This window comes from Leptosomus discolor, chromosome 3 (assembly GCF_034619465.1).
Source record: "Leptosomus discolor isolate bLepDis1 chromosome 3, bLepDis1.hap2, whole genome shotgun sequence".
Lineage (NCBI taxonomy): Eukaryota > Metazoa > Chordata > Aves > Leptosomiformes > Leptosomidae > Leptosomus > Leptosomus discolor.
Window position 1 is genome coordinate 80,085,059 of NC_141393.1, and position 110,924 is coordinate 80,195,982.

At 39.4% G+C, this 110,924-nt stretch overlaps 5 protein-coding genes across 6 annotated transcripts; 1 reads left to right on the plus strand and 4 right to left on the minus strand.

The window, feature by feature from the left end:
- Nucleotides 1-2,462: 2,462 nt before the first annotated feature.
- Nucleotides 2,463-12,697, minus strand: DR1 (down-regulator of transcription 1). The gene is made up of 3 exons (XM_009949185.2): nt 12,455-12,697; nt 6,779-6,942; nt 2,463-3,817 (listed from the first exon to the last, which is right to left on the minus strand). Exons 1-3 carry the CDS (start codon nt 12,672-12,674, stop codon nt 3,671-3,673), a joined length of 531 nt encoding a protein of 176 aa, XP_009947487.1. The 5' UTR covers nt 12,675-12,697; the 3' UTR covers nt 2,463-3,670.
- Nucleotides 12,698-15,877: 3,180 nt separating this feature from the next.
- LOC104354035 (retinol dehydrogenase 8) lies at nt 15,878-22,862 on the minus strand. Its single transcript, XM_009960819.2, has 6 exons — nt 22,766-22,862; nt 21,455-21,616; nt 20,027-20,206; nt 18,840-18,933; nt 17,009-17,192; nt 15,878-16,111 (listed from the first exon to the last, which is right to left on the minus strand). The coding sequence occupies exons 1-6, from the start codon at nt 22,860-22,862 to the stop codon at nt 15,878-15,880; spliced, it is 951 nt and encodes a 316-aa protein (XP_009959121.1).
- Nucleotides 22,863-25,714: 2,852 nt separating this feature from the next.
- Nucleotides 25,715-49,753, minus strand: CCDC18 (coiled-coil domain containing 18). Its single transcript, XM_086462755.1, has 24 exons — nt 49,623-49,753; nt 49,292-49,448; nt 48,878-49,045; nt 47,358-47,467; nt 46,232-46,360; nt 44,181-44,277; nt 43,299-43,420; nt 41,443-41,752; nt 39,987-40,078; nt 39,717-39,877; nt 39,261-39,481; nt 38,348-38,458; nt 37,414-37,545; nt 36,520-36,654; nt 35,857-35,934; nt 34,247-34,363; nt 32,726-32,893; nt 32,146-32,288; nt 31,514-31,677; nt 30,463-30,676; nt 29,505-29,604; nt 28,316-28,432; nt 27,741-27,884; nt 25,715-25,846 (listed from the first exon to the last, which is right to left on the minus strand). Exons 1-24 carry the CDS (start codon nt 49,751-49,753, stop codon nt 25,832-25,834), a joined length of 3,336 nt encoding a protein of 1,111 aa, XP_086318881.1. The 3' UTR covers nt 25,715-25,831.
- Nucleotides 49,754-51,079: 1,326 nt separating this feature from the next.
- On the plus strand, nt 51,080-58,497 carry TMED5 (transmembrane p24 trafficking protein 5). Its single transcript, XM_086462756.1, has 4 exons — nt 51,080-51,271; nt 53,452-53,549; nt 54,207-54,390; nt 56,864-58,497. The coding sequence occupies exons 1-4, from the start codon at nt 51,080-51,082 to the stop codon at nt 57,080-57,082; spliced, it is 693 nt and encodes a 230-aa protein (XP_086318882.1). The 3' UTR covers nt 57,083-58,497.
- Nucleotides 58,498-67,774: 9,277 nt separating this feature from the next.
- On the minus strand, nt 67,775-80,070 carry MTF2 (metal response element binding transcription factor 2). 2 transcript variants are annotated; one of them, XM_009958450.2, is made up of 12 exons: nt 79,975-80,070; nt 79,497-79,597; nt 79,014-79,162; nt 77,687-77,782; nt 76,508-76,576; nt 75,530-75,653; nt 72,279-72,346; nt 71,718-71,888; nt 70,934-71,042; nt 70,689-70,747; nt 70,434-70,538; nt 67,775-68,317 (listed from the first exon to the last, which is right to left on the minus strand). In XM_009958450.2, exons 1-12 carry the CDS (start codon nt 80,048-80,050, stop codon nt 67,963-67,965), a joined length of 1,482 nt encoding a protein of 493 aa, XP_009956752.1. In that variant the 5' UTR covers nt 80,051-80,070; the 3' UTR covers nt 67,775-67,962. The 2 variants fall into 2 exon arrangements, with proteins under 2 accessions (XP_009956752.1, XP_009956753.1); XM_009958451.2 differs by lacking the exon at nt 71,718-71,888.
- Between the last annotated feature and the right edge of the window lie 30,854 nt (nt 80,071-110,924).

Consider the following 110,924-nt stretch of genomic DNA (forward strand, 5'->3'; position numbering starts at 1 on the left):
ACTCATTTCTGTAGCTATGTTTGCATGGAACCAAAACCACTCATTTCAATCAGGAAAAAAAAATAAATATTCAAACTAAGCACACCCACCTTGTGAAAAGGAACCTATCATTCCTGATCGCCAGCAAACCTTAACTGGCCTACACTAAGCCTCACTGACACTCCTTTTCACCACCCGGCATACTCTAGTCACAGATGGCACTTTCATTGAGTAGACTTTTAGCAAATCCAAGGGATCCAAGAGCTAGGCTCTCTAATCGATCCGCAAGCCAAATCCATCTTAACACTGGCCAGTATCCCACTGGTGTGCTCCCACTGTGTAAGCCGCAAAGTAAAACTTCTCCACCTTAGACAGATTAAGAGAGCGTAATACCAAAAGTAAATTTGACCACAGCATTCTGAACCTTTCACATGACACTTCTCCTTCCACATCGTTTTGTGCACGGTTTACACAAAATCGCAACCCAACCCTGCGAGATTAAACTGAGGTGTGCGTTTCAGAGAAAGGGTTTTGCTGTTCCACAATGAACAACACTAAGTCACCTCATGCCCTTGACTTGGCACTGTTTCAAAATTATGAAAAGAACAACACAGGCATTATGACACAGAGTCCTCCTTAATGGAGGTACTTTTACGAAATCTGAAGAGCACCATTTATAAGCGTGGCTTTTGGAGAGTTTTTCGATTAGAAATTCCTTTCCAATGTTTCAATACCAAACTCAACTAGCCACATTTAAGTAGCGAAATTCAAATACCATTTTAAGTATCTGATGGTTAGAATCCTTAAGACACTTCATTTAAAAGTACCTCAGTGTAGTAAGCTATATTAATTATCCACAATGTCATGCAGACGTATGCTTTATTAAAGTAACAGAAAAGATAGATTTTGCAAGAAAGTCACTTAGTGAAAGCACTTTGAAACAGACTGTCGGAATAATTACGGAAAACCCAGAGACCATCTCATCAACTCAATATTTAAGAAACAGACACATCCTTACACGTTTCTTCTGAGACAAGGTAACAATACAGTTCACTACCCAAACTTCACACTCTACATATCTGGCGTACCAAAAAAAATCAGCGGTACCACAAATTGAGAAATCTCTTCACTGAGCAGCTAGTACATGGAAGCACAATAGGGAAGTCATACAAAATTCTTAGTTTGCTGAAATATTAGTGAAGATTGTCCCGCTGCAACTGCCAGAGTTTACTTTTCATACTCGAGGTGGAATGGCTGAATAAGTAGTCTCTAAACAAGCCTATCTACATGAAATTAATTCAACAGGAGACTAACACATTCTTATTTCCCCAGCCTCTGCCTGTGATCTTTCCCTTCGTTAAACTGAAAGTATTTCAGCAGGTTACACCTGATCTATGGGGGGTTCGTCCAACTTTTCAAGTTAAGAACGTCAGGTTATAAAAATGCATATACACAAAATGCAACTCCCAAGAGGAAAGAGAGCAGGTCAAGCCCAGAAATATTGTTTGCAAGCATTAACCACCCCAGTGAACAGCAATGCCATCCAACAGCATTCAGGTTGTAAAGACTTTGGTCACAAGAAGCGTTCAGTGAGTCAAAATAACAGCAGAGTTTCAGTAGTCTTAAGTTATTTTCTTTATAAATGCAATGAAGAAGACAGACTATTCATTAAATATAAAAGCAATTTTATAAAAACACATCAGAATTTTATTGCTTGAAGAATACAGCATATGAAAAAGCACAAGAATGTCCGAAAGAAAGGTCACAAGGATCCAAACATATTACACCATACATACCAGATGCAGTAAAATGTTAACCTGAATTCTGCATCAGAAAAGAAAGGTGTGAAAATATACCTAATATTATTTAAAAGGAAAAAGACTCATTTAAAATAGAAAGTGTGAAGGTGTTACAGTACAAATTAGAAAAGCCAACACTGCACATTAACATTGTATCACTAGACTAGATTTTTCTACCTTTGGTACTTAAACCTTTACAGAAAACCACTTCCTCGGTCAAACCTTGTCTAACGTATTTCACAGAGTATCCACTAAAGGCTTTTTTGTTTTGTTTTAAACTTAAACATTCAAACAAATACTTTTCTGAGTTTTCACCGCATCAATGCATTTAAGGAAGTGTTCACATTTATTCAACATGCAACTTAATGTCTCTCAATTTTAAATCAAAAGTCACTAGGTGACCAAGATCTGGGTATCTGCCAATTGTACCTTGTTCAGATCTTCACGTAAAAACGGGCACACCGTTTTCTGTTTGCATCCTCATGTAAACAGACTGCTGCAGCCCTCCTCAAGAATTGTAACTAGAGCAACTTGCTGAGGACATAAGTTAATAAAACAATCCACGTTGTTAGAGAGCTACGGGATCATCTACAGCAGCATGCAAGTGGCTTTTCTAGTCTGCTCAGATTAGTGTACCAGAAGATATGCCAGTATTACTTCAAGTAACACGTTAAAACTCAGCAATGGACACTACTGTGCTTTATTTCAACACAAAGAACAGCTGCTCATCCATTAATCAACAGAATTTTCAAATCAACTATCAAAAGGACTACTACATCAGTTCTGTTCCATGTATTGCTGATCACTCTTGGGGAGTAGTTTATCGAAAACCTGGACTTACCTACGAACCAATCCGAATGAAGAAAATGTTATCTTTCAACAAGGTATCTCAGTAATCCAGTGGCAATCTAGTCTGGAGAATGTTAGCATTATGCTGATGACAATGACTAATCAAGGTTAAATAAATTCCCTCTTGTACGGTAAGCATGCTTTTAGCTTCAGCTTTTGCCTTCTTAGGCGTGAATACTTAATCATTCCCAGTTACGTCAGTGGAACTAGAACAATTTTGTTTCATCAAGTTCCAGCTGAATAGTTCAACAATATGAATAGGTCTGGACTACGAAATACCAGCAACAACAGCTAACACCGAACTGGAGTGAAATAACAGAAGAGTTAGTTCTTCAAACCAGGCAGGCTTGGAAGTGAAATATTCAGTTAGGACTGTCAAAAGATGTAATAATAAAACCATGGGTTTATTTTTTTCACCCCTATACAAAAAAAAGGACTGAATTTGTACAACTCCTATTAAACATACCTTTTCCTAGCTTGGTGAAAATGTATCATTTTCAAATTTTAACATGTGTGGTATTTGAGCATATATAGTATTTATTGCCATATACGTCCTCATTTTAAAAAGAGCTAAGAATTCAGACTTTACTATGCTGAACTCTGCGCCTTTTTTTTTCCCATTAACAGATGTCTACTGTACCACTCCCCCCAAAAACAATTAAAAATTCTAAGTAAGATTTTATAGTTTAGTTAAAAGGGAAGAAATGCAAATGTGGATTTAGAGCTTTTTGTATAAATCTCACTATATTTTATAAACTCGTTGTTTATTGTAACACTGTTTATTGATCAAATAAATGACGCACTGCTATCTAAAATTTCCATATACACCATTAAAAATCCAAAGTTGATATGATACTGAACCTTAAATCTTCAAGAATTCAAAAAAAGACAGTTTATACATGTACAGCACACAACAGCAGACACCCCTAGAATACCAATTGCCAGTCCATTATGCATACAAACTTACAGGTAAGCATTCATTTCACTGTTTTCATTGTGCAGGAAAAATATTTCTTAGCAAAGACAAACTCAGCTGGTGAATTTCAGATATCATCTTCGTCGTCTTCATCCTGAGAGGATCCTGCCTGATTGGATGCACTGGCTGAGGCAGCAGCAAGCTGTGCCTGTTGAGCTGCTTGTTGCATCTGTAGCCACTCCTGCTGCGCCAGTTCTGCTTGCTGTTGTCTAGCCTAAAGACATGAATTTAATTGTTAAGGCCACTCACAGCTTGTGAAGAATCTCTAGAGCACCTTATCTTTAAAAGCAGTTTTATCTGCACCTGCAGATTCCTTTTATATAACTTTTATTAATTGTACATATAAAAACACATCTAGAAGTACCTTAATTACTCGTACCAAGATGTTTAGCTACATTCTCTCTTCCTCTGAAGAGGCCACCATTTGGAGGATTTACGGTTACAAAAAACAAGAGGCAGGAGCTAGTGTACGTAAGTTCCATCGTAAGGCTTGTGCTGAACCACTTCCTAATGTAAAAATTAAGTGAGGCAAAGCAATGGAAATTTTAGGCTTCAATTTCAAGGGACTTTACCATTTAAACACACTTCAGAGAGGAGAACAGCCCTACTTTGTTGATTATAAATACTAAAACTTGCAATTATTAAATCACCCAATTGTACCACAAAGGCACGCATTATTACAAGAACATGAAGCCCTTATCTTACTTTGCTAAGCAATCTTTGGAAAACAGAGCAATGCAATTCAGGTATGCAGATTGGGGATGGCTTTGCTACAGAAAGGTAGTCCTTTGCTGAAAGGTACAGGACATTCTAACAAAACATTTCAAATAGAAAAATGAGAGGTCACCAGTTGAACTATCCAGGGTTGTCACTTTCCCTGATTGTAAGAAGTGTCACACTTCCTCAGTCTGTTCTAGCATTAAAAGAAAATACTTCCACAGAGGTAGAAATCTCTTCTCAATGATGACTCTTCAGTACTTCAAGTGGTACTGAAGTTACAAGGGTTCGAAAACAACTGAAGACACTGTCAAGTTTTAAACAAAGGAAGACAGCAGCATCTGTACACGTAGGGGAGGTACAAACATTTATCACACACAAGATAGCAATGGGGCTCCCTACTGACCCTGCTACCCTTAAGTTTACCATACACTCAACGAGGCGATACGGGTGCAAGCACGAGGAATCAGAGGCTCAGCACTTCACACTGCATGGTTCATTTTGTCAGTGCCTACCCTCACTGCCATATTTATAACACTATCACTTAGCCATTTAAAAAACTGGGGGGGCAGGGGGGGGCACGAAATGCCATCGAGTTGCATTGACTAAGAAGCCTCAAAAAAAATCCCAATCTCTTAAGGCCCTCATCTTGCACAGGAACTTGGAGACATGCGGGAACATCGGGATAAGCCATTCCCCCAGCTTCAAATATTTACAATCATCCAAGCTATAGGTATCAAACGTTCCTAACATTAGCAGACAAGTATTTTAAAACCAGCGGAAGAAGTCAGCATTAGTGTCAATGCTCTAGAGTACTAACCAGATTAGCACAAATAAACAACAGGCACTTGTGTTAACTATTTTTAAGAATAATTGCAGTACCTCCAACAGCGTATCGCAACTAGCATTTTTGAAAAATGAGACTGCCACCTTTGAATCTAAGCAAAGATTTTCCATATTACCAAAGACTATATTTTAAAATAAAGTCATTCATAGAATCCTGTCAAACTTCCATGCATTGCCCTCATTTTGACATTGAGGCACAGTATTACAGAATTTAAAAAGAACATACCTCAAGGGGTCATTCCTTAGAGGAAGTGTGGCTTCCGTGCGGTGGCCACGGTTTCAGCACTTTTTTGGTTTTTAAAATGTTACTCAGGAGCTAGTACTCCCTTAACACACCTTATTTTTGCTGCTTTTTTATTTTGTATACCATGCTAAGTTATTTGAACAAAACAGTAAGTAAAAAACAGGTATTGAACCGACTATTATTTGTAAATCTTACCCTTAACCTAGAAGCAGCCATATTGGTCTGCCTAATGTTGCAGTCACACACAGTCAAACAAAAGTTAGGCACGCATGAATTTATCGTAACTAGTTCACAGCGTGCTGACAACAGCTTTGTGGTATGCTGAAATTTTAAATGCCTTAAAATTCGTCATGCAATTAAGATTGAAATAGTTGGTATGTTGTAATACGAAAAACAACAGTTATTCATTGTTTTGGCAAGACACAAGTATAGAAAAGGGGAGAGAAGGTCACAGTAATCAGACATGATAACACATAACTGAATGAGCATTTTCACCAGAAGAAATTGAAGTAAGCAAATTGAGAAAGTAAGACTCATGCCTTGGGCAAGACAAAAGAGAAATACAAGATAATTTTTGTACCAGTGTAGAGAATAGTCGTCTTGTCAAACTAAGAGAACAGTAGAGAAACTAAGAGAACAGTAGAGAGAAAGATGGGGCAGAAAGACAGATAAATAAAATGGGCTTTTAGCCATTTAAACTTTGAGATGCTCACAAACTATCTGGGAAAGCTGGCAGGGGATAAAGCTGGGATGAAGGAGAATACGTGCGCATGTGTGTGTGCGTGCGCATGCACAGAATTTGCGGGCAAATGCTTTTCCTATGCCCAAATTGCCTCTTTAAAAATTTATGCATGAATTCACTCAATTAGAGTCTTGCCAAGAGTAAAGGAAGATGAGACAGGACAAATTAGAAATCTTGAACAATTAAATGTTTCTTTCAAAGCCTAAAAAATAACATTTGTGCACTGATGGCCAGAAACAGAGAAGATATTTTCATTTTTTAATGCATCAAAACTCATAATTTCCTAGAACACCAGCTGCCATTCTTTTATTTCTGCAGCCAAGTAATTCTTAATGTATTCTCTGCAGTAGAATGGAAATACCTAAGCATCAGCAGAAAACCCACGCTTTTTAAATCTAGAGTATAAAATTTGTTTGTATACAAAGTCCTATATGTCAAATCACTGCAGTAACAAGTAGCAGCACCTTATTTGTCGAATTTTCCCCGATTCAAACAGGCCAAGGTCAATGGCATCTTAGATGACACAGCAATTCACAAGGAAGGGGATACTTCTTGATATTTTTGTGGCGCTAGATCCGCAGCATTAATTATTCCAACCTCAGCGGTACCAGTACTGTTTCACTTACTTTTGCAAATAATTCCTGTTGCTGCCTTAGAAGCTCTTCTTCTGGAATGCCAAGGTTCTCCAAGCGTGAACTGGCCTTTCTTCTCTTTAGTGCTACTGTTTTGCATTCTTGTAAGACTTCTTTTACTTCACTGATATAGGAGCCAAAGCCCAAACTTTCTAGTGCTAGAAAGAAAGAAAACACATTGCTTATATTTTCCAAAGCTTTTGGTAAGAGATATCAATTTGTTTATTTAAAATATTAGAAACAAAAGTAAAAAGTTAGATCTCTTTTCATCTAGTGATGAAAATCTGCGTTTGTCAGAAGATCTGACATATTTTCCCTGTCTCTTCTCCTATGCCATTTAAGAATGCATGTTTTCAGGCTAGAAAAAGTAAGGTTATTCAAGTACAACCGAAGAAGTCTGCACTTGCAGAGGATTCAGGGTTTTCAGATACATTTTGCTAAAATAGGCTTTATTCTCCAAAAGACATCTTTCTCCCATCTCCTACATATCAGAATCAAGCAGAATTTATACAACTAGAAAGTCCTTCCTATCTGAATTGTTAACCCTTAATTTCTCAGGGATTCTTATCTTTCTGGTTTTGTTGTAAGTCTTCAGTAGAAGGCAAGTTAGCAGCCTCTAACAGAGCAAAAGCAATGCATGTAAAATGATCACAGATTCTTCATTAAGGAAGTGATTAACACCTCAGACCTACAAATTTAAACTTTTGTCTTTTAATATTGAAATTCATATTTCAAGTGCCAAGAAGCTAAAAATGCATAGTTCACACATACAAAGTTACATAAAATTATGTATGACCTCTTTATTGTCTTATTTCTGAACAGAAACCCTTTATCTCCACATGAAAACATATCCAGAAACCAAAGCCTTGCACTTTTATCTGCCCAAAGAAATCCAAAACGCTGCTACACCCTGCAACGACAGATTTTTTTAAAGAATGCAAAAGTAACAGGAAGGGTTATACAAACCCAGATAAAACATGTGACAAGAAGCACACTAGAGGTTTCCCAATTCACCACTTACTACGATACACTTCCACACCACACACCACCCCACCCCCCAAAGTGGAACCTATTACAGAATATGCTAGAAATCCTACATAAACACCAGTTATACTAGAAACAAGTCTCAGTTTAATAAAACACCTGGTTCATTTCCAGTATTTACACAAATCAAGAGTTTTCTTTACAGAAGGATAGTTGTTCCAACCTTTATCTCACTTTATTTCAACCTTATGCCACAAGCTATTCAAGAAATAGCACTAAAGTAAACAGCACAACAGCAATCAACAACTTGTTCTAAACAAGCTCCTAGTTATACTAACTCAGACCCTATTCTAACATTAATTTTGTAAGCAACATCTCCTGCCCATAATTACAGCAGCACGCCATTGTGTCATGCACCTGAACAACCACCCACAGGCATTCTGTAAGGTTTCAGCTTCCAACCTGTACTCAAGGAGACAATTGATTCTGGTCTTCAACAGGGCAGCACAGTGCAGCTGTCGAGTCACGCAGGACTACCATTCCTTTAACAGATAACATTTGGCAAGTGAATTCACAAAATACCTACTTCTTAAGAAAAATAAAGTTCAAAGACAAACTGATTTAGAGATAATCAAATTACTTCAGAGAAAGTATGCCAGTTCAGCCTCAGCCCACACGCAGACACTGGAAACGCTTTTTCCAGTTAGCCCGCAGTTTCTACCAAATAACTAAAAAACCTTGAGAAACTTGTTTAATCAAACCCTAGCAGACAGGAGGCAAATCCACATCTCATGGTCCAGAACTGGTTATCTAAGCAGACTATAAATATTTAAGAACTCATTCAATTTTAAAATGTAAACAATATATACCGTAAACTATCTAAAGTCATAATTTTTTTTAACCAAGGTATAAAATTTTAAGAACTCTATAAGTCTAACATCACTAAGACAAACCATCATAGCAAAAACATAGGTGAAAGAACTTTCACTGTGATCAGGGTTGGCAATCGGCTGCATCAGAATATGAAGAACTGCCCGATCAGAAGCCAACAGCAAGATGTGTTTTTACAGAAATTTTAAATGGCCCTTAAAAGAAAATAAATTACTGGAAAGAACTTACAGTTATGCATTGGACATAGCACACACACACACAAAATCAAAAAGAAAACATGTGATACCCCAAGGCAGATTTGTACAATTGCTCAACATCATAAAGCCACGAAGAATGATATATGCACCATAAGTCTAGTGCATCAAAACTCTGCTGGCTGTGAAACGACTTAAGAATGTCACCATCTTCTGAAACACATCAGGGCTTTACAGAACACATGCATGGACAGAATACGAATCCCTTTATACCAGCAAGTGATTAACACTTTAGCAGAGCTACTGTTCCACCAAAGCTCAGTCTTTTTGTTTTTGAGTCTGACAGCTACATGTCTACCCAGATCGTTGAAAGCCGAGTATCTTACCAATGTTAGAATGACCACATCAAACAAACAACTGAATCCCAAAACACAGGTTTTTTTGAGGTGGGGGGAACTTCTCATTTACAAACACCAAATTACCACTATCCTTTCCTCAGTTTCCTCCCACTCTTAAAGACTGCATGAAGGTGCAGATCTCTGATAAATCAGTTAAACATCATTGGTTCTACATTTGGGTTTTATACAAACAGGTCATTCATAGCCAAGATCTAACTTTTAATGCTCCTTTCAAAGAAAAGTAACTTCCAAAGTAAAATCCCAAACATTAACAGTTGTTTGAGTTTTTTTAACATTAAATGCTAAGGTAAACACTACCAGAATCCTAACGGCCCATGAAAAGAAGCTACTGGATTTGCCATCAACCCACAGCCTACCTTACTGCACAACAGCTCTGTGTAGATCAAGTAATCAACTTCATAAAAATGGTTATTTAACATCTCACCGTTTTCAGAAGTCAATGAAAGTTTAATTTCTCAAAGAGCCTGCTTCGTCACAACTCACGTAACTGTCAAATGAGGTTATTTTCTGCTCCAGGATGGAAGGATATTCATTTGCTTATGAGAGTCTCACACTCACAGCTGGGTTCCTGATGGTGGGATTCAACAATGAACATGGAGACTCTCTCCACTTACAGCTATTACATGGCCTCAATGCCTTTGGGTACTCTCCAGGGAAGCCACTTCGTGTTTTATCACTAGCAGTGAGTACCTGGCACAGTCAGAGTTCATCTATCGGATCAGATCTCTCTGAAAGATCTATCTGAAAGCACGAAGCCTCCACTTTCCATTCCCTATGCTGTTGTGAGCACCGTGCCAGTCAAGTGTGTGTGTGCGGTGAAACACAGCAAGGTCTTCCTCTATCCAAAGGATAACCCAGTGGTAGGGGGAAAGAGCTCTAGCTCCGCATGTGGCCACACAATCATTTTCATAGCAAAGGACCAAGAGGCTTAAGCACCCCTGCTGCCAAACCCGCAAGCACAGTGTCGAAGTGCAGTTTCACATTACCTCTAACACGGCCCAACGGCAGGGTGTCACCAGCCGCAGGGTGTCTCTTCCCCTTCCTTGGGAAATACCCTTCCTGCTCCTTGCTTCCAACCTAGTAACTTCTTGTTTACAGGAACAGGCAGATCAGCAAACTCACCTGACAGAAAACCGTGCTCCCCTCTGGATTCTCAAAAAGCCAGAGTCAGCTGTACCAGCAATTGCTAGATCCGGCTCTAGGCAGGGTACAGAAAGACTCCTCTTGCCCTCTGTTTAGACTGGACCAGGTAGGATGCGATGGCCAGCAGCCTCACTTCACTTCTAAATGAACTAGTTTAAGCATTCAAAAGGAACAAGATACACAGATGACCACAACAAACATATTTCAATTACTTAATTCGTTAACGTCATTGTCGTGGAGCTACATTAAGAGGCAGTCAAAACAGCAAGTATCTAGAATGCATGAAGACAGATGACAAAGCTGAAATACTATGCCTACATACACAATCACCATTTTCAAAATTAACGATCTAAACCCTCACACCTCACAGAGGGATCATCTGCCAACTGACCAGCATCTAGAAGAAAACAGTAGCACCTACACCTCCCTAAAGATAAAACCAGCAGAAAATCCAAGAACGACTCCTCCATGTCCAAAGCATTACAAAAATGGATACATCTCCAAAGTTCTCCTTCGCAATATTTGACTAAAAAGTACAGATCTAGTTTGAAAATTGTTTTTCCTCACTCTGAAATCTGGTAACACAAAGACATAGAACCCAGAGAAATATTTGCTTCGGGACCACCTGCTGATGATATGCGCATGCACGTGTGTGTACACACACACACACACACACGCTGTCATTGCAATTTGTTGTCCAAAAAACCCAGACTGACCCTAGGGCAGCAACAGGGGAAGTCTTTTCTTAGGCCCACCACTACAGGTCAAAAAATACTTTCATACGTGAATTCGTTGTTGTCCACAGCCTTAAAGATCATGTCTATTTCTGTGTTAAGAACTGAGCTCAAACGTTTTCGTGGTCACTGGAAGAAACTTTTGATGTATTAAGACGCATCGTACCCAAAGCATGTTCCCACGTGCAAGCACAAGTTTTACCCTTTACATCCTGAGCTTCTGTGATGGAGCTGCTTTGCTAACCTTCCAGGTTTACATGTATTTTATCTAATATTAAAGCTCATACATGCTATGTATTTTCTTCTGCTGTTCATAATCCAGTCAAGTACTTGAAACTCTTCTGGTGAGCAAGCTGATACAATCCAAAGGAATCAGTTTTGTTTCAAACAGAGAATCATTACCAAAAAACCACAACTTTTTTTTTTTTTTTAACTAGCTTGATACCATCACAGTCCTGAAAATAGCTCTACTGCAAATGCTACTGCTAATATCTCTAGCAGGCAGAAAAGTAAAGTACTCTTTCACTATCACTGCTATAAATTTGTTTGCAGCAGACACTGGCATCTACAACCTTTGCTTAAGCAGCAAAGTGAACCATTCCTGACAAAAGATGCCTGTTGCAGACTTCATGACGAGGCAAGGAAACTCCCTGTCTGCGGCAGAATTTAAAGAAATGTGAATGAGACACAGACAGAGAACTCTCTTTTTATTCGAGCAAGTGCAAGTCAACAGCAGAAAAAGACGCAAGGGCACAGGTCATGTTGAAACGCTTTCTACAGCAGATACAAATACTTGAACAGTCAGACTCCAACGATAACCCTAAAGGAATATTTTACTCTTTATGGGATCCAGACAAGATGGCTCTGGATTAAAGCCTGGGCCTCACATACTCAATCATACATCTTTTGTCAGTCTGCCATTAGAAAGACATTTAATAAATTCAGGATCTGGCAACGTGCTGTAAAAAGAAACCTGCACAACCACTCAAAAAGCAGACCTTGTTTCACAGGCACGAAGACGACGAATGGATTTGGTGACTTCACTCAAAGCATCACAGACTCCTCTGAACCACAAGATGAGAGCTGGTCCTCAGCACGCTCACCAGTCGCTCTGACCACACAAAGACAACCTTCCCTCGCAAGGCGGCTCAGCCCAGACAACACATACTCTTCCTCCAGACCCCCAAGAGCCCCCAGCCTTTTGGCTTTTCTACAGCTACGAGACACCACAGAGGAAGAAGCCGCAAGCGGACAGGAGCAGCTCAAAGCCTGACCGGGCAGGGGCACGGCGCCTCCGGAGCCTACCTTGTATGACATGCTCCGGAGAGATGGTTTTCTTCTCCGATTTGTTGCAGATCTCGTTGGCCTCGGAGGAGATGAGGTGGATGAATTCAGTGCAGCAGTTTACCACCAGCTCCCGGGCATCGTTCGCCACGCGGACGTTGGGGAGCGTTTCTTTGATCATCTTGTTGATGGCAGCCCTGGGGATGGTGAGGTCGTCGTCGTTGCCCGACGACGAGGCCATCCTGGCTGCCGCTCGCTCCCCGAGAAGCGCTCAGCTCCCGCGCTCACGGGCTCCAGCGCGCGCGGGGAGCCGGCGAGGGGCGGGCGGTGCCGCGGGAGGCGACGCTGTGGAGGGGCGGCGACGACGCCGCCGCCGGACGAGCGGAGCGGGCCGGAGCGGGGGTGGGGGGGTAGGGGTGGGGGCCGCTGCCGGGCCGCCGGTGCGCGGGGCCGGGAAGAGCTGCGCGGGCTTCAGGGCTCCCTCGGCCGCGGCGCCTGCCACTGCCGCCTCCGCCACATCCTCCGGGCGCTGGCGCCGCCGCCTTATCAACAGCCTGAGGGAAGGCGAGCCGCCAAAGTGTCCCCCCCACACACACACACCCCGCGAGCAGCGCGGCCCGGCTCCGCGCCCCCCTTCCCCGGCAGCGGCGGCGTCTGGCCCGACGGTGAGTGCGGCCGCGAGGCGGAAACACTGACTACGGGCTCGACCTGCGAGGGACGTTGCTTCCGCCGGAAGCCGGGACACGTTTCCGCCGCCTGGCCCCTCCCTCCCGGAAGCGGAGCGCCGGAAGGGCGGGAAGGCGGCGCCACGTGCGGCCGGCGGCGGTAGCGGTAGCGGCGAGGGCTCCGCTGAGCTCCCGCCGCTGGGCCCGGCGCCTCCTTCGAGAGCCGCTCGCCCTTCCCCTGGGCCTCTGGCGGAGCGGAGGCTCTGCGCCCTCGGTGCGCTCCTTCCCGAAGCAGGGCGGGCGGGTGGTGCTCGGCTCTTCATCCGCCGTTTATCCACAGCTTGGGTCGGTGCTGGGTTTGCCCGGGATCCATCTGCGAAGCTGTGTTTTCTGCTTTCGCCAGCTCCCTGAGCAGAGGCGGGAGGGCTATGCAGAGCACTGCAAGGGCGGGTAGAACCTGCAGTCCCGGTGGCTCCGTGCTGCAAAGGGAAAACACGGGGTCAGGCAGCCCAGCCCTGAGCTGCAGTCCAGGGACAAGCCCACCTAGGCGATACGGAGGTGCTGCGGCTGCAGCCTTCACTGCTGACAGGCCCCTTGGGGTGTCCGTGGGGTGTCCGTGTCCAAGCCTCAGCCCTGCGCTGGACCCTGACCCTCAGCGGAGGGCAGCGGGGTCTGTCCGAGCACACCTCGGGGCACGGAGGGGCGAGCGGCCATGCTCCCTTCAGCCCTGGCAGGGCTCTACTGCTGTTTAATTCCTGCCTTCCCATTTGCAGCCTAGCTGCTATTCCCACTGAATCGGAGAAAACTCGGTAACAACTCAGTGTTATTAAGCAGGTATTCTTTATTGCAGCGCCGGGCAGCACGGGGGATAGCTCCTTCCCTACGTGCACGCGCAAGCGTTAGGGTTCTTACTTTATATTTACAGCTTTTATACATATTTACTATATTTCTAAGAAAAGGTTGGGTTATTCTAATAATTTCCAGGAGTTCATTAACATAATTTCCTCCCATAGTCCCACCTCAGTCCGCCCAAGTTACACCTCCGTTGGTGGTCATTGGGGATGAAGATCTGAGTCTTCCTCATGGCTAAACTCTTGAACTTGTCCTGTGGCACATGCCCTGTGGCACATGCCCTGTACCATTCTGGGTCTTTTCCAAGCTGCAGGACCAGCTCTTGCTAGCTTCCCTCCTTATCTTTCCTGCTCAGTCCTGCTCAATCCTTTGGAGGACTCCACCTGGTGTCCTTCCTTGGGCTAACTTGGCTTCCTTCTTATCTCTAAAGACTAGTTAGTCAGCCAGCCATGGATACATACATACACATCCTTCATTACAAACCGGCCTTATTCTTTGTTACACCACCTCCGCCGCATCCATGCACTGAGGTTGGGGTGCAGGCACCAGCCTGGTGTTTCGGAGGAGGTGATGTCAGTTCAGAGTGGAACATCAGGGAGGTCTCCAGCTGTGCACAGGGGCTGCTGCCCGCACCATCTTCCAGTCACTCCCCTGCCTTCAGTCCTAGGGAGGCACCTGTGCACCCCTACAGCTTGGGTTCCCCAAAGGGCCATGACTACAAAGCAAGCCAAGCGTGACCCAGAGTGCTTTGGTGTCTGGAGGAGCTGCTGCTTGGCTCCTCTGAGCTAGCCCTTGGGGAGAGGCAGGGCAGGGCCAGGCCACTGCAAGTCCCAGCAGGGAGTCGGATTTAGGCTTAGTGAGAAAGTACTGAGGGAAAGTCAGTTCCCGTACCCCGAGTGAGCTCCAGCCGGGCTCTCCAAGTAAAACGAGGACTGCTGCTGGAGCGTGGTGAGAAACTGCAGCCTGGAGGCCTGAGGCACTGGGCCTTCGTCTCAGCCCAGGGCAGCGCAGAGGCAAGGCTGGAGGTCAGAGAACAAGAACACCATGCAGGAACAGTGCCTAAACCCAAGCCTCCAGCTTAGCCTCAGCTGACTTGTAGGACTAGGGTGAGAGAAACAGAAGGAAAAGACCTTCTCCTCATGCCAGAATTTTGGTTTAATAAGTACTTACTAAGATGGCTTGGAAAAGCCACTCAAAGCACTGAAGGCATTTAATGGATTTAAATTACTTCTTACTGATAGTATTTTTTTAATTTTTGCAAAAAGTAGTACCCAGACAGTAAGAAGATATTTTATTTCAAGATGCTCTTAAAAAAAACATTTTATCGTCCACTTCGTGTACAACACCAGTAACCATTGCATATAAAGAAACCATTCAGAATATTAGAACATATATATGAATAAAATATTCTAGTTGTGACATTCTAAGATTGATGATTCTCTCTCTTATGTTACTGGTAAATAGACCTGCTTTCTGATAATGAGAATGCTATGGTGATTGAGGGATTACTATCTATTCTACTCTGTTCTAATAAGTAAAAAGATAAAATATTTTTATGATATTAAGAATCTAAATCATTTACATACATTACACATCCCAGCACATACTATATTCTAATAAGTGAAAGGGATCAGGTTAATACTGAATACACAAGTATCAGTCAATGTTCATGTTCCCACGAAAACAGATCTCTCTAAAAAGCAGACACTAAACAGAATAAACCTATAGGTAGAGGATTTTAATTTCAAGGTTCTGCAAACTGTAAACCTCAAGATAAACACAGAGAGCTGAATATCATAGCTAAGCTCAAATAAACATCTCGAATGCCTTTTCACAACTACAGAGCAAAGGCATTTGAATAACAACATACTGCGTTATCAGTAGCTACAACGAGTAATTCCAATCTGCACTATATATGATCTCATACTTATTGCGAGGGTTTTCCCAGGTCAAAGCTCTTTCTGCTTCTCCACCTCAGCAATTTGATAAAGTTAAGGCTTGCACTGAAGATTTTGTCGTGATGAAAAACCATTTTGTAGAATATATCAATGGGTAGATCTCCATTTGGATCTGCATATTTCAGAGTTGTCATCGGAGTATACAAGGTGTTGGTCTGATGGCGAAAAGGTGGATTTTCTGCAAGAATTATCTTTACTGTATGCTGCCAAGAATGAGACATAGAATCGTTAAAGAACCTTTAGCAAAATAATAAAGTAAGCCCCCAGTTTTCAGTTAAGCAGAAGAAAAGTGGAAGCATAAAGTGCTAGCATTATGTAAAATCCTATATGTAGTTTTATTATAATTTCATTAGAAAATTTACTTAAAATATTTTTATGGCCATAAGAAGTACTTCTTACGTACTCTTAATTCTATTTCTGTTTATCTATACAACAGTGATAGCACCTTACACGTAAGTATCCTGAACAGTCCTCCAAAGTTATGCCTATAACAGGTAGATCCTTTGTTTTACAGTTCCCTGGGAAAGGATCGGAACAGTGCACTTTGCAGCAAGATCTGGGAACCTTTAGTTGTCACCACAGCTATTCCTTAGCAGCAGGCACCCAAAATCATTGTCCCTTTCCACAGTTTGCCTAAACTTGGCTTCCTGCAGGAAGCCCCAAGCACCAGAAACTACATCTGTGTATCTTCTGTTGTGTCTTGGTGGTCTGGGGTAGCTGAGTGAACGTCACATTAGTGAAATGGAGAGGAGAGCAGCTTTAACCAACGGTGGGAACCCTGTGTGGATGTATGAGAACACTGCAGAATGTCTAGACTTCACCAGATGATGTATAAGGGCATCTAATACCTCAGTGGTATTTAAATTACAACTAAGAGTTGTCTTCAATACTTCAAAATGAACATTTTTTTTTAATATTCTAAAGGGTTTTGTTTCAAAATCTCAAGAGTCTCTTGAGGTTTTTCTAAGTAATTTTGAATTGTGTGAATTACATTTAATTAAATCTAATGCTTCTACCAAAAAAGCCCACCCAGCCACCAGTTGCAAAGAAAAAAAAAAAAATTTGAGAAGAAAGAAGATGGAGAATTGTTGAGGAGTTACCTCTGCAACATCTTCAGCACTTTGTCCCAGGCTCTGGAAAATTTGTTTGTAGTTTTTAAGGTAAATATTAGTAAACATTTCAGCTGTTTCCTCATCTGCAGCTGAAAGATCCATTTTCATTCCATCTTCAAACACTTTTCTTTCAAACTCTGTAACTACTGGGCCCGGTTCAATCAGACTTAACCTGTTCAAAAAGCAAAGATACACTGGTTATGGACTGTCCTCCAGGGGAAGTCCACCTCTGTCCTTCTCAAAGAATAATGAAGAGTTGCCCTGTGAGTACCCGTTAGCAAGCAACATTAAACGGCACACTCTGTAAAGGCAATCCCTACCCCATTACTGCTCTCCTGCTCCCCCCCACCCACATGTAGCAGCCACAATCTGCATAGCTTACGTGTCAGGGAAGTGCTGTGACTTAATTCGAGGCAGAAGTGAGTGCAGTTGTCGCCTGCTGTGTGGAATTTAAGGATGATTTATCCCCCAGAACGTATCAAATATTAAGAAAAATAATTGAAGGATGACAACAAAACTCATTACTTTCTGGGCAAAATCTTACATAGATTTGTCTGTTTTAGCTTTCCCATGATAATGCTAGAGGTAGCTGAAAGAGGGGGAATTGCCCAAACACGGATTTTCTTTGTCAAGCTGTCAGCGTTACGTAATTCAAGATCCCTCCACGATAGTCTAATAAAATACAATACAGAGAATTTTGCTGTGGGTGGACAGATTTTGGCTGCTGCCAAATCCGGAAAAAAAAAAATCTTACTTTGCTCAGTAGCATATTATAGCAAATCACTGAAACACAGTTGTTACTGGTCAGTTCTTTCCCCGTTCTTTTCTCAGGCAGTAATTACTCCCAGCCACAGTGTATATCAAAACACTCTTTGGGAGAAGACCTCTTCCTACACCTAAGTTCTGGTCAGGCTATTCTTTAGAGCTAAGTCAAGCTGTTGACCTTGACAGCAGAATTCCAGCTGCTGCTGGAGTTAAAGCTTTTTCTCTTAGATCACTCTTCACACTGGACCTTGGACTCTTCCCATTCTACTTTCTTTTTTTTAACCTCCTTTTTGCTGTATCTTATACTTTGAAAATGTTATTATGAATTCTGGTGTATCCTATGTATTATTAGAATATATTAATTTTAAATCCCTCCAACTTTTCAGAGCAGTACACAAAGCCACCGTTTGGATGCCGCCTTGTCTCTGAAATCCCATGACAGCAGCTGTCTCTTCTCCCACAGCACAAGGGCTAACTGCTTAGGCACACAGAGGTGCAATGGATATTTAACAACTGTTGAACTTCACACAAAGAATAGCAGCAGAATTACAGAAATGTGAATATACATGTGACAAATCAAATCCCAAAGGCCCCCAGATGATGAACAGGACCATTCTCTTAAATACGGTCTTAAACATTACGAAATCGTACACCACATTCATCTCACTTTCCTCCTGCATCTTGTTGTTATTGCTTAAGAAGTCTGTTATCCTTTCTAAAGGAAAATATTACTGGTCGATATTATAATTTTATTCCTAAGATAATTGTATGCAAGAATCTGTTTTCAGAAGTGTTACATAAATTGTATTTTATCCAAAGGTAAACAGCCTTTAACTGTTCAGGAGAACATGTTTATTTTAGCATCTAGATCTTTTTATTTGCTTATGTGGTGTGAATAATGTGGACATTTCTATGCCTTCTGTGATGGACAATTTCCATGGGTTCCTCAATCTGTTTCTCCTAGATAGCAGCCAGCTTTACAAATTTGTTTCCTAGCTCTGAATATATTTAAAACTATCTAAAATAGAATTTACACCGGTGGATCAGTACTTACTGCAGTTTGAACTTGAGCGCTTGTATAGCTAAACTTTCGCAGAATCCTTCCACAGCAAACTTAGACGCAGCATAAACATCATTAAATAAGATACCTGATGGTACAAACAAAACATCCTGAGAATGTGATTGTATTCAACGTACTAATCCTTTAGTTTTAAAAACTCTTGTGTTTTCCCAAAATTTCTACAGTCTCACTGGGAAAACATCAGAAAAGACCTTGTGTATACTGAATCCAAATACTGGTTTTTTGCCTGTGTTCTCAAAACGGCTTATTCTAGGAAAGGACGCTTGACTAATGCTTTTCCTCCTCCTAGCTGGTGCTGTGATCTCTTTGGATGATACTAAACATTTTGTAGTCTAAGGTCGGAAAGGGTCCGTACATGCAATACCATCTGCATTATTTATCAGCAAGACTTTAATAGGCTACAGATGACATGGAAACCGAGTGCAGTGCAGGCGATACGATTATGCAAGAGCTCCAGCTTGCCTCTGAGTGGTGAAGAAACAGCACTACATCCATCCACCTAGGTGGGTGGCAAGCGTTGTGTGAAACAGTAACAACTCCTGCAGTTTGACTTAGGACACTCGCTCACCAGAATAATCCAGGTAAGATCAATGCTGCTGTTGTAATAATTGAAACAAGTAACGCTAGACTGGATGGAACAACAAGAGTAGGATCATCATTATCTGTGGCCAAAATTAGACACTGTGGAGTTTTACGAGAGGAGAAAGTTTACAAGAAGTTTGTCCAGAACAGGATTGGATTTTATTCCATTATTATTGTGCAGAGTGTAGTAAAAAGCATGTTTGCCTGTCCCCATAATCTTTTCTAATAGGAAAAAGAAAAGTAATGCTACTAAGCCCTGTTTTCCAGATAATAAAACTAAATAATAAAATTTTTAAAACCAAAAAAATAATTAGAGTTTGAGTTAAAACTCAAAAAGAGAAATTCACTCTGCAGGTTTTGTTAAAATGTCAGAGTAGTTGCATAGTAACACACTACCTAGATGCATAAAACCCAAACGTTAGGTCTCCGTGCTGTGCTTTTTATAATTGGCACTTCAGCATTGCAAAGCACAAGGTAGATATACTAGATCCTACACTTTTTTTTTCCCCAGATAAAATTGGATTTTGAATACTGAACCCTTAGTTCAAACACACAGAAACCAAAAAAACCAACTTTGCCTTGTATTCCCATAACACTGCTTATTATAACTATATGCCCGCTCTTTCTCCTCTTCATGTCGGGCAAAATCTCCTTCAGGAGTCGAACCAGTCCAAAGAAGTTGGTATCCATCACAGTTTTCATTTCATCGATGGTCTGACATTCAATAGGTCCAATGAGCCCCATTCCAGCATTGCTAACTGCACAAAGTGGAAGACAACAGTGAGCAATAACCTCAGTAAACATTAACTTGTAATCTTTATTGGAAAGCTTTTGAAAATAAAATGTGGATTAAGGATTAAGTGATCCTTAAAGAAAAGATTAAAAGATGTTATTCTGTCACTAAAGTTTTGCAAATGCACTTGACATTTCCATATTTTTTAGTTTCTAATTATGCTTTTAATCCAATTTAAATTATCTGACATTTTGAATTTTAACTAATTTATATCTGATTAGTCCTTTTTCTTTAAATTATAAAAAGTTTTCAGGAAAATGAGCCAAGAATTATCTATATTTGTTTACAATTCAGTATTAAGAATTAGAGGCTACAGACAGAACTCTTCAATTTATTCCAAAAGAGGATAGATCAGGCCATATTTTGGTCTGCTTTCTGTTTTGCTTTTTAACATTCACATCTTCAAGGAAAAAAAAAAAAAGCGCACGCAAAACACACATTTCCATTGATTTATATTTGCCTCCTGGATATTTATAAGTGGGGAACGACTGATAGAACTGGCATTCTGCACTACAACTGCTGTGTCAAATTAGAGCGTGATACAGTTTGCAGGAGAAGCTTGTTAAGCAGTGCTTTAATAATTAATCAAAGCAAAGGCAGGTCCATAATTTTCTATTAGAGAAGATTTAATAGTTGATGGTGTAAGCAATTTCCATCTTAGTAAGACATTAATATTTATGTTTAGCAAACCAGTATGAAAACACTCCTTGTTGAATGATTTGTAAAGTACAGTTACAATTCTCAGTACAACGTGGAAGTACCCTTACTTTCTTTGCATTTGTTCTTTTACTTGCCAATTCCCAAATGCTGTTTCTTTCTTTACAGAGAGCTGTTGCCTTCATTGTAAATAGGGCTACGCTTCATTGATAGAGCAGAAAAACTTGTACATGAAGATGCCAATTTAGGCAAAAGTTCTCTTTTCGCATTTACAAAAAACTGTTATCATCTTATCCAAGACACTTCCCTGTGCTCAAGTTCCTCCTTTGTAAACAGGGAAAACAAACTTCCCTGCTTCATAGAGGCACAGTGAGATTTAATCCACTCATGTCTGCAGGCAGCCTTAACCTTCTCGAACAGAATACACTATATACTTATTATTATTATTACTTTGATCATTTAAAAAATACACCAATAAAACTTCTCCAGGGTATTTGAGAAGATATTAAATAGAAAACCGATATATTTGCTCATAGCATACACATCCCGTACTTGCCTAGGACATCGATCCTTCTGTCAGGGATACTATTCACACAAGTTTTAATAGACTGTTCATCACAGACATCCAGTTGTTTAATTTCGAGGGTTTTGCCCAGCCTGCGACCTGCGGCTTCCTCGAGTGGCTCCTTCTTGGCCAGATTCCGCATTGTGGCATACACTGCAACACACCAGAAGCAAGTAATCAGAAATAAAACTTCTTCGGGAGCAGTCTTACTGACAAGTGTTAAAGAATATTGCTTTTACATCCATGTCTTAAATATAATAATAGAGCCCAGATAAGAACTTAAAGTAGAAAAATTTATATTCAACAAATATAGCCATTGATTTTCTGGAGTTTGGTTCTGAAATCTAGAAATTTGAAAGAAGAATTAAACTGCTATGCACATGAAGAACATGCAGCGTATAAAGATAATACTATCAACAAAACTTTAAATGGGTATCAAGTTATGCCGCTGAACCATTTTTAGGTACCTAAAACTTACTTTTGGATTCCGGGTATCCTTTTTTTTTTTTTTCCCTTTTTTTTTTTTTAATCACTGTCAACATGTGTAGCGGAACAACCATGATTTTATTAAGAAGAAGGTTTCAAAAAAATGTCTATTTTTGCAAGTTACTTCTCAAAATAGAAATTAGTTTTATCATCATTGTGGCCTAATTACCCAGAAGACTATGAATCTGCATCCAGTCATTTAGCAGTAAAATACTGCGAGAGTGTGAGAAACTGAATTACCACAGATTGCTGTATTTGCCTTGCCATCCATTTTCAATCACAGCAAACATCCCATTTTGCAGCAGAAAGACAAATCCAGCTCCTTTGTTCACCCTCTTACACCTAAACAGAGTTGGAATACTGAAACGTGCTTTAAGGAAAAAAAATGCAGATTTAAGAACTGTTTTCCTAAATTTAGTTCTTTGGTCCTCAAACAGACATGTACATCTCATTCAACAAAGATTTTAGTAGCCAAAAGCAAAGCTATCTACAACCATGAATGTATATCCAAGGTAGCATACTGCAGACATTTTCAGCTATTTGTTTTTATACTACTGTTTTTTTTTAATTTTTTCTTTATATCTATTCTGTTCAAGTAGCTGTTCAGCTTCAATACAGGTACAGAAATACTATCTGCTTACAGAAAGCAGCGTATTTTCACTGTATGGCATTTTCTTGGCAGTAGAAGGAGGGAAACTAAGAAGAAACAAGTCACCAAACTGAACACAATCACCTGTTAAATCACAGAGGAAAAACCAAACAGTACTGCCTTGAAGAGTACCTTTTTCTAAAGGGAAATAACAGATGCCTTGTTACCTTTAAATCTTTTCTGTTCATCTTTTGCCATTTTTACAGCTAGGGCCAATCCAATTCCTGAGGAGCAACCTGTAATGAGGACATTTCTTCTTGCCATTCTTTTCACTGGGTGGTTCAAGCAAGAGTTCTTGTTCAGAGGAGCAACAACCTAAATGTAGCTGCAGTAGAATGTCATTGCCCTTTAATGCTATCTCCAGCTTTCCTGAGTCAACAAATCTGAAAGTGCACACCTGGACCCTGCACGATTAAGGGATAATCTCCAACTACGCAAACCCAGAAGCAGATGCTGCTGCAGGAGCTTATAATCTGCATTATCCACATGGACTATTATTTAATACAAAATTTGATTAATCTTTAAAATGAGACATTTGTAAGCAACATGGGAATTTTTTTGTTTTAATAGTGGAATAACCAGTTTGCATACTACTGGCAGGAAAATCCTTGCCACAATTACCACCTGTAGTGTCAAGACCTCCACTCACATCTATGGAAAGTAAACTGCACCCAAAATGGGATCCCTCTGCTAAAGGTGTTCAGACGTCCTAGACTTACAGCACCCTCGTTCTTTTGCAACAGAATGACAAATGGATTTCTTCCCTCATGCCTTAAGAGTCCTAATAGGCTTTACGGAAAAAGTAAATTGAATAATGGGATGTGGATTTGGAGAGACACAAGTTGTTCAGACAGATTCCCCACATTTCTTTTTAGCACCCTTCCCAACCAAGAACCCAGAAAGTAAGCAAGTACGCCAGCAGTAGAGAACGGCCAGGAAGATGTTGGACAGACCAGCCTCACTACATCCTTGCGCTCACACTGAAATCTCTTTGAACACCTTCTATTCTCCAATTGACAAGTCAAAAAAAAAAAAATTAGAAAAAAATCAGAACTAGCAAGGTATCTGAATCTGTTTTAGTTTTGGAGAAAATATTCCACCAACTTTGCACATAAACTGAATTAAAAAACAGAGGCACATTTAGATTGGCAGTTTGTGTTTAACATACGGTAACTGCAGGCATACTACATTCAGATAGAAAATTAGTCTCTTGTGAAATTTATAACCCATCCTGAGTGACAGAAAAAGAATCACCTTAATAAGCAATCAGCCTTCTGAACAGCGCTCAGCTGATTGCAATGCCCTTATACACAGAAAAATGTTTTCCAAGATTCAATAACCCCATGTAACGCAACGCAGTTCAGAAGAATGAACTTAGTGTTCCAGGATTTGCATTAGTGTTCCAGGATTTGCATAGATGTAAATTGGTTAGTAACTCAGGAAAAGTAGGACTCTACAGAAACATTTAACTGAAATTATGACCTTAGGAGAAAAAAAAAAAAAGCCCCTCCTTTCCAAAACAAATTCACTTGAACCGTATAACAAGTGGAATCATTCACTTCTCAGGCAAGCAGCAAAACAGCAAGAGAGCTTCTAAAGTTAATGAGGAAATGTAATTATGATTCTACTTATTTGTCAGGTTTGACCCACAGTTTTACCAGAGAAGTTCATATCCAGATGCACAATTTTACTGCAACTGCTATTTAGCTGATTCAGGTATTAGGCAAATTGCTTTTGCTGCTCATGCACATTTATATTTAGTGCACGTAGGAGGAGCAAGCAAGGCTTTATGCAACACTATGTTCGTGGAATTCCACTAGTGTTGTGATGCAACTGTAATTACAGACTGGTTATATTTTCCACTTGAAATCCTGGTTTGAAGGGCTTACATGTTCCTTTGCTCTAAAATAAATGAATAAATAAATAGGCCTGAAATTTAGTGCATAGATCTCCAGCCTGAAGACAAATTGATCTGCCTCAATAGAGGAGAAAAAAAAAATCCAAGTAGTTCAATATTTTTCAATTATTACACTGGTCAGCCTAATTCTAATGTTTTTCATTTACTATTATGTAGAGAAACTAATAGTTTGATTTAAGCTACACAATATATTTATTTCTGTAATTTAACAGTATTTTTTTGCTACATCTTAATTTTCATAATAGCAAAATAAATAATCTGAAACTGCAGGAATACTTTAGATGAGTGTATCTTGACCAATGGCAGCAAAATGTGTGCCTGGTTTTGTAAAACCACTTAAAGTTGAACAGTTGCATCTGCAGAACTTATTTACGTAACAGTGAAAGGCCACCCCACCACCCAAGGAGTTCAGCCCCTTCCACCTGCAGAGCTGCTGAAATACAACAGGTACGTTTGTTGGCCAAGATACACTTTTAACATATAAAACATACTTGGGCCTAATCTTTAAATTGCAATACATTCAATTCTGTTCCTCTGCTTTATATCAAATAACTTCACTAAGTTGACTTCCTGAAGTATAAATCACATGTCTTAATGCACATAAATCATGTCTGCATTAATCACTCAGATTTAGACCTCGTAACCATATCTGCAGTTTCTGATGCTTATGTATATATAGAAGTGTTAGAAAATGGGGCCACTAGTCATTTGTACTCGCTAAATGGTGTAGTTCTTTTGGAAAACTAGAAATAAATATGTTTTAGAACACATAGTTATGATGCCATTTTAATCAACAGTAATTTTTTTATGGATTTTGGTTTGGAGATGTGGGGGGGAGAAGTTCAAGCTTTATGGCCCTATCCCACACCCCTCTGCATCTGAAAGATACTGCTTGGAGTAAAGCGAGTGGGTTTTGCCAGTGTTTATGATCAAATCAGTGTCCTAAAGCATCTTACAGACAGGTCACTTTTAATAAGATTGTGTATGCAACATTGGATGCGTACAAAAAAAAGAGAACACACTCCCTAACACAAGGACACAGTTTAAAATCCTTGGAAAAAATGACAGCTGAAATTAATTCCTGCAACTCAAGATAATTAAAAAATAAAATTTATTTCTCAACAATAAATTAAGACAATATTATATCAAGGTAATAATCTCAAAACCAGTTGGAAAAATAAAAAGGTTGTCCTTTGCATCAGTACAAATAACCACATTCATTATTTACAAATACAATGTTAAAATTTCCTCTTTGAATGCACAATTACATTGCCAGCAACAGCATTCCTGGGTTGCTGCTTGTCCATTCCTTCCTTCACAATTCTTGCCCCTGAAAGAAAATATCTGTGATCAAAACCTTCCTTTAAACTTCTACACTTAATTTACCGTATGTAAATCCATTTGTACCAAGATGATACTTTTCATTATTATGACTTATCTTACAAATCCATCAAAACTAGCTGGAGGTGTCAAGTCCACAGCTTCTTTGTCAAATTCTGTCCCCCAGACTGAAGTTATTAATGCATTTTTGTTCACTGTTCTAGTAGTTGAAGTGCATTTGCTTTTAAAATGAGCATAATTTACAAGTTTCTCAACATACATTAAGTTCTAGCAGATACATAGGAAAATATTATGCAGAGTCTTTTGAGATAAAATCTTCATATACAAATCCCTTTAAAAATTTTGTACAGTTTAAAGGAACACTATCTTTTGAAATAACTCCTCTGTGTAAGGCTTAAGGTTTCGTGTTGAACTGCATTATTGTGTTTAAGTCCCTAACAACTTAAGTTTCTAACAAGTCAGGAAATGTTTGTAAAAACCCTATCAGGAGTATCAAGGAATCAAGTACCAAGAGGAAAGCCAGCTATGATTCCCACCAATACAAAGTGACAGAAAATCTTCCAACATTAATGTGAGTATTCTGGATTTTCTACAGTACACAGAAATAAACACAGCCAAACACACTATGTCTGGGGTTGGGTTGTTTTTTGTTAATTTCTAGAGGTTTAGCTCCCCCACCCCCCTTTAAAAAACAGGCTTACATGCTGGACCTAATTATTTGACAGTTCATTTACAGAAAAAACTGAACAGGACTATTAGGTGATCAACAAAAAGGTGTCTCCAGTACATGACCCACAGCAGCTATGTTTACATTAGCCAGCACTGTGGCACAACAGGGGCCATACCAGCCACTAATATTTCATAACATCACATTCTACTAGGGCTCCTGTCACTGACACATATAGAAGTGATTATGTTCTATCTATTCATGTTTAGCTAGATGCTTAATTCTTTGAGGAATGCTATAGAGTACACAGACATCTATAAGTAGCATATAATCAGCTTACAGCTAATGAATGAAAGATTATTACAATAACTTCCAAATATTTTTACCCTATGCATATTTTCACAAAAATGTTGTAAAAATTACTCATTTTTTTCTTAATCAATCTTTGTAAGCACTAATGTTTTTCTTACTTCACTTACCATTTTTAACACATCTTTATTTAATGTTTCAGTAAAGAACTGTGGCCACAAAAGATTAATTTGCTGTAAGTCAAATCTGCCTTTTTTTTTTTAAATAAAAATTACTTCAGTTTCCTAGAAAAATTAAAAAGCCATCCTGAACATTCAGTAAGATGTTTCCAGATTCTTTATTTGTTATACTTACAACTCCTAAGGGTAGCAGAGTGCTGTATTGTTACAAGACCTTCACTGCAGATTGATGCCCCAAACCAAAGATGTGTATCATTCATAAAGTATAACGAGCTGTCTTCTCTACTTTAGCTGTACACTCCCAGTCACTATGCCAAACCAGTCTCTCTCCTCGTTCCCAGAAGCGTGCTAGATCTCAGCGCTCTTTTGACGCGACTATTTTCACCAGATGGATACCCAAGTCATAACAAGCTCTCATCATACAGCATACTGTTTCGTTTCATTTCACGGAAGACCATGTCCATAGCCAGAACATCAGGTTACTAAAGACAGTCAATATCCAAATTTCTCCACAAAGCAGACAATTAAGAGAGTGCCATTAAATTTGTAATTTTAAATCATTAAACTGGTTTAACTTCAGGACATTAAGATTAAGCAAACACCAGGATATACAATACAATTACTTGGGGAGAAGTAATTCTAAAGAGACACTGTATCATTCCTTCTAGGCAGTTACGGTAATGGCATTAAAAACTGGTAATTTCTTGTGTATCGAAGGAACATTTTACCTTTTCAAGAGCTTCTAGTCCCTGTTGTTTTCTTTCAATTTTTTTCTTCAGCTGATTTGTTTCTTGATCTCTCTGGAGCAATTCAAACTCTTTTTCACGAAGCTTATCTTTAGAATGTTGGAGTTTCTTCTCTAAGCTCTCAATCTGAACAGAAAATGCCATTAAGTCAGAACAGATATTTTAGACTGTTAAAAAAATCAAAACACCCTAAACAAAACTCACAAATACCATCGGTATTACCTCTGACTTTGGATTCTCTTGTCAATTTTTTATTTTATTTTTATTTTGTCAACATTTTCCTCTATTAAAAGAGCAGTTTGGAAGTGTATCAAATCAAGTAAAAAAAAAAACCAATTTTCATTTTTATACTGGTATTTCCCTGCAAAATTTTTAGTTTTAATTGACAAACATGAAATATTTTTTCCAGTACATTATTAAGATATTCCCTTCTCTCTCCCTACAATAACGAACCAGTTTTACTCTTCTAGATTAAACCTGGCCAGCTGTTGTGTGCTAGACCCAGAGTTTCTCATAGACTTAGCTGCCCTTTCTTAGGGAAACTTAACACTAATTACCTGTTTATTGCATTCCTTAATTTCTAACTCAGACTTCTCTAAATTGCACTGTAACCGGATTATTTGTTGTTCCATTTCTGCCCTATGTTCACGAACAGTCATATCCAACTGTGCAATCTAGAGGTAAAAAGGGAAGAAAAGGAAATATTTTATTTTGAACTAGTAGGCAGAATTTAAGAAGTAATGTTACAAAATACGACAGCAAAAGGTATGAAACTATCCCTTTGTAGTCTCAAGAATAATCTCTCAAGCAGTCAATATAAAAATGCACTTTAGGTATCTCGTTTAAAAAATAGGGGCCAAACACAAAGACAAAGGGGGAAAATTGGGAAAAAGTCCATAACTGAATATTTGGTCCTTGGGTACACAGAATACAAACCTAGTTCTCATTTTAAATGGAATGTAACGAGTAGCTTAGAACACTGATACATCTTGCTAGTAAGTGCCAAATTTTGCCAAAGCAAAAAAAATTCTATTGCTTCGATGAATTGCCAGAGCAGCTCACAGGCTGCTGCAGCAGGAATATATCGGAAGGTCTGGCCTCCTTACAGTGTCAGTTCCTTGAAAAGATTTTTTTTTTTTTTTTTTAAATCCCCACCCCACATTCTCTGCACCTCAAATATTCTTGGATACAAAGGCTGGTAACTCCTGCAGGAAGTAGCTATTAGAAGGCTGTGACAGAAGAATAGTTTTTCCATGATGGGTATCAAATCCTAAAGGCAGACCAAAAGACTGAAAATATTTCAAGTGAGCTACAGAAACTTATTCTCAACAAAGATACTGTTTCATATTTAGAGGCTGCTTTAGAGCTACGCAAATACGCTCAAGTGCAAGCAAGGAAAGGAATCTATCCCTTCCAAGCAAACTTCAGGGCAGATCTTTCCTTCGTTTTATCAAATACTAAGACGACAACAGTTGTCCTGTAACTTTATCACTAAGGAAGAATTATGGGACAGGTTTGCACAAAGCTTCTGTTCTAGCCAAACAGTAGCCTGTGGTCCCTTACGGGAGCACAACCTGATGTTCCTGGTACCGTAAGACTTCAGTAACATCAGCTGGTTGTGAGGAGGCTATATTGACAGTACAGTTTGGAATGATTTGTGAAGGCAATTAAACCTAGCAGACTTTCTAGAAGTTATCTACTACATAACAAGAATAATTGCCAGTAACATACTTAAAGTGACCTGACCTGAGCTGCTCTTTGTTTCAGCTCCCAATTCCTTTCTTTCAGTGCTTGGTCCATGTCAAGGAGTTCTTGGTTTTTGTCTTCAATTTCTCCCTTGCAATACCTGAAATTTGCATATGTTTAATTGCTTAACGCACATTCGGTTGCTTAGTTTCAAGTATACAGCTTGAAAATCATGAGATCTATTACTTAAAGCCAAATTACTCTAAAATGTGAAAAAACTAATTGATTGCAAGGAAACAAACCCAAATGGAACAATTCTGATAACTATATTCCAGGAGGCAATTTCCCAATAAATTAATTATTCACAGAATCACAGAACGGTCGCAGTCGGAAGGGACCTCTGGAGATCACCTAGTCCAACCCCCCCGCTAAAGCAGGTTCACCCAGAGCAGGTCACACAGGACCGTGTCCAGGCGGGTTTTGAATATCTCCAGGGAAGGAGACTCCACAGCCTCCCTGTTCCAGTGCTCTGTCACCCTCAGGGTAAAGAAGTTTTTCCTCATGTTGAGGCAGAACTTCCCGTGCTCCAGTTTGTGCTCGTTGTCCTGTCACTGGCACCACTGGACAAAAATTCAAGTTATTTAATTGGTTATCATGACAACATGTTCTTAAAAAAAGAATAGTACAGAAGAAAGTAATGTTAATTCATGGGCAGAAAGGAAACAGGACAATTTAACTATAAAAGGAAGTAATTGCTCTTACAATTATTTCATAACCTTGGGATTCAGAAAATAATTTCAGCAGTTTTAAAACAGAATTCCCAAAAAAGAATTCAGCACCAACTCTAGAAATTAAAAGTGAACTGGGGAGCTACTGCATCAAGTTATTTTACAGCCACAAGCTACCTAAAAATTACAGAGAGCTGGTAAGATAACCAAAAGACCATCCAAACTACTTGCTATTGCTAAGGAAAAACGGACACAACTAAGTTTTCATGATGGAAAAGATACCAGCTTACCTGAGCTCAGTTGTTAGATCCATGATAGCAGCATGCTTCTCCTCCAGAGAGGACTGTGCGTTCTGTAAGGCATCTTGCAATTCCCGAAGCTGCGCTGAAGTGATTTTTAATTCTCCATGGGCGTCCTGTAATGCAGATTCTAGTTCTGCTATTTTCTGCAAGGCTTCCCTGTGGCAAGTCTCACTTTGAAGCAGCTTATCTTCTAAATCATTCACTGTTTTGCACAGAACGCAAAACGTTTAATCATCAGTAAGTCAGGGTCTTCATGCAACACCTAGCACTTGTGGTCATAATCAATTCTCAGTATTTTTAGGAAAACCTAGAAAAACAGTCACTTCTGAGGTTATATAACCCCCTTTTCATAGAACCTAAGTCTTTGCTGGTTTTATTCAGCTCATAATCTAAAATTGACTTGAAATATGAGGATGTATCCAAAAACATTTCGCCAAAGAGAAAGTACAGAGACAACGACAACATACTAACTGAACATGTACTGCTATGGAAAAGCAAGCAGAATTGCTAGTAAGTCCCTGGTTTAAAAGAATGGTAAAATTAAATGGAGGAGGGGTTGGAAAGTTTGTTATTTGTGTAGACTCTTGTGGTTTTTTCTTTGTTTTAAAGAGCTGAATCATTTTTAATAGCATATGCCTTTATTAAATCTGTGTGTCCCGTTTGCTTACCACATTAAGAACCTGCATTACCAATTTACAGGGAGAACTACGTATTCATTTCAGCTGGGTGAAGGTACATCCCACCGAAGTGAGGATTTCTAAAGCTACATTAAAAAACACAAACATTTTTTGGGGGATGGGGAGGTTGTTTATTTGGAGGGAAGGGTGTTTTCTAGGGGTTGGTTTGGTTTTTTTCTTCTTTCTTTTAAACACTATGGAATTACCAACACATGTAAAAAAAATAGTAACCCCTCCATTAAAATAATCATATTTTCAATCTCATGGACTTGATTATAAAACAAGGGGAAAATGTCTAATCTAGTACATACAGAGAAACAGCATGATGAAAGGAAGCCTGAGAAACACAACAGCAAAATTACCCTCATTTGCCTTTGCATGGAGCTCTGATCGTGCTTCTTCCAAAGTCATATCCAACTGATTGATCTGCATTGCTTTGTCTTTGCCATCTCGTTTCAATTGCACTACTTCTTTTTCCATAGCAGTAAGTTCATTCTTGCACCGATCCATCTCTGACTTCATTTGTCTAAAGAGAAGCATGTAGAAGAATTCTGTAAAATTAACTTTGTAATAACAAAAGCAACATATATGTCCTTACATGCTTTAAGATGACACGCATTTGCCAATAAGATAGCAATAAAAAAGTCACATTAAGTAGGCTTTTCTTGCAATCAAAACCACATTCTTTAAGACTACCAAGCCCTCCTAGAATGCAGCACCTAGGATTACAAGCCACTTGATGTATTTATGAATTGAATTGCATTATAAAGGGCCATCTTAAGGCTAAATAGGTCGCTGGGACACCCATTAATTCCATGGGAAGACTGTTCCAGAAACTCGAGTCTCTGCTAGTTAGAAACTTCCCTGCTGATTGCCAGTCTATGCTCACACTGAGACTGAATTGTATGACTACATAGCTGAATAGCATTTCAGACAGCAAGCCTTATTGATATGGATATCTGCAGAATATACCTCTCCGTTATTCTAAACCTACCTGATTGTACCATTAAGATCATCCACCTTCCGGCTGTTTAAATCTGCTTCCTGAGCAGCTAGGTGAAGTTTCTCCTCTACCCTTCTCAACTCGTCTTCTGCATATGCTTTCTGCTTCTGAAGCTCTTGTTCCAAATTTGATACCTATTTAAAATGGTATTCAAAAAGTGTTGGTACTTTTCAACTACATACCGAAGAAATACACATCCTTGTCTTGCAACTCACATAGTGAGTTTTAACACAACAGATTTCTTTATAGTCTAAAATTGCATATAATTTAAGACTAGAACTTTGCAGTCACATTTGAAAGACAAATAGTTTCCAGTAAATATAACAAGATTTGACTGTCTGAATTTCAATACACCTCTCCTTAATTGCAGTCTAAAGTTTGATTTTCCAAGTACGTAGCCACCCTGATGCTAGCTAGAGTTTGACAGCACAGAACAAACCACTAAAGTCTTTATTTTAGATATATCGACTCAGATAGCAAAGAAACATTCAGATTCTAAAGGTATTACAAAGACATACATGAAAGCATTTAATTATCTGTCTTTATGTAGTCACTTCTTACCATACTGTACCTGTTTTTCAAGTTTTATTTGATTATCTTCCAGCTCCCCATTTCTAATAGTTTCTTGCTGTAACATCTGCTGCTGATGATGCAAAGTTTGTTGCAGGAGAACATTTTGTTCGCTTGTGTCCTGAATATTCTGATCTTTTAGTTTTATTTCTTTCTGTAAATAATGAACCTGAAAAAACATTTATTTTCCATTACAACAAAACATTTTTATTTGCACTGGCATCAGCTATTCTCTTCATTCTTAACGAGCACAGAATCACACCTACGATTCACTACATCTTCTGGCTCTGAATTTAGTTGCATTACCGTTTCAACAGTGCATAACACATCCCATAATTCATGACTGAGTTGTGCTTTATAAAGTGAGGAAAGAAGTAACTTTTAACAGTTCTTGATTTCTTGCTTTCTAAATATATCCAAATTGGTCAGTATTTTAAAAAGACAGGTTACAGAGTTTTCATTTCTGAATTACTGAAGTACTTTTTTTCCTGTCACTCTTCTTACTTTATTTCTCAGAAAGTCCTTGTTTTCCCCTTGAGATTTTGTTCTCAGTCCTCCTCTCTATTTATTCCTGCCTCTGTGACAACAGCCATTCTAATAAAAGACAAGAATTCCGAGTGCCTAACTTGTCACGTGTTGAATGGCCTGATTTCTCAGTGATGAGTGACAAGAATTTTCTGAATAAAAGAAATGTTCTTTGGGGGGCGGCGGGGGGAAAATCACTAACTGCTCACCCCAAAGTGGAAGCAGTGACTCTGTCACCTACTTACGAAAACATTGGTCACAATTACAAAGCCTCACTTGCTACCCTTGAGTTTCACACAGCATCCAGTCCCTTCATACACAGTATAAGAACAACAGATCCTAAGGCTTAGAAAGCCACAGTAAACATCACAGGCTCATGTGTAAACACCACAGATTTCCATCCAGTTACTCCTGTACAGGGTCTAGTAATCTCTGCCTGACTAAAGCCTATCCCTCAGCAGGTGGGGCAGCACTGACATGAACAGCTCACTATGATAAGTAGTTCATGTGGTTAGCCATCCCCACAAATAAAAATTCATACTAATAATATTTAAACTTAATTCTTTCTTGCTTTCATGTAGTAGTGGAAAGTGTGATAAAATTCACGGGCTTGAACTACAAATTTGCTTATGCCCAGGACTTCTTCCTCATTAAGATCCTTGACACACAAATCAACTGCATGCACCTAAGTTTATAGCGCAATAGCGCGCTCTCAATTTTTTCCCAAGATAATGCTTTCTCTCACTTAGTTCTGATTTTATTACTTCTTTCAACAATTCATTTATCTTGGTACTTTTCCCTAAGCTTATCCAGTGTTTCTTAGTTATGATTTTCCCCTTGACGCTCACAAAATGTATAGCCTTTTCCCAGCTTACTTCCTATTCACAGTTCCTGCTGCAAATGCTTTGTCCCTTACTTCACAGGCAAACTGTTAGCTTAAATCACTCATAACAAGTGTTCTCTGCAATACAGAAGAGTTGTCAAAACAAGCTGTTACCTCTTCAGATTTTTTTTTGAGCTGATTTTCAAATATCTCCTTATTTTCTTGTGACTGACTCAAATACAATGCAATTTCTTCCTTACATGCATCTAGCGCCGACTCAAGTTGTCTCACCTAGTTGAATGTAACAGATTACTTAAAATGGCATGGCATGGTTTTGGCATGGCATGGTTTTTATTAACTAGTCTAAAAAAAAGTGTTAAAAACCATCTTTGTGTAAAACGTCTGAAAAGCTAGATTTTTACCTGAAGAGTATTAAAATAGGCATAGGAGATTATGATAAACTTTAAAACTTAAATAGTATTCAGAAATTAAAGTTATTTGTGAAATTAAATTACAATATTTTAGACTGTGTTTAAACAGATGAGACTATCAGTTATGTGAAGATATTCATTATTTGTCAGTAGCTAGAATTTAAAAGTAAACATATGCCCAATACCAAATCATTAATCCACCACATTTTATTACATATAGAATTGTATAAATAAATTTGGAATGATCATCATATGTGAGTTGTGACAAGTCTTTTTCAAAAATAACATTCAGGTTTTAACACAATTCCTCTCAGAAAGCTACTAAATAGCCTTTTTTTTCCTTTCTGCACTGAGAGACAGTGCCTGAGTTCTACCAAAACGGAAAGAAAAAGCTTTTAGCAACGTCAACACTGTTAATCTATTTTACCCTTTTGCTACTAATTTAGATTTGAGTCATCTCTAACAAATACATTATAACCTTGAACAGATAAAAATTATAACGAACAAACCCCCAGGTCTTAAGGCATAGTAATTAAACTTTTCTTAACTGTTTGGTTTCAATGCTAAGATGACTCTTCCCATCAATGAGAGAACTGTGCTGAACGTAGCTGCTGAATGTAGCTGCAAGCTGGCTAATGCCTTCAGTGCTGCCAGTTTTCTAAACTGTACTGGATTGTATAACCTCTTCCCCCACCCGAATCAAGAGCTTTTTGAAGAGAACCGATAACGGGTGTTAATTTTAAGTCTCTGGAAAACATCCCAAATACTACAAAGCCACTTGGATAGAAAACTGGTCCAACAAGTTCAGACAGAGCATGCTACCAGCTAAGTCCCCAGTATCTTCTCCTAGTTATATCCTGAAGATTTAATACGGTTTGAAACCCAACTGTGGTAAATCACCACTTGGCAACGGTTTATTAAAATACTGTTGCAAGCATGGAAAATATTTATCAGGCAAACACTAGGAAGAGGTATAGGTGGCTAAAAATGTGACCAATATTGTAATATCACATGTGTCTAAAATATATGTCATACCTAGAGCAAAAACCTACACATCATCTTTGTTAAACGTTTTACTTTAAGAGTACAAGTCCAAATCTGCCCTATTTGTAACTACAGTAATTTTATAAAGCAATTACGCATTGCATAATCTCTTACAGCAGGTTTCATCATATTTCTTTTAATTAAAAAAAATGGAAAGACTGCAGGTTAACAAATTCTGCAATACTTACATGAGACAAATTTCTATAAAGCAGCCTTGATATAGTTGTTCTATAGAGGATGAAAGGAAATACGCCATTACTGTAAACTTTAAAACTACTAATTGAAAACTGAAAATTACAGAGAGCTTACTTTGATTCTTTCTTCTGTTAACTGACTTTTCAGCACTTTCAATCCTTGATCTTTCTGGACATTTTGATTTTCCATTTCCTATTTGTACACATATTTTTATTCGAGAGAACAAAATATAAATATAGTAACAGTAATTTAACTAACAAAAACCTCATATTAAGAATCAGGAAAAAAAAACAGATCAGTGTATTTACATCACAATTGCTTGTATACTGTACTTGTATACATCATCCTCTGAAGCGAATCTGGTTCCTGATAGGTGTCCCTTCATATTCTGCAGCAGCAGGAATTATGAAAAGGAATAAAACATTGCCACAATAGAACAGTCTTGGTTTTCCACCTAGTGCAGAACAGATGCAACTGTTCTTTATCCAGATCTCTTTCTTTGATTAGAGCGAGAGGCCCAAGGGGCAAACCACAGCCATAAACAGAATGCCGAGATAGAAAATATCGAAAGGTCATTAAAGTTTGCACAATACATAGTAGTAGTAGCAGCTGGGGACTACACTAGATTCAGTTAATTACTCAAACAAGAATTAAGCAGCAAAAACATAAGTACCTTCCATTTTCCTCCAAATTTTCCATGTGTTTATGGACATGCTTTTCATCGTTATTAGTCACTTGTTTGATTTGCTTTTAAAGAAAGTCAAGAGCCAACCTCACCTCTCTGCTTTCTACCAGCAGCCCATCCAATGATTCAATGTGATGCTGTTGATGTATAACATCTTGCTGCAAAACACTTATCATTTTCTCTTGTTCAACGAATTGTTGATGCTTCTTCTCCAGCTGTGCCTGAAGCTGTCCGTAAGTAATTCATAGTTTATCATCTTAATAAGCTTTTTCAGAAAATTTGTGCATCTAAATATGTCATTCAGTTCTATTCACCCGTCGCTTTAAGAACAAAAAGCAAATACATTCCTGCCACCAACGGTATTGCGCAGTCTTAAAAATATCAAAAAAATCCCAAACACTTAATATTTTAATGCAACAGGAGAATCAAGAGGGCAGGCAGGGTGTAATTGTCTGTCATCAGCCAAGACAGCAAGACATGCATGCGTTCTTTACTAAAAGATTACAAGCTAGAAATAGCCACAGTTATAGTTCTAATCACATAAAGCAACAAAATTCTTCTCTAAAGACTGAAAAACCTACCGACAGTTCTCCCTGAATACAGATGCTCCTAAGGCTCAGGCTGGCAGAGGTTCAGCAAACAAAAGAATATTGTTAGAAAATGTCATGGTCTAACCCCAGTAGGCAAAAAAGCTGTACTTTTTTTTTTTGCTAGGTGTTTGGAGCAAAGAACAACAGTATTCTTCCCAAGTCCCTATTTCTCTTCAGTTGAGCAGAAAAGAGAGTATGAATAACTCTGAGGGAAACCATTAGATTGTGTAGTGTTAGATGGAAAATGAACTAAAAATCAGGAGATGTAAGGAGAAGATATCACTTTTTAATGGACATCTGCCTCAGAGTTACTAAAAAGACAGAGAAGTTAACATCGGAAAAAAGTTACCAAGTATATCACTCATCCATAGTAGCACAGAAGAAGGTCGGTCTTACCAGTTCAATCTGTTTCTCCATCTCTTTGTGCTGCTCAAGGTGAACCAACTTTGCTTTTTCAAAAGCAGAAGTTATTTGGTCACGTTCTTCACTGATAGCTGTTTCCAACTCATGAATGCGTCTGTTTTTTCCCTCAGAAAGAGCAACAACAAAAAGGACTTAATAAAGGCATTTAGCAGAGATGTTAAATCGTGTTTTATTGGATTATCGAGTTCCTAGATTTCATAAAAGAACACCACAGCAAATACTGATGTTATACACACTATGCTTCATCTCAAAGAATGTCACGCCTATCACACAGGTACAGAATGCCACTAAATGCAGCCACACCACAGACAGGGTGTCTGTCAAGGTGGACTACCGGCACAGATTAGAGCAACTGGAGCAAGGAACTTCTAACAAAGACTAAAAGAAATTCTGTGTTCATATGGATAGATGGAATCTTTAAAATACAGGTTTCCATTTCGAGGAGACCACATAAATAGTTTCCTTCTCTAACAACCTTAGACCTCATCCCAAAACTAAAGAAGTTTGTATAACTATACCCAGACCAGACTTTACAGCACTGCAAGTGTTAGATCACCTTCTTCACTTATGACCCTTTAGAAGACTTTTTTATTCACAGGTCTACACGTACTTCACCAAAACAAATGGCAATGCTACAACCGATTTCAACAGGACCGGATTTTCATTGCATGTATCATCACGAGGAAAAAGCAACACGTCCATTAATAACTTACCATGTTCAAAAGCAGGAAAAAAGATGTTTTATTTGAAGCAAGATTCAGCTTTTAAAAACTGCACCATCTAAAAACTTAGCAGATCTGAAAGTCTATCCATTTTGAATACGTGGAATAATACTGTTTTAACTCAAACTTTAATCTCCATTTATGTCTTTTCACATAAATGTAGTTTCTCACTGAGAACATTTTACCATGAGTTCCTGTTCCAACTCCATGTTTCTTGCTGCAGCAGCAGAATGTGCAGTAGTCTTTTCTTCCAACTGTTTTTCAAGTGCAGAAAGTTGAGAAGATTTCTTTGTTATCTGAAGTTAAACATGGCACAAAACAGCATGAAGACAACTGTTCACGATTTATTCAAGTACTTGCACACACTTTCTTACCACCAATTCCATTTTAGCTACTACTATTTCCTAGTATTTTTAATTAATTATTTGTTTGTTTATTTTTGTATGATCTATTGAACTTTGTTACTTACAGAGAAGAATTCAGGACAATTCACCTCAGATTTATCCAACTCCTTATAATTATCAGTGCCATAGGGGTGAATTAGCTATTACAGGCTTATAACACTTATGGCCATTCTTAGGAAATACTGCAAATCCTATTACGCTGGAATTCTATAAACACATTAGCACCAGAATGTAAAAATTAGTATTTTAACTTATTCAACCAGAGAAGAGCTAGCTGAAGCTTAATTTCTTTCTTTTGCAACTCTCTGGTAATGATGCTAATCTCTGGCAAGTGTACTAACATTTAATAAGGACAAATACAACTGTTCCTTCGACATCTATTTCATAAGATTACACATTAATTCAACCACACCAAAGCAACAAGACTGTGCATATTTTCCACATAACAAACCAAAATAGCAGTAGTAAAGCCTGCTGACTTTAAAAGTGAGATTCCTGACAACTAACAAATTAAGGCTGCTACCTTTAAGTTTTTCTGCTTGCTCAAAAGTTTATTTACAATAGTTCTTAAATAAGCCAGATTTAAAAACTAATACGGCAATTACAGTTTTTCCACAACCATTGCCTTAACTAACTTTGATTATCAAACTAAGCAAAAAAGTGACTTTTTTTTTCCAGTGCTGCTAAAACTTACTTCTCTCTTTAAGCTACTAGTTTTTGAAGCCTTCTTCAATAGATCTTCCTGTATGACTTGAAACTGCCTGGCTCTCTGAGCCATGCTGGTCTGCAAAGAGGAATTCTCATCATCTGCTTTTGTCAGTTTAGTGCGTAACTCTTCTATCTCTTTCTTGAATCTTTGCCTCTCCTTTTCAAATTGTTTGCTGATAAGTTCCAATTGTTGACATTTTCTCCTCTCTCAAAGTAGAAGAAATACATTTAAGATCAGTTTATAAAAGAACATACAAACCAGCAATCAAGCAAATAATCATACAAACCAAAGAGAGGAGGAATATGATTTAATGACAGCATATTGAACTAACACATACAGAGATGCATTTAAAAAACACTATAAAACCAATTTAAACCCCACCAAAAACTCCTATTCTGGAGATTCATCAGACAGAACTGCACAGCTATTTTGTAAGCTTACCTCCTTCACTGCTGATCAGTTTGACAGGCTCTGTTTCCAGGACACATAACCTGCTATTCTCTTGTCCTTCATTATCATTAGAAAGATGCTCAGCTCCGGTACAGATAGTTAAGTTTGCACGAGGCTTTTGAATTTCTGCTTCTTTCATTGCCAGTTTAACTCTATTAAAAAGGAGGAGACAATTATTTAACATTCCTTCCACATGCTAGTTCTAACACCACCTTATCACCTGCCTGTTCTTGCAATAATTCAGTAACCAGAAAGTTATACCTTGGGTCTGCAATCAAAGGTTTCTTCAATTCACAGCTAGATTCAGAGAGCGCTTCCTTTGCTGAGGAACTGGATAGCTGGTGCCATTTAATCTAAAAGTTAAGGGAAAGCCAAGATCAATGCAAAAATCGACTTTTTATTGCTTCACAGCATGATTAATTCATGTGTTACACTAGCATATACATTTGAAGATGCACACATCAGGATGTTAAAAGTTTGTGTAACTTGATCATTAATATTATTCTCCTACGTAAGTGCTTGCAGAGCACTGCAGGTTTGTCTTATTAGTAGACATTACAGGCATTAAGACCCTCTGAAACTGAGGCCATTCCTTTACATATCTTTGTATAGGTACTGAAGCATGAACATTTCTGCTGTGAAACAAATAAGTAAATGGAGATACTATCAGTAATTCCACATTTTGAACTTCTCACATCATGCTTCCTTTCAGATTTCAGTGACTGCATTTATTACCATTTTTTCCTCAAGTTACAGAGGGCTTCTGAATATTTCACTAAACTATCACAATAATCCCAATTTTTTCCAGAAAATGCAACTGAATTTTCCGAAAAGGGCCCTAAAACAATTGTTAAGGCTCTTCCAAATAAATGTCTATGGTCACAACAGCCCAAAACACCATTTTTATACAAAATTACTGTACCATCTTCAGCAGACAACACTTGGGCAATTTCAAAATCATATAGAAAGCACCCCTTGGATTTTGTTTTCACTACAGCTACTCACACTTATACTTCAAAAATAAAGGTATCTGATGCAATCTGTACACCTGACCTCATGTCTGTCTAACCCTTCCTGACTTCCCAAATAGCTCCTCCAGTAGCCCCAGTCAGTTCACAACTTTTGGGTTTTTTCCATGACTCTACCAATCACAACCAGTTTAGTGATAAACTTCACCAGTACAAGCTTCAGGCTCATAATCCAGGGTTCATCCTGGTAAAACAGAAGTTCATTCGCAGTCAGGGAAGCTGTGCCTTCTCTTTCCCAGAAAAATAATGTTCCTACAAATACCTCTCCTGCTCTGATTTTTCCATTGCTGAGGCTGACCCATCAACTCTGGCTGTGTGACACAGTGTGTCTGCCATATGGGAAAAGCCATACTGTTGTACTGAGAACCTCTGCATCCCAGAACGGGACGTCATCATCTTTTTGAGAACAGACACACATCTGAAGAATCAATACACAGACCACAGGAATGGAAAGCGTAATTTTAAATGCTTGCTGATTAATCAATTCCAAAGCTCCTATTCCTTGTTCTTAAATGAGGAGACAAACATACAATATTTAAATTAAGAAAACACGTCATCCATGCATCTTGAAAACCAGAGATATTTTACTCTGATTACTTCTCAAGAACATCACAGGATTTCCATGCAACATCAGTTAGAATTGTTTAAGACACACAATACAACTTCAAAGGATGTATCAGTCACTGTACCTCTTCAGGTGTGCTTAGAGATAACTGGGAAATAATGGTTTCTAGTCTGTTGAGCTCTTCCCTCGAGTCCTCAATTTCTTGATGGCATAATTTCAAGCGGTTATGTTGCTGTGCAGTAAGTGCTCTCAGCTCTGCGTTTTCACTTACTAGAGCATTCTTCTCTTTAAGTACTATTTCTTTTTCACTAAGTTCACTCTGAAGCTCAATGATCTTCTGATCAGACCGAGTCAGCATTGATATCACTTCAGTGTTCTTTGCCTCTAGAGTCTTAATTTCTTCTTTTGTGCTATGATTCTCTTCTTTTAATTGCCTAAAAAAGTATATCCATTTAAAAGGTATAGCTCAACATAGCGGGTTTTCACTATTAAATGTACTAGAATAACTTGCCATAACTACACTGTTTTACTAGTTTCCTCCCTCTCAGTTTAGGATTAGCTCTACGCAAAGGACAGAAAAGCTTTCACTGCTTTACTAAGCTTTCACTGTTCCTCAGGACCAAGGTGCAAACTGCTATCAGCAAACAAAAGGAGAGAACAAACTACTTCTCATTCTTCAGCAACTTAAAGTTTTAAGCGCTATCAGGTGAGTCACTAATAGGAAACATATCAAGGTGGCTTTAACTGTGCTGAAGCCAAGGAAATTTGAGAACAGGACAAAATAACTATATAACAATACCTAAAATCACAATGAATGAAAATAATGTACTAAGGCTGAGCTAGTCCAGCATTCTACTACTGAAAAGAGAAGGAAGGTCCTATTTCTTCTCTCCCCCCATATCTGACTGTAAATGAGCCAATTGTCTTTTTAGCCCATCACAAATTATTTACTTTTTTAGGTACCTGTTGGTTCAGAAAACTTAATCAGCTCAGCAAAGGTCCTGATGAGTGCCAAACCCAGTAAAAGTTAGTGCAGAAAAGAGGGCAGTCTAGAGGAAAGACCCCCATCAGCAATAGAGAGCTATTAAACAGGGCCAGGCTAGCGTAAGAGTGCTCCCACACTGCCCACCCTTGCCAAAATGGCCTAAAGAATAATTGTTAAGACAGAAACGTGAGTGTGAACAGCGTATGTGAATGGGATACCCAAACGAGAAGGTGTTTGTCCAAACCTAATAACAGTAAACACAACCAGCTGATGGCTGTCCTCCCTCATGAAAGTACTAAGGGAAGCACCAAAGGACCTGTGAAACAAAGCGGGATTCATCTTGAAAAGATACATACAAGGAGCATAAAAATTTATAACAGTGGGAAAAGACTCTAGAGTGGGAACAGAGCAGCACTTGGTTTGACACTTCCAGAAGTTGCAGCCAGCATCACCTCTGTTCAGGCCCGAGTGCAGCCTCCCCATCGGATCCCAACAGTATCCTTCATGCTAGCTGGGGACTGACAATATGGTGTGCAACAAGCAGGGACTCACACCTGGCCCTGTGAGTGCGCTCATGGGGTGTTTTCTCATTGGCGTGTACCTTAGTGGTCTGCAGGCAGCAGAACAGGTATGTATAAGGCCAGAGTACCCACGTCTGCCACAGAAGCAGGGTGTGAGCAAGGGACCCTGTGCTCCCAGAAGGCCTGGTGGGGTGTTGTTTGTTGCTGTGAATACGTGGCAGCATGTGGGACTAGAACTTTTAAGGATTAGTTATAGAAAGGAATTTAGGAATTTGTAAGTGTATGCTAACATTGTTTACCTGTTCTGTATTACAGTTTGCCTGTTGTATTGCTGATACTGATCCTAAGTGTTCGCTGATGCTGGTCCTAATTTGGTTTGAACTGTGAACTGAGCAGCACATTCACAGTGACAGCTGTAACATGGCATTTCTTCTCAAATAACCATACGGAGATTTTTAAAAGCCTTTGCATTACCTCAATTGCTCTTCTAGGATGTCTAGATCCTTTCTGTAGCTGACACACTTTTCATTCAACTTCTCTTTTTCTTTTTCACAATTAATTAAACGTTTTCCCAAGACTACTTCTTCAGCTTTAACCTTAAAAAGCAATTTTTTTTGTTACTGTACAACAATAATCTACCCATGGCCAACAGGCTTTTTTAGAAGTATCCCATAAACACTACACTGTTTCTTTTTTTTCTTTCTGGTAAGCCTGTACATAATTCTGTTAATCACTGTTGTGAAGAAAATAAGAAAGGCTAAGAAGTTTTCTTTCTTTCTATCATTTGGGAAAAAAATTAATGTTACTTTAGTTTAATATTTTAGGGCATATTTGTGGTTGGCAATCTTCTTCCACAAGGAAAGAAGTCTAATCAAATAAAATTTCTCTATAAGAGCTGTCTCAGGTCTGCATTTTCTCCACCCTCAAGGCAGGAAGCATTAACAATTTTGACCACTAAAACTTTGGGAGATGACTTCATTTTCACCTTAGCTCTTCATCTTTCTCTGAACAGGTCATACAGATGGAGTCAAAAGGGTTCTTTTAAAAGGATCATATACTTTTAAAATGTAAACTTCCCAGCTGGCAAGCAAGAGAAAGAAGAAACAGCAGCAGTAGTAGGATACCTCAAAGACGCAGACTGTCCAGACTGTGCGAAGACAGTTTAAAACTGGATAACTGAAGTTATCACCACAAGCAGTTGCTTACCCTGTCCCATCCCACCTCTCTTAGGACTTTGCCACCAACAAGCAGAAACAATTGACCCACTGCTGAACCCGTTGCTGTTCGCTGCCTAGCTTGTTGGAAGAAGCAAAATCCTAACAGCGTGGCAAAAAGAAGTGAAGAAAAAACTCTTACCTTTTCTAACTTTTCAGTTATTTGCTCTTTATACTTTTTGAAATTTCTTGTCAGCTCCTCTGCGTTCAACAAAGCTTCATTTCTTTGCTGTTCTGCTCTGCAAAGAAGCACGCTAATTTTAAAAATCACAAGTTTCAGTCATTATGTAACTATCTCCTCCAGTTAGTAAAAACAATTAGATTAATTGCCTCAGGTAACTTCCTTTCTTCTTCCAACTTTCCAAGTCCTAGATAAAAAAAGTTTCACGTGAGGCATAAATTAATTTTAAATACCATTTTTTATATTAACATAATCAAAATTCCAATAAGACTAAGAATGTAAAAATAAATACTTCTGATTCCCCTTCAAAAAGAATTTGATTCAAACCATCCTCCTGTCCCTACCAGTAAAAGCCCGCTGTAGGAGCTGGGATAGCACACATGATAAGGCAGCCGAAGATAGCAGCGCCCCTTAAAATTCAAACTGCTTAAGGGGAACTAGAAAAGGCTTTGATACTGCAGAGAGCTCTTGTGATGGAATTGTGGTGAGACTGACAGGAACTGATCAAAGGATAAATTATTTCAAGGATACTGGAGAGTTGGCATCAATAATAGTAAAAGCAGCTGAGACTGGGATGATACCAGGTGAGCAACCCAGATTGCCTACTGTTTCGCCCCTGCCCCTCTCTTACTTTCCCCTGCCGTTGCTCACTAGGGAGGAAGCTGGAACAGTAACCCCGGGCAGTTCAGGTATGCAGCCTGCTCAGGACACGCAACACAGGCACGCAAGAATTACCCCTGCTCAGCAACATTTGTTCCTGTTCCACTAAGGGAACTGTGGGGACAGGGCAAGGGCCTCATCTAAGCACAGCCTGCCCTCAGATCGGTGTTTCTCAGTTTGAGGACCACTGCCCATTTGGAGACAGCAGAAGTATTCAGAGGAGGGGATAAAGGGATTCCAGAAAAACAAAAATAGCGTTAGTCTAAAGCACTTCAGTTTGCTTGGCCAAAGAATACTAAGTGGCTGTAATTACTGATTAAAAGCAGACTCTAACAATAGTTAAAACTAACCATAACACCATACACTGCCTTTAACACCTGGCAGAAGCTCAGTTTTTCTAAAGCACCAAAATATTTACATTTGCAACTAGTAACTCAGCACAACTAGTTCCAACCCCACATGCTCTGAATGAACAGTGAACACAAATCAACGCACTTCACCAGCAGCACAAGCCCCACAGTATTTCCATTTGTCTCCCTATAGGAAGGTTAGAGGTAATTCCATGGGTAGATAAACAAGCCAAACAAGGGGGTTGCATTCAAAAGGCTCAAGAAATGTTTTCCTAAGTCATTAATTCAGTCAATTTTTGCCCCAGGTAATGCAGTTAAATGAATTGGGCAGGTAGGAATCTGTGTATTTGTTCCTCTTATTTCTTTAAAATTACATTTTGCAGGGATAGGATTGTATATGGTAACTTCCAACAGTCAAAAGAAATTGCCTAATCGTCCCATTAACCACACAACCACTAGGCTATAGGAGGTAACAGGAAAGGGAAATGGGGATTGGGATGGAATTACAGCACCCTTTTCAACAGTATGCCAGAGACAGGTAAGATTAAGGATAATATAAAAATAGTCTCTCAATTAAGTCGTGCTTTTATTGCTTTCCTCACACCAACCCCAACAATACAGCACTCAGTACTGTTGAATACCGAGTACCGAGCATACACTGTAGGTTCTTGCAAGACAAAGTCAAAAATAATTAGTGAAAACTATATTCTGGACACATTCCATCTCTCCACTGCAGTACATCTAATCTGAAGGGAAAAACAGGTGATAAACTGGTTACTAGTGTATGATACCAGCCTGCAACTACCAGCAAATTTCAATATTTAAAAAGTGCCCATTTAAATACTAAGTGTCTTCACACAGAATTTCTCCCTTTTTTTTTTTTTAAATAACATCCTTTAAAGCAGAGAAATAACTTGGTTCCACAAAGTAAACATCTGCCAATGGAGATAAACACTCACGTACTATTATTCTGTATTCAATTTATTAAAATTATGTAGCTACCTCTTTCCTTGCTTGCTTCGTTCAATTAACTCCATTTTCAGATTTTTATAGACCTTTTTATATCTTTGCAACATGTTTTCTCTTTCCATTCCTATTTTCCGGCTTTGATCTAGTTTATCTTCTGCATCTCTAGCAAATAAACAAAGCATAATAAAAAAACAGGAACGTTTTTGTAAATAACCTAGATTTTTGTGGTCTTTATCTGCACGTGAAGAGAAGCACTAATCAAACACACTGCAACTCTCAAAACTAGGTTTGGAACATCCATAGTCTCCAGACTCCCCAAGGGTATGTCTGCAGTCTGGAGTGGTGTCTAAACCTCATCAAGAGGCATCAGGAGTCATGATGCCAAGGACCCAGATGGCTGACTTCAGGTCATGAGATCTGAACACAGAAACCACCATTTTTCTGGTAATAGGTATGACTGGTCAGGATACACACATGGGAACACCACTAAAGTATAAATTAAATATAAGTATTTTTACTTCTTTTGTGAAGACAGACTATTGAGGTAGTAATTAAATATTATATAGTGTGAGGTCGTAAGATAGACTGACAGCCAGGTATGTCTTCCTGACAGCCTCTGGACACCATTTACATCAGCTTTATTTGGCCATTTCCCTTGATCAATATATTCATGAAGAAAGAATCCTTTACACCACACGCTCCAGGGCCATGTTTCAAAATACATACGCTTGTTAAGTACAGAAGATATGCAGTGTTGTAGCATACAATCACTCTAGTCAGTTATAAGGGCACATTCACGTTTAGTGTATGTTATCATAGAATCACCGAATGGTTTGGGCTGGAAGGGACCTTAAAGGTCATCTAGTTCCAACCCCCTGCTGTGGGCAACAACACCTCCCCCCAGACCAGGTTGCTCCCAGCCCCATCCAACCTGGCCTTGAGCACTGCCAGGGAGGGGGCAGCCACGGCTGCTCTGGGCAGCCTGTGCCAGTGTCTCACTACCCAGAGTTTCTTTTACCAGTCTTCACTATTTTTGTCTCCGTTTCTTGAAGTACATTCAGCACAAAATAGAACACCCCCCTCCTCCTATATAGGGCTCTGAAATGAGTTTCAAGCTCCCGATTACATGACCCACATAGTACCAGCAATTATGTCATACCTCAGAACTTTATCTTGAGCTGAAACTTCTGCTTCCAAGTTTACAATCTGTTCTTTCAGCTTCGGTATGCTGATTAAATGTGTATCTAAAGTCGATTCAAGAAAAGAAATCTGAAATACAAACATATTTGGGGTTTCATTAACACTTGCATGTGTACCTTCAAGTGAGATGCATAAGAACAATCTGCTCACTGCATGACATGGCGCTCTTAACCTTACTGTAGAAGATGCTTGTTCATCTACACAAAGTGATCTCCATTTTCTGTTCATTTAACAACCTTCCAGTTCCCTATCACCATTCCAGTGTGATATGCTGTCTAGCAGTGGTTTCTTCACATGTTGATCTTGTCTCCTGCTTTTCCCTGAAAGGTTGCATTCCACTATTTATTCGTTCCATGCCACAGTCAAACATTTTGTTTATCTACTTATTTGTAGTGTCTTGGAGATAACGTTTCTTACATACAAAAAGCACTAAGCATAGCTATGTTTTATTAATGTTAGATATAAACAAGAACAAGAACACAGTTGTCCTGAAAAAAATGGTACATATAAGTGTATATTGGATCAGTGATGATTTATTAGATAAAGTATTTCCTTCTAACTCACCTTCCCCTTTTCAAAATAGCAATATTAATCCAACCTGAAAGGTCAACATTTTTCATTTCCTAGACAAATGACTACTGTGCCATTATTATTCACATTAATCACAGGATGGTCAGGGCTGGAAGGGACCTCTGGAGATCACCTAGTCCAACCCCCCTGCTAAAGCAGGTTCACCCAGAGCAGGTCACACAGGACCACATCCAGGCGGGTTTTGAATATCTCCAGGGAAGGAGACTCCACAGCCTCCCTGGGCAGCCTGTTCCAGTGCTCTGTCACCCTCAGGGTAAAGAAGTTTTTCCTCATGTTGAGGCAGAACTTCCCATGATCAAGTTTGTGCCCATTGCCCCTTGTCCCGTCGCTGGGGCCACTGGGAAGAGTCTGGCCCCGTTCTCTTGACACTCACCCTTTAGATATTTATAAGTATTTATAAAGTCCCCTCTCAGTCCTCTCTTCTCCAGGCTAAAGAGCCCCAGGTCTCTCAGCCTTTCCTCATAGGGGAGATGCTCCAGTCCCCTCATCATCTTCATGGCCCTTAATCCTAACGTAGCTCAGACATATGAACATACAGTACTAAATATATTATTGAACTTTTTTTTTTTTTTTACATAATGTATTCTTTATTCTGTGACTTACTGGCTTTAGATTAAATTTGGAACATGAATAGATAGAATTCATAATTAATATAGTTGTTTTGCTCACAGAGAAATAGATTCCAAACTATTCTGTTCCAAGATTAATGCTGAATATTATGAAAAAATAGAATATTAAACTTCAAAGTTCAATTAAGTAGATTAAGACAAGAAAAAAAAAACAGCACACTTTGCTTGGAATTACAGACTCAAAAGTCATGGTCACTGGGGTGGTTTTTTGGGTTTGGGGTTTGTTTTTCTTTTTGATGAATACACTAAAAACACATACTCTTGTTTTTGATTGCATCAATTCCAAGTTCATTGTTTCCACTCTGTTCTTTAGGTAGTGGTTCTGAGAAGTCAAAGATGCATTTTGCTCATGAAGGGCATCCAGCTTCTCCTTAAGATGTTCATTTTCTTCCACAGTTTTAGCAGAAGTTGCAGATACTGAGTAAGACTAGACATAAAAAAAGGGATTTTTTTTATATATATACGCACACATTCCTATATATGCACATGTAAGCAATATATATACATCAATGGAAACTCTGCAGAATATATTTAAATCATATCTCCATTGAGATAATTGCCCAATGCTAGAGTATATTAACTTCAAGCCCTAAAAGCAACAAAAACCATCATAAATGTAGAAAAGAACAGAAAACCAAAGCAATAAGAGTAAGTAATAAAGGGCAATATTTACTTCAGAGTTTCTTTGAAAATCCTGGCAAGATGTTTTACCAGCATTCTTCTTACAGTTGGAAAAGCCTTGATAGCTGCAATTAGGCTGAACAAGGTCCTCCAGAGTGAAGTCTACAGCCTCATCGAAGCCGTGGCCATAACGTTCACTGGTACTAGTGCTGAGGGAGAGCAAAAAGTTGCTACACCATTTTTCCTTATTATTTTTAAATTGTTCATAAGGAGCATTCAAAGGAAAAGCTCAAAAGAAGTTACTTGCCATAATCTATTACACAGTGTAAGACAGATTTACACTACAAGAGACAGGCTGTTCTCATTCCCAAACACACTCGTACCTGGAAAGCTCTTCCTCTACAGTTTGTAAGTTTTTTTCAGTTCTCCTCAGCTGACTCCGTAATGACTGTAAACTTTCAAGCAGGTCTTCATCAGCAGCACTTCTATTGCAAGTCCACGTACTATATTCCATTGGTACCACACATATGACTAAAATAAGTAATATCAAAACATTTTTAGATGTATGTGAATACTGTTTGCAAAGATACTTTCAAAGATACCAAAATAAGGCAAACAGGAAAAAAAAAGGTGGGAAAAAGAGAAAAACACAAAAAAGGAAATACTGAATTTCCAAATGCAAACGTACATTTCACACACTACCTCTTCCCACATTCACTACACAAAAATTACTCTGTACAAATAGCCTTTTTTGAGAAAAAACAAGTTCTGTATGTATTCATAAAGTACGAGAAGATTCATGAATTGCCTCTTATGAAAACTGGAAAAATCTACTATACAGTAGTTGCCAAAAATGTCCTGTACAACGCATCTCAGTCACTTCAAAAGTCCCACGCAACTGGCAGGGCGCCTAAGAAGGCAACAGCAAATACATAGATCCTGCCTGGCTGTCCCATGACCAGCGAAATTTAAAAACAGAGGAGCGAGAACCTGGCAGCAGAGAGGACGCGAGATATTAAGGTGGGGGCAGCCTTCCCCGCAGCAAGGCGCTGCCGCCGCCCGCCCTCCTCCAGCAGCACGGGGATCCCTCCGCCGCCCGCCTTTGCAGGCCCGGCACCCGCCCCGGCGGGGATCCCTCCTCCGCCGTCGCGCCGCTCCGCCCGCCGCCAGCTACGGCTGCCCCGGGTGGACGGGGAGCACGGGGCGGCGCGGCTCAGCGACGGCAGCCGCCGCTCCTGTGGGGCGCCCGGTGGCGGCGGGGGAGGGGGACAGGCACCCCGAGGACCCAGAGCGATAGGCCCAGGCTGGCCGAGAGCTGGCGGCGAGAGGGGCTGGCCCGCCTCAGGGCCCTCCGACGGGCCGCTCGCCACGAGGGGAAGGGAGAGGCGGGAAAGGGGTCCGAGGGGATCCCTGTCGGTAACAACAGCACCCCGGAGCCCCCTCCAAGCACCCGCTGCCCTCCCCACACGACTCCGCTCCTCACCCCGCTTCAAACAGCGCGGGCCATGGCGGCGGAAGCCCGCCTTCTCCGCCAGGCCCCGAGAGCGCATGCGCAACCTTTGCGCACGGCGCGCGACGGCCGCGGCCGTACCTGGGAGGGGAAAGCGCGTCCCGAGCGGAGGTAAACCCGACCCACCGCGTCTCTCCGCCGCGGTGCACTGTGGGCGGGCGGAGAGCCGTGCTGCGCCGCCCGCGATTGGGGGAAGCGAGAGAGGGGGCGGGGCCTGCCACGCCCACGCCCCCCCCCCGTGGGCCGGCCCCGCCCCTCGCTCGGTCCGCGTCGGCGGGTGGGATGCGCGAACGGAGGGCGCCGCCGCCGCCGCCGCCGCGCGCCGCCGGGATGGCGCCGTGGCCGCGGCTCCGGCTGCTGGTGCTGCCGCTCGGGTGCTTCGCGCTGCTCCTGCCGCCGCCCGGCGCCGCCGAGTTCAGCCCCTCCCTGGACAGCGACTTCACCTTCACGCTTCCCGCCGGGCGCAAGGAGTGCTTCTACCAGCCCATGCGGAAGGAGGCCTCGCTGGAGCTCGAGTACCAGGTCAGGCGGGGCGGGGCGGCGGGGCCGACCGGGCTCTCCCCGGGAGGGCGAGGGGCCTCCCCGCGAGGTGGTCCTGAAGGGAGCCCGGCGGTCCCGTATCCTCCTGGGCCGTGGGGCGGTGCCGGGCGGTTCGGCTGCCGGTTCCCTTTTCCGCAGGCCAGGCTCTGCCGGCGGTGGCGGTGACATCGCCCGCCTCTGGTACCGGCAGCGTCTTCCCGCCGGTGCCCTGCCCTCGCCCGGGGCCCCGGCTGGGGCCGCCTCGCGGTCCTGCCCGCCGCCAGCGCGGCCCTGCGAGCCATCCGTTAAAACGGCAAACACGGAGAAAGTTGCGGGCTGTGACCTTGGGTCGTGGCTCTGAAGCGTAAACGAAATCGTGGCTGATGGACAAAACACTTGCGTATCTTTGTGGTGACGTTAAACGCTTTTATCTCAATGATGAAAGTTTTTCGAGAACAGTCTTATTCAGCTAGATGAACGTTAAGGGCTTGATGCCCTTCTGGGGAAGAGCTGGTATCTCTGGGAAAGTTCTCGGCTTTTTTTTTTTTCCTTTTTTTTTTTTTTGTTTCCTTAAATACTTTTTTTAGTGGAAGAGGCAGGTGAGGGAAGCTGCAGTGAGTATTTTCCCATCCTGTTAATGTGCCTCAGAATTGGCCAGGGTCTGTCTCTCTTCCCCTCACCTTCCTTTTTTCCCCTCTGCTTCCTAACTAAAAACACAAAGCTGCAATTCCTGATTATTTTCTAATTATTGTTCCATACAAGAATGAAAGATTGAGGTGTTCAAGCTTTGTTCACAGCCCTGTCTAAGGAAAATCAGGAGTTTATTTTGCACTGACAAAGTAGGATTTTATTTTAATCATAATCAAAATAAAAATTTTCTTTTACATAGAACAAATGCGTATAACAGTGGATTTATTTCTACTCGGGCATAAACTTCTCAGCACTACTGCTAAAAGTAATGATTCACCTTTCTATATGTGTAGAAAAGGAGCTCTGTATGTTATTGGAAATAGATTTATTTTGTACTTAATTATCCTGAATTGTTAGTGGCTAAAGCATAGGAATGTTTAAGGTAGGATGCAGGTCATTGTCCAAAGACAATGCAATAAACACTGTGCTGATATGAGGTTTTGTTACGGGTGTTTAGATTGTATCACAGCCCTAAAGGTATGTCACTATGTATGGCTTTTAATTTGATCAGTCGTTAGCTACTGATTTTCCTTGTCCTTTCTCTTTTTTTTTGGTAAGCCTCAGTGTCACTGTAAGTTGGCACAAACTTTGCCCTGAATTTCAGCAGAAGCAGACTGCTGTACTCAAATAGCTTGTTGGAAAACAAGGAAAGAGAAAAATCCCATAGCTTGGGCCTAAGTAATGTCATAAAAATGATCCCTCTCCACCCCGTTCCGCAGTTTCCGCCTTCCTTATAGAGAATTTCTACAGCACAAGGGACATGGTGATACAACTGTAGCCCTGTCAAACAGTTAAAGCAGCACAGCCTCGTAATGCTGTATACACTCATTATGAGCTTAGGAAGCTAAATGCCTTCAATTCCTTCAATTCCTTCTACCTTTGGGAAATAAGAATGCCCTGGGAGAATTCAGACCTTAAATCCGCACTTAAAGGCGAGAATGTCTGTGGTGCAGCTTTGGCATTGGACGTCTGGTCCTGTCTTCCGCGCTGTTAATTCACCCAACAAAGCGATCTTGGGGATGGCGCTGCGCGGATTGTGCCCTTGTACAAGTACATATGTGTAGCTACATAAAAGCTACAGACCTTTGGTATAAAATTTCTGCCACTGAACTAGCGCTGGTACATACCCATCGATGATGTCTGATGTAGAAATAGTAGATTTTGGTATTCTTACAGGTTGTCTGACTGCCTGTTGATGAAATCGTACGCATTCTTAAAAACAATCAGGGAAAAGTTCCATATAAGCCCAGCCTAGCATGATTAGCTCCTATTTAGTTTTAGGATTTGAAATGGCTAAAATGCTTTTGGGGTTGAACCAGTTTTTAATCTGTTTCCAGTTAACTTGGTGGGAACTCATACAGACAGATTCAGCTCTCAGATTCTTTCTGCGTCAGTTCCCGTACCTAAAAATGTTTGCCTTCCCTAAAAATGGTGCCATCAGCAATGCAAACAGGAATTCCACTGGTTGGAGGTTTTTTTTGTTTGTTTCACAGGTTCTAGATGGAGCAGGATTAGATGTTGATTTTCATCTTCTGTCTCCAAAAGGTGAAACTCTAGTTTTTGATGAAAGAAAATCAGATGGAGTTCATACGTAAGTTTAAAATATTCAAACTTAGAAGTGTTACGTAAAGTGCTTTTCTGGTTTCTTTAACTAATACAACTAAAATAAAGGTTGAGTACTTTTTATTCCTTAGTATTACAAAAGACTTTCTAATAGGGCAGTTTGAGAATACCAGTTACCTTTTGATAAACACTGAATGCTTTTTACGTGGATCTTCCCATGAAGTGAAGGATGGTTTTGGTTTAATAGTCAGTGAACAAAACCAACAATGGTGGAGTTGAAAAAGGTCTCTGTATCTAATATCAAAAGATCTTGTCGGTCATATAAATAATAAGCTGAAAAGTCCTCTATTTTTCCAGTCCTTTTATCAAAATATGTAGTAATTATTGTAATTCCACTCATGTTACAGCTGTTTGGTAATGATTAACAAGGATTCAAAATCCCAATAAAAGAAGGAAGTGCTGTCTTCATCACTTCAAGCCTTTAGAGTCAGTGGGATTGTTTTGCTGTGACTGTGCAATCTGTGATGTGTCCTCAGTTGTTATTTTTATATAAAAAGCATACTCAGTTATTTCTAAGTGCATGACTGTCAGTCTTAAAGAGGAAAGTTTGCTTACAAAAACTCGCTTTTTGAGAACCAGCACAAAAAGTGTAGTTAATTTATTGACATTCTGCTTACATACACAGAGTGGAAACAGAAGATGGGGATTACATGTTCTGCTTTGACAACACATTCAGTACCATTTCTGAAAAGGTGATTTTCTTTGAACTGATCCTGGACAATATGGGAGAAGACGGACAAGATCAGGAAGACTGGAAGAAGTACGTTACAGGCACAGATCTCCTAGATATGAAATTGGAAGACATTCTGGTTAGTATTTGATCTTTAATTTTTTCCAATGTAAGAACATTCAGGGGAAAAAAGAAACCCTCCATGTCATTTAGCCATTCTGCCTTGCTCTGGTGCATCACCTGAGAAACTATTCCAGTTCCATGTATTGCTTTTACTGATACATGAAGCCTTGCACCACGGATCTTTTGCTTCCACACAGAAGCTTGAGAATATTTTCAGAATAGACCCTTAATCAGCAAGAAGAAACTGCCTAGCTCAAAGTCACTCTGTTTCCAATTCAGCTTCCTTTCTTCCTACTGCTAAAATGGGACACTTTTCCCTAGCAGCAATGAAATGAATATTGATAGCATTAAAGTATTGCTTGATCCCAATGATCTAGTTGGAATCACTGCATAGATTTTTATCAGTGTTTGAAAACACTGTGGTAGCCTCTTCTTCCTATCTTTGCAGAAGTGCCCCAACCAGTGTATGGATTAATATTTCTGTCTTCAAGAATTGATATATTACTTTATTAGGTGTCTCTCCCCCACCAACACACCAAATTTTATTTCATCTTTTCAAACTAATAAACAGGACAGGAGTTAATCTGTACTAGAGTGCAGGTTCACCTTTGCAGACATTCTGTGAATGGTAACGTTTGCTTTAAGTGTACACTGGCCCTCTTTGATGTAGGATGAAGCCTCCTGCTGAGTCAAAGCTTTTGTTTCCTTTCATGATCATTAAACGTTGAGATTACTCCAGCAGTAGAGGATCATTTGGTGTTCCTGTACCACTGTTCTTAGTGCTTGGTAGGATGGAGCAAGCCCTTGTTTGCTGGTAGCTACAGACAACAGGTATCTTAAAAAACAAAACAAAAAAACCCCAATCAAAACCACAACATCCCCACACACTGAATACACTGGTGTAGAGAATGACATTGTTTGTACTCTATTTATTGCAATGAAGAAAATGCAGATCTTTTTAACAACAAACCAAACAATGTTCAAGGTCTTTTATAGGCGTGTGATACACTTTTAAGTAGTTAAAACCAAACACAGAATTTGAAGAGCTGGCCAGGTTGTCTTTAAAATTGGCAATCAAGACAATTAGGGAAAAAAGGCTTATAGGGGAAATTGTGAATAAAATCCCTCTCACACTAATCCCAAGCAATACTTGAATGGATTTCATAGCTACTTGTGTACATACTGGTATCTCTTCTAAAACAAAAAGAAATGCAGAACTCTTCTTTATTTGAGAGCCTTGCAGGTCTTATAAAGTAGGTAATTTTTGTGAAGTTGACATCAGTAGTTGATGCTATTGTTTACTTAAGTTATTACTTTACTTGCAAGTTCTGTGAGAACTTACATAAACACTTAGTAGTTTAATTTTTTAAAGATAAACAACATATTTGCTGAGGAAAATGGGGAATACTGTCTTTATTTTTAAAGCTTTTTTATGGTGTTCATGTTCCTTATTGTGTAACACATGACCTTTAGTATAATGATAAAGTTATTTCGCTTCCAAAAATAGCTCTTTTGAAATCTTTATTAAATATGCAACAGAGAAAATGTCCACAGAGAAAAACGTAACTTCTGGGATTAACCTTTTTTATGTATTTATTTATAGGCTCCTGTTACTGCACACATTGCTCTTCTCACTAAAAGTTGCTTCAGGATCCCATAATTATATCAAGAACATAAATCAGCACTTCATGAGATCAGCTTTTAGGTTGTGGCTATCTATTACGTTATGGATGAAACTTTTTAACAGATCACGGTACCAGGTGCTTACTTTGTAAACGCAGAATAAGGAGTGGATCTGGAGTTGCTGTTAACGGGCAGCATGTTCATGTATTTCCTCTGGTTCCCTGAGACACACTGTGTGTCCTTTGTAAAACCTCCAGGTGTCCCATTCACAATTTATTGTCAAAATTCTGCTGTATCAAAGCTGAAGCAGCAGTTTGTAGCCACTACAGTGAAAGCAAAAAAGAAGATGGGAGTATAACACTACTTTTCTTTTGCTACAGCTATAGTCCCAAGGGTAGTTTGCATGAAGAAGTGCCTTAATTTGATTATCCGGCAGGAAAAAAACCCACTACATTTGTCTGTTACTACATAACTTGTTTTGAGATGAGTTCTGCAGAGATCACTGCTTTTTACTTGCCTGAATACCTGGAATCACAGTTCCCCCAGATACATGGAATATTAAAAAAATTGTTTTAGGTTTGATTTCTCTCTCACCTCCCTAGCCTGTTTCACAGGGAAAACCCAAATTACTGTAGAACCTCAATGCTATGCTAATTAAGCCTTTTTAGGTGATACCCAATAAACATGCCAGACAAATTAATGAAAGTTCTGTGATGAGGTATATATTTTAAAGTGAAATTAACTGTCTACTTGGCAAGAAATTACAGGTGGTAATACAGTATTAATATTTGGGTTGTGTTACAAGCTATACATTGAATTTGCATGGGGTTTTTTTCTTCTAAAACCACTCTTTTGTTACTTACCAGGAATCCATCAACAGTGTCAAAGCCAGATTAAGCAAAAGCGTCCAGATTCAGACCCTGCTCAGAGCATTTGAGGCTCGTGACCGAAACATACAAGAAAGCAACTTTGACAGAGTGAATTTCTGGTCCATGGTCAACTTGGGAGTAATGGTGGTGGTATCAGCTGTTCAGGTTTACATGTTGAAAAGTCTCTTTGAAGATAAGAGGAAAAGTAGAACTTAATATTCACTATGATCCTAACAATGTAACAGGTATGGGGCGAGAGGGGGAAGCAATAAACTACTATGGTAAAGAAAAAAGAAAAACATGACCTTTCAGGTTCTTTTGAAGAGGCAGGAGACACGGTTTTCAATTCATGTTGGGCTTTTTGGTTGTTTTGTGGTGGTTGTCGTGTTTGTTGGGTTTTTGTTGGGTTTTTTGGTTGTTTTGTTTGGTTTTTTTTTTCATTTTCAACATGAACAGAATGCCTTGCCCCAAGCTCTTCCATTTTTGCAAGTGCTACTAACAATATTTTTTTGTACTTGTAGCATTTGTTAATGACTAACTTATGCATAGCACATAGGATGCTTGGTGCATATGCAAAGTAATGTTAATATTGTAATTTTTTTTCATGATCACATAAAACTTCAAGTGGTAACTTAGACATTGATTTATTTGCTGTTAAACATTGAGTGAATTTATGTATGTGCCTAAGTGTTTACAGGATTGGGGCCCACAGGGGTAGTCTACAGCTACTGTCATTTAGCTTCAAAGTTACCATGGTTTTAAAAAGTCTCAGCTTTTGTTGTACAGCATCATGGAGAACCACTGGGCCGATATTGTGAGAACAAAATGAGAACTCTTTTTATATACAGATGACTAACATCAGCACTTTAAAAAAGCACTAATGTGAAATTGAATCTGTGTTAAAAAGAATTGGAGAAAATCAAATCGGTGCGATTCCTGTTCATAAGTCTGTCTGTCATGTAGTTGTACCGCCCTGTTTTCCTTTTTGGCTGTTACATGAGATTCAAGAGAGAAGTGACTATATGGTGTACAAATAAACGCACACACACCTTGAAGTTTGGTTTGCAAACTCTTAGTTACTGTAACCTCATGTAATAGCTAGTTTTCAAGAAGTCATTTCTTCGGTCATTATTTCCCTTTAATAAAGGGGGTGTGTGTCACAGTATGTGAAAACATTACCTTAACATTAATTTTTGTAGTCTCAAAATCCCTCTTATTTGCCAATTTATTTTTTAATTTTTGTCTACTACATCTATGACTAATGTAGCAGTCAATAGGGTGACTTCCACAGGTGTGAAAAACCAAAGCTGTTCACCTAAACCTTCCCTTTCTGCTCACCCTCACAAGTCTTTTAGCTGTGTAAGTACACTCAGAGGAGCAGTGTTTCTTTATCTCGCTCTTTATACGAGTAAGGCATAAATCACAAGAGCAGTAAGTAAAGGCTTCATATTTTAGGATCAACTGAATATGTAATATCATTTAACTAAGGCAAAGCTATCCTCGAATCAGTAATTTGTAATTTCTAGATGAAGTGGCTTTTAACAGTGTAATAAGGGTATGGAGAATTTTTACCAAAACCCCTGGTGCATGAGAATCAACTTTTTTTAATAAATCAAAGTCAGTAATTTTTACGGTGTGCCAAGTCACCAAAATTTCCTGTATAAATGTGTTTTTTAAAAACACTTTCTTTAAAAAAGTGTTTTTAAAGTCTGTATATTAGTGTTGTGGCTGTTGTTGGGTCATCTGGGTATGAACAGCAGAATTGCAACTTCAAGACTTTGTAATTAAAAATTATTTTATGGAACTAAAACAGGGTCGATAGATGCATGAAGAAACACTTTGTTCAAATGAAGCAGCTACTAGCAAGGGCTACAGTACATGGAAACAGCACTTCAGCTTCAACTTCAGACACTGGGACCTAGCAATAATATTTCTAAATAGTTTTTATAAGTAGAAGTATTATTCCTTACAGAACTTGCTATAGCGAGCTCCAAAGGCTCTTGAGCTACTTTTTTTTTTCTGCAAATCTGTGTCCAAAATAAGATTATTTCCCTTGAGGGTTCTGCGTTATCTTCTTTTTCCACGTGATACTTTTTATGCTAAACTGCCTGGAATTTGAAAGCTTATTTCTGTGATCAGGACAAAGTCTGCAAAAAATTAATTTTTTCTGCTAGAGTGGCAAATAATATTTTTCTGCCACTTCCCTGTACACTTCCCAGTACCAATATCCCCCATATCTACATCAGGGCATAAGCCAAAGCTCACTCAAGTAGACATCCAAGGTTTTGATCAGGTCCCTTCAGCGTAGGCAAATCAGATACTTAGGGCTCTGCCCCTGTTGCTAGAAGAGGAGATCTATCTTCACTTGCATCACCACGAGTGTGATGCTGCAAACCATCTGCAGAATGCTGAACCAGCTCTGTGAAGCTGTGCCTAAGACATCTACCTCTTCCATCAAAGCTACTAGATTCCAGCTTAGACCTCCAACCCCTGAGCTCTGCCGAGTTTTCCACGGACACAAGGGATTAGGCTCCCCAGCTGCTCTGCTGTGCCCCTGACAGCAGTCACACATCCAGTGGCAAAACAGTACGGTGGAGGAGCTTAAGCTGCTAACGAATGCAGGCTTCTCTGAGCAAAGACACAAGACTGAGCTGCAGCAGTTTCTCCGATTACAAATAGTCTCTGGCAGAAGGAAAATAAACTCTGCTGACAACTGTTGTGTTATCTGGAAGAAATTATTATTTTGCAACTAAGAGCTCTGACTGTATTTTCTCCCCATTTGAGGTTCATTACAGCAAGTGAAACAGGGAATAGCTATTAAGGTAATTGTGCTTTCACTGTGGCAGCTGGAACATGTTTATCATAGGTGAAGGATTTGGCATTTAAACTTGCAGATAAGTAAAGTTTCATTTGGATTTTGAAGAGTAGATTGCTTTTAATTGTATAAAATTTACAAAGAATATAAATTAATTTTTTTCTTAATGGACTTTTTATTCAGAATTAACTGTTTTACGACTTGCAGATGTTGAGTAAAATTATGCAAAACAGATTTTCAATAAATGAAGTTTAAACCTGTGTTTGCATTCTTTGTTTTATAATGAAGGAAGAATGCTTTACCTGGGAATGCTGCAGAAGATCAAGGATGCTAAGCTAACAAGAACATTGCTGTTAGTAATGCAAGTTTTTCTTCCTCACGCAGTGTTCAAATTTTGTTCTTATTCACTGTAACCCAAAATCAACTTTATCAATGCAAATAACTTAGGATTTATATAGGTGTCAGATCAGAATGACACCAGCCTCTGATCTTTGTAAGAGAAAACACATTTTGTTTTGAAATTATCAGATGCATGTCAGGCATAAGCTTTCCCTCCCCCCCCCAATATTTGCATCTTAAGTAATACTTACATTCTGTATTTCACCTGCAGTTTATTACATGCACACAGAATGGCGTAGCTTCCAGTTACACAGGCAGTAATGTTAGGAGCAATTCTGGGAAGAATAGTAGGTACTGTTGTGCAAAGTTATAGTAGAGATCAATAATACTAATAAGACTAGGAAAGTTCCGTGTTCAAAGGAAGACCCTCAAGACAGTCTAAGTCAAGATAGCTTGGTATTAAATCGGCACCTGTGACTTCAGGAAACCATTTGTCTAGTTGAGTGTTCCTTCTTAGTAACTAAGTCCCAAGTTTATCACCTCAAAAAAAAAAAAAAAAAAAAAAGAGATATCCCAAGGAACAGATCATGGGAATTTGTAAGCTTGCGAGACCACAGAAAGACAGCAGCAAGTTGACACTTGAATTCAAAAAAACACTTTACTGCTCTAACCCAATGGCCATCTGTCCTCGCAAACCATTTTTAGAAAGGATCTTACAGAAGATACTTGTCTTGGTATGTTGTTCTAACTTGTGTGCATATTTGGGCATTCCCAATTAACAACAGTACATAAGTCACATGAAACTAGGAATTTAAAAAAACCAACATTTTTTCAGCAGCAAACATTAACTGACATAATCTGATGACTTGCTGAATGCTTCCCTTAATTCTTACATTTTCCTCCTCTAAAGAAACAATTTATTTCACAGTATCAGTATTTTCATTTCTGATTAGGTATAATCAGCATACTAATAACACACACCTAGGAAAAAATAGAAGGAAAATAGAAAAGTAGTATCATAGAATACCAAACTGTAGCAATTAAGAGTCCCATAATACTAATTACTACTAGTTATTAATGTGTAATAATGTCACATTACTCATAAAAGACGACAAGATCCTGAGACTAAATCTCAAAATTGTGGAGCAGTTTTTTCAGCTTAATCAAGTAATACATGTAACAAATCCAAGCTTGTTTACTGTTTCATAAGACTCCTGAGAAACCTGGGCCTGTCCGGAAGCCTGCTAACCACATTGTTCAAATAACAAAACAGGAACTTCCTTTTTGTACTGTGTTTTGAATTGATGAAGAGATACCATAAAATACTGAGGTACACCGTTATGTTGGGCAATTCATGGTAGACAGAACCATGGTTTGACTTCAAAAGATAGACGCTCAGTGAAAACTTAGCAAAAGCCGTTTTGGTCAAAGACAGCAGAACTCCATGATTAAGTTCCGTTTCCCAGTCTCTCGAAGCACACGCTGTGAGAAAGGACACCTTCTGCCTTAACTTCCTCTGCGTCCAGCACAGCACTTGTACCTCAGGCTGGCACGAGTCCCTCGCGCCTCACGCGCTCTGCCATGCGGCACGTACTGCCTTAGCTCGGCCCCTTTGTCAGGTTGCAGCACTATGCTCAGAGCCCACAACCACGTGCTATGGTAAGAACACCGTGTTAAAAGTGTTGTGCAACAAGCGACAGCAATGACCTTTTTTTCTTTCCTGAGAAATTTTAAAATAAATGTTTACATTATCCTAAAGACTATCCCCAAGAGTTAATTAAGACAGCTTGGAAATCAGTAGGTTGAGCTATATCTGATGGCTTTAAAAATTAAGTTCTGTGCCTGCCCTAGTTTCAAAGGACAATTCTCTTTGAGACTGGTTCATTTTAACACTTACCAACTTTTGGCGCAGACAGGAGACATACAACTCTTGGTTATTGCTGAGAAATGGCTTATGTTAAGCCCACTCTTTTCCATGTTTTCCCCCTGCTCCAGTAGTACCCTATCACAGAAACTCACTATTCACACAGGAGCAACACTAGTACAGAGGTCAGTAAACACCATATTGGTAAATTATTGCAGACCAGAGCGAAAACCGTTGTATGATTTTGTTTTCGAAACCAACAATTTACTTAACGTTACTTAATTTTTATCACAGGTAAAGATAAAAAATAGTAATAAAATAGCAATAAAATAAAAATATTTAGTAGTAAACACACCTACACTGCTGAAGTTTCACCAGAAGCATCTGAGTTAGATCATCTTCTCTCATGGTATCAGTTGCTCTAGTTGAGGAGTCAACAAGACTTAGAAGCCATACAGCTCACAAGTCCCTTTCTTCCCTTAGCGTGACCAAGTTTCTGGAAACAAGATATCCTTCTTCACGCTCCACCTGCCAAACTGGAATACAGGTGTGTACAGAAGGCAGAGAGTTGCCAAGAGAGAAGTTCTAAAAGCATGTATCTATAGTCCGTATCTTTATTTCAACATTATGTTAAGGGACCTGACATCAACCATGTCATTAAGGCCATTTTTCATTATGCTGGAGGATTTCAGGGAGTAGTAAAAAGTTAAAGTCAAGTTGAAGACACCCGTGACTGTCCATACAAAAAGCTTCTGACACTTCAATCAATCCCAGTTCCAACCAGTTAATGAGAAGACTCTTGATGACATTGTCTGGAGAGCCAGGAAAAGGGCAGAACCAGACCCCACCACCCCCTCTCCAGGGCCCTGAGCATGCTTCAGCCATTAGTCACTTAGGCTGCCTCTCCTGAAATCGTTCTTCCCAGTCACTTCTTTCCCACTGGATGGCACCACACAACTGGGAAAACGGAAGCGAGCTCAGGTGCCAAGTGGCCAAACAACCAGGAGCTCCCAAGCTTCAGCACTTACCTCTGAATGACTGAGGTGAGCACTTACAGTACCTGGGCTCATTACCGCAAGCAGAGAAGAAAAAGCATGGGAGGAAAGGAGGCACAGACTGAATTAGCAATATATTCCTCTCTTGTTTTACAGTCCATCAAAGGCTGTCTTTCTAATACACATTTCATAGCCCTCTTCAAGACTTCCTTAAAAATAATAAATTCCCCTTGTAATGAAATATTCAAGTTGTTTCTCATTGTGTTTCTCAGACTTGTGTATTTCTCCACAGAAGTACACGTATTACATACATTTATATACACATACTTTTCTGGAACAAGCCAGTTAGCCTCCCTAGTCAGTTTGTCAGAAAGCACAGCTCTGAGCATGGATTTTGTACAAAAAGCATCACTTCCCTAAGCAAGGAACTCTGCATTGTTCTTGTGATAAATTCTTAGTTCTACCTTATATTCTTCCCCTTTTCAGGCTCACCTTTTCCTCCTGCTACCACTACAAATGTATTTTAACATCCTACAGCCTGAAAACCTTCCAAATTTTTCATGATTTCCCCTTTCTCTGAATTTCCAACCATTGTTGATAATATCTAGAATTTTACTTGGTGCTTTCCAATCTTTGCTATCATGCAACCAATTTGTGAAGTTATGAATTCCAAGTTAGAGCAAGCAGGTGAGACACACAAAGTAGGCAGCCTTACTTGTGTTCATGAGAGAAAGGTGTACACAGCAAAGCAATAACCACCACGTTGGATGATGACACAAGCGAGTGCAGTAACAGCAATGGTTTTGTGAGTACACACTAGGAAATGGCAGAGCACAAACGAAGTACTTTGAAATGGTGCTTACAGAAGAACAAACTTTATTTAGAGCAAGATAAAACTATTAATTAGCTTCTTACTATAAAGCAGGTTTCAAAGCAAGTGAGCTTAGTAGAACAAGACTGAAGATGTTAAGATCACAAGTTAATGCTACCACACCGGACATTAAGTAAACAGAAGACTAGGAAACCAAAACCACATGGAAGTCAGTCAATGCCAAACACAAAATAGCTAAAAATGGAAAGAGAACAGAATATTGTCAAATTCAGAAGCTGGAAACAAATTATATGAAGTGAAAAAAATACACACTGGTGAAATACTACCAGTGAACAGATTAGGAGAAAGATGATATAAAAAGAACCGTATGAGCTACAGCTCTATTTGAAAAATTAGTATTTGCAAGCCGGAATATTTCGGTGTCAATGAAAACCAGAACAACTGTTGGTGTTACGGTATATGGATCGCAATGCTGGAATATGAAAAAATCTGATTAAAAAAATAGCAGAGATGAGCTAGCTGAGAAGAACATTAAGGGATTCAGAAATGCAATAAAAACATAGCAACAATACACAATATTCTGTTTCACTGTTGCTGAACAACAGCAGTGAAAGACTAGCAAAAGCACTGAATTCAAGCTCATTCTCAGACTGCGGCACAGCTTCTACTTGTACTTTTGCTTTTCTTTCTGCTGTCCTGACCATCTTTTCTAGAAGATGGTCATACCCCTTCCAACTTTCTTCAGGGACTCCAAGGGATTTCTCTTTTCCCTTGCCCTTCTCTTCTTTATACCTCAGTCTACAACAACAAAATCAATCAACTTTTCCACAAACTTCAGGTTGACAACTCTGATTTTTTTTTCCCCCTCACACATTACTGTGTTTTTCTGATCTCAATGGATCTGACACCTCCACATGGGCATTTAGCCATCAGCTTAAGCTCAGCATCGACCAAACAACTCACCATCCTAACCCCTTTTCTCCATTTCTAGAAAATCTCATTTTCTGCCATCGTATCCCAAACTGCAGTGTTCATTTTCGTTAGCCTGAAAATATTACCTGCATAGCATTTGCAAGATTCATCATCTTCCCTCTGTGCACAGAGCTGATGCTACTGTCCAGTTCATCCTTACCACTGTGTTCTGACTATTGCTCCATCTCCAGCCTTGGCATGTTCCATCTCAATTCACCAATTTCCTTCTAAAATATAACACTGAAAGATCACTTTAGCAGGATGTTCCAAAGACATGGTCATTTTTCTGTTTATCCACTTATCTTTCCTCCCACTCCCTAGACAAACTGCTTGTCTTCACCCTTCAAAGCCTTTTTTGGTTTATTTTGGTCTTCAGGTTAAATTAAAATACTGACCTTCATTTCATGTATCACGCTGAGATATTTCACAAAATTCCTTTGTAATCTCACTCAAAATGCCTGTTATGCATAGAAAAGCACAGTTTTTATTCAAAATTCCTCTTAAAGTTTCTCTTGAGAACAACGTTTGACAAGTAGTTTGCTACGATGACTATTTTACAATTCTGACCAGTAACGTGCCATTATTTGTTTGCTGCCTTGTTCATGTGATGCCTACATTTTCAGAATGGCCTCAAAGGAGACTTCATCTACCCAAATACTACTGTAATACAAGTAATATGGAATGGAAAAATATTAAATCTGATACACATAGTAATCATTCTAAATCAGTGACCACAACAAAGTTGAATTACATATATTTACACACATGCATACATACAATGATCAAGTCATACCAAAATGAAATCATTACGTACAGCAACATTTGTATTTTTCCTTTAGACACTCCATTACTACATACAATGAAATTCACATAAAATGAGAGAAAGGCATTTGGTCGGTGTGCTTTAATCACTACTCTAGCTGTATCTTCAGCAGCACTATTGCAGCATTTTCCAGTACATGACACCTCGTAACAAAGCATTCCTCAAGCATAGCTGGAACACTACTTAGTGTCTATGTGCACGGCAAGTGTCTCCAGGACAGTAACAGCAAAGCTAGAGATAGAGAAACAATGGATTGGAGGATGCCACCAAGTATGTACTTCACAAGAATACAGAATCAAAACTCATTCTTCTCTCTCAAAAAATACACACATTTAATGTTGGTCTTTTAATTCTAAGAAAAAAAAGCAATTCCAAAAATACAAACTGAACATCAGAGTCAAGTCAACCACCATAATAAAATGAAACAACATTCACAATAGTTAAGTCTATGGACAGCTTAAGTTTGACAAATATTTTCTCCCCCCCCGACTAAAGTCCCCAAGTACATTCCAATATTTATCTTTAAATGAAACTTTACGAAAAATACTGCTGGTGTTCAGTTAGAATTAAAGGACTTTGATAAAGTGAAACAGTAAAGACAGATACAGATGGTGTGAGTAAGGTTACAAAGGCTTTACATTTTGCATTATCCCAAGATATAAACATTCAAAAATTAACATGAAGTTGCTGTGTTATCAAAATATTGCAGCTATAGGCAAGGCAACATTAAATTAATAGCTGAGGGTGTGAGAAAAAAACCACACATTTTAGTGAAGGTAAACAGAAGTGGCAGTTTTTAATTAGCATTTTTATAAAGCTAATATTGCCCGGTCAGCCATAAACCAAGCACAGGATAAAAAGCTTTCTCTGCTTCCTTTGGCTATAAGGTGACAGGAAAAAATAAAAAAATTTAAAAAATCACCTTTTCAAGATGTTGAAGATGAGCAGAAAAAGTCAAATAATCAAGTAATGGAATAAATAAGTACTAACCCAGGCAGTACACTTTAAACCACTCTGTCATTTGTAAGTGTTACATAATTTTATTTTGGTGGTAAACTGTAAGCATGTAAGAAAACTAACTTTATGCAGTACAGTGGGTAACCACCAAAGTAAAAATATTCTTCTGTTTACTCTTTGGCTAAAACCCCCTCAAAAGTAGCAGACAAAGTAAAAATATCTAATACTGGCAAGAGACTCTTTTTTTTAATTTTTTTTTTTTTTAAACAAGCAAAATAAACTTATCAATTTAAAACTTGGTACATTTTATAAAAACAAAAGAGGTAATGTTGTAATAAAATCAGTAATGTTACTTCAAATGGCCACAAACTGCTTGTTGACCCTGTGCAATAATACACTTTGTTCATACTACATTTATCAAAATATGACTGTTTCTACAGATATGTAGGAATCTGGTGTGTGACTCCTGTCAACTTAGTTCATAACTGGGACACAAAATTTACAATCAGTGTGCCACAATAACTTTCAAATCGTTATTTCTAGTAGAGTTAATTTCAAAATGTTCAGATCCTGCATTGTTTTTTAATTCACATGGAAAACAATGGAATATATTACCTAGAGCATATGAACATCAATGACTGCACCCATTGCCAGAACACGCTGCACTGGTTTGACACTTTTCCTTAGTACACAGAAAGCAACAGCACCCAATAAGCCTGAGAAGAAATGCTGCTGTGTAAATACTGGCAACTATTCCTGAAAAAAGAATTATGGGATGTATTCTCAGAAGCTGCCCGATCCCATAATTTGTATTGCATAGGTCACAATCACACATATATATACACGCACAAGTATGTGTGTGCGTATATACGTCTGTATATACGCACACACACGCGCACACGCACACACACAAAGAATATATTAAGACGACAATGAAGTCTGGTCACAGAGCAATTTACAGGCTCAATATATTTTTTTTCTTTTTTTTTTTTTACACTTCGTTTGAAAGAAAACTTCAGTATTTTACAGTCTTCAGTAGGCATTATATACACTGCACTTATGAAATCTAGAAAGTATTGAAATAGAAATACATTTCTGCAAACATTTGGGTAAGAAAACAAACCAAAATTTTTCAAATATTTGTGCTATCTACATAATATTTTCTCTAAATCACAATAACTGTATCCATGGAATGTTCTCTAGAAAATGTCTGTCTTTTTTTTAAAACACCATGCACATTTTTAAGCAATTGTAACCCAAAATATCCCAACCTAAAACAATCTAACAATGTTCAGATTAAAAAATTTAAGTTTCAGATCAGATTTTAAAAAGATAAGTCTTTATCACAAGAGCTGTAATGATAACAGTTACATGTTAAGGCTAAACTGGTTTTGTTTTGTTTTTAGAAACACATTTAAAGACACGTTTCTCTCGTGGCTCTGCATTATGAACTGTACTTACAGATGACAGTGCAGTGAACATAATGTTCAGTCCTACAGTCAGGATGCAGTTGCTCCTTCCCACTCCACAAGATACTGCACCTTTCCATCAAGTGTCACCCGACGAGCCAAAACGCGGTATTTTTCCCCACAAGCTATTCTACCTGCTGCACCAAAATAACTAGTAATTGAGTTCTTTAGATGATTGAGCTGTAATTCCTGATCTGCTAAGTTGTTAAGTATCTCTGTATTGAGTTCGTCATATTGGTAGTCTTCCTTGCTCTCATCATCTTTTACAATTTCTGAATTTTGAGTCTGGAGTGCTTTTCGTGGAAAGCGACCTCTTCTTCTCAAATGTGGTATTGCAGCAGGCCAAGTTCTTCCTGTACGAGTCCTTTTTCTCGAGTCAGATAAACTATTGAAAAAAGAAAAAGCAGCATTAACTCCAAGAAACTTCTTCAAAATGTGTGCTTTATCATCAGTTGTTTCCATGCAACTCATGCAAATTTTGTTCTGTTTTTCACTGATAAAAATACTTGTTGCCTACAGACAATAGATGACTATAAACATTGCAAAATAATGATTATTTACAAAAATAATTGTACTAGTTTAAAAAAGTGTCAGAAAGGTTAGCTAAATGATATTAACTTATGCCTACATTATGTTAATTTTGATAGAGTTTAATCACATTGTTAAGCAAATTAAACTGTCTACAGAGAAGTCTGCACCAAACACGCTGAAATTTTCAACCTAGAAATACAGCTTTATCACACAGGTAGGCCTCTACTACAAAAGCTATTCTATAAAAAGAGTTTGAGACCTTTATGTTAGCTAAGACTAAGTAAAAAGTTCATTTATGCATAGTTATTTTTTTCAAGCTGAATTTATCTCAACAAATTAAAATTGTGAAATATGAAGAAAAAAAAAATCTATCCTACTTCACTACTGTGTATAGTACATGTGACTTCCTAAAGATTTATTATGTGTGGCCAGAAAAATACGTATATCCAAAACTCACACAGTTTTATATCTAGTAATGAAAAAGAAGCTTCTGACGTTATCCAGGAATAAACTATCATCCAAATATTAAATGTGGCCACGACATAAAACCTTATGTAAAAACTGACATGTATCATTTGCACATACTAAAACATGTTTGATAAAGTCCTAAATAAAGTTATATGCAAACGTTGATGCTCAAGACTCCAATGTAACATACTGAGGAAAAAGGTGCATCTTTTTAACATTTAAAAATAAAAAGAATGGAATAAAGGACAGAAATACAAAACAGTGACTTAAGTCCTTAGGTAACAATTTCAGAAGTCTGCAAGTTAAACATGAGTTTTTGAAGACAATTTGCAGCAGCAATGCACAAGGACTCATGAAAGCACTTGGTAGCACAAACCAGAAAGAGACAGTGTAAGTAGGCTGAGGATCCATGTACCTCAACGAAAGAGAAGTGCATGTTCCCTGGACTTGAGAGGAAGCAGTTCAAGCAACAATTTATTTGCAGAGAAGTCAGTTGTAGTTAATAATTTATTTATTAGACTGTGCCAAAAAAATTCCATGCTCTATTGACTGTACAAAAACACAGCATATTTGCTATTCTTTAACATGAATACAAAACCAAAAGCTGCTAAGATTAATTCAGGGTACACATCAGCTCTTTTGTGGCCTTTATGAGAAAACTAAGCTCAGGAAGTGTTTGTGGAGTTAATAATTCTTTTCAGTAAATGTAATTTACTGAATTTACATCAAAGAACACTAGTCAGTGAGCACAAGAAAAAAAATCACCTTGTGTTGTAAGCAGAACTAAAAGACTAGTCCTTTTGTCTATTTCTTTAGATTCCCCATGCAATTTATAGCTCTACTCTTGAGTCTCAGTTGCTCATTACCCCAAATTCCAGTGATTCACCACATCCTCAATGTTATACCTCTTTGCAATATCCTCAGTTCTTCTCTATTTATTCTCCCACCAGTATTGCAATACCCTTACCTCCATTTTACATCTCCTACAGCTGCCTCATAACTTAGGTCAACCTCCTACCTTATTTTCTACCTTTGTTTTGCCAAAGCTTCAACTACAAAACACAAACCCAAACACACACAAAACAAACAAACAAAACCCAACAAAACAGCACCGGCAATGACTACACCACAGATAATTAGAAAATTGTCTGCCTTTCTGTAAGTGTGGTTACTGGTTTGGGTCTCTCATCCAAGTGTCCATCTTCACGAACCTAGTTAGATTGTAATGTCTTTGGAACTACCTGGATCAGATTCCACTGAAGTTAGCCAAAGGATTCAGAACTGACTGGAAGTACCACAGTACCTCAGGTTGTAAGAAACCAGACTTAGAACACCACATGTCATGCTTTGGCAAGATCTCTTGTTGGACCCCTGGCACTTCTGTTTATTAAGGGTGAAGTACTGCTGAACTAATTGTTTCCTGTCCCCTCCATCAGATTTTGCTAAAATGAATATATGGCAATTCTTAATCTTTATAGCAGACAGAGTAATTGAATAATTACCTATAATGTCTGGAAATGCTAGATGAGGTAGTTTCTTTCATACTGGCAGCACCTGTGGATTCCACATCTGAGGTATTGGATGAATGTGCAGTTCCATCAGATTTCCTGATATACAAGTAACAGGGTTGCCATGTAATGAAAATAATCTTACATTAAAAACTGAGCTAACATTTCAGAAGCAAACAGATAAATGACATGCTGTTATAAGGTTCTACAGGGATTTTCTTAATTTTTTTTTTTTTTTTTTTAATTTACCCAACAGTGCAGGGTAATTCCAAGGCTGGGTTCTCTATCACTGGAACTGGTTCATTATCCTAAGGAAATAAAAAACAAAAAACCTTCAAATTAAGTTTTAATTGCTGTTATCAATTTTGTTTGAGGGTAAGTGTGGGAATATCATGATTCAGATTAACTAGTTATGTTTTTCTTCAAAAATGATAATCCAGTTAGAGGGGAAAGGAAAGGGGGTGGGGGGTGGAATAAAATACCTAAAATCTTACCAGAGGAGACGACTCTGGAGTTTTGTGAATCATTTTTCTTGTATAGGGACCAGGTGGACGACCTACTGATTTTTTTTTCCCCTTTCTTTCTATACCATTACTTAATTCCCTAGAAGAAAAAGTATATTTTGTTCTGCTTTATTTTCATTGAATACACAAGTAGACGCCTGTTGCTAAAACATTGTGCTGAATGAGGTTATTCTGGTAAATCAAAATTGTTGGGTACAAAGCTACATATTTTTGCCTCTAGAATAATATAAACAGATACAAGATCTTTCTAGTGACATTACTGATCCCATAATATTGAGAAGGAACAAGTAAGTGTTAAATGTTGTTTATTCACATGATCACACTTGGTAAAAAAGATGGCACATTTACTAATACAAGTTACAACTTCACATCACATTTCCCATTTAGAATTCTAGGTAGATCATTGCATAAGATCTCCAGAAAGGCAAGAGATTGTTTCCCAAATGGCAAAGTTGGGACATTTTCTATTGTTCTTACTGGTAAATTTCACTTTGGGTTTTTAGTTTGGTGGAGTTCTGGGGGTTGGGTTTTTTGTTTTCGTTGTTGCCCCCCCCCCCCCCCCCCCCCGCAAGGATCCTAACAGAAAGCTAACTAAATTTGTTCAAAGACCTGCTTCTCACAAATAGTCCACCTTTACAGCTACTTTAAAAAAAGACATTCTACAATGAAAAGGCCTTTTTTTGTAGGCCCCAAAAATATACCCAAAGTAGCTCCGATTTACCACAACATTTCTTGAATGCCTGGGTTAGTTTACCTCACATCAGGGATCGGTTTAGATGATTTTCTGCCTTTGATTTTGAACTCATGAGAAGTTCCTTCTGGTTCTTTCTCAGCCTTTAAAGCAGCATTTGGTGGCACAGGAGGAACACGAATTCTCAAGCCAAACAAATGCTTCTTTTTCTTTATTTCTTTTCCAGACATAAACCTAGATGATTTTAAATTAGTTGTTAAAACTCTGACCCCAGGGAAAGCAACTTTTAAAATAACAGCATACATGCAAGACAAAGCTATGCAAATTAGAATATTCATTCCAACGCTATTTTATTCCCCTCTTTGCTCTAATGCAATCCTCAGTCTCAAATACACAATGTGAAATGGAAAGAGGATGGAAATTAAAACAAATTTCTTCTCATGATCTGGGTTTCACTCCAATAGTTATGCTATAGCTTGAAATAGAAACAGTATTTAAAATTTAAATGTTAGCTGCAGCCAAAGTGAGTATCAGACAGGCTGAGCAAAGGAGACTGAAGACTGTAATCTGTATCAGACTAAACAAGCAAACAACATTTAGAACAAAAAAGTACCAATAACTTACATGGTCTTGTAATCATTTAATGCCTCCAGTACATGCTCATATCTTTCAGATTTTGGTGTATCTGCCAGCTGTGAAGTATTAAGAAATCATTTAACCTGTCAAATTCTTTACTAATAGAAAGATTCCAGTTACTCTGAGTCACTGTAACTACAGATTTGGATATGAAGTACATTTATGAAGTATTAGCTGTGAAACTACCTAATCCCAAAGGATATTAATCATTATCCCATATATTCTGTGATTTACATCCACAGAATTCACACCAGGATCAAGCCCAGGCCAAAGAACTGGAGTTTTACTTGTAAGAAGGGCAAGAAAAATACCTCAAAGAATTTTAGTATACTCAAAGAACATAATACTATCTTGCCTCCCAAGACTAATTTTTCAGTAGCATTATATACTCCCAAATTAACTGAGATTGCAAGAAGTTAACTATATTGACAAAAAGAACTTAGCTACTCCATTGGTGATCATTTTAACCAAAATCCTGCCACAGGACCCAATTCCCGTTTTTGCTAACATTACTCAACATGATACAAAAAAATGGAAGAGGCCCAGAAAAGTTATTCATGCCCCTTTTGCTAAGGCCCTGTCTAACCTCCCTTCTTGCACCAACACCTGAAGTAGCTAGTCCCTATCAAGCTACCAAAACATGGAATCTTCTCTCTGAAAAACTGCATACCTCTGAACTAGAAAGACAAAGAAAAATAAGTATGATGGTGGTGACTATAAAGAAATAAACACAACATTTATGCAATACAATTTGAAATTAGATTTTTTAATTTTTATATTTAGACAGCCATTTTTAAACTCCAGTGAGGCTACCATACTTCCAGTTGCCAAAACGTTCTAGAACTTGTATCCAATTGGCTCTGCAATAAATTTAGAGTTGACTAAGATTCACTATTAGTGTGAATACTAGAGCATACTGTCCAACATTTGCAGCTCAAAGAAAGCCCCATCGACCTTCAGATACTTTCTAAAGAATACATTCTGACCAAACAGGACAGATAGAAATGCTAAATAAATGAGTAAACACACTCACAAACGCCAACCTTTTAACACAGTTTTGGGCAAGATTCGTAGTCAGTCTACCTGACTATCAAAGTTAAGGGAGGTATTCAACCGATTTTAGCCAAAGAACTTAACTGTGTTTACCATATGCCTTCAGTACAACCCATTGTTATCCAGAAATCTTGCAACTCTGCAGCACTTCACTACAGAAAATCACCATACATTTATAAATAACGATGTGCTAAAAGTTACTGGCTTAGAAGGTCTGATAATTCCACTATTTACTCCCATCTTACCTATGCTTAAAAAGCCTCCCTCTTACTCAACTATAAGCAGCTAGAGAAAGAAACCAAAGTGTCATTTCTAACAGTGGAAAGCCAAGAATATTAGAAAACCCTTAAACCCATTATATCGTAGACATTATTTTTCTGTGACTAATTCCTTTTTAATAAGGAAACCAGATTAGCTGAAGCAGTAAAATACATTTGCCTCAAATTGTTCAAGACACTGTTTTTCCCCAACTTAGTGAAAGACATTTAGAATCTTTTCAGAACAGTCTTGAAGATTTCCTCACCACTACTTTCCTACCTTTATTCAAAAGCTACCCCTTCAAATACGTAATCTTCAGACTTAAAAGTAGTTTCCTTAAAGGTGTAGAAATATTCATTAAGGAACTGAAAGTACCACTTAAACAGGTGAGTTTCCTTATTTTTGAACTCCCCTGTCCTTCCTTCCCCTTAGTTATCTGTTTTTCACATAGATTGAGCATGGATTGAAAGCAGAAAGGTGGAAAAGCAGCACAATGAGGGCTGCAGCCATTCAACTCCTTCAAAATGGAGAGCGTGTTCCAAGTCAATGGCAGCTACATAGCTCCACTCTCCTCATCCACACCACAGCTGCTCTGAGCAGCCTTTCTGACATGAAATTATGTTAAATCTAAATAAAATTCTATTATGTGAAATAAACAAACATTTTCTTCTGTTTCACTCAATATTAAGAGAAGTAAAAATTAAACACTGCTTATTATTTGTTAAACTGCACAGTAAGACAGCCAGAACATTTCATTCTATTGAAAACACCATGAGAGTTACCACATTTTGTGCATTTTTTATTTTAAAGCTTGATATGACAGAATTGAATTGATATGACTTAGCGAAGAGATGCCATACATCTCAGAGTAAACCAGATGTCTATTCATAATGACACTAATTGTTGGGGGTTTTAGTAATGCTTAAGTGTTTGTCTTTCTAACAAACTATTGACACTCATAGTCTAAACATATGTATTTAAACTATTTATGAAAAGTAGTTACTCATTTAAACCAAAAACATGCATTTGATTCTCAAATTGTGTCTGCTAGTAAAAATGGATTAGATAGATGAATTTTACTGAAAAGAAACAAAAACATAGGATATACTCATGATAATAAAATTTCAAACCAGTTATATGCCACCTGTATTAAAAACTTCAAAACACTAAACAGTTTTCACACACAAAAAAGCACATGCTCTACTAGCAGTATAAAAATTTGAACCTAGACATAAATTTTGCATTCAACCTTACATGCAGCACCAAATATCTACACTGGTCCTCCTAGTTAAATATGACATCAGTCTGCTTGAGGAAATGGATTTCTTTTAATGCTGGAAAAATAACTGGGCAGTTATCATAGCTATTTGATTTACTACTATAGCAATGAACTGAAACCAAGATGCCCTGACAAGTAGCAGTCAGACCGGAAAAAGGATCAAAATCTTAAGACCTGGACATGAACTGACCATGCACACGTTTGAGTACAGTAATTGGTTGTGTTACACCTTAGAGACTTTGAAGAGGTCTTCATATGCAATATACTCTGCATTCAGTTCTACATTTAGATTTTCTGGTCTCTGCACTTGAAAATATCAAAGTAGTATGAGACATAAAATGAAAGAAAAGAAAAAAATATATATGCAACAGAATAAAAAGTTGAGTATAAATAAAGTCACCATGCAAATAATAAAATAATAGTTATATGGATCACTTGAGAAATTTTACACCTCAAAAACATACACCACTTAAAAAGCATTCTATTTCTGCAAGGAAATTAAAGATGATCTCCTCATTATTTGGGATTACCAGACTTTAAGGCAATAGAGGATTTAACATTCAGAATAAAACAGTTCATAGGTTGCTAACTTTCAGGACATACAGATACACTGTAAGGAAAAACAAGAAAGAGTATTCCCATTACTTACCTCACCAGGATGCAATCTATCCCAGTTTTCATTAATATAGGCCATGAGTTCAAGCTCCGAATCAAAGTATTTCTTCTTATGAATAACACTTAGGTTGTAAAGGCATAGATGTGCTATATCTACCCTAGAGTTCAGAAATATTTGAATAAAAAAAAAAAAGAGGAAAAGTATTTTCCTTCCAATTTCTACTAAACTATTTCAAAGAAAAGCAAAGATCTCAGCACAATATAGCTCGAGGAACACAAAGCACAATGTGAAAACACTCGATTCAGGGAACAGCATTATGAAGTCTCCTGGCATTTCTCTTCAAGTGATTCCTCCAGCTCTAAATTTTACTTTCATCTCTGCCTCATCTCATTGTCATGATGTTCTTTTAAACTCCAAAACTGGTCTAAAGTGTATAATATTTAAGTAAGTCCGAACTCATACTTGAATGTATTGGTTCTGAACTCATGCAAGTATTTTGGTGAACTAACATTTAACAAGGTAGTTTCCACCATACGTTTGTTAGCATGTATATACACTAAATTGGATATCATTTCTAATATGTGTTAGTTCAAAGATTTCAAACAACAACCAACCATTCAGTGTCATCAAGAAAACTTATAAAACGTGTCACTACATTTGGCTTATCTAATGGCAAGATCCTAAACCTGCAAAAAGACTTTGTTCAGATATTTCAGTCTTTATCTATACAAGTGAGTAGTTGCTTGCTACTTTACTGAACAATCCCAGGAATAACTCCAATTTATTGCACGCAATTGCAATGTATCTCTAAATTTAAGGATAAGCTTTGAAGGAAAATTTGTCCCTGTTCATACAAGCAGTAAGAACAACTCAAGAAACAACTGAAGACAGCAAGCAGATTTCCTTTTTTGCAAAGAGAATCAAAATACCAAAAGAAAAGCAGAGCATGTATGCAACTCACCCCTTTTTCCACCCCCACCCCCCCCCTTTTTTTTTTAAATTCATACTTACCATCTCAAGGGTAAACGTTTGAGGTATTCTGGTCCAGAACTGCAAACTGAGCAAATGAACGTATAAAACCTAAAAATATATACATATGTATATGTACATGTGTCTGGGTGGTGAGCATCTGTACACACACACACACACACTCAATTAATATTTTAACACCCTAGTTACAAAAAAGTAAAAGTTAAGCAGGCTAGAAACCCAGCCACGTGGTATTTGAGAGTCCCTTTGTCCTCCACCTTCCTTTATCAACTTCCACAATCTGTGCTGGTACCTACCAGGCCAGATACAAGGTACTTCCTCAATTTTATCCTGGTACCACAGGTTCATACTCCCCGAGAATGTCCCAAAACCTGTAACTATACCAGTGAACATTCTCTGTAATGTCCCCACTCCATTCTCTCAAACGCAGAAACTTGTGTACCAGTGTAAGGGCACATTTAAAGGACCCATGCAATCCTGGGTCCTAACTTGTTCCTTCATACAAACATTCTAACAGCTGAAAGAAAGTATAATACATAATGAATGAGATACTCCTTGATTCCCTTCTCCAGTTTTCTCTTTCATCTGCTGCAACTGCTCCAAGTTCCTCTTAAAATGAAAGCACAGACCAGTGCTTTTTTTTCATTTCCTTTTGTCACAGCACATCACACAACACAGGAGGTAGAGTTCCCTTCAGTCTAACTATCCTTTCAGCTTTCTCCAGCTCCCTATACTGTTAGTACAGGGAACTACTACTGCACACGCACACAGAGCCTACCTTGTAGCACGGTGCCTGTTTCATACAAGAAATTAGTCACCTACAACATGGGAACTTGAAAGCCCTTATCTAACTTACAGGCCCACTAAAGTGGTCTGCTTTAAAGCTTCCAATCTCCCAGTAGCCAGCACCTGTAGTATAATGGACTTCCACACAAATAGAAGTCAGTAACAGTATGAATTCAACTATCCATTGGTTACCTCTCCGCCACCCACCACCCCACCCTCCTTCATTAAATGGAGATGAACTGCCTTTTCCTGGCACCTGAACATACACTTTATTTCCTATAATCTTCTACACAAAACTCATCCCGTTTTTGGAAAATACTGTCATATTACAGATGCCTTAATAAAAGCTCATATGTGAGATTCCCTCCACATTTTAAGGAAGGACAACCAGAAAGTACAGCTTAAGTTTCTTACCTGTCACCAAAAAGCATTGGCTTTTGGAGGCACTGCACACAAGCCTCATGAAACCACTGCTTACATTTGCAGCACTGCAACATCTTTAGATACCAGCTTCACCAACAGAAAGAAAAACAAGATGTGTTTTAAAAGTTGCTGAAAATTGTTCTTCATCATGTTTAAATTAAATAGCAAGGGATCTTCTGATCCAAACTGATTTTCAGAGTTTATAAAACAGTCCTCTGCAGGGATATTTCAGCAACATTTAGTCCCATAATGAATCACTACTAGAAGAGTGACTAAGAATAATAAAAGATAACTTCATTCATCCTTTTACTAGGCTATTAAATGTAGAAAATAAAAATTTAGTTTCCTCTGACAACCACATTTTAATTCTCAATAATAAAAACTCAGTAACTCCATATAAGCTCCTTCTCACATACTGGATTAGCTTCCCTGTTATTTTCCAAAGCATGACACAGCTGCATTAAGTCAGAAACATTTGATCTGAAGAGTCAACTACTTGAATCCTCAAAATTGATCTCATTTTACTTTTTTCTTTTCCTTTTTCAGCTTCTCCCTTGAGAAAAGGAACCATGCAAAACTGAAGGCGATGTTTGTCCAAGTTTGAGAATTTTGCAGACTAGAGCTCTGTCCTGTGAGTATAACTCTTAAAAGCTTTGCTTCTTTGTAGGACTCTTGACTTGCCTTGACTTCAAGTCTTCAATGCTATTTTACTCATTCACTCATCCATGCAGACATCAGAGTATTTATTTCTACCTGCTTAAGAAGTCCTCTTCTTGCCTTTCTTGTAAGAAAAAGAACCAGCAGAGGACTCTGTAATACCGTAAGAGGAAAGTGTCTTTCCCCCACCAGTAATTGCAATCCAGGGTATGATGTTACGGTAGAATCAGACAGCTGTCTATTCCACCAAAACTGAATAAACTAATCTGTAGATACATTTATATTTGTGGCTAATGACAGAGCTGAGTTATCAGGAAAACACCGCCTAGAATTGCAAGATCAACAAACAACTCCATCCAATCTCAACACATGAACAGTAGCAACGCAAAAAAATGCTTGTTGAAGGACTGTGATGTTATGTGATCGTCACACAACAGAAAACAAACCGAAAGATCTGATGGGAGAAGGAAAGCCATTAATAATTTATTTCCCATGAGACATTTAAAAAAATAAATATAATTCAAAATTCCACATTGCATCAAGTTTAATACTTAACACACAATAGAAACAAACTAACAAGTTCACAAGTAAAAGCCTACAGGATCAGTGCCTACAGGATCAGTTACAGAGAAGAGTTCTTATATATTATTTGTTTACTTACTCTCCAGGTCCTCCACAATAGCAGTAACACTGCTGGACATTGGTTTTATGACCTGCATCCCATTCAAGCTCTGTTGCATTATACGGTAACGTTTGTTTCATGACTTGCAGTGCTTTGGCATTTGGTCCTTTCTTAAGAGCACCACCCCTCTGGGCCAAAACAAATATATTAGTTTACAAAAAATAAAATTCTGAAACTCTCAAATCCTTTAATTTCAAAGTCTCAAAAGTTTGCCTATAATCAAGTAAAATACTTTCACTTGTATTTGTATTTTAATACTAGCATATTTGTTTAAAAATAAATCGCAAGTCAAATGTCACCTATTTCTAAAATAAATTCCCAACATGTAAAACTTCAATTTAGGTCAAAGTTAACAAAAAAGAAATCACTGAAAAAAAATGCGCTCTCTTTTTGTTTCAATTTCAACAATAATGTATGCATACAACATGGAACACATTAAGAAATGTTTTTCTAGAAACACACCTTTGTTGTTGTTGCAAAAACACACTGTCGACAGAGCCATTTATCATCTGAATCAATCACGCTGGAATCAATATTTGGTGTGTGACACAGCTGATGATACCCTGTATAAAAAATGATCAAAGTGTTATTACAACGGCAAGAGAAGCTGACACAGAGTTAACTGTATACAATTTTAATGCAACTATAAGGCATTATCCATCATTAAGTGCCAAAAAACCTGATCAAAAAGATCAGTAACATTCAAATTGGTTTTAAATTTTCTTAGTAGAAAAAAAAAAATAAACTTTACTTACAGAACAAGTGTTAGTGACTAACATGGATTATTATTATTCACTAAGCTGTAAATAGCCGCTAAGCACTAGAAAATTTAAGATCAGTTGAGCAGTCAGTCATAGCCAGGCAAATATCCTCCTTCATAAAACAAATCAAAACATCTTTTAAAACACAGTAAACAGGGGAAAAAAAAAAATCTAGTTACCTTGCCCACATTTATCACATATAACCATTTCATTCGGTGCTTCTGAATACTCTTCCTGACATATTGTACAGACCATTTCCCCACTCTCAGTGGCTCCTAGACAAAGATGAAAGTGATTTTTTTTTTCAGATTACATCTGCAATTGGAACGGTTACGACATGTACGGCTTTTTTCATAATTTCAGTTACAGATCCATGCACTGAAGAAATATTTTGTTATAGAGCCTAACTTCCTAACAACAAATTCAGACATTCTGCAGACTGTATGCGGTACAAATATTTGTATCACCTACTATAGGCTATACATTGCTTATCTACTATGCAGTCCATAGTTCCTTAATATCACAATAAAAATTAAATAATTGAATAAATAGGCAGGCTTAGAAATACGTATATAAAAAAATCCTATCTGGACAGCTGATGGATATGTTTTGCATTTACAGTAGTTTGTGCCTCTTTTCATACAAATAGATGCGTAATTTGGCACGTATCTTTTTGACAGATCTGCTTTAATATTGAACTCCAACACTTACGAAACACGTTATTACCTCTTATACATATCTGCAAGCATACAAAAGCACACACTAACAGTAGAGGTAAGAAAAAAGGTAGCTTGCAAACTGGAAACAAAACTACATCTTGCTCCAATTATACCACCTATCCATGCAGAAGTCTGCATTAAAATACGTTTCTTAATCTACATATTATCATACTGATGCACTGAAGTTTGATAGTTATGATAAATGAATCGGAGATCATAAACTAGTGCTATACAGAAACAGAAGAGCTGTATTTTAAAAGCTTCTCAGAAATAAAGCAGTTCATTTTTTTGTTGTTATGAACACAAATATTTTCCTGTTAGCAGATAAACTGTTTAGTTTAAGCATCAAGAATTGGCAAGAGCCAGATCAGGATCCACTGCCTTTATATGATGAGGAAATTGTAACCGATTTTCAGAAGAAATTGTCACTGAAACTGTCAGCCATATTTCATCAGCATTAGATTACCAAAGTACTAGCTACTCCCCAAATATCTGAAGAACCAAACTTAACATACAATAGGTATCTCACTTGATAATTGCACATTTCTTTATATCACATGAATACTCCAAAATCTGTAATGGTTTCTTATGTGCAACAGTTATGGTGTTACTTTTAAATGTGAAAACTCCACTCAAACCTAGGATTTTCCAATCTTTGGTTTCTTTCCACGTCATGTTGTTTCAACTGAAAACAATAGGAGGACATAAAAGTTGGTGTAAATTAGGGCCTGAAGTCTTCTATTAAGACAGTGTATTATACTCTATCCCCATCCAAATAAACTCAAATGTGATTATTTTTAGATGTGTTCTCCCCTCCCTGCACACAGGAAAAAAAGAAGTAGCTGCAATGATAGAGTTGTTCGAAAAGGTTTTGATTTTTTAAATTTGCCTAATTCATGATCCTGGGTCACATTAGACTATATTGCTCTTTAGGACACAAGAATATAATGTCATAATTTGTTTTAACAGATATAGAAATCTAAACAAAATACCAAACAACGACTACTTCACTGAAGTTCTTGCCTGTTTGTATGTCCTTCCAGAGAACCCAGGATTTGGAACTGTCTTCAAATATAATGAAGCAGTTCTGTTTCAGTTTGTTTATCTGAAAAACAAAAATACAGTGGAAGCCGTGAGTAAAAGGACTACACAAGTAGTATTAAATACATTCTTTTAAGTGAGATGATAACACTGTAATATTTAACCAACATATGATACTGTAAAGGCTCCAGTGAAGTTAAAAAGTCATTCACCTTTTTGATAGTTCCAAGATAAAACAAGCCATCTGACCATCTAGCTAGGACATCCTGACCTTCTTCAAATTTACACAGTGGCTTTTTGGCTTTGTGTCCATCACGTAATGACAGCTTGGTCAGAGATGCTGAGCTCTTATGGCTTCGACGTAAAGGAGACCGCTTATGGACCAGTGAATTACCCACCGCTGTAGAGTCTCTAAAGAAAGGGAAGCAAGAGAAAAGGTAATCAGAATTAAGTTAAACTAAGAAACTATGCATTTTAAATACTAGTATGCTTCACAGCTAGAACTCGCTTAATTAACTCCAAGTAACTAAAAACCCAGTCATGTTTTCAGATTTCACGCACCTTTGGTAGCAGTGCCTCTGCTACTGTAAGAGCCTCTTTCAAATTTTGTAGACAAGTTTATATAAAAAAAAATCTTTTATGGAATCAACTAATGTAAATGAGGATGGGGAGATACAAACATTCCAGCTGAGAGACTCTTCATAAAGTCACCAGAAGCATCAAAGAATGCATCAAAAACATTCAATACAGGATTACTTATTCAAAATATCAGGTGCTCAAGTCACTGAGTTTTCTAAATCCCAAGGAAGCTAAAAAGGTGCAAAGCCAACTCTAGCTACATTACCTTGGTAGGGAGAGTAGCAGTCAACAACTAATGTAGTACTCAGCACTTAGTTACTCAAAATAAATTAAAAAAATCCCAAACCACCCAGCCAAAACAAACAAACAAAAAACCCAAACAACAAGGGAGGTGTGGGGCAGCTGGGCACAGGCAAAAGAAACCAGGTAACTCAAAGTCTGTACTAACTCAGGTACCTCCAACACAGCGTCATGCTAAGACTAGCTGTAGAGGTTTCCAGCCCAGGAACTATTTCTACACATTACATTTCCAATGTAAAATAAGTTTTCCTCTCTGTTAGAATCAGAAAGGAAAAGAACAAGGAAGGAAAACCAAAAGATCTTGCAACCTATCTTCACAGATGAAATTCAACATTAGAAGTTATTTGAATCAATAGTAATTTTCTTCCTCATACAATTTCATACTATATAGCATATTTATACAAGTGTGAACATGCTTTTATGTCAGAGTAGTTATCAAACACTACACTCCAAGTAACAGAGTAAAACATAGAAAGTCATAAAATAGGACCAAATAATGCACAAGGAATCATCTTCAGAAGTAATAGGCAGAATTTGAGACTACAAAACAAAGTTACCATTCTTTTATCCAAATGTATTTTCTCTTCAGAAACTAAATGTATGTATAAACTGATGCAAACACAGGGACAGACCAGGATGTTGAACAGGATAGAGTCAACTGAAAGGGAAGAGTTCCACCTCACTCAAGATAGCTTAGGTACACTGTCAGCAGCAGAAACATCTGAACTAATCACAGAACACCAACAAAACCAGTAAATGAATCAGTGTCCTATATAGTTTGATGAGAATCACTACCCAGATATTAGAGAAGTTACTCTAAAGTTTCTAAGAGAAGGAAATGCCTTCTCCCTAAAAAGTTTGTGGGTTTGGTTTTTGGGCTTTTTTTGTTTGTTGGTTTGTTGTTTTTTTTGGGGGGGGGGGGGTTGGTTTTTTTTTTTGTTTTTTTTTTGTTTGTTTTTTACACATTCAGTATGAAAATAAAACTGGAATTATACTGGCTTAAAACACAAAAAATATGCAAAAAAGCAAAAGTTCATATTCTAGACAGCAATCAATATTTTTTGTACTAAACAGTTCAAACCAAGAAGACTAGACACAAAATTACAATGGCTGTTTTAAGTTATTATCAGTGTAAGTCTAAACAACGACACAACAGTAAGAGCAGCATAATAGGCCAGACAAGTGTTCCACTTAGCTCAGTAACTCTGGCATCTTCACGCACAACAGGGTCACCAGTTAAAGTCCTGTCTGATCCCAAACACAAAAACATTCAAACCAGTGACTACAGAAGACCAGAGGAACAGAAAAAACTTAGCCTAGCATTACTCTCGCCAACATTCTCTAGGTCTCTTATGGGCTGTGGATCCAGAGATCTCCAGCAGCAATGTTTGGGGGTATTTTTCATCCTTAATGGAATTTTCTTCTGCAAGTTTTCCCACATGTTCTGTTGAACCTGTGAAGCAGCACTTCTTCCAGCTTGTTTCACAGCTGGCACGTTGTCACTTCACTTGACACCCTTCATCATTGCACCAGAAAACTAAACTGCCATTTTCCATCTTCTCCCTTCGTGTCCCAGTAACAGTGTTTAGACCAGACCAGCCACATTTCTCAGATAAAGAATCCTACCAATTCTGCTGCTTCTGACGTGAAAGCTGATTGAAGTTACCGCTGCTTTTCCCCAGTTCTGCTCTAACCTCTGATAAACGGGACAGGAGGATGCATGCAGCATTGAACATAAGTTTACAACAACAGGGTAATAGCATGGCAGCCCAGGTAATTTTTCATTCTTCATTCCTTTCCAACTAATTAATAACATTTGTAGCATTCCTCCCACTTCTACTGCATTCAGGCACTGAGTTCAAAATCTCAAAGAACGATCAGAAACTGCAGGTTCTTACTCTGCTCCCAGACTATTGTTTCTCTTCCCACTGTGTATTCTGCTTGCACTGGATTTCATTTGCCACTTCATTATTCAGTCACTCAGTAGCTTGAAGTCCTTCTACACTTTCTACATTATTCTGAATATCCTCATACTCCTAGAGTATTTAATCATTTAAACTTACCATCTTAATTTTTGCAAAGGTCTCTGAAGCAGGGCCCCAGCCCTTCGCACTTGTTGCAACCATTCTACCCTCTCAGTATCTGTACAACTATTTCTATGCTCAAGTACCAAATAGGCTCAGAAACAAACATGTCTGAAGTCAGCCAGTCAAGAAGAAAAAACAAAAAAAAAGAAAAAAAAGGTTTCACCTTCATCAGTTCACCAAAGTTTCCTGGTTACACACATGTCCAACTTAGCACAAAGCAGTGTTCAAAGGCTGGGCAAAGCTTGATCGAACCAGCCAAGAAATAGTGAAACTATAACCTGGCCTCAGCCAACAATTCTTTTCTTCGGAAAGGACTCATCATTACAAAGCATTTCGATACTTCAAATTACATCTATGAACTTGATTTAGCATATTAAACAGGTCAATATGTTGCCATGTGTAGTTTCAAGCACCCAAAGCAAATCCATTAGTGCACCTTGAAACTGTTTTACAACTGTTTTGCAGGATAACGCTCTTCTAGAGGTTCCAAGACTTTCTTTCCAGCTTTTTATCTGGTCTGATTTAAAAGACTAGAGAAAGCAGCAAAAAGACACTACCAATTCATTTATTACACATAATCTAGCACAGATTTCTATTTTTAAAAAAATCAACAACTATTTTTATGAATTTTATATTTTAAAAAGTCTTCAAAAGCATATGACTAAGTACAGAAGTTTGTCCCGTAACTCCATCCAAATCATAGTAAAAATGCACCGTGCACCATTTTCCGGCACAAAGCACTTCACTGAGTCTATACATTGACTTATAAAACAGCCTAAATTCACAATAGCTACTTCAGACACTGAAGGATCTTGACACGCAGTAAAGGTCTGAGCCAATAAAGCAGACACTTCCCCATTGTCCACACTGCTCTCTTTGTGGGAGATAGCACTGCTGAAGTGATGACTAAACAGCTCATGAAGTAGCTCCTGCTGTGGCAGTTTATGGTTTATCTAACACATACACTGAAAATAGGGTTAGTTATCACAGTAGGCTGACACTAGCTGAACAGTTGCTTTCCACATGGATAAGAAGTTCCTCTTCAGGGAAACATTCCCTCAATGTTTTTGATGGAGATTAAGTGGGAAGAGCTACTGTTTTAACAAGTTGACTTGACTTAGCAAGCCATAAGTGACTTAAAGGAGTTGTCTCTGAAGTGCCCTCTGGAAACACTGCACAAGAAATCATGAGAAATTCAGTGCAGACCAGCGTAAAAACTGCATGCCTGAGAGGCTAACAACTTTCTCGTCTGTCTTGCCACAGCTCTCTCCACTGTAGTGGAGTACCAAAAAGTCACACCTAGCATTAAAATAAAATTTCTGTTGGAAGTGAAAATGCAAACTGAGATTAACTTCTTGCTTGCCAATTCTAAAATTAATTTAAAGGTTCCACATTTTCCAGAAATTTGCTTTCATGTCTTCCCTAAAGTTAGCTCCACAGCACTTTCCTACCATACCATTTAGAGTCACCAATAAAACTAGTAACCTTTAAGTAACAATTTCCCCACCATCTTAAAAAGTTCTCTCCAAGAACTTCTCGTTGAAAAATATCCAATGGATGTCTTGTTTGTCAGAAAAGCTTATCTGACATAAAAAGCTACTTTATCTCACTTAACTTGCACAACTAAGCTACACTGCACGTCACACAGCATGTCCAGCCCACCTTGGCTTTACATCCTTTACTCAATACTGAATATGCTGTGGCTGTATTCTTACTCAAGCACTTAAAACACAAAGAAAGTACTTGCACGCCCATACAGTCTTTCAGAAGTCAGTGGGGAAAGTCAGTATAATATGTCTGCATGTTGAAATATGCTTCAAAATAGAAGTACACTTTCACCATTTCTTGCGAAGTTGATCTCATGAAGTACTGAAAATGCTCACTGATTTCTCATCTTGGGGTCTAGATTATAACCATAGATATCCTCAAGCAAGACAGGCAGAAAACCTTCCATCATCTACTTCATGAATTAGTTTATAATATGCTGCAGCAGCAGGAGATCGCTGTCATTCTTTGTCAACAGGAATGGCAAACTCCCTCTCAAGGTAAGCTACCTAACTCAGTCTGATTTGTGAACCATGACAACTTGCTATGCATAGCATTCTATTTATCAAAATCAAAATTACACTTCTGTTAGTTTTGACTTGTTTGTCACCCTAACCTCTTTAGTAGAGGTTAGAAAAATGTCCATGTTCATTTGGTGCCTCTGACTCCTCTATCTCTATAGCAATCCTACAGAAGAAAGAAGCAGAAAAAGATGTGAAGAGGCTGCAGGACTGAAAACACTGAGCACTCTCCCTCTTGTTTCCAACTGTCTTTTTCCTCAGGAGCACGGCCAGGTTAAGGTCATTCACACTCCCATACTCCTTCAGTTGGAACAACTGCTGTGAAACAATTCCTGTTAAGAAAAATTCCCTCGACAGAGTTATTTTTTCAGCCATCTCAGTTCACTGATTTGTTTCTCAGAATGGTTTGTCAGCACAACAGAACAAATGCAAACAAGCAACTTGGGACACAAACTCCCTCAACTGGCACTGCCAGACTGCATGACTGAACTATAAACACTTTCATTGACAATCCATGCAGTTTCAGGAAATTTCTTCCAGAAGGGCTGCCTGATTCACAAATACCGCAACAGCAACAGATGATAGCTGCTCTATGAGTACAGACAGTTTTTGGAAGCAGATTTAAGGACACTAAATTTTAACAACTAAGTGCCCAAAGCATATTAAGAGAAAATTTGAATCCACCAAGTAACTCACAGAAGTAGGACCTACAGACAATTAATTTACTCCCAGCAAATACAAATCACACTGAAGGGAAGATGAGAGCCCAGCAGATTTAGCAGAAGGGAATTCAGATCAGAAATCACACACAGAGAGTATCCTAGTAAGACAACTCACATAGGTTTAGGACCTCTCTCAAAATAGGAAAATGTGTTATCACATAGGAGAGAAAGACCTAGTGAGAGAATTTATGATAACTAGAGATAATCAATTTAAGTTTGGAAAGTGTGATATTACTGCTGATTACTTGCAGTTGTCATGTCTGAAGCTACAGCCAAACTAGACTTTTATTAAACTTCAAAGAAAAATGAACTATGAAGAAGGCTTGAAAAATACCAGCAGCTTGTTCTGCTCTCCTTAAAAGAGGACAGTTAACATCTCAGAGACTGAGGGGTGGAGGTCTAGCAAGGACTCAGAACACTCGAAACAGAGAAGTTTCACATGTGCCTTATCCAATATAGCAGCTTGCTCCCCTCCCACCAGCTCTAGAATGACAAGCTGACTTCTCCAAAAGCTTTCTATTCAGTTTTCTTTCCCTTAATATAGATTACTTTTCTGCTATTTTAAACAAATCAAAGCACCTCACAGAAAGGTCTGGTGACTAGACAAGCCAGGTCACCAGCAAACACTCACAGCCAGAAGGCAGCAGAAAAGGAAAACTAATCTTTTTCTAAGAGCCACAATCTCAGCTGATTTACTCAGCATCGCATAACCAAGACCAAGCCATGCTTCCAAAGTAGCTGCTAACCTGTGACTGGGATACAGTACCTCTGTTAGCAGCTGGAGAGATGCTGGATCCCAGGCACATGTTTCTTCCCATCTTCCTTGCAGCTTCTCTGCCACTTACGAAATCTCATGCCAAACATTATCTGTTCACTGTGTCAACCACACTTCTCTCTTCCAAATAAAAAGATTCTGCTAGGCCAAGCAGACAGACCGACTTAACAGGATACTTGCTGCACCCCAACCCGGACCCAAACTTAGGATCAGTCTGATTCAAAAAACAAAAAGTTCACTTTGCTTTTCATAATGGTGACTTTGTTCTAGCAGTCGCTGTTCCAATTATACATGAACAGGCTACTATATTAGTAAATTGCCATGAATGTCTTTCAAGCAGAGGATTCAGTACAAATGTAGATTATGGTCTATCCTTCTATGCTACTTCATGTAGACAAATGAATATTGAACTTTCAATGTACCATATCATAGAACATCTACAAGTTATCCTTTAAGCTCCTTATCTTTATACTCTATTTTGTATTCTGGTACAATCAAAGCCTAAGCAACATCACAACCGTACAGAAGAAGGATAAAAGGACTAACATCGGAATCTCTCAGTCTAGAAAAGCAAAGACTAATGGTTAGGGGATAAGAAATACATTCTCTAAATTACTGTCAATTTTTGCAGTGGTTTAGGATAATAAAATAATTCAGGTTAGAAGAGATCTCAGGAGTTCTCTAGTCCTGCTCACTGTAGCATCAGCTGTGAGGCCAGACCAGGTGGCTTTATCCAGACAGCCCTTGAAAGCCTCCAGTGATCGAGGCCACACAACCACCCTGGGCCACTGCTGAACTGTCTTCATGCTGGGGTGGGGGGAAAACACACCCCGCACCCTGCCAATACCCATCAGAATCTTTCTTACTTCAACATACGTGTGTGATCTCTTGTCCTCCTGCCATGCACTACTGCAAAGAGACCGTTTCACCTCTCTGGTCTTCTCCGAGGAGCTGGAAGGCTGCTGTCAGGCCTCCCAGAAGCCTTTTATTCTCCAGGCTGAGAGGCAACCAAAGCCTGATTGCCTCAGCCTCCTCTCAGGGCAAGTGCTCCAGTCCCCTACTGTTTTGGCGGCCCTCCACCAAACCCATCTGGTTTGATGTCTGTCTTGCACTGGGAGAACCAGAACACGGTGTTCCAGATGCTGTCTAACAAGTTCTGTGTAGAAGGAAATAATCATTTCCCTCAATCTTCTGGTTCTGGTCCTGTTGATAGAGCCCAAGATACCACTTTCCTTTGCTCACAGGACATACTGCTGACTCGTGTTTTGCTTTCTGTCTGTTAGACCCCCAGCCAACCAGCCTGGGGTTCTTCCTTCAGATGCAGGACTCTGCTTTTGTCCCTGTACAATCTCATGGGGTTCCCGTCAGCTGCTTCCTTCAGCCTTGCTGAAGCTAAGCTAAGTGACATCCGCTCCTCTTCCCTCATCCACAAATCCTGCTGTTTTTAACACTGAAGGTGGTCAGGTTGGTCAGGCCACGATTTAGCTTTGGTAAACATATGTTGACTGTTCCTAGTCACCACCTTTCCGTGTGTCCAGAAATGTCTTCCAGGAAGACTTAGTCCATGACTTTCCTAGAGACCAAAGTGAGGCTAACCACCCTGGGGTTCCCTGGGTTGAACTTTTAGCCCATTCTGAAGATAGGTGTAACATTTGCCATTCTCTGATCATTACAGATTACCCCTGCTCTCCACAACCTATGATGGTAAAGAGCAGCCCCAGGAGAACATCACACAGTTATCTTGGTGCTCTTGAAATCAGTCTGTCTGGTCCCATGGGCCTGCATGAATCAAGTTCACATTTGTTTAAACATGTGCAGCAAGACAGTTCTCAGGCCACCCAAACAAGCCACGCTTAACAAATCCATCATGGTGAGAAGTTAAAGTATCTTTTAAGGCAGAAAAACTTTGTCCTATCAATGATTTCAGGGCAACCACTCTACACAAGCAGCAAGAAGAGAAATTGTAACTTGCTTACCTCTCAGCTTTACCCGGTCAACCATAACACTACCCATCATGATCATATGTGATTTTCATGCAATACATTACTATCCCAATAGGGAGGCTGTTGGAATTTTGGGGGGTTTTTTAATCCTTTGAAAGAGCCTTACATTTTCTGTCTGGTCAGACACTTTAAAGAACTCTCTAGTAACCAGAGTTCTTTTTCGTTTGTGTGGGGTTTTTTTTTTAAGCAGCTCTATGCTTTCTAAAGTATATCCATCACATTATCTCACAAAAGTAGTAAGTTTTGCTTCTTAAAAAAAAAAAAAAAGCAGTAAGAAGAACTGAGTCCCTGCAGCCTATTGAGCTGATAAGCAGTTAGGTCTAACGAACCTGTTGCACATTAGAAAGAAGTTTAGCCAGAAGATTGAGGGGAAGTGATTACTTCTTTCTACACAACTTGTTAGACAGCATCTGGAACACCATGTTCTGGTTCTCCCAGTGCAAGACAGACATCAAACTAGACAATTTTGGTGGAGGGCCACCAAGACTGAGAGGGACTGGAGCACTTGCCCTGCAAGAGGAGGCTGAGGCAATCAGGCTTTGGTTGCCTCTCAGCCTGGAGAATAAAAGGCTTCTGGGAGGCCTGACAGCAGCCTTCCAGCTCCTCGGAGAAGACCAGAGAGATGAAACAGTCTCTTTGCAGTAGTGCATGGCAGGAGGACAAGAGATCACACACGTATGTTGAAGTAAGAGAGATTCTGATGGGTATTGGCGGGGTGTGTTATCCCCCCATCCCAGCATGAAGACAGTTCAGCAGTGGCCCAGGGTGGTTGTGTGGCCTCGATCACTGGAGGCTTTCAAGGGCTGTCTGGATAAAGCCACCTGGTCTGGCCTCATGGCTGATGCTACAGTGAGCAGGACTAGAGAACTCCCAAGATCTCTTCTAACCTGAGTCATCTTTTGACACTGTGAAATGTGACTGTCCTTAATAAGACTGATTCATACTATCAAAAAGAGGTGGCCACCAGGATAAGTGCATTCTCATGTCCGCAATACTACAATCGTTTGTGATTTTGGTATTACTTGCTCACTTTCTCCCTCAGCAATTAATACATAACTAGAAGTGTTCAAATTTATTTATTTGCAAAGTGCACGTATTAGTCTTTCAAAGATCATTACAGAATAACATATTTCCCTACAAATGTAGCATATGGGGAAATGGGGTAGGGCAGTCCTGTACTGTAAGAGCCATTTGTTTGGGATTGATCATGCGTTTGTACACAAAGAGGCAGAAGGTAGCATCAGGGAGAGAACAAAGGTATCAGGTCTCCTTTTCAGATCAGGACTTCCCTTAATTGTATACTTAGCACCTCCTTGACCGTAACAACTGCCTTTCGGTTTCCACAGTACCCAAATACAGGGCGCCCAGCAACATACCTAAGGGACTGTAGTACCAGCACGCACCCAATAAGTGAGATAACAGACAACATCCTGACTTGCACTGGGGGGAAGGAGAGAAGAGAAAGGATTTCACAAGTGATTAAAAGCCCATAAAGATAAATGTCCTTCTTTAAGGCTAGTCTACAAGAACAGCGACCTTCATAAGAACCCCACAGAAAGAAATACAAAATAAACCAACCTAAACCATAAATAAAGTATTATCCTCCAAGGTATTTAGCAAATTAAATATGTCCAGACTCATCAGGAATGCTCTCATCATTAGCTCTCTTTCTCTCAAAGAAAATTAAGCCTCCTGATTTCACTCCTCCATAGAGATTATACCTTCTAGGAAGAGACGATCAGCTTGAAATCTAGATCGTTCAGAGTGTAAATTCAACTAGTTTCAGTGCTTTCAGTAACAGGTATTACCCTGTCCAAGGACCCTCCAGCAATACTGTGGTTTTATAATTCTCCTGGTGTGTCTTACTCAAAGACACATTTCTCCTCCATTTCCTGCAAGGAAGGCCTGTAAAGAAGGTGAAACCAGCTCTGCAGCAAGTTCTGAGGTCAGTCACAAATCAGATTTGTATGGGCTTCCAGTCACACGTTTCTTCCCTGCAAGCTTTCTCCTCCACAACCAGCATGAGGGGCACAAAATAGGCTTTAATGCAATTTTAGGTGCCTCTACTAGTACCACATTCATTCACACCTATCTCCAGGGAATAGAGAAGCCCACTGTCTACTAGGAAATGAGCTGCAACTTATTTGTTATGGCTGTTCTCAAACTTCCCCTGATCTCCTGATGCAGGGAAGGACAAACATAACTGTACCCAAGGCCAGCCTCGATACTAACTACCAGTGCATGTCTTTCACCTATTTGGAAAAAGACATATATATACCAACAACTGGTGACTGGCCACATTAAGCCAACTTCTGAGAAGCATCCAATTCAAGAGTAGGAAAAACAAGTTGTTGAGAAGTCACACATCTCTATTTGACAAAAGCGAAGTTAACTATGGAAGACTTACTACATCATTCTCTCAGTACAGATCCACGTTTCACCAGCCTGTAGCTCCTTGCAGATATCCTTCTCACTTTCACTACTTTATTACACACTTTCTTCCGTATTCTCAACCTTTGTTTTCCCTTATTCTCCTTCCACTAAAAAGCTATGAACCTATTAACCTGTATTGTAATACAACAGGAACCCAGCATTTTTTCTTATTATTAATTGGAATTTGAGCTCTCAAAAAAGGGGACAAACATTAACTTGTGAACTTTTACTAACCAGATTACAGACCAAAAGAAAAAAACAACAGGGAAACTGTTTTCTTATTATCCCACGCTTTTGACAGTTTGGGTACAAAGCATTGATCGCTTTCCCTTACACTAAGTCAGGAGAAAATCATGCTGTTATCCATTACTATGTTTGACCTTTTAGAGTCATGAGCAGGGCCTAACTAGCAGAAATTCAAGAAAACATAATGCTACACCACTTTCCTGGCAGGCCTTTTCATTTAATTATGCAGGCCCTCTCCTTTAATTAGCACCCAGATACTTCATGGATGGATGAGAACCCACAGGATTTCAACACTAATATTAGTGTCCAGAGCATCCAACACAGTACCATATTGTTCTCTAACAAAAAGTATCAACCCATTCTTCCTACAGAATTCCAATACCAAAGAAAAAAAAATGCCCCATCGCACATCCTTTCAGCCAGCAACAGTTACCATACTTCAGAGGAGGAAAAATGTAAGCTTCTGAGCACATCCAAACTGCCTAGCTTGACAAGAGGTGAGGCGTTGCGAACAAAAAACAAAACACACACACACACAAAAAAAAGAAACCGAAAACAAAGTTACCAGCCAACACCACCACCTTTGTGCTGCTCTCCTCGCACTCGAGCGAGCGCAGCCTACTCGGCCAACATCCTTAAACCCGAAGACAAAAATACAGCCTGATCGCAACCTCACCGCTGCAGCACCTCCACGGACCCCGCTCGACGGCCCGCCGCCTCCGCTCCCTTTGTTTTGGTCACTGAGGAGCACCGCTGACCCCTCACTTGCCAGCCAGCGTCCGCCTCCGAGGGAGCTTCCTCCCCCTCCCCCAAAGGCCTCCGGTCCCCGTCCGTCCCCCCCCCACCCCCCGCGCCGCAGCGGGGCCCCTCGCACCCCCTCCCCGATGGGTGGCGCGGCCGCCGCGGGGGTGGGATGCGGCACCGGCGGCCCAAGCTACGGAGTGCCCCCCCCCCCCCCCCCCGCTGCTCAAGGCTCGGCCGCCCGCCCCTCCCTCCCGCCCTCCCCCCCCCCACCGCCGCGGCCCGCCCCCCCACCCCTCACCTCATTCGGTCTCTCCAGTGGTGCCAACCGCCTCATACAGGGAAATCGGCGAACTCGGGAGCCTCCCCCCGGCGCCCCGGTGCGGCCGGGCCCTCGGTGAGCAGCGGGACCCCCCCGAGCACGGACCCCGCGGCGCGACGGAGGAAAGGTGGCGGGGGAGGGGTCAGACCCGCTTCACAGACAGCCCGGCTCCACCGTAGCCCCTCGCCATTTTTGTTTCCCGCGGAGGAGAAGCTGGTGCATTCTGGGAGCACAAAGGGCCTCGGCCCCGCCCCGGCGGGCCCCGCCTGCGCCGACAGGCAGCTCCTGGGCCAGGGGGCGGGGAGGGAGAGCGCCGCGGCGGAAGGACACAGGTGAAGCCGAACCTTTGCCGCTGGTGAACAAAGAGGGACTACTTTAGGCGTGCTTGCCGAAGGAGAGATCCCTGCCCGCCGCCCGGGACTCGTTGCGGCAGTGCCGAGGGGGTGCGCGCCGCCCCGGCAGCCGCCGCCTATTGTTCCCCGTCGCACCTGCGGGGAGGCGGCCCGGGCCCGGTCGGCGCTGTCCGCCCCACCGCCCGGTGGCCCTTGGGGGTCTCCCGGCCGGGCTCGAGGCCGCGGCGCGGGCCGCTGCATGGGTGGGGGTTCGGCCCTGGCATCTCGAACGATCCAGCAAGGGCAGGAGGGGAGCCCGGCTTCGTGGCCGGCGTAGGCGAGGCCTGGCCCGCAGCCGCCCCAGGTACCGGAGGCTGCTGCTGCGGCCGGTTCCTTGGTACTGAGGGCACGGGGCAGCAGCTGAGCGCCTCCGCGGTGACAGTCGTCGGGATGCTGCCATGTTAGGAGACGAGCTAAACCTCGGTTTCTGCTTTTAGCAGTAGCTGTGTTCGCTGAGCGAACAGAACAGATTCGTTTTGTGGATGGTTTCTTAGGCTGCAGTATTGGGCCAGTCTCTGTAGCCCCCGTGATCAAACGCAGCAATTGCCCAACACAGTGGTGACATACGTTACAAAGCTCACCCTGACCCCATAAGGGCGGTTACTCGGCCCTGCTCAGGCCTCTGTGCAATAGTGAAATGCAAATATTTGGTGGGTCGGATCTCACCAACTGCTGTAACAGACCCTCGGGGAATGGCTGAATTCAGTGGACTGGAGGGTGACTGATTCCTGGCTCCATCCTGCTCACACTGCCCGAGCTCTCAAAGCCGCCTTCCCTCCCAGGGTAAGCCACTGAAAAGAAGAAGCTGGGTCAGTTTTCCATGCCAGGAAGGAGCACAGCAGGGGGAAGGCTGGGCAGAGCACCAGAGTACAGCCTAGTCTGGCCAACTCCTAGTTAGATCAGAATAAAGCAGTGCTTATGATCGTGTTTTCTTGCTCACAGTTGTTTTAAATACCAGTTTCAGGGGATGGCTTTCCCCTGCCTGCACTAACTAGACACTGTTCAGCAATTGTGATGGTCTACTGCCGAAAATGGACTTGCACAACACAAAGGGTGCTCTTTGCAGATTTTTACGTACGGCCAACAGCAGTTGGGTACCACCAGTGCTAAAGGTAAAGGGTCACCAGCAGGAGAAAAAAAAATTGCACTCTATCAGAGATAGACCTGCATACAAGTCTTCATTTTTCAATCGCAACAGTGGTGTGAGAACCAGCGTTTAGCTAAGTTAAAAAGCAAACCTTCTAGTCAGCAACAGAATACACGTGATTATACATCAATAATTGGCTCCCTCACAACTTTTTTAGTGTCATACTTAGAGGGTCTTACCAGCCTTGTCCTGCTGTATGTTTGAAATTACTTAAATCAAAACTTGTCAAAGGAGAATCTCTCCCCTATAATGTAAATTGTTTGTTTCACCACCAGCACCAAAACAATCCCAGAAAAACAACACAAAAGCTCCTGACCAGCAAGACACATGCTAGCTCTACCCACCTTGTCCTTAGAATATTGTTCCCAAAAGCAGTTTGCATAACCCTCCTACAGAATTGCAGAGCTGCGTGGCTCCATCCTATCCATAAAGCACGCCACTGGTCAGAAAACTAGGAGTTACTGCTAGAATAGCGTTATCTGAGGGCAGCATGAAAAGAAACTAGGAATCCTGATGTTATATAAGAATAATATAATAACTGGCTAGTTTGCTGTTACAGGAATCGCAGTAGTTAGGTCACAAGGTACCTCCAAAAGCTTGTTACCATTAGCTTTATTACTATGAACAGCAGACTGTATCAGTGTTTTCCCACATTCTAATTTCCATATAATATCTTTCTCCTGTACTATCCAAGAAGTACGATATGACCTCATAGCCAAACATAAGATTAAACCGTTTTAAACTCTATATCCTTTAAAGCCAGCTATTACTGATAGCTAGGAAAAGTCCAAGCCATATACCTCCCTCACCCACCCCCCCTTGATTTAGTAACTCATACTGTAACATCCTTTTTGAATCGCTTTAGCGGGTTACTGAATCTCCATCTGACAGGAAGCCCCTTTCTAGAGCAGTGACCGTGTGACTCCTACCCATCCGATCCATCTGCTAGACCAAGTACATCAAATGGCTGAGGTACACGTAGTCACAGGTGACTTAAGTTCAACAACTTGTACTCTAGGAGGAGAAATTTGCACTGGAAGAGTCACTTTCATTATTCCTTTGCCCAACCTGACCAGTTATTACAGGGTGGGGGATCTTATTGGAAATGCGCAAATGATCCTTTACAAATGGTTTTCAAAATAAAATGCTCAAATCAGAAAAACTCTATTTCCAGCAGCACGAGTATCCTTGTTAATCACTGGCATATGTAGGACAAGGAAATCAACAGCAACAGTAAAAAAAACAGTTTACACACTCTTTCCACAATTCCCATTACTATACTATGAGACACGTATGATTAATCTGATTTGGAGCAAGTGAGAATCTTTGTCTGCTTTCCATTCAGCGCTAGTAGTAAAACAGCCAGTTATTCTGTTGACATATGGCAAGACTGTATGTCAGGACTTTAGAATTAACTTTCCTGTCTTACTTTCTTTTTTGTCTTCTGTTAATACCTCAAAAGTATTTGAACGTACAGTTTAAGCAATCTCTCCTGTTGTGTTTTCAATTCCAGACATGTATGTGCTTTTAGGCACAGGGTGACCAAAGCCAAATTAAATTACTTTCCCTCCAATGTCAGTAAGGGCTTTCTTGTGTAGAAGTTTCAGGGAAAAAAAAAGTCTTTGATTATCTATCGGAGTCAGCTTAATAGTAGATATATCCAGCTTTATTCCATGTCATCTCATAAATAGCTGTATTTCAGAAAGGAAGTAAAGATTAACAACCTGGCACTGTCTTTACCTCTGTTTATATCTGTCCACATACTGTTAGGCAAACTCTTGCCATAAAGACGTGCGTTAAGCAAAGTTTTGGCTTTTTAAAATTGTATTTTGCCTTGCTGGCACTGCAAAGAAAAACTAAATTTCACATTCTAAGTGTAAATTCCCCCGTACCCAGTAGAGATGGATAAATTTGAAGAGTCAGAAAGATTGGCATTTCCCTTAGCCAATGGCCCTTCTCTCAAATGTTAACATTTTTTGTAAAGGCTGGTGTTATGCTTATATACTTTCCTTGCCACAATGGCCACATAAATACTAAACAAGCAAACCAAAACACACAAACCCCAAAAGTATAGGTCAGCAATAGACGAGAGCACCAACCACTGCACAGTGTTATTTTCCATTACCTTATTGTACCACGCAACCTAATGTCAAAATGATACCTTGAACAAGACAATACTGAAAAGCATATCCTTGTACAGATCGTTGTCATGACCACAATTCAGTAAGGAAGGAAAATTAGATCCCAGGCCATTTTCTCTGCATTGTTTAAGCATGGGGACAGCGAGGAAGCTCACCTGGGATGTTCCTATCTTAAATCAAGACAAATATGGTACATCTACTTTTACATAAACATAGTAATTAGTGAGACAATGCACATATGCTGCATCTCTTATGGCTCAACTTGGAAAACAATCTTCAATTTCAAAATTTAAAAAATAGGCAAGTGATGTTATAAGCTATAAAGAATTTTCTGTTAATTGTCTTACAACTAAGACATGATAAAATTACAGTAATTATTCTATCTTTATACTAAAGATACAAACTATTTAAAAATAGACATCTTTAAATATTTTTCTAGATAAATAAGAAAATGAATATTTTTTCATCTTCATGTATCAACAATACAGAGGAAAATAAATTAGTATTACTGGCTGTAAGGTACCCTGATACGGTCTTCACGCAGAAACACTTTTTTTCTAGTACAAGCACTGTGCCATTTCCATCTTTTTTATCTCCTCAGACATCAGGAATTCCTGAAAAAAAACTTGTCCTGTACTCCATCATCTTCTTGTGACTGTCAGGATCTTGCTTGATAAATCTTAAACTGCAAATATCCTTTTAAATGCATTCACTGTCGTGGTCATTGTTGACCCAATTTAGCTAGTCAAATACTATTTTTTCTGTTAAATTCAGTGTATAGAAAAACAACGTATTTGCCCCGCTAATCCTAAGCAATTACTTCTTCATTCTTATCTCCTTAATATTTAACAATCTACTGCTGGTAACTTTTGAAAATAGAATAGTATGAGAGTATTTCAGTCCTGTTTTTGACTCTAAAGCTCTTCTGCAGCATACGCATTACACAGCAATTACTGTGTGGGTTAGTATATGATCTGTTTGTGTCACAATCTCTATTAGCCTTTGAACTAAGATATATTTAAACTTGAAAATCATTACAGAAGGTGTTTACCTTCTAAAAAGTAACCTTTAGCAATCTAACTGTTCTTTAAATCCTTCCCTGGCACTATTACTCAAATCGCCAAACTCTTAAAAAAAACCCACCCCAAACTATGGGTGTTAGTTTCACAACTAATAACAGACACTTCAGATGCTTGAAAAAATGTCAAACAATCTGCAACTTAAAAAGTCCTTAATACTTGATTCACTTAAAATTTTATTCCAGATGTGTAACCTCTCTGAAATTACTTGTAAAACATGTCAGGATTTTGTATGACTGAGTGGTCTTTGGAAGGTGGCTAGACAGTTCTTCAGGTGCTCTACAGTTCACAATTCAAAGCAACTAAATGTTCACATAATTCTAATAAAGACCTTAGTTATTCCTAATGTGCAGTTCATACCCAGCCATGGCTGAAATCTCGCTGTTTGCTAGAAGTGGCGGAACAAGAAGCAATCCCTCAGTTCACTTATGTGTAACACTGGGAAAAATAAAACTTGTAATAGATTGAGATATTCAAGGACTGAAATAGCAAGAGCTTGAGACATAGTGTTTCTACAGTATTTACAACATCTTTGAGTATGCTAACTAAAGGGTGGGAAAGGCTTTTATAGTGAAAGAGTACGTGCCTCGCATCTATCTTAGTTATACTAACACCTTTTTTATAGCTAAAGACAGCGAGTGTCTTTCGGACAGAGGTCCAAAGGAGAAAAAAATTAGTGCTTGACTATGTTTGGCCTTGCTGAGGGTGCTTATGTATGAGCTACTGCATTCTTACTGGTGATACAGTTTTTTCTGTGTTGAAGACTTACGAGCGTATGTGGCATTATTTTAGCTCCAGAAAATAGCTGTGAGAGAACTGCAGCTTATTACTATTCTAGCTAGTGGGACTTTTGTGAAGGTATGCAAGCGTAGTCCTGAATAATCTTTCTTCCTGTCTTTTTCTTGTGGGACCAGTGCATAAAAATATGAGCTCATTACTCAGAGTTGGAATTTAAGAGAGGTTTAATGCTCTCTCTGCACTGTCATTCTGCTGCCGTGGTCATATAATCACCTTCTTTCAGAAAACAAACAGCTGCCAAGACTGGCAATTTTGGTTAATTGCCTGGATCAGAAAGAGATTCCAGTTCCCAAACTCCCAGAGAATTCAGTCATGCACCAGTGTGATGCATTCCTTCCCCTGCTCTCTAAGCACAGATCTGAAAGTAGTTACTGAAGCTCTCGTGACTAAAGTTAAAATACGTAGTCAGCATTTCAGAGTTAAAGCCTAAGCAAGCACTTTATTCATTCACTTTAGCTCTGTTCTGCAGATTTCCAAAACTAATTGCCGTCTCAAATATTTTACATGGTGATCGATTGTATCATAACTTCTTGAAGACTGTGGCATCATAGAGGTTTATGGCAAGGTTTTGCCCATCAGTGTCTATGCTCCTTTGTGAGTGTAAAAATGTCTGCTAGAGCAGAATTTCCAGCTCTCATGTGGTTAAATTTTGCAGCAGTACAGACCAGACTTACCTCTTAACTCTAAACTGAAGTAAAAAAATGTTTAACAGCCCCTCCGGACACAGTTACATGGCAGAATATTGCTGTTTCATTTGCGGTGAAAAATCTGTTCTGGACATCAGTCTGGCCGGAGGGAGAATTAGTACAGCATTCCTTCTCTCTCCCACCACCTGGAATGCAGTATGGGCCTTCTCACAAGCTTTCAACAGACCTGCCAAGTCCCACTCAGATGGGAAGTTCCTCACTACTCTTACTTTTTTTTGTGTTTTTTTTTTTTTTTTTTTAATAGCATCTCTTTATCTGATGAAGATGGAGACAAAATACTTTTGAATAGCGCAGCGTGACAGGGTCCTGCTAACACTTACAGCTGTTTGCAGTCTGGTACATTGAGCTGCAGAGGCTGAAGATAAGGCAGCAGCCCTTTCTGTAGCTGCTGCCAGTCCGAGAGGGCTGCGCAGAAAGAATCGTAAGTGGTCCCGGACCGACACACTAGCCAAGTCATCGATTCCATACTTCATTTTTCCTCTTCTTCAGAAATAGTGATACTGTTACATTTGTTAACTTCGATATGCTTAAGTAAAAGGTGCAATCTAGCTATGATTGGTTTGTCTAATTCAAATGTAATAGCTATTGTCCAACATATATTCTGATCTTTCCACATTGATGCCACGTTATCTCAGCCTGAAAGCCCAGATTCTGTTCTGACACAGTGTTGCTTATCTGCATTCAGCTAAAAAAATGATACAGAAACAGGATCAAAATCAATTCTTATTACATCAGTCATTCATTTTCTATTTTGACATCCTTCATACTGGCATTGATATCTCCATCTACACAGTCCTGCCTCTATCCCTAAAATCTGGGGCTGTCAGGACAGACAATATATTTCTTTTTTTTTTTTTTTTCATGCTGTGTGCTTTTGTGATGAGTTAAAAACGTCAGTTAATTATCAATGTAAAACCAAAGCAACAGTATGTACATTTGCAACATCATCAGGCTACAAAAGCATACCGTAAGCCAGATTGTGCCTCAGTAAGCTAGTGAAATTCTTATGATGTATCAGTAAAATAGTAGAAAGAAATGGTCTTATCAACTGTATTTCTACTAGATTAATGCAGTTAAAATTGTACACTCTGAAGTTGTCGCAGCACAGATGTAGTTACCAGGTAGCTAAAGTTAAAGATGGTTTTGGGAGAAGTGTGGGGACGTGGCACATGTGCAGAGCCAGCTGCGGGGTCCCCTGCCCTAGCTTGTGCGGCCAGGTGGAAGCGTGACTTTTGTAAAGCAGCTGATGGGAGCTAAGGGCTGGCAGTCCCGCTGCTTCCCTCCCGGCACGCTGCCAGGGCTCCCCTCGAGCCCACTTGGGTGCTCCTCTGGCCTTACAGTGACCTGCTCCGTAGCACCAGGTAGTATAAACTAATCCCACAGCAGCAGTACATCGTTTTCTGCCGGTTCAGTCCGCTGAGCCTGCTCCTCATGGAGGCAGGGGAGGCCTGGGCCGAAGGAGGGGGTGGGGAGGCGGGCGCCAGCGAGGGGCTGCGAGTCCGGCTCTTCTCTGCAGTCGTAGCTGAGGGTCCAGTTTCCTGACCCAGCCCAGCAGCTGCTGCCGTCTAAGGTTGCGCTCACTTCTGCTCGGGGGCTGCTGATGTCGTCGGCCGTGGTGGCGGTCCCCTATGCCACGAGCCACGCAGATGTGGCAGGTCAGTGAACTGCTCCAGCTGAAGAACATTGCATTAATGCATGTATATAAAACACATATATGTATGTGTAAAAATGGTTTCATTTTCAGCCAGGTTAGCTTGCAGTAATTTCATGAGTGTAGGAGCTGACAGTATGTATATATACATTGAGGAGGGAGTACAGAACCAAGGTAGCAGAAGAAGCAGTAAAAATACTCATTTTAGAAAATGGAAATGCAAAGAGAAAAGGCTTATTTATTCCTCTTTTCCAGTTATGGGATGAAACATCTATCACAAGCCAGCAGGGAAACGTAAACTGACCTTCAGTGTCACCCCATGGACTGTCACCTCTCTTTCAGATGGCCAAATGTGTGTTCTGTGGTCTTGGGCGGCTCATGAAGTGACAATGAAATATTTCTGATTATGGGACAAATGAGTCAGAAAAGCAGAAGCTTGCCAAGCAGGACTGCCAAGTAGACATGCCAGCCCTGTGAATTCACTGATATTGAAAAGCATCGCGTGATGGCCTCAACCTGCCCGGCATGGAGGACCACATGCTTTCCTAACCTGGGCAGCACTGGTGGCCACACAGGGCTCCCGATGGCTCTGCTGTGCTCCATTACAGTAAATCAAAGTCCATCCTCCTGTCCATGAGGAATGCAAAGGGGAATACCCAGACCTGCCGTAAGCAGATGTGAAGACAGCTTCAGGATAAGACCACATTCAAAGGGCTTGCCTATATGAAAACACCCTAAAAACCTGAGACAAATTAAACTTACGAAGACAACGCACAAAAGGGAAAGCGCGCTAAGTATGTGTGAGGATTATCTAGCTCAGAAGGCAGTTTGCTGTAGTTTAATTCTCCTTCAAATTACAACAGTCTGTTGTCAGTTTGCCTCTCTCGGGACCTTCACCAACTGTCTCCAATTTCTCAGGTAGGAACGATTCTAGAGCCGTGCTTGCCAAGGGTAGGAGGAAATGCAGGCAAGCGTTAACAAGCCACTGCGCTGCCTTGCAGTCGATTGCTAAAAGTAGAACTGATTTTCTTTTGCCCTGCCTGGAATTCAGCAGACCAAGAGGTCAAGTAGTGACGGCCTCCAAGGACTTTTTAATTTACTACAGGTTCTAGGATGTAAAACGCCTGTGACAGTGCCGCTACACTAGTGAAGATATAAGGCTATATCAGATTAATGGTGTGATTTAATTACCAGTGGACAACCTGTGGTGAAAAGGGCATTCTTACTTGCTAGACCTGTAAATCCAGGTCTTATTTAAAAACATTTTTAATCAGAAATAGCAAATTTAATACGAATTAATCACTGGTTGAATATGTAATTTTCTTCTGTTTAGAATGCACTTTGAGTCATACATGATGGCTGGGAAGAGGGATGAAAAAAAGAGATGGAAAAGTTTTGTGGTTTCCACTTTGTTCTGATTTTAAACTAAAACAAATTGTAACCATCAATTTCTGATGGGGAACAGTAGTTGTGGTTACAGCTTGACTTGAAGTAAAACTGGACATAAACCTATATCCTCAGTTGTGTAAATGAGTCCAGGTTCAAACAACACTGTGCAGAAGGGTTTTCATGTGGACAGTTGCAGGATGCAAACAAGAAGCTGGGATAAAACATAGGTCAAAGGAGGTCAGCTTGGATGTCAGCACACAGTAAGTCTGTTTGTTTGCGTATGTAGAGGCGGTCTCACAAAATAAGCTGATTGAAAACTCTGCAAATCTCACATCAAAGTTGACCTAAACTGTAACAAGTTATTTAGCACACATCTAGACAAAACAGAAAGCCAGTATGCTTTCAAAGAAATGAGGCTACCTGTGTAAATACAATGACTGCATTGACCAGCTACCAGTTAACCCGTATTAGAGGTGTAAAAGTCTAACAAAGACTCTCTATGTCTGCAGAGAACCATTCAGTTTACCTCATCCACTACTAATTTTTTTTTTTTTTTTCGGGTATGCTCCCAAATCCTAAACCCGACTTGGTTTTGTGGGTTGGAAATGTGGGTTTGTGGATTAAATCTCCTCTTGTGCAGCTACTGTGTAATATAAAAGATCTAGAAAGGGTCTGACTGCCGGCTCAGTCAAAAGAAAATGCTTTATCTGCTACAGCTTCTGTCCGGGTGTGTGACGTTGTCATCTGAATGCTCTGTCTGGAAAGAGGGCTCTGAGCCTACGTACAATGAGAACTCAGGGCATGCACAACCGTTGGGCTGTTCACTGTAATAAAATGGAATATATTCATTTTATCACAAAAGACATATTTTCACTGTGTTTCTTCAGAGCTAATAAATGCTTTAACTAACTGCAATAGTTTATACACTTAGAAAAATTGTACCTATTTTTAATAAACTTAATTGTATGCAATATGCAGCCTTGGTTTCTTTTAAATGAAAGTCTAGGAATCAAATAGCATGATTTCTGATGTAGATTCATACAGAGCAATCTTAAAATACATCTTTGAGGCCTATGTTCTTACAGATACCATATCGTCAAATAATAAAATTACTTTAGTTGCAGTCCCATGAAGCATTTTCCTTAGCAGTTGGGCTGGTTTAAGAAGGTCCCACCACAACCTCCTTCTCAGGCGCTCTCCACACACCCTTAGGCAAAAACTTTGTTCAGCTGTGCTGCAGATTTCATCATAGAAACGATCTGGGTTAAAAACAACCTCTAATTAAAAATAATTGAATAATATTGATGGCCTAGTTATAAGACTGTCTCAAAACAGTTTTATCCAGATCGGGGTGGGGTGGGGCTGTAGGAGCAGGAATGACTGTGACGCGGAAATAAAATGAGCTGGGAGGGGGCAGGGGAAAAATAACTTTGGTTGTGAGCTGCAGTGTTGCTGAGAAAGCATGTGGCAGAACTGGTCAGTGAGAGCTGCAGCGCTGCGCAGAGCCAGGCTTGCAGAGCGTTGCAGGAACCGGGCATAAACCTAATTTGACAAGATACCTCTATAGTATATTGATATGATGTAGTCAATCTATGGCTGCAGTGGTACTTAGCTCCCCAAGGTAGTAGCTATACTATATTAGCATAAATTTGATCATTTACTTTAAGAGTTTTAAACTGTTACCGCTCCAAATTGCCTTTTGTCATTCCATTAGGGAAGAAAACCCACTTTGTAGTTTTTCTGTTGTTATTCATTTACTATTTTGTGTAGATGGATCAAAACCATCTGTTGTTCAGAAATGTGTGCTGTTACATAAAGAACTCAATAGATTTTAGACTACCGAGTTTATTCTGCATGGGTATTTTTAATGATGTAAGAAAATCTATGTGTGAATGCAGTTCCATACTTTGCTTAAAACAGCATTTTTGCTTCTAAAAAAATCATTCTAACTATAAAATAGTTTTACTTTATTCTAGTAATTATGTTTACAGTGGGAATTGCTGCTAAGTACTGTAGAGATTTAGATGTTGACAAATTTAAAATAATTCAGCTAATACCTTATGCCTACTGGGATATTTTCTATCAATGATCCCACAGTACTGTCTATAAAGTAGGCTACGGGAATTAATTAATATACAATCAATAGACTGCCTACTCTAGGGATCGAAAAAGCATCTGCTCTGTGCCAGGAATATACTTGACTGACTGGCTGTTTGTTTTCTTGTTTATTTAAAGGGAAGTGAAAACAGTTTTATCTAGAAAAAACAATGGTGAATACTTAAGTAGATTAACTGTACATATAATTAGTTAACAGCTTGGAATTTAAGCAATAGATTGCTGCTTCCTTCGTAAGGGGTGATAAGCTTTTTAAGAAAGTTCAGGTATTACAAATTAACTCAGCTTTACCAACTTTAATAAGATAATACCAAAAAGGGAAAAAAAAAAAAAAAAAAAAAAAAAAGGATTAAGACCTAACAAATTTATAATCTTTACAATTAGAGGTTTCCTAAAAGGAAATATTTATTTCCTAAAGATTTCTGCCAAGTGTACTGCTTTTCCAGGGTGCTGCCGGAATCCTCTAACAATTTGGTACAAAATTTCTGCATTTCACATGTAGAGGTTTTGGATATAGCAAAACAAGTAAGACAAAATGTTACGTTTTGAGTAATTTTTGCCAATATCACGATGACTGTTTGATAAAGCATGCTGGCACGTTGTACTAATTCTTGTATACAGGGCCAGATTCTCAGCTTCATTAAAGCCTGCAAAATGAAGCAGATTTACTTATGTACGATCTAAGGCCCGAAGGAATGATTAGTTCAGTTCAAATTCCTACATAACACAATGATTCATTCAGTCTGCCCAACAAATCGCTGGGCTGGAGTGTATATTTTAAGGAGACATCAGTTTTAGGGCAGATTTGAAGAGCTTTTCTTCTTATCCCATTTTAAGCAGTTCCTGTTGCTGCCGCTTCTTCCAAATGCCAAGCTATTCTTGCACTTCTGAGTATGACAGTCTGCAGTGACATGTGGAATCAACCCAGAGAACTGATGTGGCTTTTTCTTTTTTCTGGGTTATTTTTCATTTGGGTTCAGCAAACAGTTCACCATTCAGCTATGCAAAGAGTTGCATGGCAGAAGACAGAACAGCATGGGAGTAGGTGTAAGTAGTAGAGGATAAGGGCTTCACGGAGCAGCTCTGCTATCTGTAGTTGCTCTCCTGCCCATTTTTCTCCTCCGTACCGTAGGTGGCAGAAGGCAAGGCGTATCTGTACCTCGCTGGCTGAGGTTCACAGTCTAGCATTTCAGTGTGAACTGACGTTTGCAGGCAATTGAAGCAGATACGCTAGACTGTGAGCTGAAGTGGTTCTGCTGTGGAAATGTCCTCCGGCAGAGGGGATGTCAGGACAGCTGGGGGTAGCAATGCATTAAACCATTGCAGCTGTTTTCCTCATTGAGCTTAAGTCAGAGCTCTTAATTAAGTACACCACGTGTTGAAAAATGTACTACCTGCTAGGTAATTTGTTCCAATACTAAACTTCCTTACGAGTTAAAAATTACCATCTTCTTTCTGACTTGAATTCTGCTGACATCTCCTTCTCATCCTTGACCTTCTTATGTCAATGTCTGCTAGCTTCAGTACCGGAATCCAGTATTTAGAACCTAAGCAGGATTTTTGAAAGAGTATGGGCTGCAATTTTGACATTTCCTAGCTCTCTGAGCTACCTTATAAAGTCAGGAGGAAGGCAGAAGTGCTAATTCAGGGTAAGAAGTTTTGGGAAATGGCAGTAGGGCAGGTAGACTATTTATCTTTATGGGAAAGTCCATAAATAGGAATTAAGACTCTGACATTCTGATTATAAAAATGTTTGGTTTTTTTAACAGATGACTACTGTGAGCGTAAGATAAACAGAACAAGCAAGGGTTTTACTTCAAGTAGTGTGAACAGAGGTTCATAGATTATAACTTTATTTTGCCACTAATTCAAAGAAGGAAACAGCCTGGATAATCAGCAAAATAACCATGTTGAAAGCTGGGTACATTTTAAAAATCGTTAGGCAAAAGTAAGTTGTCTGAAAAATAATAAAATTACTTCCAAACCAGGAATACATTAATGCTAGCAAGTGTACTTCGACCATATATTTTAACATATAATCTCAGTTACTCTTGAGTAAAATTCTTGAACCTCGTAACTCCAGCAATTAATAGAGGAAATAGACTTGAAAGGACCAATGCATACAAAGGAAACTTAGTTTTATTGGTTGATTGAACCTGAACTGTGTTGTCTTTGTAGACTTTGAAACAATGAGAACACAAATGCGAACCGTTGTTTAGCATTTCCTTACAACTGACCAGTCATGAGGTAAGGACTACCTTCAAATCTTTTCTTCTGGGCCGAGGATTTTTGGAGTTTCCTCAGTCCTTGAACATATACAGGACTGTAATATATAAAGCTTTCTATTCTGAATTTTTGAAGACCTGTTTACTCTAAACATGTGTTATTAAGGCCTATTAACTGTAATGTTTTCTAGTACATTTTGAATTTTAAACAATATACCAGAAAAAGCAGAGACATTGTGTCTCTCAAAGCAAAGACTGGTACCTCAAATTAATCAGCATCTCTGAATGTTTAACAATAGTTGGATCTAATCTCAGTCAAGAGCTGCAAATGAGTCACATACATTTATGTCATTTAGCTGACTGTATTAAAACATGATTTTTGATATAGATAGGTTTAAATAAGAGAAAAGTTTCAGTGGTTACAAACAGGCACTTTACTCTGGCGCAAATCCAAGCCACTGACGAAAGGAATTGGACTGCCTCTAACCTAACTCAGAGGAAAAAATAATTAAGATTTGGTTTTAGTTCAGACCATTGGTCGGGTTCCTTATAAAACAACAGAAATGGTTGTGCCAACCCAAGGGAGAAGGTAGGCACCAAGAGCAAGAGGAGAAGAATGTGACACCGTCTGCTTCTGCAGCAGGGTGGATTTATGAGAGATTAAAAGGACCATGTAAATACCGCCTGAGAAATGAAACCTGCTGGCTGGAAGAGTCTGTTTCCTCAAATAGATTAATGATTTGTTTATAACATGTTAAGCCACAAGGGAATCCTTAACAGGCTTTCTCTGCTTTCTGGGTAAGAGATGGCTCCACCTATTCACGCACTAGAAGCATTAGCATTTATAAGCATTTGAATGTGATAGGAAATAATCTGTTAGGATAAAATTAAAGTTAACACACTGATTCAACCAGAGTTCACAGAAGTTTGCAGGAGGGGAAGGAAACAGAATCTCGCTCTGAAGGGAACATGAGGGAAAATTTAGGTCTAAAGGTTGGATATGTCCCCAGATCTTCATTCTCTTCCACAAAGGTCTAAGGAAGTAGGGTCTGTATAAAACCAGACTCCCAGACAGATCTCTGAGCAAGCACCTTGATAGCTGGGTAATGTCAAGAGAGAGAAACCTCCAAATTTTTGTAGACTTTATCGTAGAAAATGTAGGTGGGTTTATTTTGAATCATTGTCATGTTGTATATTGTATAAATACACGTACTAAAAGTAACTACAAACCAAGGCAACTGGCAAATACTGAGGCATTACATTCCTACTGGTGCTGTGATGCTTTAAAACTGTGGTACTGCCCAGGATCGTAGAATATCTCTTAGGCATATCCAAAGAATAAGAGCACTAATCCAGAAAGCCATGCTAGGCAGACTGGAAGTTGGTAAGGCCACTGTGAGAAAGAGAAGTCTTGTGATTATTGACATCAGAAGTCTCATGATTATTAACATTAGCCAGAGGCTCCCTGCATGTAATACGATGGTGGGGAGAGTGTGCGAATCCTGAGGATTTCCCATGGAGTCTCTTATGATAGTATTCAAGTTAAATTGGTATGTGGGTGCAGCTGCCTCAAATAACTCTGTAAGAAGCAAGTCCAGCACCATTGCAATAAGTTAATGTTTAGCTCTTGTTTAATGTCAAAACTTGTATTACTTGCTCAAGTAACAAAAACTTTCCTTCCGAAGAAATTTGATAAAACTCTATTACATTTTTAAAGGTGCACATTATGCTGAGTACCTTGAAGAACTCAGATTCTTCTCTGTAGTTTTCCATTCTCCTCATTAGTCTCATATTTTCATCCATTATATGTCCAGAATTCCTGGATGCTTCAGCACATGTAACCACTTTTAGGTTTTTCTGAGTTCATGTGCAATAAGCTCCAAGTTGTCATACAACCGAAGGTGAAGGTATTATAAAACCACATTTACCTTTTGACTCTGCGAGTGACAAACACGGCACTTGTATAATCAGCGGTTTATTTCTATCTTACACACAAACCCTGCATCACTGCAGAATGGAAAGGCACGTGTGAATGGAAAGGCTGTTTGGTAAATAACACATCAGTATGATTTATGTTCTACCTCTGCTGCTTTTCTGCATCTGCCCCCAGCCTTTATTTGGTTTATATTCTGGTTTATATGGTCTATATATTCCTTTGGTTTTGCACACCCACTGAATGCCAAGTCAGTGCACGTTACACCTTTTCTGTTACTGTTCTGGCTTACATGGCCTAGCTTTTCGCGGGAGTTGCCTCTACTGAGGTTTAACTGGGAATTCTGTGTTTAACAGGTAGCTGAAAAAGGCTGAAGTGGCCTTACTTACTTTTTGGCGTTTAGCAAAGCCTGGGCACAGAGGGTCCTTGAAGAAGAACTGAACACTTCAGTGCTGGAATAAAGCACCTGCTTTCACAGATGACGAAGATCTCATGTACTAAGTGAAAAATATATCCCCTAATGAACATATGCCAGGAACCGTTTGGATCCAGACATAACAGGAATGAAACATTTAGATCCTTCCCAGCCATATGGGAGACCCACATTTCATTTCATGAGGACTCCCAGCCTGTTATTCCGAGGGTTGGCATAGAGCACTGGATGAAGTAATGGCTTGAGATTATTCAGCAAAACATTTAAATGTTTGCTCTGTGGTCTCCTCTTGTGTTGCCTTTTTGTTGCATGCCTGTGATCTAGCTAAACTTGTGCAAACCACTGAACTGTAGAGGGAGGTGATGCAGAAAGCGCGGCCATCTGGGCCTGCCTGAATAGGAAGAGAAGAAAACACCCTTACTGCGAGCGTCGCTGGCTGCTATTAAAGCCAGGATTGCTTTTACAGGAGTGCCAAATCTTACTAATTAATTTTCAGATTTATACTTCAGAGCGACTCTGGCAGTGATTATATTATTCAAAAAGCGGTCACAGACTGTTCTTGAATCTTAAAGCACAGGTCTCTTCAAACTCTGCAGAGTTTTGATACTTTGTGAGCTCCTAACATTTGGTTTCCAGATACTCATCTTTCCTTAAGAGTCAGCCCTGCCAAAAAAAGATAACTTATTCTTACAGCAGTATTTTTGTGACCTGTCTTTCTGTCGCAGCAGCCTTCTTTGGTAAGCGTACTGAACACCAAAAGCCATAGCGTGCTATGTTCATCTCCTCATTATTTTTATCCCCACACTGTGGCATCATCTTTTTTGCCTACAGTCAAAAAGCATCTGAATGGGAGACTCCCAGCTTCTCACTTTGACTCTGCTAAACACATTGCATTAAAAGATGTCACGATCGAGTCATAAACACAAGAAGGCAGAACCAAAATCAAACTTGACGTAAAAAAGCGTGATTTTACTTGAAGTTAACAATGTTCCCACTAATTTCAGTTGGACTGGGACTTCTCATGGTGCAAGAAGCATTGAGAGATCTGCTGAAGGAGCAATTGGTAACTTTTTCCCCGCTTTCTG

Bases quoted from the DNA above. Each gene is read 5' to 3' on its own strand.
- TMED5 (XM_086462756.1), top strand. From the start codon at position 51,080: ATGGCGCCGTGGCCGCGGCTCCGGCTGCTGGTGCTGCCGCTCGGGTGC. The intron at 51,272-53,451 runs GTCAGGCGGGGC...TTTGTTTCACAG, and splicing joins CGCTGGAGCTCGAGTACCAG to GTTCTAGATGGAGCAGGATT. The intron at 53,550-54,206 runs GTAAGTTTAAAA...TTACATACACAG, and splicing joins AAATCAGATGGAGTTCATAC to AGTGGAAACAGAAGATGGGG.
- CCDC18 (XM_086462755.1), bottom strand. From the start codon at position 49,753: ATGGAATATAGTACGTGGACTTGCAATAGAAGTGCTGCTGATGAAGAC. The intron at 47,468-48,877 runs GTATGTGTTTTT...TTTGTATTTCAG, and splicing joins TGATGCAATCAAAAACAAGA to ATTTCTTTTCTTGAATCGAC. The intron at 40,079-41,442 runs GTACAGTGACTG...CTTAACTTTTAG, and splicing joins CTCTAAGCACACCTGAAGAG to ATTAAATGGCACCAGCTATC.
- DR1 (XM_009949185.2), bottom strand. From the start codon at position 12,674: ATGGCCTCGTCGTCGGGCAACGACGACGACCTCACCATCCCCAGGGCT. The intron at 6,943-12,454 runs GTAGGCTCCGGA...CTTTCTTTCTAG, and splicing joins TCCGGAGCATGTCATACAAG to CACTAGAAAGTTTGGGCTTT. The intron at 3,818-6,778 runs GTAAGTGAAACA...TCATGTCTTTAG, and splicing joins AACAGGAATTATTTGCAAAA to GCTAGACAACAGCAAGCAGA.
- MTF2 (XM_009958450.2), bottom strand. From the start codon at position 80,050: ATGGTCTGTACAATATGTCAGGAAGAGTATTCAGAAGCACCGAATGAA. The intron at 79,598-79,974 runs GTAACTAGATTT...TTTTTTATACAG, and splicing joins ATGTGATAAATGTGGGCAAG to GGTATCATCAGCTGTGTCAC. The intron at 71,889-72,278 runs GTAAGTTATTGG...AAAATCATCTAG, and splicing joins TTAAATGATTACAAGACCAT to GTTTATGTCTGGAAAAGAAA.
- LOC104354035 (XM_009960819.2), bottom strand. From the start codon at position 22,862: ATGGCAAGAAGAAATGTCCTCATTACAGGTTGCTCCTCAGGAATTGGA. The intron at 20,207-21,454 runs GCAAGTACGGGA...CACTTTGTGCAG, and splicing joins CAGAAGGATCGATGTCCTAG to TTAGCAATGCTGGAATGGGG. The intron at 17,193-18,839 runs GTAAGTACTGAT...CTTTTTGAACAG, and splicing joins GCGCTCAAGTTCAAACTGCA to GTTAAGTCTGATTGAACCGG.